The 143,694-nt window shown below is 47.1% G+C and overlaps 2 protein-coding genes across 2 annotated transcripts in view; both read left to right on the top strand.

The window, feature by feature from the left end:
* Window positions 1-36,074, top strand: part of LOC132769774 (probable cation-transporting ATPase 13A4) — a 72,525-nt gene extending 36,451 nt beyond the window's left edge. Inside the window, exons 15-30 of the mRNA XM_067466291.1 lie at window positions 1,826-1,912; window positions 4,654-4,813; window positions 7,023-7,134; window positions 7,486-7,610; window positions 10,291-10,451; window positions 10,711-10,809; window positions 17,831-17,910; window positions 18,242-18,284; window positions 18,566-18,675; window positions 21,278-21,374; window positions 23,569-23,641; window positions 24,872-25,033; window positions 28,991-29,242; window positions 30,704-30,792; window positions 33,237-33,317; window positions 35,592-36,074. Of these exons, the coding sequence (XP_067322392.1) occupies window positions 1,826-1,912; window positions 4,654-4,813; window positions 7,023-7,134; window positions 7,486-7,610; window positions 10,291-10,451; window positions 10,711-10,809; window positions 17,831-17,910; window positions 18,242-18,284; window positions 18,566-18,675; window positions 21,278-21,374; window positions 23,569-23,641; window positions 24,872-25,033; window positions 28,991-29,242; window positions 30,704-30,792; window positions 33,237-33,317; window positions 35,592-35,828 (1,968 nt within the window). The 3' untranslated portion in view covers window positions 35,829-36,074. The remainder of the gene's footprint in view (window positions 1-1,825; window positions 1,913-4,653; window positions 4,814-7,022; window positions 7,135-7,485; window positions 7,611-10,290; window positions 10,452-10,710; window positions 10,810-17,830; window positions 17,911-18,241; window positions 18,285-18,565; window positions 18,676-21,277; window positions 21,375-23,568; window positions 23,642-24,871; window positions 25,034-28,990; window positions 29,243-30,703; window positions 30,793-33,236; window positions 33,318-35,591) is intronic.
* Window positions 36,075-51,830: 15,756 nt separating this feature from the next.
* On the top strand, window positions 51,831-129,295 carry LOC132770359 (probable cation-transporting ATPase 13A5). The gene is made up of 30 exons (XM_067466290.1): window positions 51,831-51,896; window positions 53,730-53,903; window positions 54,165-54,305; window positions 55,853-55,923; window positions 56,030-56,110; window positions 64,654-64,723; window positions 66,703-66,837; window positions 67,779-67,851; window positions 68,216-68,347; window positions 70,970-71,140; window positions 74,537-74,694; window positions 78,213-78,401; window positions 80,499-80,560; window positions 86,036-86,186; window positions 87,175-87,261; window positions 88,943-89,099; window positions 99,398-99,515; window positions 100,089-100,213; window positions 102,356-102,519; window positions 107,053-107,172; window positions 107,291-107,370; window positions 108,262-108,304; window positions 109,940-110,049; window positions 113,210-113,306; window positions 115,961-116,030; window positions 119,840-120,014; window positions 122,742-122,935; window positions 126,450-126,538; window positions 127,537-127,617; window positions 129,086-129,295. The coding sequence occupies exons 1-30, from the start codon at window positions 51,831-51,833 to the stop codon at window positions 129,293-129,295; spliced, it is 3,594 nt and encodes a 1,197-aa protein (XP_067322391.1).
* The last annotated feature ends 14,399 nt before the right edge of the window (window positions 129,296-143,694 follow it).

The following is a 143,694-nucleotide window of genomic DNA, read 5'->3' as shown; positions in this document are numbered from 1 at the left end:
GTTATTGATGTCATGGCCTATGGCTAGTGCAATAAACTTTATTCACAAACCTGGGGGAAAAGCAGCAGCATCTACCACCAAGATAACACAAATACTTTTCTCCCAAAGATCAGTCCCAAGGCTCGCTCCTTATATCCAGAGACACCCAACTGCAACCCATCTCTTGCATACTTCCCCCTTAATTGCTTTCACCCTTGAACTCTTACTTACAGATTACTCAACCCTTTAGAACTAAGACTTACATTAACCCTTCCATCACCAACTGCTAGGCCTGTCACCACCAACCACCAACAACTGCAGAATATGATACATGACATAAACATGCCAAGGCTTTCCTACAATATACTTTAGTTTCTTTCCCTAAGCCTTTGGTGTGGTTGCTCCTTATATCAACATCTCTAACCACTTTATGAACTCTAGATCTCTCCCCACTGAATGCACCCTGACAATCTGAAACTGCAGATACAACCAAACGCTATAACATTACCCAACTTCCAGACCTAGGTATGATCTGCATTAAATGGTCGGTGTAGATGGCACCCAAGTTGAAGACCATGCAATTTCCTAGAGGTGTCTTCTCTACAGTTTGCTAGGTCCTTCAAGGTCACTTTGTGGTAATCTCCAGGGGAAACATACCATAGAATCACCAGCAGATTTCTAGAGAATTGTTTTTTCCCCAGCCACAGATTAGTGAAAATGCAGGTATGGGCTCCCTAGTTATGGGGGTCTTATTAAATAGGATGGGACAATAATTGTACTGTCGCCGCTGGGCCTGTATCTGGTTGGCTTTAAAATAGGATGTGTAACCTTTGCCCAGCGGGAAGCCAGGGGGCCCAAGGAAAGGTTCTCAGGGGCTTCCTCTACAAAAGAATCGTCAGATGGCTTGAGAAATACAACAAAGTCTTTTATTAATGAAATCAAACAGGAACTACAAAGCTTTCTTGATAAAGTATTGGTTCTCTCAATCTTGTCCACAGGGGACAGGCACTATCTTCAATAACTTTTCTTTAAAGGAAAATTCCCCTTTTTAACTTCTCCCAGGCTGACTAAAATCCAACCCTCGCTGATGCGTGCTCCGCTACCGGGCCAAACCACTTCTCGGACGCCGAGTGGACCTACCAGCAAGGCAGTGGATGTTCTCCAGCTGGAGTTCTTTAGTCTTTAAGGCTGTTTTCCTGGAGTTCTTAAAGCTGTTCTCCCCTGGATTGCTTAAGGCTGTGGGAATGCTTCCCTGGCATCCTTTCCCTGGAGATTCTTAAAGATTGAAGCCTTTGTACAGGGGAAGTTACACACATCCTATACATTGGCTAACCTGGCTGAGACTAACTAACAAAATGGCTCACTTCCCTCCAAAGCCCAAAAAGGGGGCGGGACTAGGGAACCTAATAATAATTGACAAGCAATTGACCCAATAACTGCAAAGTAAGGAAAGCCATCTGACTGCAAAGGCATAGAACTTAAAAATGCATGCAGCAATCAACAAATAGCAAGATAAGTTGGAGCTCCTGGTGCAGCTGTCCCAGAACAATAATAGATGGACTTTTGAAGGAGGTCCTTCCTTGTAGAGCCGCGGTGATGACAGGCAGTCAAGGTTTTCCAGCTCTAAGCTCCATATTTCTGCCTAGGAGCCTCATTTCCTGCACAAGCCAGCATAGTTATGCCAATGTAGTGAACCCACATAATTCGAACCATCAGGTGTTTGCTATCTCCTGTCCTTTGGTACGCAGGTGGCACCCACCATTTTATTGCTAGCCACCTGCAGGACAGTTTTCCTTTGAAATGTGTGCAGGTGAGAGGAATCCTGTTTTCCCATTTAAACCCACAGGAAATAGAAGATTCCAGCAGCAACGATGGGGACGATGGAGAATCTACACAGGTGTTGGTGGTCAGACCAGGAGCCAAGGCTGAACAGGTAAGCTCAGGTGTCACTCTCAAACTCAGGGTACATCTATTCTACACTGTAGAGCAGTGGTTCCCAACCTGGGGGTCGGGACCCCTGGGGAGGTCACGAGGGGGTTTCAGAGGGGTTGCCAAAGACCATCCAAAAACATAGTATTTTCTGTATTGTTGAAGGCTTTCATGGCTGGAATCACTAGGTTCTTGTGGGTTTTTTTGGGCTATATGGCCATGTTCTAGAGGCATTCTCTCCTGATGTTTCGCCTGCATCTGTGGCAAGCATCCTCAGAGGTAGTGAGGTCTGTTGGAAGTAGGAAAATGGGTTTATATATCTGGGGTGGGGCAAAGAGCTCTTCTCTGCTGGAGCTAGGTGTGAATGTTTCAACTGACCACCTTCATTAGCATTTGAAGGCCTGGCTGAGCCTGGGAAAATCTTTTGTTGAGAGGTGTTAAGATGTGCCTGGTTGTTTCCTCTCTGTTGTTTTGCTGTTGTAATTTTAGAATTTTTTAAATACTGGTAGCCAGATTTTGTTCATTTTCATGGTCTCTTCCTTTCTGTTGAAATTAAAAAACTCTAAAATTACAACAGCAAAACAGCAGAGAGGAAACAACCAGGCACATTTTAACACCTCTCAACAAAAGATTTTCCCAGGCTCAGCCAGGTCTTCAAATGCTAATGTAGGTGGTCAGTTGAAAAAATTCACACCTAGCTCCAGCAGAGAAGAGCTCTTTGCCCCACCCCAGCCATTCCACAGATATATAAACCCATTGTCCTACTTCCAACAGACCTCATTACCTCTGAGGATGCTTGCCATAGATGCAGGAGAAACGTCAGGAGAGAATGCCTCTAGAACATGGCCCTATAGCCTGAAAAGACCCACAAGAACATAGTATTTTCTGATGGTCATGGGGGTTCTGTGTGGGAAGTTTGGCCTAATTCTATCATTGGTGGGGATCAGAATGCTCTTTCATTGTAGGTGAACTATAAATCCCAGGAACTAAAACTTCCAAATGTCAAGGTCTGTTTTCCCCAAACTCCATCAGTGTTCACATTTGGGCATATTGAGAATTCATGCCAAGTTTGGTCCAGATCCATCATTGTTTGACTCCACAGTGCTCTCTCGATTGTAGGTGAACTACAACTCCAAAACTCAAGGTCAATGCCCACCAAGCCCTTCCTGTATTTCCTGTTGGTCATGGGAGTTCTGTGTCCCAAGATTGGTTCAATTCAATCTTTAGTGGAGTTCAGAATACTCTTTGATTGTAGGTGAAGGCATGACTTAGGTGAAGGGCTAGAAGGCAGGATCATCAAGTTTGCAGACGACACCAAATTGGGAGGGAGAGCCAAGACTCCAGAGGACGGGAGCAGGACTCAAAGGGATCTTGACAGATGAGAGAGATGATGGGCCAAAACTCACAAAATGAAGTTCAACAGGGAGAAATGCAAGAAACTCCACTTTGGCAGGAAAAACGAAATGCAAAGATACAAAATGGGGGACAATGCCTGGCTCGAGAGCAGTACGTGTGAAAAAGATCTTGGAGTCCTCGTGGGGAACAAGTTAAACCTGAGCCAGGAATGTGATGTGGCGGCAAAAAAAGCCAATGGGATTTTGGCCTCAGGCATCAAGAGGAGCCTAGTGTCTAGATCTAGGGAAGTCCTGCTCCCCATGCTCTATTCCGCTTTGGTTAGACCACACCTGGAATATTGTGTCCAATTCTGGGCACCACAATTCAAGAGAGATATTGACTCTAAGCTGGAATATGTCTAGAGGAAGGCGACTAAAATGTTCAAAGGTCTGGAGAACAAGCCCTATGAGGAGCGGCTTAAGGAGCTGGGCATGTTTAGCCTGAAGAAGAGAAGGCTGAGAGGAGATATGATAGCCATGTATAAATATGTGAGAGGAAGCCACAGGGAGGAGGAGGGAGGGAGCGTGCTTTCTGCTTCCCTGGAGACTAGGACGCAATGGAGGAATGGCTTCAAACTACAAGAGAGGAGATTCCACCTGAACATGAGGAAGAACTTCCTGACTGTGAGAGCCATTCAGCAGTGGAACTCTCTGCCCTGGAGTGTGGTGGAGGCTCCTTCTTTGGAGACTTTTAAACAGAGGCTGGCTGGCCATCTGTCAGGGGTGATTTGAATGCAATATTCCTGAGAAGAAGAAGAGAAGGCTGAGAGGAGATATGATAGCCATGTATAAATATGTGAGAGGAAGCCACAGGGAGGAGGAGGGAGCAAGCTTGTTTTCTGCTTCCCTGGAGACTAGGACGCAATGGAGCCATGGCTTCAAACTACAAGAAAGGAGATTCCACCTGAACATGTGGAAGAACTCCTGACTGTGAGAGCCGTTCAGCAGTGGAACTCTCTGCCCCAGAGTGTGGTGGAGGCTCCTTCTTGGGAAGCTTTGAAACAGAGGCTGGATGGCCATCTGTCAGGGGTGCTTTGAATGCAATATTCCTGCTTCTTGGCAGAATGGGGTTGGACTGGATGATGGCCCAGGAGGTCTCTTCCAACTCTAGGATTCTATGAGGCTGGATGGCCATCTGTCAGGGGTGCTTTGAATGCAATATTCCTGCTTCTTGGCAGAATGGGGTTGGACTGGGTGGCCCAGGAGGTCTCTTCCAACTCTTGTATTCTAGGATTCTATGACTCTATTGAAGTCCACCCCTCGTCCTGCAGAAATGCCACCCCCCTCTCTGTCCGCACTGACCCTTTGGACCTCCGGCCGGTGCCCAGCTCCTCCGCCTCTCTGCCCCCAGGTTGTTCCCGGCGGAGGAGGCCTGGCCGTCTTACGCCAATTCCCCTTCTCTTCAGCCCTGCAGCGGATGTCCGTCGTGGCGCAGGACCCCAGCGGGCAGAGGCACGTCTTCACGAAGGGGGCTCCTGAGAAGGTGGCCCTCTTCTGCCGGCCAGAGACAGGTAACCGGCCAGGGCTTTTGGAGGGCTTTCCTCTCCTACTCTCATCAATGTTGTTTTGAACTTTAGCATCTTCTTTAATCCATTTCCAGCGGGACAGAGTGCACCAGGCACCTTCGCCACTGGTTTTATGATAGCTGTATTAGTTCCACAGACAACGGAGAAGCATCACATATATGAGGGTTGAATGAAAAGTAATGCCTCCACCTTCGTAACTCCTTATAGATGGCAGTACTGGTATGCGGGAGGGACTAGCTTGTTCAGTAGACTCTCCTCTATAGTTCCATATTGGCGAGAAGCCTTAGCATTGAATGGTTTTGTTGTTAAAGTGTGAAGTATGGAACCCTATGCATACAGTCGGTCAATGCAACTTAAGCAACATATGCGGCAGGTACTGGGTTGTTCAGTAGACTCTCCTCTACAGTTCCATATTGGCGAGAAGCCTTAGCATTAAACGGTTGTGTTGTTAAAGTGTGAAGTATGGAACCGTGTGCATATGGTCGGTCAATGTGACTTAAGCAACGTATGCGGCAGGTACTGGCTTGTTCAGTAGACTCTCCTCTACAGTTCCATTTTGGCGGGAAGCCTTAGCATTGAACAGTTGTGTTGTTAAAGTGTGAAGTATGGATCCCTGTGCGTACGGTCAGTCAATGCGACTGAAGCAACGTATGCAGCAGGTACTGGCTTGTTCAGTGGACTCTCCTCTACAGTTCCATATTGGCGAGAAGCCTTAGCATTGAACGGTTGTGTTGTTAAAGTGTGAAGTATGGAACCCTGTGCATATGGTCGGTCAATGCGACTGAAGCAATGTATGCAGCAGGTACTGGCTTGTTCAGTGGACTCTCCTCTACAGTTTCATTTTGGTGGGAAGCCTTAGCATTGAATGGTTGTGTTGTTAAAGTGCGAAGTATGGAACCGTGTGCATACGGTCGGTCAATGTGACTTAAGCAATGTGCACTCAGTACATTCTTGACAGCAGGAGGTGTCACCCCAAAGAAGATTCATCAGAGAATGCAAGCTGTTTATGGTGATTGTGTTGATGTGAGTACTGTGTGTTGTTGGGCGAGTGTTGTGGCCCAGCTTGACTCTGAGTCTGAAGCTGAGTTCTGTGGGCCTTCTGAGCCAGAATTCCTACAGGATGATGAGGAGGCTGATGGGTTACAGATTTCTGTACATGCTTCAGACAGGGCTGATGGTGGGGTTGCTGAAGGAGAATCAGCAAGTAAATTCCCAGGGGAAAGGAATTTTAGTGAGACTGATAACGAGAGTGAAATCCAACACGGCCAGGTAGAGATGTCTTTGCATTCCCACAGTGATCCGGTCCAGCTGGACAAAGATAAGGGGTTGCAGAGCCTTGAAGGTAATGAATTAATGAGCAGACAAGATGGTCTGCAATTCAGGCTCCGGAGAAGCACTCGCTTGGCTAGCAAGCGAGAAGCCAAGGAGGCCAAAGGTCAACGCAATGCGTTCATGTCTGCAAAGCGTATTTAGCCTTGTAGCTGACAAGCAGGGGTTGTCAGTTCAACGTAGCTTTTTCCACGCAAACTTCTGTAGATTAACTTTGGCTTTTAGCAGCACGCTTCTAGCTTCCTGAGTATGGGATTTGGGCCTTGTTTTCAACTGTTCTCCATGGACTCATGTTTCATAGAATCATAGAATCAAAGAGTTGGAAGATGAGTCCACAGTAAGATGAGTCCACAGCAAACAAGACCAAGAGAATGGTCTTGTTTGCCGTGGATTCATCTTGTGTTTCAAATAATAATAATAATAATAATAATAGTAATAATAATAATAATAACAACTAGCTATCCCCTGCCATGCGTTGCTGTGGCCCAGACTGTGCATATGTGTTTTGTGTGTGTGTATATATGTGTCTATGTGTATATATGTGTTGTAATGTGTTGTAATGCGTTGTAATGTGTTGTAACATATTTTTTATATTTTTTGACTTTTTAAGCCTCTTCCACAGTGTTTTTCAGTGTTTTTATGAGTGATGGTCACTCGTTGGCCTGTTAGGAGTCTTGTGTCCAAGTTTGGTGTCAATTCACCCAGTGGATTTTGAGTTATGTTAATCCCACAAACGAATATGACATTTTTATTTATATAGATAATACAATAAATTAAAACATAGGGAAAGTGCATCCAAGCTTTGCTTGAACATCTGAGCCTTCTCTTCTCTTTGCTTGAACATCTTTGCCTTCTCTCCCTCCAGTGCCTCCCAGTTTCACCAGTGAACTCCAGCTCCACACCTCTCGAGGTTTCAGGGTCATTGGACTTGCACACAAGAGCCTCCCGGAAGGAATGGGAACAGATTCCCTAAACAGGTAAAATGGATTTATTTCCTCTGAGAACCTTGTCTGGATGACATAGTTTTGAAGCTAAAGGTGTCCACGTGGGATGAAGGGTCATGGCTGGAGAGAGCGATGTCCACCCCCTGTCTCTCCATGTGGACCAAGGATGCAGTCTTGGCCAGTAGGGCAGAGGCTTTGTCTGGGTTTTAGTCCAAACTTGGAAAGAGTAGGTGCTGGGGATGGCACGGTGGAGACCTCCATGGCTGTTGCTCTGCTTTCTGGGGGTGAGGCCCTTTTGGGAGGAGAGCAAAGCCGGGCAGTGCCTTCGGGAGAGCCAAGGGCCACCACACCTGTGCGGACGTGTCACCTCTTCCTTCCGTCCAGGGAAGCGGCTGAGTCCGGCTTGACCTTCCTGGGCCTCCTGGTCATGGAGAACCGGCTGAAGGGCGAGACCAGGCCTGTCCTGGAGGAGCTGAGGGACGCCCACATCCGGACCGTCATGGTCACAGGTGGGACTTTGGCACCGTGCCTTTATCCTTTTACGTTGGCTTTTAATTCTATTTCACACTATAACTCTGTGTTTACATGTAAACTGCAAATTAAGCCCTTTGTACTTTGTGCATCCCACTTTTCTTTGCTGCTTTGGATTGTGTACAAGGAGGAAGGTGGGAATGCAGAAGCAAACGAATAAACAAACGAACATAGTCTGGGGTGTTGTGCGGTTCACGGCTGCATAGCAGCATTTTCTCCTGACGTTTCACCTGCATCTCTGGCTGGCATCTTCAGAGGATCCAGCCACAGATGCTGGCGAAATGCCAGGAGAAAATGCTGCTAGAACGCATTGCCCATTCAGCCCGGAAACCACACGACACCCCAGCGATTCCGGCTGTGAAAGCCTCCAACAATAGAATGAGTATTGACCTCGTGCGGTCAGCATAGTTTGGGAGCCAAAGTGTAAACAAACTTTGAAAAGGTTCAAATACGATGCATGAGTCAATATGGGTCCATTTCTCAGGGGTGACTGTTTCTTCCTTGGTGAATGAGGGAAAAAAAGGAAAAAAAGGAAAGAGCGTCTCTATTCCTTCACTTCCTTCCTTATGCGGGGAATCCGTGGATGTAGTGTACCTGGATTTCAGGAAGGCATTCTTTGACAAGGTCCCCCATGACCTTCTGGCAAGGAAACTAGTCCAATGTGGGCGAGGCAAAATTACGGTGAGGTGGATCTGGAATTGGTTAAATGGACAAACCCATAGGGTGATTCTCACCAAGGCTTCTTCCTCTTCATCCTGGAAAGAAGTGATGAGTGGAGTGCCATCAGCAGGGTTCTGTCCTGGGCCCGGTCCTGTTCAACATCTTTATTAACGACTTAGATGAAGAGCTAGAAGGCAGGATCATCAAGTTTACAGATGACACCAAATTGGGAGGGAGAGCCAAGACTCCAGAGGACAGGAGCAGGATTCAAAATGATCTTGACAGATTAGAAAGATGGGCCAAAACTAACAAAATGAAGTTCAACAGGGACAAATGCAAGATACTCCACTTAGGCAGGAAAAACAAAATGCAAAGATACAGAATGGGGGACGATGAGGCCTGGCTCGAGAGCAGTACGTGTGAAAAAGATCTTGGAGTCCTCGTGGACAACAAATTAAACATGAGCCAACAATGTGATGTGGCGGCAAAAAAAGCCAATGGGATTTTGGCCTGCATCAAGAGGAGCCTAGTGTCTAGATCTAGGGAAGTCATGCTACCCTTCTATTCTGCTTTGGTTAGACCACGCCTGGAATATTGTGTCCAATTCTGGGCACCACAATTCAAGAGAGATATTGACTCTAAGTTGGAATGTGTCCAGAGGAGGGTGACTCAAATGATCAAGGGTCTCGAGAACAAGCCCCATGAGGAGCGGCTTAAGGAGTTGGGCATGTTTAGCCTGAAGAAGAGAAGGCTGAGAGGAGACATGATAGCCATGTATAAATATGTGAGAGGAAGCCACAGGGAGGAGGAGGGAGCAAGCTTGTTTTCTGCTTCCCTGGAGAATAGGAAGTAATGGAGCAATGGCTTCAAACTACAAGGAAGGAGATTCCATCTGAACATGAGGAAGAACTTCCTGACTGTGAGAGACGTTCAGCAGTGGAACTCTCTGCTCCGGAGTGTGGTGGAGGCTCCTTCTTTGGAAGCTTTTAAACAGGCTGGATGGCCATCTGTCAGGGGTGATTTGAATGTAACATTCCTGCTTCTTGGCAGAATGGGGTTGGACTGGATGGCCCAGGAGGTCTCTTCCAACTCTTTGATTCTATGATTCTATGATTCTATGGTCCAGCTCTCACATCCATAAGTTACTGGATCTTCGCTGCCAGTGTGATGTCTCTATTCTTCACTATTTTATTGAGATTGGTCCTTGCTCTCCTCCCAAGAAGGAAACATCTCCTGGTTTCCCGGCTGCAGTCTGCATCTGCAGTAATCTTTGCACCTAAAAATACAAAGCCTCTATGTTTTCTCTCTCTATTTGCCAGTTATCAATCAGTCTGGTTGCCATAATCTTAGTTTCTTTGATGTTTTACTGTAGCCCAGCTTTTGCCCTTTCTTCTTTCACCTTGGTTAGAAGGCTCCTCAGCTCCTCCTTGCTTTCGGCCATCAAAGTGGTATCATCTGCATATCTAAGGTGGTTATGGAAGACGGTTCCTCTTACTCCCAGAGTCTAAACTTGATGCTAAAGAAGCCAACACAATGCTTGGCTGCATCAAGGGGAGGCTAGTACAGGCAGGGGGCAAACTTTGGCCCTCCAAATGTTTTGGACTTCAACTCCCACCATTCTGAATGGCCGTCTAGTATCTCAATCCATGAAACATTAGGAGGAATTTCCAGATGGTCAGAGCTGTTTGATCACGGAATCTGGTCTTGCCTGGGAGACCAATGGAGTCTCATAGAATCCTTGAGTTGGGAGAGACCCCAAGAGCCACCCACACATAAACAAAGCCTTTCCAACAGATGGCCATCCAGCCTCTGCATAAAACCCTCCAGAGACTTCACCGGATGCTGAGGCAGAAGCAGATTGCACGGCCTTCTTCTTGGGAGTGCTTTGTTGGTGTATTGTCAGAAGGAGGTGGGTCTGGGTGGTCTTGGCTCCCTTCCAACTCTAGGATTCTGTGAGTGTGTACACCTCATTGTAACCACACCATCTTGGCATTCTAGGGGACAACATCCAGACGGCCATCACGGTCGCCAAGGATGCAGGGATGATCCCACCGGGAAGCCAGGTGGTCCTCGTTGAGGCAGATGCTTCAGATGGTCAACCGTCCATCACCTGGAGCCCTTTGGGGGAGAGCAAAGCGGACGCCTTCGGAGGAGCAGAGGTGAGCACAGCAGAGCATTGTTGCTGAAGGACGTTTGGACGGTGTCTTCCTTCGTGGCAAAAGGGGGTTGGGCTGGATGGCCTCTGGGGGCCTCTTCCAACTTGGCAAGGCTGGGATTCTCCCTTTACCCCAAATCTGCCTTGTTGAACTGTAGCACGGGCTACTTTACAGAAGACCCCCTTCCCTTCAAGCCCTCAGAAGTCCCAGAGGCAGCTCCCCAAATTGGACGATCTCCCCATTTCCTCTTTCTCTGTTGCAGGAGAGTTGTGTGAAGTTTGGAGGAGGACAACACCATTTCTGCCTGAGTGGGAGGAGCTACGAGGCCATTGGGCAGCACTTCGGCCACCTGCTTCCGGGGGTGAGTTGTGGGGAAGCCTTCAAAGGAGATGCTGAGGAACGGGCTGGAGATATCCTTCCAACAGCAAGACTACATCTCCTAATGCAAACCTGTTCAGGCCTGAAGACTTTTCTTGCAGCCTGGCCACCATTTTCATTACCTTGGCCAGGTAGCAGGGACCTCTTGGTGCAGAGCTTTCCAAACTGTGTGTCAAACACATTATTTATTTATTTATTTATTTATTTATTTGGGGTTCTTGTACCCCGCCCTTCTCACCCCGAAGGGGACCCAGGGCGGCTTACAGCTGCAAGGCGCACTCAGACGCCTGCCACACAAAACAATCATCACAAAAGTACAACAGTACAAATTCCCACAATTCAGCATTATCCAATAAAATCAATAAAATGATAAAATCAGTAAAACAATGCAAACCTAGATCTTCCTCCTACCCATCAGTGTACATTAACTCAAAGATCTGATTTTGGTTCCATTTTGACAATCCTGCTGATCTTACATATCTGATTGTCTTATTTGGTTGTCTTAGTGTCTAGGAGCATAGTGTCTAGATCTAGGGAAGTCATGCTCCCCATGCTCTATTCTGCTTTAGTTAGACCACATCTGGAATATTGTGTCCAATTCTGGGCGCCACAGTTCAAGAGAGATATTGACAAGCTGGAATGTGTCCAGAGGAGGGCGACTAAAATGATCAAGGGTCTGGAGAACAAGCCCTATGAGGAGCGGCTTGGGGAACTGGGCATGTTTAGCCTGAAGAAGAGAAGGCTGAGAGGAGATATGATGAGAGCCATGTATAAATATGTGAGAGGAAGCCACAGGGAGGAGGGAGCAAGCTTGTTTTCTGCTTCCTTGGAGACTAGGACGCAATGGGACAATGGCTTCAAACTACAAGAGAGGGAATTCCATCTGAACATGAGGAAGAACTTCCTGACTGTGAGAGCCGTTCAGTAGTGGAACTCTCTGCCCCGGAGTGTGGTGGAGGCTCCCTCTTTGGAAGCTTTTAAGCAGAGGCTGGATGGCCATCTGTCGGGGGTGATTTTGAATGCAATATTCCTGCTTCTTGGCAGGGGGTTGGACTGGATGGCCCATGAGGTCTCTTCCAACTCTTTGATTCTATGATTCTATGATTCTATCTAATTGCCTGGTTGCCCAAAGGCCTGGTTCCACAGCCATGTCTTCACCCTCCTCCTGAAGGAGAGGAGGGTTGGTGCTGTTCTGATTTCCCCCGGGAGTGAGTTCCACAGGTGGGGGGCCACCACTGAGAAGGCCCTGCTTCTCATCCCCACCAGCCTCACTTGTGAGAGTGGTGGGGTTGAGAGCAGGGCCTCCCCAGATGATCTCAAACTCCGAGGTGGGACGTAAAGGGAGATACGTTTGGACAGATACACTGGACCAGAACCGTATAGGGTTTTGTAGGTTAAGACCAGCACCTTGAATTGTGCTCGGAACTGAACCGGCAGCCAGTGGAGCTGGCACAATGGGGGGGGGGGGGTGGTATGCTCCCTGTATGTCGCTCCGGTGAGCAATCTGGCTGCCGCACGCTGGACTAGTTGGAGTTTCCGAACAGTCTTCAAGGGCAACCCCACGTAGAGCGCGTTGCAGTAGTCTATCCGGGATGTAACAAGAGCGTGGACCACCGTGGCCAGATCAGACTTCCCAAGGTACGGGCGCAACTGGTGCACAAGTTTTAATTGCGCAAAAGCTCTCCCGGCCACCGCCGAGACCTGGGGTTCCAGGCTCAGCGGCGAGTCCAGGATCACTCCCAAGCTGTGAACCTGTGTCTTCAGGGGGAGTGTAACCCCATCCAGCACATTGTGTGTTGCCTGTAGTCTCCAGGTGTGTCACCTGAAAAAATCCTCCCCTACTTCCATCCCCACAACGAAAGGGTGTTGTTGTTCAAATGTAGGTCCTGTTACAACTTTTATAATTTGCACAATTATTTGATTGACAAAATGACTACCTGCCAGCTGCAGAAGGCCACCTTACTGGGATCTGCACGCATTATTCACTGATACATTATTCACTGATACGGTCTCAGAAGGTGTTATTGGGAGACACCTGTTCAACCCCACAACCGTTGTCTTGTGGGGTTCCTCAGGGCTCTATACTGTCTCCCATGTTGTTCAACATCTAAATGAAGCCACTGGGTGGGATCATCCGGAGTTTCGGGGTACGGTGTCATCCGTACGCAGATGATGTCCAACTCTGTCACTCCTTCCCACCTGCTACTAAGGAGGCTGTCCAGGTCCTGAACCGGTGCCTGGCTGCTGAAACGGTCGGGATGAGAGCGAACAAATTGAAATTGAATCCAGACAAGACAGAGGTACTCCTGGTCAGTCGCAAGGCCGAACAGGGTATAGGGTTACAGCCTGTGTTGGATGGGGCCGCACTCCCCCTGAAGACGCAGGTTCGCAGTCTGGGTGTGATCCTGGACTCATCGCTGAGCCTGGAACCCCAGGTTTCGGTGGTGACCAGGGGAGCATTTGCACAGTTAAAACTCATGCACCAGCTGCGCCCGTACCTTGGGAAGTCTGACTTGGCCACGGTAGTCCACGCTCTGGTTACATCCCGCTTACACTACTGCAACGCTCTCTACATGGGGTCGCCCTTGAAGACTGCTCGGAAGCTTCAAATGGTCCAACGTTCGGCAGCTCAGGGAGCACACCACTCCTCTGTTGCGCCAGCTCCACTGGCTGCCAATCTGCTACCGGGCACAATTCAAGGTGCTGGCTTTAGCCTATAAAGCCCTAAACGGTTCTGGCCCAACTTACCTGTCCGAACGCATCTCCTCCTATGAACTGGCTAGGACATTAAGATCGTCTGGGGGGGAAGGAAGGAAAATTAGAGAAGGAAGGAAGAAAGGAAGGAAGGAAAGGGGAAAGAAGGAAAGTGGGAGCAAAGGAAGGGGGAAGATGTAGAGAAAGAGGGAGGGAAAGAAAGAGAGAAGGAAGAAAAGAGAGACAGCAGAAGAGAAAGAAAAAGGGGGAAAGAAGGAAAGAGATAGAGAAGGAAGAAGAGAAGGAAAGACAGGAAGGAAGGAAGGAAGGAAGGAAGGAAGGAAGGAAGGAAGGAAAGAGGGAGCGAAGGAAGGGGGAAAAGAAGGAGAGAAAGAGGAAAGGTTGGCCACAGAAATGCGTGGCGGGTACAGCTAGTAATTATAATAAATAATTATTATTTGAAGCCCAACAAGATGAGTCCACAGCAAACAAGACCAAGAGAATGGTCTTGTTTGCCGTGGACTCATCCTGTTGCCTTTCAAATAATAATAATAATTATTATTAGACATTAAGATCGTCTGGGGAGGCCCTGCTCTCGGTCCTGCCCGCATCGCAGGCGCAGTTGGTGGGGGACGAGAGACAGGGCCTTCTCGGTGGTGGCCCTCCGGCTGTGGAACGCCCTACCTGTGGACATCAGACAGGCCCCCTCACTGCTGGCATTTCGTAGGAAGGTCAAGACTTGGCTTTACGATCAAGCGTTTGGCTAAATAGTGCAATGAAACACAGTAAGATGGTACAATCGAACACAGGAATTGGTATAAAGGATCATGATTGCGGATTATGATTCTGATTTGTTTGCTGAGGCGCACGTCTATGTTAATTGATTGCTTGATTTGGGCCAAAACTAACAAAATGAGAGATGGGCCAAAACTAACAAAATGAAGTTCAACAGTGACAAATGCAAGATACTCCACTTTGGCAGAAAAAATGAAATGCAAAGATACAGAATGGGGGACAATGCCTGGCTCGAGAGCAGTACGTGTGAAAAAGATCTTGGAGTCCTCGTGGACAACAAGTTAAACATGAGCCAGGAATGTGATGTGGTGGCAAAAAAAGCCAATGGGATTTTGGCCTGCATCAAGAGGAGCCTAGTGTCTAGATCTAAGGAAGTAATGCTACCCCTCTATTCTGCTTTGGTTAGACCACACCTGGAATATTGTGTCCAATTCTGGGCACCACAATTCAAGAGAGATATTGACAAGCTGGAATGTGTCCAGAGGAGGACAACTCAAATGATCAAGGGTCTGGAGAACAAGCCCTATGAGGAGCGGCTTAGGGATCTGGGCATGTTTAGCCTGAAGAAGAGAAGGCTGAGAGGAGATATGATGAGGGCCATGGATAAATATGTGAGAGGAAGCCACAGGGAGGAGGAGGGAGCAAGCTTGTTTTCTGCTTCCTTGGAGACTAGGACGCAAGGGAGCAATGGCTTCAAACTACAAGAGAGGAGATTCCATCTGAACACGAGGAAGAACTTCCTGACTGTGAGAGCCGTTCAGCAGTGGAACTCTCTGCCCTGGAGTGTGGTGAAGGCTCCTTCTTTGGAAGCTTTTAAGCAGAGGCTGGATGGCCATCTGTCAGGGGTGATTTGAATGCAATATGCCTGCTTCTTGGCAGAATGGGGTTGGACTGGATGATGGCCCAGGAGGTCTCTTCCAACTCTTTGATTCTATGATTCTATGATTTGATATGTCTTGTATAATGTGTTTTAACTGCTTTTTGATATTGTTGTGTTAACCTTTACTATGTAAACCGCCTTGAGTCGCCTTTTTTGGCTGAGAAAGGCGGTATAGAAGTAAAGCAAATAAATAAATAAGTAAATACATACATCACACAGTCCTAGACACTTGGGAAGGGTCCGACGTGTGATCCAATTCAACAGCCAGCAGAGTGATCTTGTCTGCTGTGGACTCATCTTGTTGTGTATATCTAATAATAATAATAATCATCATCATAATCATCATAGAATCATAGAATCAAAGAGTTGGAAGAGACCTCCTGGGCCATCATCCAGTCCAACCCCATTCTGCCAAGAAGCAGGAATATTGCATTCAAATCTCCACTGACAGATGGCCATCCAGCCTCTGTTGAAAAGCTTCCAAAGAAGGAGCCTCCACCACACTCCGGGGCAGAGAGTTCCACTGCTGAACAGCTCTCACAGTAGAATAATAGAATTCTAGAGTTGGAAAAGACCTGAAGGGCCATCCAGTCCAACCCCATTCTGCCAAGAAGCAGGAATATTGCATTCAAATCACACCTGACAGATGGCCATCCAGCCTCTGCTTAAAAGCTTCCAAAGAAGGAGCCTCCACCACACTCCGGGGCAGAGAGTTCCACTGCTGAACAGCTCTCACTGTAGAATAATAGAATCCTACAGTTGGAAGAGACCTCATGGGCCATCCACTCCAACCCCATTCTGCCAAGAAGAAGGAAAATCACATTCAAAGCACCCCTGACAGATGGCCATACAGCCTCTGCTTAAAAGCCTCCCAAGAAGCCTCTCACAGTCAGGAAGTTCTTCCTCATGTTCATGTTCATCATCATCATCATCATCATCATATCTTTTTGTAGATCTCCCTATCTCCCCGAAGGGACTCATAATGGACACACACACACACACACACACACTCACACTTGGCATAACATAGGGAAGGGCGAACACCTCCTGTGGTGCCTGTGCCTCTGTTCAGGAGATTTTGCTGAGCTTTCTGTCTCTGTGAGAACTGGATTTTGAAAATTGTGGCTTATTGTAGAGACAAGGATTGGAGAGAAAGCTTCAGTGGAGAGACCCTTTCCCCCCATGAGTAGATTTCCCTTCCTTCCTTCCGAGGGGGGGGGGGATTCCTCTCACTTCCTGTTGTCTCACCCCCATTCTTAACAAGGAGTCGTTTGTAAGTCGGATGTTTGTAACTTGGGGACTGCCTGTAAAGTCAGTGTTTGCCCTGCATTTCTATTCCTCCTTCAAAATGCTTGGTCCAAAAGCAGAGGAAGGCAATCTCTGCTCAAATGGGTGAAGGCTTCTCTATCCTTTGCACCCCAATTACCCCCTTTTGCACCCAAATGCCTTCTCTTCCAAAACCTCCCCATCATAGAGTCATAGAATCCTAGAGTTGGAAGAGATCTCATGGGCCATCCAGTCCAACCCCATTCTGCCAAGAAGCAGGAATACTGCATTCAAACCACCCCTGACAGATGGCCATCTGTTTAAAAGCTTCCAAAGAAGGAGCCTCCACCACACTCCGGGGCAGAGAGTTCCACTGCTGAACAGCTCTCACAGTCAGGAAGTTCTTCCTCATGTTCAGATGGAATCTCCTCTCTTGTAGTTTGAAGCCATGGTTCCATTGCGTCCTAATCTCCAAGGAAGCAGAAAACAAGCTTGCTCCCTCCTCCTCCCTGTGGCTTCCTCTCACATATTTATACATAGTCTTCATCATATCTCCTTTCAGCCTTCTCTTCTTCAGGCTAAACCTGCCCAGCTCCTTAAGCCGCTCCTCATAGGGCTTGTTCTCCAGACCCTTGATCTGCACCCTCCTCCCTGTGGCTTCCTCTCACGTATTTATACATAGTCTTCATCATATCTCCTCTCAGCCTTCTCTTCTTCAGGCTAAACATGCCCAGCTCCTCAAGCCGCTCCTCATAGGGCTTGTTCTCCAGACCCTTGATCATTTTAGTCGCCCTCCTCTGGACACATTCCAGCTTGTCAATATCTCTCTTGAATTGTGCTGCCCAGAACTGGACACAATATTCCAGGTAATGTGGTCTAACCAAAGCGGAATAGAGCATTGGGAGCATGACTTCCCTGGACCTAGACACTAGGCTCCTATTGATGCAGGCCAAAATCCCATTGGCTTTTTTTGCCGTCACATCACATTGTTGGCTCATGTTTAACTTGTTGTCCACGAGGACTCCAGGAGCTTTTTCACACGTACTGCTCTCGAGCCAGGCCTCATTGTCCCCCATTCTGTCTCTTTGCATTTCGTTTTTTCTGCCTAAGTGGAGTATCTTGCATTTGTCCCTGTTGAACTTCATTTTGTTAGTTTAGAGCCCATCTCTCTAATCTGTCAAGATCGTTTTGAATTCTGCTCCTCTCCTCTGGAGTATTGGCTATCCCCCCTATCATGAAGGTTGCAGGCTTCTCTGTCCTTTGCACCCCAATTCTCCCCCTTTTGCACCCAAATGCCTTCTCTTCCAAAACTTCCCCATCTTCAGACTTTTCCCCACCTGGATTGAGTCTTTCCTTTCTCTCCCTGCAGATCCTCCTGAACGGGACGGTCTTTGCCCGGATGTCTCCTGCCCAGAAAGCAAAGCTGGTGCAAGACTTCCAGAAGCTGGAGTGAGTGAGACAGAAAGCCAGGCTTCCCCTTCATTCATAGAATCCTAGAATCAAAGAGTTGGAAGAGACCTCCTGGGCCATCCAGTCCAACCCCATTCTGCCAAGAAGCAGGAATGTTGCATTCAAATCACCCCTGACAGATGGCCATCCAGCCACTGTTTAGACTAGTTGCCATGGCAGAAAGGGGGAACCCCTCATGTGGGTCTGGGAGACACTGGAAAGATTAATGGAAACTGGGCAGAGAGCAGGAGCCCAAACGCTACCTGCAGATAGATACCCAAGGGCAACATCTGACTAACCTACATTCCTTTCCTTTCCTCCTCTTTCCCAGCTATTTCGTGGGGATGTGTGGAGACGGGGCCAACGACTGTGGGGTGAGTTCAAACATTCTGCTCAGACCCATCCGTACGTCGTGAATACCTTTTGAATCTTAAAAATGTTGGGTCGCTGTGAGTTTACTGGGCTGTCTGGCCATGTCCCAGAAGCATTCTCTTCTGACGTTTCACCCACATCTACGGCAGGCAACCTCAGACGTTGCAAAGTCTGTTGGAAACTATATAGTTTCCTGCAAAGTCTGGACTGAAACCCAGAAGAGGTGTGGGGCTGTGCTGCTCTCCTTTTTGTGGGGTCCTGACCCAGGTCAATGCTTTTGCAGGCGCTGAAGGTGGCCCATGCGGGGATCTCTCTCTCGGAGCAGGAGGCCTCCGTGGCTTCGCCCTTCACCTCCCAAATCCCCAACATCCAGTGCGTCCCGGAGCTGGTCAGGTGAGATGGGGAAAGGAGGGGAGGGGTCTTACCCCCCCCTCCCCAGAAGTGGAGCTGGGGTATTGGGAAGGTGTCCAGGGAGCTACAACAACCCCATGAAGGGATTCCGTCCCTGACCTTGTACTGGAAGTGACTCTACTCATCCTCTTTTCCAAGAGAGCCTTTCTTGATCTGGCCACGGTGGTCCACGCTCTTGTCACATCCCGGTTGGATTACTGCAACGCACTCTACGTGGGGTTGCCTTTGAAGACTGCTCGGAAACTACAGCTAGTTCAGCGAGAAGCAGCCAGACTGCTCACCGGAGCGGCGTACAGGGAGCATACCACCCCCCTGTTGTGTCAGCTCCGCTGGCTGCCGATCCAATTCCGAGCACAATTCAAAGTGCTGGTTTTGACCTACAAAACCCTATACGGTTCCGGCCCACTGTATTTGTCCGAACGGATCTCCCTCTACGTCCCATCTCGAAGCTTAAGATCTTCTGGGGAGGCCCTGCTCTCGACTCCGCCACTGTCACAAGTGAGGCTGGCGGGGACGAGGAGCAGGGCCTTCTCAGTGGTGGCCCCCCACCTGTGGAACTCACTCCACGGGGAGATTAGATCGTCATCTTCCCTCTTGGCGTTTAGGAAAAAACTGAAGACCTGGATCTGGGATCAAGCCTTTGGTCATTCTGACAGCTAACTGAAGGATCTGATGATAGAATGATAGAATGATAGAATCATAGAATCCTAGAGTTGGAAGAGACCTCCTGGGCCATCCAGTCCAACCCCATTCTGCCAAGAAGCAGGAATATTGCATTCAAATCACCCCTGACAGATGGCCATCCAGCCTCTACTTAAAAGCTTTCAAAGAAGGAGCCTCCACAACACTCCGGGGCAGAGAGTTCCACTGCTGAACAGCTCTCACAGTCAGGAAGTTCTTCCTCATGTTCAGATGGAATCTCCTCTCTTCTAGTTTGAAGCCATTGTTCCATTGCGTCCTAGTTTCCAGGGAAGCAGAAAACAAGCTTGCTCCCTCCTCCTCCCTGTGGCTTCCTCTCACATATTTATACATGGCTGTCATATCTCCTCTCCGCCTTCTCTTCTTCAGGCTCAACATGCCCAGCTCCTTAAGCCGCTCCTCATAGGGCTTGTTCTCCAGACCCTTGATCATTTTAGTCACCCTCCTCTGGACACATTCCAGCTTGTCAATATCTCATATAGACAATATAGACAGGGACAAATGGAATGGAATGGATATATGGACTCTGAACCCAGAGCATGAGATTGTTTTATGATTTTATTATGTACTGATGTTTTTAATTAATTGTTGAATTGTTTGTATTTGTATTGCTTGTGAATTGCCTTGGGCATCTAATTGTGCCCCCACTGTAAGCCGCCCTGAGCCCCCCCCCCCCCCCCCGGGATGAGAAGGGCGGGGTATAAGTAAATGAAATAAATAATAAATAAATAAATAGATTTGAGGTCATTCCCATAAAAACGTCCACATAAGCTCTTGGCTTGTAAAGGCAAAGGTTTCCTCCTGACATTAAGTCCAGTTGTGTCCTACTCTAGGACTCTGGTGCCTGAAGAAGAGAAGGCTGAGAGGAGACAGAGCCATGTATAAATATGTGAGAGGAAGCCACAGGGAGGAGGGAGATGACATCCTTGGCCAGACCCAGACCAGGTCTGGAGAACAAGCCCTATGAGGAGCGGCTTAAGGAGCTGGGCATGTTTAGCCTGAAGAAGAGAAGGCTGAGAGGAGATATGATAGCCATGGATAAATATGTGTGAAGAAGCCACAGGGAGGAGGAGGGAGCAAGCTTGTTTTCTGCCTCCTTGGAGACTAGGAGGCAATGGAACAATGGCTTCAAACTACAAGGGAGGAGATTCCACCTGAACATGAGGAAGAACTTCCTGACTGTGAGAGCCGTTCAGCAGTGGAACTCTCTGCCCTGGAGTGTGGTGGAGGCTCCTTCTTTGGAAGCTTTTAAGCAGAGGCTGGATGGCCATCTGTCAGGGGTGATTTGAATGCAATATTTCTGCTTCTTGGCAGAATGGGGTTGGACTGGATGATGGCCCAGAAGGTCTCTTCCAACTCTTGGATTCTAGGATTCTATGAGTGTGGTGGAGGCTCCTTCCTTCTTTGGAGGCTTTGAAACAGAGGCTGGATGGCCATCTGTCAGGGGTGATTTGAATGCAATATTCCTGCTTCTTGGCAGAATGGGGTTGGACTGGATGGTGGCCCAGGAGGTCTCTTCCAACTCTTGGATTCTATGATTCTATGATTCTATGCTCATCTCCATTTCTAAGCCAAAGAGCCAGAGTTGTCCATAGATGCCTCCAAGGTCATTTGGCCGGCATGACTGCATGGAGCACCGTTACCTTCCTGCCAAAGCAGTACCTATTGGTCTACTCACATTTGCATGTTTTCAAACTGCTAGGTTGGCAGAAACTGGGACTAACAGTGGGAGCTCACCCAGTCCCGTGGATTCGAACCACCGACCTTCTGGTCAGCAATTTCTGCAGCTTTAGTGGCTTAACTACAGCTCCTGTGTAATAATAATAATAATAATAATAATTATAATTATAATACCAACGACTGATTCCTTTCCTCCTTCCTGCAGGCAAGGCCGGGCTGCTCTGGTCACTTCCTTCTGCATGTTCAAGTACATGGCTCTCTACAGCATCATCCAGTACATTGGGGTCCTCCTGCTCTATTGGGTAGGGAAATGCATCCCCCTCCAATCTGTTTTTTCCATTTGGGGCTGTGGTCTGCAGAGCCGAATCTACCCAGTGTGATCATATTATAATCATGCCTTGGTTAGACCACACCTGGAATATTGTGTCCAATTCTGGGCACCACAATTGATGGGGGATGTTGACAGCTGGAATGTGTCCAGAGGAGGGCGACTAAAATGATCACAGATCTGGAGAACAAGCCCTATGAGGAGCGGCTTAAGGAGCTGGGCATGTTTAGCCTGAAGAAGAGAAGGCTGAGAGGAGACATGATGAGGGCCAGGGATAAATATGTGAGAGGAAGCCACAGGGAGGAGGGAGCAGATCAAGGGTCTGGAGAACAAGCCCTATGAGGAGCGGCTTAAGGAGCTGGGCATGTTTAGCCTGAAGAAGAGAAGGCTGAGAGGAGACATGATGAGGGCCAGGGATAAATATGTGAGAGGAAGCCACAGGGAGGAGGGAGCAGATCAAGGGTCTGGAGAACAAGCCCTATGAGGAGCGGCTTAAGGAGCTGGGCATGTTTAGCCTGAAGAAGAGAAGGCTGAGAGGAGACATGATGAGGGCCAGGGATAAATATGTGAGAGGAAGCCACAGGGAGGAGGAGGGAGTAAGCTTGTTTTCTGCTTCCCTGGAGACCAGGACGTATTGGAGTAATGGCTTCAAACAACAAGAAAGGAGATTACGTCTGAACATGAGGAAGAGCTTCCTGACTGTGAGAGCCGTTCAGCAGTGGAACTCTCTCTCTGCCCCGGAGAGGGCGTGGTGGAAGCTCCTTCTTTGGAGGCTTTGCAGCAGAGGCTGGATGGCCATCTGTCAGGGGTGCTTTGAATGGGGTGGACTGGATGATGGCCCACCAGGTCTCTTCCAACTCTACGATTCGATAATGTTATGATTCTAAGATTTAGAATCATAAAGATGGACTTAAATGGGTACCAGGCAGTTTCTGTGGGAGACATGATGACAACATCTGGTTCCTCCTCAACCTCAGAGTCTTTGCAAATGCCCCCACTCAGCACCCACGGCTTCTCCACTCGCCTCTAGCTCACTGTTAATATGTCTGCCTCTTTTTTGTGTGCCAGTGGTTGCCCTTGGCATTTATTTCTCGTGTCAGGGCAGCCAGTCAAATATATTACATTTCTAACAGAACAAAGCAAACAAACAGAGAAAATACAAAATGTGTGAGTTTGGTAGTTGATTAAATGTCCTTTGACCAGTCTCTGGCCACTTGGAGTGCCTCTGGTATTGACTCAAGGAGGTCCTCCCTGGTGCATGTGGCAGGGCTCAGGGTGCATTGCAGTAGGTGGTCTGTAGTTTGCTCTTCTCCGCACTCGCATGTCGTGGATTCCACTTTGTGGCCCCATTTCTGAAGGTTGGCTCTGCATCTCGTGGTGCCAGAGCGCAGTCTGTTCAGCGCCTTCCAAGTCGCCCAGTCGTCTGTGTGCCCAGGTGGGAGTCTCTCATCTGGTATCACCCATGGATTGAGGTTCTGGGTTTGAGCCTGCCACTTTTGGACTCTCGCTTGCTGGGGCGTTCCAGCGAGTGTCTCTGTAGATCTTAGAAAACTATGTCTGGATTTAAGTCGTTGACGTGCTGGCTGATACCCAAACAGGGGATGAGCTGGAGATGTCTCTGCCTTGGTCCTTTCACTATTGCCTGGTACTTCCCGGCAGATGTCAGGTGGTGCGATACCGGCTAAGCAGTGTAATTTCTCCAGTGGTGGAGGGCGCAGGCACCCCGTGATAATGCGGCATGTCTCATTAAGAGCCACATCCACTGTTTTAGTGTGGTGAGATGTGTTCCACACTGGGCATGCAGACTCAGCAGCGGAGTAGCACAGCGCAAGGGCAGATGTCTTCACTGTGTCTGGTTGGCATGAAACCATGCGATTGCCATTGCGTTTTTGAGTGTTGGCTCCACCAAGAGACATGGGGGTGCATTTAGAATGCAGGTTGACACCCGTTTGACATGCAAGAGGGTCTTCCAAGTTGGCCTGCTTTTGCTGAGCAGCCAGGCCAAATGTGCCAAGTGGCGGTTACCGCATGAGTGGGATTTGACCCTTGTAGTTGAGACTTAAGTCCAGGCACGGTATAGGCAAAGGGAGGGAAAGGGGCCGTGGGGCAACGGGGAGGGCAGTGAGCCATTCAGACCCTAAAAGGGCCCTTTCCTTCCTTTCCTTCAGCAAACCAACTCCTTTGGGAACTACCAGTTTCTGTTCCAAGACCTGGCCATCAACACCCTCATCGGCTTGACAAGTAAGCTCTCCACCATCGTACTCTTTGTAGCTACTCTTCATCTCTTTCCAATTCCATGGTGCCTTTCTGCCTGGCTGAAAGAAAGGGGTTGGACTGGATGGTCTCTGGGGGTCCCTTCCAGCTCTAGGGTTCTGTGATGCTATGCAGTATGTTTAAATACTGAGACCAGTTTGATAGTAATGTTGAATTTATAATGTTTTTAATCACATTGTTTGCATGGAAAGGTGGGGTGCTGGAGCGGGTGGTCACCTCGCAGCTCCAGGTGTTCTTAGACGACACCAACTTTCTAGATCGATCACAGGCTGGTTTCAGACCCGGGCACAGTACCAAGAGGGCTTTGGTCACCATGGTGGATGATCTCCACAGGGAAATGGACAGGGGGAGTGTGACCCTACTGGTTCTCTTGGACATCTCATGGCTTTCGATACCATCCATCTTGGTATCCTTCTGGGTCAGCTCTCTGGAATGGGACTTAGGGGCACGGTCTTATTGTGGCTTCGGTCCTTTCTGGAGAATCATTCCCAGATGGTAAAGCTGGGGGACACCTGCTCGGACCCCTGGCCATTGACCTGTGGGGTCCCGCAAGGTTCCATTCTGTCCCCCATGCTTTTCAACATCTACATGAAACCGCTGGGAGAGGTCATCCGGAGTTTTGGAGTTGGGTGCCATCTCTACGCGGATGATGCCCAACTCCACTACTCTTTTCCACCAGAATCCAAGGAAGCTCCTCAGATACTGGACCAATGCCTGGCTGCTGTGTTGACCTGGATGAGGGCAAACAAGTGCCAAATGATCTGGGATAAGAAGATAATCTGGGATCAGATCCTGGGATATAGGGCAGTGTAGATCCAGCCTCAGAAGGAACTTCCTTTCAGTGAAAGCAAAGGAACCAGTTACCCAGTGAGGGAGTTGAGTCTCCTCAGAAAGAGGCTGGAGATCTCTTCCTGGCTGGAAGAAGGGTGGTTGAGCTGGATGGTCCTTTTGTGGGTCCTTTCCAACTCTCAGAGCCTTTGATCCTATAGCCATGTCTTTCCATTGACCTGCTAATGCCGTCTCTCAAGGGTCCTGGGATTGTGATTTTCCTGCATGGTAGAATGAGGCTGGAATGGGTAACCTTTGTGGGGGGGGGGGGGGGGGGTTCTTCCAACTCTATGATTCTAAGAACACCTCTGGATGCTTTGGGGTTGAGGGATTCCACCTGGGAATAGTGCATGTTCTTTCCCGTTGCAGTGAGCCTGAACGGAGCGCACCCAAAGCTGGTCCCCTTCCGGCCTCCTGCCCGGCTGACCTCTCCTCCGCTGCTGCTCTCCATGGTGCTGAACCTGCTCTTCAGCCTTTCCACCCAGGTCTGTGGCTTCGTCCTGGTCCAGCGGCAGCCCTGGTACCACAAGGAAGACTTCCTCAGGTACAAAGAACAGAGGTGCCAAGGGGGCACCTCAGCTGGGGAGGAATTTGCAGCCTCTCCCTTCGAGCAAGAGCAGCAGCAGCAGAGCCAGACAGCCGAGGAGCTGATGGCCGGAGCCAGGAGAGGAAGTGTCCAAGGTGCAAGAAGGTTTAGTGCAGCCATTCAAGGGCAAAAGCATCATAGCACTTCAGGGCAAGTGTCATAAAAGGAGAGGGATGCAGGGCAAAAGCACTATAGCAGTGGTTCTCAACCTGGGGGTTGGGACCCCGGGGGGGGGGGGGGGTCACAAGGAGGTTTCAGAGGGGTCGCCAAAGACCATCCAAAAACATAGTATTTTCTGTTGGTCATAGGGGTTCCATGTGGGAAGTTTGGCCCAATTCTATCATTGGTGGGGATCAGAATGATCTTTTATTGTAGGTGAACTATAAATCCCAGCAACTAAAACTCTCAAATGCCAAGGTCTATTTTCCCCAAACTCCACCAGTGTTCATTCACATTGGGCATGTTGAGTATTCATGCCAAGTTTGGTCCAGATCCATCATTGTTTGAGTCCACAGGTACAAAGAACCGAGGTGCCAACCGGGCACCTCAGCTGGGGAGGAATTTGGATTATAGGTGAACTCTGGATTATAGGTGAACTACAACTCCAAACCTCAAGGTCAATGCCCACCGAACCCTTCCAGTATTTTCTGTTGGTCAAGGAAGTTCTGTATGGCAAGTTTAGTTCAATTCCATCATGGGTGGAGTTCGGAATGCTCTCTGATTGTAGATGAACTATAAATCCCAGCAACTACAATGCCCAAATGGCAACATCACCAACCCCACCAGTATTCACATTTGGGTGTATTGGGTATTTGTGCCAAATTTGGTCCAGTGAATGAAAATACATCTTCCATATCAGATATTTACTATTCATAACATAAGCAAAATGACAATTATGAAGTAGCAACGAAACTAATGTTATGGTTGGGGGTCACCATAACATGAGGAAGTATATTAAGGGGTCGTGGCATTAGGAAGGTTGAGAAACACTGCACTATAGCATTACAGTGCACAAGCCTCATAGGAATTCAAGGCAAAAGTGTCACAGCATTGTAGCATTTCAGGGCAAAAACATGACAGCATACTCAGGGCAAAAGTGTCATAGCATTATAGCATATGAGAGCAAAAGTATCATAACATTGGGTTGTTGTAGGTGTTTTTGGGCTATATGGCCATGTTCTAGAGGCATTCTCTCCTGATGTTTAACTGTAACCCAGCTTTCTTCTTTCACCTTCATTAGAAGGCTCCTCAGCTCCTCCTCACTTTTGCCCATCAAAGTGGTATCATCTGCATATCTAAGGCTGTTAATGTTTCTTCCAGCAATTTTAACCCCAGCCTTGCATTCATCAAGCCTATACACACACACACTCCACTTGCCTCACTGTCAACAGACCTCTGAGGATGCTTGCCACAGATGCAGGTGAAACGTGAGGAGAGAATGCAACTGGAACATGGCCATGCAGCTTGAAAAACTCACAACAGCCCAATGAAGATACGACGACTGGACTTAGTGTTTGGTGACCCTATTTTAGTAGGTTGTTGTAGGTTTTTCCGAGCTATATGGCCATGTTCTAGAGGCATTCTCTCCTGACATTTCGCCTGCATCTATGGCAAGCATCCTCAGAGGTAGTGAGGTCTGTTGGAACTAGGAAAATGGGTTTATATATCTGTGGAATGACCAGGATGGGACAAAGGACTCTTGTCTGCTGGAGCTAGGTGTGAATGTTTCAGACTACACAGAGAAGCCATTGAAATCCACAAGAAGCAGGTGGACAATTTCAACAGAAAGGAGGAAACCATGAAAATGAACAAAACCTGGGTACCAGTATTAAAAAACTCTAAAATTACAACAGCACAACAGCAGAGGGAAAACAATCAGGGACATCTAATCACCTCTCAACAAAAGATTGCTCCAGGCACTGCCAGGCAATCAAATGCTAATCAAGGTGGTCAGTTGAAACTTACTGACTGCACTGAGCATGCCCAAGATTCTTCAGACTGAGCCCTATTGTTGATTCAGAGTTTGCAACTGTTTTCTGTCTTTACCTGTGACTCTCCCAAGTCGAAATTAGCCTTGACTTGGGTGAGTCTGAATGTCCCTTTGTTTGCAAGCTGACAGCTCACGCTTGATTCTCCCTCCTCCCTTCTACTTGGAAGAGTCTTGAAACACATTTCAAAATGGCAATTAATACAAACATTATTCTCTGTTAATGTTGTCAGGTACATCTTCAGCATGGCAGCATATAAGGGCAAAAGAGTCATCACGGCATTATAGTAATCCAAGGAAAAAGCATCATAGCATTAGAGCATTTCAAGGCAAAAACATGAGTGTTGTAGCATTTCTACACTGCAGAGTGAATTCACCGTTTGACCCTGCTTCCACTGCCCTGGCTCAATGCTATGCAATCCTGGGATGTCTAGTTTGATGAGGCACCAGCACTCTATAGCAGAGAAGGTGAAAGACTTTGCAAAACTACAACACCCAGGATTTCCATAGCATTGAGCTCGGGCAGCTCAAGTGATGCCAAACTGCATCCATTCCACAGTATAGACCAGGCTTGGGAAAACTTTAGCCTTCCCTCCAGGTGTTTTGGACTTCAACTCTCACCATTCCTAACAGGGCTGTTAGGAATTGTGGGAGTTGAAGTCCAAAACACCTGGAGGGAGGGTCGAAGTTTGCCCACATCTGTAGATGCACTCTTACTCTGGACTGTTGTAGGTTTTTTCGGGCTATATGGCCATGATCTAGAGCAGTGGTTCTCAACCTACCTAATGTCGCGACCCCTTAATACAGTTCCTTATGTTGTGGCGACCCCTAACCATAATATTATTTTTGTTGCTACTTCATAACTATAATTTCGCTCCTGTTATGAATCGTAATGTAAATATCTGATATGCAGGATGGATTTTCATTCACTGGACCAAATTGGGCACAAATACCTGATAACGCCCAAATTTGAATACTGGTGGGGTTGGAGGAGATTGATGTTGTCATTTGGGAGTTGTAGTTGCTGGGATTTATAGTTCGCCTACAATCAAAGAGCTTTCTGAACCCCACCAACGATGGAATTGAATCAGACCTGGCCACACAGAAATCCCATGACCAACAGAAAATGCTAGAATGGCTTGGTGGGCATTGACCTGGAGTTTGGGAGTTGTAGTTCACCTAAATCCAGAGAGCACTGTGGACTCAAGCAATGATCAATCTGAACCAAACTTAGCACGAACAGTCAATATGTCCAAATGTGGACTCTGGTGGAGTTTGGGGAAAATAGACCTTGACATTTGGGAGTTGTAGTTGCTGGGATTTATAGTTCACCTACAATCAAAGAGCATTCTGAACCCCACCAATGATAGAATTAGAGCCAAACTTCCCACACAGAACCCCCATGACCAACAGAAAATATTGTATATTCTGATGATCTTCGGGGACCCCTCTGACACCCCCTCGCGACCCCCCCAGGGGTCCCGACCCCCAGGTTGAGAAACACTGATCTAGAGGCATTCTCTCCTGACGTTTTGTTTGCATCTATGGCAAGCATCCTCAGAGGTAGTGAGGTGATCCTCACTACCTCTGAGGATGCTTGCCATAGATGCAGGCGAAACGTCAGGAGAGAATGCCTCTAGACCATGGCCATATAGCCCGAAGAAACCTACAACAACCCAGTGATTCCGGCCATGAAAGCCTTCGACAATACACTCCTACTCTGCTTGTTTGTGTTAGAAGGGGAATATGGATTGAAGAGGTTTTCTTCTAGTCTTTCCCTGTCCTTGAGCCCTTTCCTGGGGGGCAGTTGCTGTTTGGCCCCTCTGTCCCTCCCGCCCATAAAAGCTGGCCCCAAGACGAATATGATGCTCTGCATTGCCTTGGATGGCCTTGTGTTTCTCTCAGACTCATCTCCATCTGGATTCCTTTTCCAGGGCTTGTGCTCCAAGCAATGGCAGCTCCCTGGAGCCCCCTTCTGTGGCCAACCTCACTTTGGGGGTCAGCATCCTGCCCTCCGCAACAGAAGCCCCCACGGCAACAGTGCAGGAGGAGGACTACCGGAGCTACGAAAACACCTCGGTCTGGCTGCTCAGCACCATCAGCTGCCTCATGGTGGCCGTGGTCTTCTCCAAAGGGAAGCCCTTCCGGAAGCCCATCTACCAAAATTGTAAGAGGCCACGGGGCAGTGGGAAAGGCAAGGGAAGTCTGAGCATCAGGCTGCCTGGGTCATCATCGTTGTTGTTGTTGTGACACACGGCTTGAAAATGGTCCATGGGAAGGAGATCTAGGGGTCTTAGTAGACCATAAGCTGAACATCGATAGGAGTCTATTTTCTGGATGTAGGGAAGTCATGGTCCCGCTCGGTTCTGCTTCGGTCCATGGTGCCCCAGCCTCTCGAGCAGCAGAAAACAAGCTGGCTTCCTCCTCAATGAGATATGGCTCTCACGCCCCTTTCTCTCAACTTTTCTTTTTCTCCAAGCCAACATTCCAAACTCTCTCTGCTGCTCCTCAGAGGGATTCATAGTTTTGGTACTTTGAGCCATTTTGGTTGCCTTTCTTGAACCCCTTCCAACTTGTCCGTATTCCTCTTGAGAACTGGACACAGGGTTATTCCAGGTAGAGCTCTGACCAAATGAGAAGAGAGTGGGACTGTGGCAGCCGTTAGGAGGAAAATAAAATAATAAAGGGAAATCATAATAATTTAGAATAAAATAGAAGATTCTTGTTCCTACCGGGGAGTTGATCCAGGTAGTAAATTTGCAAGCATGCAAAAACCTACAGATATTGATTGACACTGGACTTTGGGTCAGTATGTTCTGGCTGATGTTTGTTCTAGCCGATGTGGACAAAGATATGAAGTAAACAAGAGAATTTGGCAGGACACAGAAATCAATATATCGATCCAAGACTTGGAACATTTAAGATCATATGGTGAGAGAGTGCCATCCTCTGACCACTTAATGTAAACAGCAGGCAATTTCAGAAACGTTTCATCCAAAAGCAAATTCCTTTGGTCGTCATATTAAGAAATAAGTTATAATGGAGTTATTAAGGCTGGATTGATTAGGAGATTGCCTTGATCAAATCTTATGTTATAAGCATATAAAAGTTATAATTCAATTAGATTTAAAGCAATTGAACGTGTCATCTTAGGGTAACGGGTGAAAGTTGAGATAAGTTATATAACCGAGCAGATGTTTGGGGTCACAACGTGCCTGCCAAGACCCGATAAAGATGTCCTTGGCAACTATACATGAAAACACCTGTTAATGATTGTATTGTGTAAATGTCAGATTCGTTCTGCGCATGTGTAAAAACTAGCAATTTTATGCTATAAAAACTGGAACAATTGCAACTTCAAGGTTGTGACAGACATTGGAACTGTTCACCCTATACTCCGCGGAGATAGAATAAACGCCTGGAAATCTGCCAAGCTGCCTCCATCTTTCTTCCTTCTCCAAAAGCACTCTAATGATCCCGGATAACGTATATTCCGCAACAGGACTAGAGCTTTCCTTGATCTTGACACTAGACTCCTGTTGATGTAGTTGAGATCACATTGGCCTTTTTGAGGTGCCACATTTGATCTTTGCCCTCCTCAACTTGCCCTTTGTTGTTGTCCTTCCAGACCTCTTTGTCCTGGTGCTGGTGGTCCAGCTGGCCGTCTGCCTCTTCCTCCTCTTTGCCAACATTGAGGATCTCTATGTACGAATGGAAGTAAGTTTGTTCTCCCTGGGTCCAAGGGGGAGGTGACTCCATGGGCTCAGCTTTGCAAAGCTCTCCTTGTTCTTATTGTTGGGACTAGTGGTGGTGGGTGCGATTAATGTGGTGGGACGTCATGGCATCTCTCCGTAGGGAAGTGACTTCTTATAGTCCAGGAATGGGCAAACTTTGGCCCTTCAGGTGTTTTGGACTTCAACACCCACAATTCCTAACAGCAGTAAGCATTCCCCAAAATGCCAATGCAGGAACCTCTGGCAACAACAGCAACAAGAATGAGAACAACAACAACTAGTGATGTCTCCTTCTGCATGCTCATAATCTTGTTGCTCATCTGTTACTGAAGGCAAGCTCAAAGCCCAAAGTAAAAATATAAAGCAGAGACAAAATACATATAATACTGGGAATTTGTCCTTACTTCTTAAAATCAGGCAGTAGGGACACACTTCCTGATCCTCATCAAACACCATTCTTCCCTTCCCAAAATGAACTGATAACTCCAGGCCTCTTCCTTGTGGTTTTGGCATCCATTGGACACACCTGCAGGCTCCACGGATGGTATGCCTCTTCCCAGTATAATAATAATAATATTTATTATTATTTATTTATTTAATTAGAGCTTTTATAACTTGGTCTTCTCGACCTCCGAAGAGTGACTCAGGCCGGTTCCCAACAGGAGATTCATAGACAATAGTATAAAACATCACAGCCTCATAATACATTAATACATTAAATACATTAAAATACAATTACACAAGGCCAGGTCGACAGAGTGAAATCACAATTCATCACCATCCGTCAGTGTGGTCAGGAGTTATTGACTCAGTCATCATTCTGCAAATGCCATATTCCAAAGCTAACATTTTACCAGCTTTCTAAAACTCAGGAGAGAAGGGGCAGATCTAATCTCCAGAGTTCCAGAGCCAAGGGGCCACCACCAAGAAGGCCCTGTCCCTCTTCCCCACCAGACGCGATTGCGAGGGTGGTGGGACCGAGAGCAGGGTCCCTCCAGAAGATCTTAACAACCTTGATGGTTCATAGGGGAGAATCCGTTCGGGCAGGTGAACTGGGCCGGAGACGTTTAGGGATTTATAGGTCAACACCAGCACTTTGAATTGTGCTCGGAAGCTGATTGGCAGCCAGTGGAGATGACGCAGCAGAGGAGTCGTATGCTCCCTGTACCCCGCTCCTGTTAGTAGTCTGGCTGCCGCTTGCTGGACTAATAACAATAATAATAATCTGGACAGAAAAACAAGAAAACCGATGACAATTCACTGCTCATTACACCTGCATAGTGATGTGGACAGACTTGACCTGCCCAGAAAATCAGGAAGCAGAGAGAAGAGGGATTCTGCAAGTGGAACAAATGGCATAAGGAGAGAAACATGCGCTGGCAGATGATGGGAAAGACAGTCAAGAACCAACATTGAGGGAAGTCGAGGGTAGAAAACTGCTTCAAGTGCAAAAGGGAAAGAGGGAATACCATAAAAACACAAACCAGAGCAGAAGAGAAAACTGGCCAAAGAAGGCTCTCCGTGGACAGTTCCTGGGAAACATTGAGAGCCAAATTGACAAAGAAAAAACATGGCTGTGGCTCACAAATGGCCTGATTCTGGCAGCCCAAGAACAAGCCATTCAAAGCAATGCCATCCAAGCCAGAATTGAAAAGTCAATGACAGATCACAAGTGTAGACTCTGCACGGAAGCAGATGGAACAATAGATCCCATCCTCAGCTGCTGCAAGAAGATTGCGCAGACAGACTACAAGCAGAGGCACAACACCATTGCTCAGATGATTCATTGGAACTTGTGCCACAAAGACCATCTGCCTGCCACAAAGAACTGGTGGGATCAGAAGCCGGAAAAAGTTACAGAGAATGAACACGTCAAGCTACTCTGGTACTTCCAAATTCAGACTGACAGAGTTTTGGAACACAAGACTCCTAACCTCATGATCGTGTTAAAAAACAAAGTATGGATTGTCGATATTGCAATCCCAGGCAACAGCAGGATTGGAGAGAAACAACTGGAAAAGCTGACACGATATGAGGATTTAAAGATCGAACTGCAAAGACTCTGGCACAAGCCAGTCAAGGTGGTCCCAGTGGTGATTGGCACACTGGCTGCAGTGCCTCAAGACCTTGGCCTGCACTTAAAGACAATAGGCACTGACAAAATTACCATCTGCAAGCTGCAGAAGGCCACCTTACTGGGATCTGCACGCATTATTCATCGAAACATCACACTGTGCTAGACACTTGGGAAGTGTCAGACGTGGGATCCAATACAACAGCCAGCAGAGTGTCTGGTGTGCTGCTGTGGACTCATCTTGTGTTTCAAATAATAATAATAATAATAATAATAATAATAATAATAATAATAATAATAATAATATCATCTCTAATGGATTTCCACCTGCCTTCTTCTTCTCCTTTTTGCAGCTCGTGTGCACCCCAATGCTCTGGAGGGTCTCCCTGCTCATCATGCTCTTGGTCAACTTTGCCGTCTCCTTCATGGTCGAGGTGAGTGGGAATATTTATGCCTCTGCTTTCTCCATCTGGATGTAGCGTACCTGGATTTCAGGAAGGCCTTCTTTGACAAGGTCCCCCATGACCTTCTGGCAAGGAAACTAGTCCAATGTGGGCGAGGCAAAACTACGTTGAGGTGGATCTGGAATTGGTTAAATGGACAAACCCAGAGGGTGATTCTCCCCAATGCTTCCTCTTCATCTTGGAAAGAAGTGACGAGCGGAGGGCCATCCGCAGGGTTCCGTCCTAGGCCCAGTCCTGATCAGGATCTTCATTAATGACGTGGATGAAGGGCTAGAAGGCAGGATCATCAAGTTTGCAGACGACACCAAATTGGGAGCGAGAGTCAAGACTCCAGAGGACAGGAGCAGGGTTCAAAACAATCTTGACAGATTAGAGAGATGATGGGCCAAAACTAACAAAACTAACAAAATGAAGTTCAACAGGGACAAATGCAAGATACTCCACTTAGGCAGGAAAAACAAAATGCAAAGATCTTGGAGTCCTTGTGGACAACAAATCAAACATGAGCCAACAATGTGATGTGGCGGCAAAAAAAGCCAATGGGGTTTTGGCCTGCATCAATAGGAGTCTAGTGTCTAGATCTAGGGAAGTCATGCTCCCCATGCTCTATTCTGCTTTGGTTAGACCACATCTGGAATATTGTGTCCAATTCTGGGCACCACAATTCAAGAGAGACATTGACAAGCTGGAATGTGTCCAGAGGAGGGCAACTCAAAGGATCAAGGGTCTGGAGAACAAGCCCTATGAGGAGCGGCTTAAGGAGCTGGGCATGTTTACCCTGAAGAAGAGAAGGCTGAGAGGAGATATGATAGCCATGTATAAATATGTGAGAGGAAGCCACAGGGAGGAGGAGGGAGCAAGCTTGTTTTCTGCTTCCATGGAGATTAGGACGCAGAACAATGGCTTCAAACTACAAGAGAGGAGATTCCATCTGAACATGAGGAAGAACTTCCTGACTGTGAGAGCCGTTCAGCAGTGGAACTCTCTGCCCCGGAGGGAGTGTGGTGGAGGCTCCTTCTTTGGAAGCTTTGAAACAGAGGCTGGATGGCCATCTGTCAGGGGTGATTTGAATGCAATATTCCTGCTTCTTGGCCAAATGGGGTTGGACTGGATGGCCCAGGAGGTCTCTTCCAACTCTTTGATTCTATGATTTGACTGTCAATGAGTTCAAATGGAATCGTCCTTTGAATGGGGTTGGACTGGATGGCCCAGGAGGTCTCTTCCCACTCTAGGATTGTATGATTCCAACGTATAGATTTTGACAGATTTGGAAGTTTCTGCAGTCAGGCAGATGAGCAAAAATGAAGTGGTCAAGGGGCCAGCCCTTGCCCAGCCCTCAGCCTACCTTTGGACTATAAATCCCAAAGGGCCAAGTTCAATCCTTGAGCCTTGGTGCATTGCATTACTGTCAGGTCATTGCTAGTTCCATATAGCATTGAGCAAGGAGCAAACCCCTTGGACTGCAGCACCTAGCATCCCTTGCCACTGCCTGTGTTGGGTTTTGTAGTCCATTAGGCTACAAGAAGGCTTTCATGGCTAGAATCAGAGGGTTGTTGTAGGTTTTTCGGGCTGTATGTTCTAGAAGCATTCTCTCCTGACGTTTCACTTGCATCTGTGGCAAGCATCCTCAGAGGTGGGGAGGTTGCTGTTGATGTGTTTTGAAAATGTGTAATGTAGATTTCAAAGTGTGCTTGTATGTTTAAAATGTAATGCTATGTGCTGAGTGTAATTCCTGTGTGGAAAGAGTTAACTGAATCATGAAGGGAATCGGCATTCCTAGAGAGGTCATAAATCATAGTGCAGAAAGCAGTCGTAGGTCATACGTCACTCTGGAATGCAGGAGGTGTGGACTAATGCTGATAACAGCATGTTCTGTGTTCGTGATGTAGCTGCCGGATGGAGAGGAAGCAGTTTTACGATGCGCTTAGCTTCTAATGTAAATAGATGTATAATAAATTAGTTTATAGCCTAAAGGTGACTGTGATCGATGTGTTTCCTTGCCTTGCTGTGAGGAGATACCACTGACAGTTGTCTCAGAAGTTGTGAGGTTGCCTCACTACCTCTGAGGATGCTTGCCACAGATGCAGGTGAAACGTCAGGAAAGAATGCTTCTAGAACATGGCCATACAGCCCAAAAGCCCTACAACAACACATTAGGCTTTGTGTTTTCACCCCTTTCAGGGGGTGCTGTGCTTCGGTGTCTCCTTTTCTCCAGCCTCTACCTATGCCTTTTCCTCTTTGCAGGAAGCCATAATTGAGAACAGAGCTCTGTGGAGGCTACTGAAGAGGGCCTTTGGCTACCAGTCCTCCAGCCAGTATAAGAAGCTGCAGAGGAGCCTGAACAGTGACCCATCATGGCCGCCTCTGAACAAAATGGACTTCTCTGGAGCCACCACAATCCACATGGACATTCCTGGTGCCACCTACATCAACCCAGGCTTTGAGAGTGACGGGGAGCCAGCTTGTAGCCTCCGTCTATGATGCTTGGTGGCCTTGGCTTGGTCACCAGGCCTGGACAGATCTAATTGTTGGATGACCACAATGAGGCCATTTTGAGGTGGTGGGAGAACTTCCATTTTGCATCTGCTTCATAGATCCAGGAGGCAATGAAGTTGTGAAGTGGAGCTTATCTTGGAATGGCCACCTCTTGAGACGCCAAGCGGTGGTTTGTGGCAACAGTCCAAAGGCAGGACCAGAGGACCCAGGGTGATGGTGGTGGTGGTCCATGTACAAAAAAGAGTTTTTGATCAAGTGGCATTTTTTTGGGGGGGGGGGGAATGGGCAGGACCAGGCAGAACTTCCCAGAAGTGGTCTAATGGATTTCAGAGGATGCCAGAGGTGGACGAGGGTAGGAATCCCCCCGACACCTGGTCCATCGCACCTTGCACTGTTGATCCGAAAATGGAAGTTCTGCTCTCCGGAGTTTCAGGAGGAATCCTTCCCATGCAGACCATCATGGCCAGTTCTGATGGTGAGGACAATGAGTGGCTGGAAGAGTTAGCAGAGGAGATGGAGGCCCAGCAGTCTCCCAGGGCTAGCTGAGCCACTGTTTACAGTCTGAGCAAGAAGAAGCAAGCCCCTCTGAACTGGCTTGCTCACCTTTGGAGCACAGGAGAAAGCGAGCAGAGTGTGCCAGGTCTAAGTGATTAGCAGAGAAATGAGCAAGAGATGAGATCGTGGGATGAAAAGGCTCTCAGTTCTGAGTCTTGTTGTGGTAGACAATGTTTGTGTTTCTTGTCTTGAACCTTCATTTTGGACTCTTGGGTTTTCAGGCCCTGGATGGTGACCGTGGCTAGAACATGGCCAAACAGCCCGGAAACCACACAAGCCTTTGACAATACATGTATCTCAGATACTTCTGACTACCTGCTGGCTTTCAAAGGGAACAAAAGCCAGGCTACTGCTATGCAGATGCCCTCACTTATTGACTATGTTACCCTCATGGTTACTGTTGAGATTAACTTCACAATTCAGCAGCAGATCAGTTGCACAACTTCAGCGCTTTCCAGTAGCTTCTTCCTGCACAGTATTTTCAGTCGACTGCTCCCACAGCTTGCAGTCACTCTGGAAACTTTTACAGACACTTGAGCACATGCCCGGCCACTGTCAGTTTTACCATTGTCTTTCCCCCAGTCTAGATGATATTACAGACTTACCACAGCTCACAGTTATATCTTGTCTTAGCAGACAGGTTCTTTTAATTACATAGAGCAGTGTTTCTCAACCTTCCTAATGTCACGACCACTTAATACAGTTCTTCATGTTGTGGTGACCCCCAACCATTACATTCTTTTGCTACTTCATAACTATAATGCTGCTCCTGTTATGAAACATAATTTGGGAGTTGTAGTTGTTGGGATTTATGGTTCACCTACAATCAAAGAGTATTCTGAACTCCACCAATGATGGAATTGAATCAAACTTGGCACACAGAATGCCCACAGCCCACAGAAAACACTGGAAGAGTTTGGTGGGCATTGACTTCGAGTTTGGGCTTTGTAGTTCACCTACAGAGAGCACTATATCTGGACCAAACTTGGCACGAATACTCAGTATGCTAAATGTGAACACTGGTGGAGTTTGGGGAAAATAGGCCTTGAAATTTGGGAGTTGTAGTTGCTGGGATTTATAATTCACCTACAATCAAAAAGCATTCTGAACCCCACCAATGATAGAATTGGGCCAAACTTCCCACACAGAACCCCCATGACAAACAGAAAATACTGTGTTTTTCTGATGGTCTTTGGTGACCTCTCTGGCACCTCCTGGCAACCCCTCCAGGGGTCCCGACCCCCAGGTTGAGAAACACTGACATAGAGCCTTCGACGAACAACATCACAGCACAAGGAGAGATATACACTGTACATGACTTCCTTATATACAATTCTATACAATTACACATAGCAATCTCTGATTGGTCCCCAACTCATTAACTTAACTCAGACCCAGGACTGCATCATTCACAATCACCTGGACTAGGCCAGAACACATTCCCCAAATGAAGTTCTATATACAGTTAATGCATGACTCAGCATTCCCAATAGAAGCCCATTAGCAGTGCATGACTCAGCTATATTACATTACAATACATTGTAAAACCTGACAGTTACTCACACATTAATGGGTGGATCCCACTCAGGATATAAACATCTAGCTTGCTAATTGCACGCTTTACATTTGTTTAACAGACAATGATTCTTTTCTCCCAACCTGGACATTCCACAGGTGTATACACTCCGCTTGCTTCCCTGCCAACAGAACCTCTGAAGATGCCAGTAGCAACAGATGCAGGCAAAACATCAGGAGAAAATGCTGCTAGAACATGGCCACGCAGCCCAGAAACCGCACAACACCTTATCTTTTTGTGGTTTGCACTTCTGACTGGACTTCCAAGTGTAGCGGCAGATAGGAGAGATAATACCAAGAGTGATCCTTTCTGGGAGACAGAAAAGTACGTTTTTATTTTCAGCTGGGACCCTGGCGTGGAATCTCATCCACAAGCGAATCAGAGTGAGGATAAAGGCATTGACTTTCCCTTTTATACATCTTTAAAGGCAGGCAAACAAAGAAATACTTGCATGTACATATATGAGGAATCATGGAGATGGGATCCAAGTGTCAACATAACATTCATTTATGCTTCATATACACATACACTGAAGGTCATTTTACACACAACATTTTGACTAAGTTTTGTGGGTGAAACATCAAACCATGAAAGAGCGGAGGTGTCAATCTCTCAGACATCCAAATGGACAATCCTGGATTTAGGAGCATTACATATTTCTAGATAAGCGATGCTCAACTTGTAGCAATGCAATCAAGGCCCTCTTCCATTTGTTTTCTCTTTTGCTTTGTGATGGAGGGACCAATTTTTTTCACTTGGGAGAGATAATAATAATAAACACGATGATTCTCAGGAGCCCGGAGTGTTTTTTTGGACAGAACTGGTTGGATCCATACATCTGCATACGTTTCCTTTCTGAATGCAGCTGGACTTCGTTGGCCCTTGCTCAATGGACTCCTTATGTAAGCAATAGGGCGGCTATTTCGGTTTCAGCTCAGGCCTGGAGGTTTCCAGTCAAAACCTGAGACAGAGGAACAATGCATTTTCCTGTTTGGAAATTAAGATAGAAATCTTCAGCAACGCTCCCTACTATTGGCTAGGAGCCAATGTGCATTGTATTGTTAAAGGCTTTCACAGCTAAAATCTCTGGGTTGTTGTGTGGTCTCCACAGATACAGGTGAAAGATCCTCCAAACAATGCCAGCCACAGATGCAGGTGAAACATCAGGAGAAAATGCTGCTAGGACATGGCAAACAGCCCAGAACCACACAAAACCCCAGTGAATCTGGAAGACAAAACCTTTGACAATACATGTATCTCTTCCTCTTCATCCTGGAAAGAAGTGACAAGTGGAGTGCCGCAGGGTTCCGTCCTGGGCCCGGTCCTGTTCAACATCTTTATTAATGACTTAGATGAAGGGCTAGAAGGCAGGATCATCAAGTTTGCAGACGACACCAAATTGGGAGGGATAGCCAAGACTCCAGAGGACAGGAGCAGGATTCAAAACGATGAGATGAGAGAGATGATGGGCCAAAATTAACAAAATGAAGTTCAACAGTGACAACTGCAAGAGACTCCACTTAGGCAGGAAAAACGAAATGCAAAGATACAAAATGGGGGACGCCTCGCTCGAGAGCAGTACGTGTGAAAAAGATCTTGGAGTCCTCGTGGACAGGAAGGTAAACATGAGCCAACAATGTGGTGTGGCGGCAAAAAAAGCCAATGGGATTTTGGCCTGCATCAAGAGGAGCCTAGTGTCTAGATCTAGGGAAGCCCTGCTCCCCATGCTCTCTTCTGCCTTGGTTAGACCACACCTGGAATATTGTGTCCAATTCTGGGCACCACAATTCAAGAGAGATGTTGACAAGCTGAAATGTGTCCAGAGGAGGGCGACACAAATGATCAAGGGTCTGGAGAACAAGCCCTATGAGGAGCGGCTTAAGGAGCTGGGCATGTTTAGCCTGACGAAGAGAAGGCTGAGAGGAGATATGATAGCCATGTATAAGTATGTGAGAGGAAGCCACAGGGAGGAGGGAGCAAGCTGGATGGCCATCTGTCAGGGGTAATTTGAAAGCAGTATTCCTGCTTCTTGGCAGAATGGGGTTGGACTGGATGGCCCAGGAGGTCTCTTCCAACTCTTTGATTCTATGATTCTTTGATTCAGATACATGTGACTACCTGCTGGTCTGCAAAGACTTTGCCCGTTTGCCCATCTGCTGGCTCCTTTGGCTCATCCTCCCTGGCAACTCCATCATCCCCATGCGCCATCTGGCCACCCCTTTGTTTTATCCTGTTGTCCCAGGATGAGGCTGAACCGATCCTGGCCATCTGCAACTCACACCTACTTGCAAGGTCTGAGCATCCATTACTACAGCAGGACTGGGGTAGGCTCAGGGGCGGCTGAAGCAATAGGCAAATTACGCATTTGCATAGAGCGCCAATCCCCGGGGGAGCGCTCTTGAGGTGCCCCCAGCTATAGCAGGGGACAACGTAAGAGCCTCTGTCCCAACTGGAATTCCTCTCTGACCCGTTTTCCTTCACTCCCCAAATGTCTAGCATTGCAACAAATAGAAAGTTTGGTTGGCTGTGTAGAAATGCAGGCATCCAATGAAAAGGGGTTGGCATTGGCAACGTGACCAAGGAAACATGAAGACAACCAGGGTGTGAGTTATATATACAGACCTAGGCAATTATGATCAGTGTTGAATTAGAAAGAATCTTTTAGCCTAGGAAGTGGTGGGGCAGGATCATCATTTTGCTCACAGCCTTGAGCAGAACCTTCGCGCATGTGGAGGGTGCAGTGCAAGGCAGCCAAAATGCAAGGGGCCCAGGAAATATGGTGCATGTGCATCCAGGCTCCCGGTGAGAGCTCTGAGCGGCACGTGGCCGCTGCAGGCTTGGCTTCAGCTCTTGGTGACGGGGCCGCACATAGGTTTCGCCTTTAGCAAAGTCATCCTCTCTGCATGATCTACATTGTTGGACCACCTACTGCTTTATGGTTGCTTTGTTCCAATGACAACAATCGAGAGAAGGCTTTATTTACTGTTAACATTCACTTAAAGTGAGATGTTAATGAGGCCTTGCAATTCGCCAATGAGTTGGTTTCCCTTCACCCTCTCCTCCCTTCGCTTTTAGGGAGATTCCGGGAGAATTTGAAGGCAAAGGGATTGAATTTTGGGAAGGAAAGGAGCTGGTCAAGGTCTTTTGGTGACAATTGAAACTTATTTGATAAAAGTGATGGGGAATCTGAGTTGTTAGGCTCAAAATAACCATCAGTTGGAGTGATTCTACCATAAATATGTTATATTTATTCAGTGATTGGGTTTTTTTTAGCTGTGTTTGGAAGCAGTGATGAGTTGGCTGTGAGCGAGCAGACTCAAAATGAATCCTGCAAAAACTGAGATACTCTAGCCTGGCCAGCTGCCAGAATTAATCCAGTCTCGGCCTGATTTCGATGGGGAAGCTCTGGTTCCGCCTGCCACTGCCTTAAAGGGGTTGTGTTGGACTCATGGCTGACGATGGAGGCCCAGATCACGGCCATAACGAAGCAGGCCTTTTCTCATCTTTGCCAGGCAAGGAAATTGGCATCCGACCTTTCGGTAGAAGCATTGGCAACGGTCATCCACGCAACAGTCACCACGAGGTTGAACTATTGCAGTGCCTTCTATGCCGGCCTTTCGAAGTCAACAACCCAGAAAATCCGGATGGTCCAAAATGTGGCGGCCAGGCTGCTAGCGGGATCATCTATAAGATCCCATATGACACCAATTCTGCAACAACTGCATTGGCTACCAATAGAACATCGGATCTCTTACAAGATCCTGATCCTGACATTGAGAGCTCAAAATGGCCAAGGACCTTGATATCTTAGGGACCGCCTCATTCCTTTTCTCCATCCGTGGTCACCTCGATCCATCCAGGAAAGTCTCCTATACATACCGGGCCCTAGGGAGGTACACCTGGAAGATACAAGGCGTAGAGCTTTTTTTCGACCTATGCTCCAATTCTGTGAAACTCTTTGCCTCCACACATTAGAGCAATGTCAGAGTTGCAACCTTTTGTAAAAGCGCTCAAGACTTGGCTGTTTGGTTGTGCATTTAAGTAATCAGATCTAATTTGCCAAAGAGTCACTGTTGAATGTTTTTGTGTTGAATGTTTTTATATTGTGTAAATGCTATTTTAAATTGTAAGTCGCTCGGAGCACCTGGGTGGAGAGTCACTAATTAAGAAATAAAGTGAGGTGAAGTGAAGTGATCGGTACACTGGGTGCAGTGCCTAAAGACCTTGGCCTGTACTTAAACGCAATTGGTGTTGACAAAATTACCATCTGACAATTGGAAAAGGCCACCCTACTCGGATCTGCACGCTTAATTCGCCAATACGTCACATATCCTAGACACTTGGGAATCATAGAATCATAGAATCATAGAATCCAAGAGTTGGAAGAGACCTCATGGGCCATCCAGTCCAACCCCATTCTGCCAAGAAGCAGGAATATTGCATTCAAATCACCCCTGACAAATGGCCATCTTGCCTCTGCTTAAAAGCTTCCAAAGAAGGAGCCTCCACCACACTCCGGGGCAGAGAGTTCCACTGCTGAACGGCTCTCACAGTCAGGAAGTTCTTCCTCATGTTCAGATGGAATCTCCTCTCTTGTAGTTTGAAGCCATTGTTCCGCATCCTAGTCTCCAAGGAAGGAGAGAACAAGCTTGCTCCCTCCTCCCTGTGGCTTCCTCTCACATATTTATACATGGCTATCATATCTCCTCTCAGCCTTCTCTTCTTCAGGCTAAACATGCCCAGTTCCCTAAGCCGCTCCTCATAGGGCTTGTTCTCCAGACGTGTCCGACGTGTGATCCAATACAAAAGCCAGCAGAGTGATCTTGTTTGCTGTGTACTAATCTTGTTGTGTATATCTAATAATAATAATAATAATAATAATAATAATAATAATAATAATGTGACATCACCAATTTGAGATCTACCACAGTTCTTTGCATCATTTAATTTGGGCAGAATTTCAGTTGACTTACATCATTTCTTTTTCTATGGAGTAGAATAGAAAAGGGATGCATCCCAACATATCTCAAAATGGCATTCTATGAGGTTCCACAGTCTGCAAAAAGTGCAAGAGAATAGCCTCAGACATTACATTCAGAATGAATTCCAGGAAGGGGAAATGCAAGAGGATATGCACTCCTTTTTCATGCTAAGTGCCATAATTGCAGGAAGAACAGACTGCCTTTGTGGCTTTGGAAATCCAGTCAAGGCAAGAAATAGTCCAAGGTGAGATGGATATCTTGTCGAATGGCATAAAACACTTGGGCTGACACCGTGCTAATGAAAAAATCATTTCCCAGGATTCCTGGGCACTGAGCCATGGCAGACAAAGTGGTGTCAAACTTCATTCATTCTACACTGTCCTAGAGAAATTAGAAGAATAGGTCCGGCAAATCAAGGATCCAATTTTATTTTGGAAAATGTGAATCTCCATAACCATTTGGGAAATGGGGTTCATAACCTTTTTGGAAAATCACTGGTTGAAAAGTGGGTGGTAGAAACAATATCATACGAAAGCTGACTGGCACAATATGGGGATCACAACCAGACACAGTGAAGACATCCACCCTTGTGCTGTGCTACTCTGCTGCTGAGTACGCATGCCCAGTGTGGAACACATCTCACCACGCTAAAACAGTGGATGTGGCTCTTTATGAGACATGCCGCATTATCACGGGGTGTCTGCGCCCTACACCACTGGAGAAACTACACTACTTAGCCGGTATTGCCCCACCTGACATCCGCCGGGAAGGAGCAGCCAATAGAGAAAGGACCAAGGCAGAGACATCTCCAGTTCATCCCCTGTTTGGGTATCAGCCAGCACGCCAACGACTTAAATCTAGAAATAGTTTTCTAAGATCTACAGAGACACTCGCTGGAACACCTGAGCAAGCGAGAGTCCAAAAGTGGCAGGCTCAAACCCAGAACCTCAATCCATGGCTGATACCCAATGAGAGACTCCCCCCTGGGCACACAGAGGACTGGGCGACTTGGAGCGCTGAACAGACTTGGCTCTGGCACCACGAGATGCAGAGCCAACCTTCAGAAATGGGGCCACAAAGTGGAGTCCATGACATGCGAGTGTGGAGAAGAGCAAACCACTGACCACCTGCTGCAATGCAACCTGAGCCCTGCCACATGCACAAGGGAGGACCTTCTTGCAGCAACACCAGAGGCACTTCAAGGGGCCAGATACTGGTCAAAGGACATCTAATCAACTACCAAACTACAACTATCAACTGCAAACTCTGTGTGTTTTGTATGTTTGTTTGTTTGTTCTGTCAAAAATGTAATAGAACTGTTCGGTTGCCTGACACTGGTCACAAGAAAGGCATGACCTGAGTCCCTCTACGGAGGTGAGAAGACCGGTATATAAAACTTCTAAATAAATAAATAAATAAATAAATAAATAGAAGTCACAACCTTTTGAAAAATGATGTTCACCAGCATTCATGCAAGGCAACGAGGCCTCTCAGCTGTTAAAGTGATGGTATGTCTTTGAACTGTTAGGGACAAAGACATGCCAATGCACAAAATCAAAAACATATCCTCAGCAGAATTTCAGAAGTGTTCCTTTAGTTGCCCAAAAACATCGACTTTCCCTTAAAACATGTTTCCATTTAATTAATGCTTTCAAGAGGTGAAATAAACTATTTTATTTAAAAGTGACAGAGGTGGTTTACTCACAAACCTTCATGTATACAGCTTAGAGGCACTTTGCTTATGAACCCAGTTACAATAGGATTTTCAGTAGTTTCTCTGTGTAGGTAACACAGGGCATCTTCCTTAGAAACAATAGTCCATTGTCCAATGGAGTCCACCCAGCCAACAAATGGGGAGCAACTGGTTAGGGCTGGTCTGGATGGCCCACAAGGTCTCTTCCAACTCTATGATTCTATGACTAAGCATACATCTTACTGAAGTCTAAAAGCATACAGATAGCTTCTACTCTCTTTAAGAGTCTAATGGCTTCTACCTCTGCTGAAGTCTAAAGCAAACTCTGTTCTAACTGAAGTCTAAAGGCAAACCCTGCTTCATGTATGCTTGTCCGCTATGCCCTGCTTCATGTACAGAGAAAGAATTGTTGGAGGCTACAGACAATGCCGTTGCTGTTGCCCATTTTTGGTCAAAATATATTTAGCCACCTGCGTACCTTCTATTTTTATCAGTTTTATACTAATTTATTCAATGCTTTGGATACAAAATAAATGAATTTAGGGAAAGAAATGCCTTTCTGCTTCTCATCATGACAGACCAGAAATGGAAGGGAATGGTTTCACTGGGCTCTTGCATCCCAATACAGTTTGTAAACGTTGCCAAGTCACAACTACAAAGTACAATTTTGTGATGACAACTGTAGTGAATTCCCTACCTGTTAGGTTAGGAAAAGCCTAGAAAAATAGGCTAAAGAAGTTCGGCAGCCATTTTGGAAAGGGTGCCAGGGGAATCCATTTTAATTATTCATTTCCTGAAGGGGGCGTGTTTAGAAAGAGCAGCTTTGGAGGGAAATGAGGGAAGAGTGTAATTGGCTGAGCTAGAGTGGGCGGTGCCAAAAATGACTTTAAGGGAAGGTTTTAAAACTTTGTCAGGCAGATTGAATCTGGGTGTCAAAGGAGATTGACTGTGGGTGTCAAAGAAGAAGGAACTGGGAGTTAGGAGTGGTGAAGGGTTAGGGGGAGATGCCTGAAATTGGTCTGTTGGCTATCAGAGATAGCTAGTGAAAAGATTTCTATAGCTATTAGGGAAATAGCTGGTGGAGGAGTGTAGAGATAGATCCAGGGTAGGACTATCTGTGCTGGTGTTTAGAATTACTTTCAGATAATAAATCCTGTCAGTAACTTCTGTGGAGAGAGAGAGAAGTGTTTCTGTGTAACTAAGTAACCACACACTTTTAAGTCAATACTTTGAAACAGCTAAGCTTTATACCTGAATTGTTCCAGTTCTCTTAAATAAACATCATTGTTTTGTTGTTCACAACATCTGCCTCACGTGTGCCTCTGTGGGTGAAGTTTTAAAAGCAGTTTCCTACAGCAAACAGGAGTCTATGGTGGCAGCGTACCTTTGAAAGAACAATCTTTTAGTGTTACCTCAGAACACAAGTCTGGGGGCTATTCCAACACACTCTTGCCTAAGATACTTCCAGTAAGCCAACGGCTTATTGGTGCTTTTAAGTTTGGTGGCGGCCAGAGGGTTCTTTCAAAAGGTTTTCGGCCAGAAGAAAGTTCCAGCTTTTCTTACAGCTTTTTGTGTTTTGGCTTTTAATTAAGAGAAGCCACATTCATTTCTAAGTGGCGTTCTGCCTTTTTTGGGGAGGATTTTTATTCCCCCAAATAAAACCTCCGTCTTTTATAACAACACATTCAACAGAAGCCCAAATTTCTAGGCACCGGTTTGCCAAGGCAAACATTACCTCTAACTTACTTTTTATGGCTTTATGGATTGCCCCCCCCCCTTTTCCATGGACGTCACTCTCTCTTCTCCTCCTCCCCAATTGCCCCCCATTTGTTGGCTGGGTAGTTGTCCATCCATATATCTTGCCTGACAACCCACACAGGTTTTAGGGCATTATTCACCTGGAGAGGAGAGCTATTATTTCAAATTGACGTCCAAATGATAGGCTAGGGAGAAATAGCTCTCCTTTAGAAGAAAGATTCCTCATTTATCTGATGGTTACAAGGAAGTGAATGGCATTCAAGAATAGAGATAGTTATTTTCACCCTCATGTTGATTCTAGCAAAGGGCCCCAGGGTTCAGGGATTCAAATTTCAGGTTTGTGGTACGGATGAAGAATCTCAATTAAGTTCTTCATCCATACCACGGTGTGCAAAAGTGTGCAAAACAGGAGCAAAGAAGACCAGCCTTTGTGTATTGTAATGATACCCTGGGCAGGATGACTTGAAAAGTGTGCCATTTTTCGGCTGCAAAAATCCAAGACAAGACAAGAGCCATCAAGACTACTGACCACTGCCCCAATCTTTTGGTCCATGTAGGGGTGAAGCCAATGGTAAATTCGGATTCCAGAAGATAAGGCTCTTCCTCCTACCCAAAAAGAGGCTGCTGTAGGTTGCCCTCCTCAATAATAAGGGGAACCTTCAAAATACTGGCCTGCGTGCTCAGGAAGGCACAAAATCCAGGTAACAGTGGTACCCAAACTTTGGTCATCCCAGTGTTTTGGACTTCAGCTCCCACAATTCCTGGTAAGATGGCCCATGAGGTCTCTTCCAACTCTACGATTCTATGTGATGGCGCGCGTGGCGCCACCTATGTGTAGAACTGTTAGTTGCAAGATTTAAACTGTTGTATCATGCTTAATCCTGCCCCCTTTACCCTGCTTATGTATAGTTGTATGGATTGGTTACTTATAGCTGTCTATCAGGGTTGTTTGCACCAGTTGAATTGCTTTCTCAAACTCAATTGTTTGGCTCCACCTCTTCCTGGAGGAGGGGAGTGCTTCCCTTTTTTCATTCTGCCATCAGAGTTAGGCCTGGGTAACAACGCAAAAATTTGTTTCTAAAATCGATTTGTATTTGGGGGGTTTTTGCGTTTCGATATTTAAAATAATTACAAAACTTTCCTTTAAAAAAGTTCAGTATTTACGAAATTTCGTTAATATTAACGAATCGATTCGTTAAGATGGCGGACCCCCCCGCGCATGCACAAATCACCTCTGAAACTTTGTTATGAAGACAGGGGTCAATTCGTTAAGGTGGCAATGAATCGATTCGTTAAAAAAGAAATATTTATCAGAAATATTTAAAAATGGAAAATTAACAATGCTTGCCCTGTTGTGGAGCGAACACAGCCACAGGACAGGGACAAACTCACACACACAGGCACACAAGGGTCTTTCCTTTTTTTAGAATATTTTTTGAATTTTTTGAAGAATAAAAGAAAGATATTTTTCAGAAATATTTAAAAATGGAAAATTAACAATGCTTGCCCTGTTGTGGAGCGAACACAGCCACAGGACAGGGACAAACTCACACACACAGGCACACAAGGGTCTTTCCTTTTTTAAGAATATTTTTTGAATTTTTTGAAGAATAAAAGAAAGATATTTTTCAGAAATATTTAAAAATGCTTGCCCTGTTGTGGAGCGAACGGCAAAGCCTCCCCGCTGCTCCCAGCCCAGGGAATGAATGAATGCAAGCAATGAATGAATGCAAGCCAAGCCTTCCTCCCGAGCCTCCCGTCTCCTCGCCTTCCCCAGCAATGAGCAATGCGGCCACGTGGAGCCGCTTTTAAAGGGCAGCCCGCCCAATCACAATCAGCCATGGTGCTTGGGAGCGCAGGATTGGCTCCCAGAGCACCTAGCATCCTCCATCCCTAAAACGTCATTTCCGAAACGGGCGGAAGCCCGTAAAAAAGATGGAGGATGCCGTTTCGATATTTAAAAACACTTCCGGGTTTGAAAATATGTTTTGTAATTGTTTTGTAATTGCTAAAAATAACGAATATTTAATGAATTACAAAATTAACGAACGAAACCGCCCAGGCCTAATCAGAGTTTCTATCAGATGGACGTGAGTAAGAGACTTGGCTCTCAAAGCCCCTGCTTAAATTACATCTCAGCACCAATTCTAAGGTTTTTTTTAACTCTTAGGACTCATGCTTTATGTCCAGATCGTCCTGGATAACATTGAGGAGACCCAAGCGCCTTCAAACCAGTTATTTTGGCACCAGAGGAAGGTCTTGTCCCTTCAACATAGGCCATTGAACTGGGGTTGTGTTTATTTCAATATTCACAGCCATTGAGGAAAGAGGAAACAGGAAAAGCTCCTCAGATACAAACTCCTGGGACTTCAGATATTGTAAAGTATATTTATCCCTGTTGAAACATCAAGCTTATGCCTGAGAAAGATAACTCATTGTGAACAATAAAACTTATTTTGAGTCATTTACAGTGTTTTGGGTCTTTGGGAGTTCCAGTTTCCTATAGGAGGGCAAGAAGCAATCCCCTGGGGAAAGATGCCACGTCCATGCCTCTCTCATTAAGAGTTATAGCCCCCAGGCGCGATGGCACATTCTATGATTCTATAATTTGGACACAATACACCTATCAGGCCAGCAAGTGACCATCACTCATAAAACCACTGAAAAACACAGTGGAAGGGGTTTAAAAAGCCAAAAAAAGCAAAAAGACACTACAGCACATATGCAAAAATGACTCCTCTCATACACAATAGCATATCCACACTCTCTTCTGGACTACATCTCCCAGCATCCCCAAGACCATGCCCTTTAGGAGAGGAGGATGCTCCAAATGCCCTGCTTCCAGGCTGCAAGCCTTCTTCTCCCTGGATCTCTTTGAGAGCATTCCAGTCCCTGCATATTCCCAATTTCCTATTCCTGGACTGCAACTCCCAGCAATCCCTCCAGATAGATAGATTAGAGATAGATAGATAGATAGATAGATAGATAGGTAGGTAGGTAGGTAGATAGATAGATAGATAGATAGATAGATAGATAGATAGATAGATAGATAGATAGATGGATCAGGCAGACTGTTGGGATTTGCAGTCCAAGAATAAGTAGAGAAGGAAGAACAGGGAGAAAAAGGAAGAGAAAGAAAAGGGGGGAAGGAAGGAAGGAAGGAAGGAAGGAAGAAAGGAGAGAAAGAAAGAAAGAAAGAAAGAAAGAAAGAAAGAAAGAAAGAAAGAGAGGATGGGAAGGTTGGCCACAGCAATGCATGGTGGGTACAGCTGGTAGAATCACAGAATAATAGAGTTGGAAGAGACCACATGGGCCATCTAGACCAACTCCCTACTTAGTCAACTATTAATAGCCATTGGGCACTCTGCCTTCATCCAAAAGCCAGCTGAATTAGGACACCATGGGGATAGTAACTTCTACAGTTGAGCCTTCCTTCCTTAGAACATATACAGGCAGTCCTCGAGTTACAAACAGCTGACTTACAAATGACTCCTAGTGAAGAACAGGGCTGAGAGAACAGGAAGGGAGAGGAATCTTCTCCTCAGAAGGGAAATCCACTCCTGGAAGAGTTATTCTCGTGGGGAAACGGTGTCTCCAATGAAGCTTTATCATCAATCCTTGTTTCCAAAACAAGCCAATCTTTCCAAAATTCAATTCTCACAGGGACAGAAAGTGAGATGAAACCTTCTGAACAGGGCCCAAAGGAAACGCCACAGGGATGTTGACCCTTTCATAGAATCATAGAATCCTAGAGTTGGAAGAGACCTCCTGGTCCATCCAGTCCAACCCCATTCTGCCAAGAAGCAGGAATATTGCATTCAAATCACCCCTGACAGATGGCCATCCAGCCTCTGCTTAAAAGCTTCCAAAGAAGGAGCCTCCACCACACTCCGGGGCAGAGAGTTCCATTGCTGAATGGCTCTCACAGTCAGGAAGTTCTTCCTCATGTTCAGATGGAATCTCTTTTCTTGTAGTTTGAAGCCATTGCTCCATTGTGTCCTAGTCTCTCTCCAGGGAAGCAGAAAACAAGCTTGCTCCCTCCTCCTCCCTGTGGCTTCCTCTCACATATTTATACATGGCTGTCATATCTCCTCTCAGCCTTCTCTTCTTCAGGCTAAACATGCCCAGCTCCTTAAGCCGCTCCTCATAGGGCTTGTTCTCCAGACTTGTGATCACTTTAGTCGCCCTCCTCTGGACACATTCCAGCTTGTCAATATCTCTCTTGAATTGTGGTGCCCAGAATTGGACACAGTATTCCAGGTGTGATCTAACCAAAGCAGAATAGAGCATGGGGAGCATGACTTCCCTGGACCTAGACACTAGGCTCCTATTGATGCAGGCCAAAATCCCATTGGCTTTTTTTGCCGCCACATCACATTGTTGGCTCATGTTTAACTTGTTGTCCACGAGGACTCCAAGATCTTTTTCACGCATACTGCTCTTGAGCCAGGCATCGTCCCCCATTCTGTATCGTTGCATTTCGTTTTTTCTGCCTAAGTGGAGTCTCTTGCATTTGTCACTGCTGAACTTCATTTTGTTAGTTTTGGCCAATCATCTCTCTAATCTGTCAAGATCGTTTTGAATCCTGCTCCTGTCCTCTGGAGTCTTGGCTCTCCCTCCCCATTTGGTCCCATCTGCAAACCTGATGATCTTGCCTTCTAGCCCTTCATCTAAGTCATTAATGAAGATCCTGAGCAGGACTGGGCCCAGGAAGGAACCCTGCTTGTGGCACTCCGCTCGTCACTTCTTTCCAGGATGAAGAGGAAGCCTAGGGGAGAATCACCCTCTGGGTTCGTCCATTTAACCAATCACAGATCCACCTCACCATAGTTTTGCCTCGCCCACATTGGACTAGTTTCCTTGCCAGAAGGTCATGGGGGACCTTGTCAAAGAAGGCCTTCTTGAAATCCAGACACGCTCCATCCACGACATTCCCCGCATCTACCCAGCTTGTAACTCTATCGAAAAAAGAGATCAGATGAGTCTGGCATGACTTGCTTTTGATAAATCCATGTTGAGAAACAATCTTGTTTGTAACTTGGGGACTGCCTGTAGTTGGAAGCGAGCCCAAGGGCCACACAATTCCTGTCAAGTAGGAATACGCAATCGAAGCTCTTCCTTCCTTCTGAACCTTTTCTGGACTTAGGGAGCTTGATGGGCAGCTTTCTAGAGATGACTGACGCAGGAGGCTCTGATGCAGAGTGGAAAAAAATTAGAGAAACACCAAGAGAGGAGGTTCACTCAGTGGAACTGGTTTTCTCAGCTTTCGGAGCTCTAGATTTCTTTGAAAGTGCGGGGCGGGTCCTGGAAGAGCCTTAAAGGCACCTGCCAGCGTCATGGGGGGAGCTCATTCATGCCCTGAGTTCAGGTCCGTTGCACCTGCAGAAAGAAATCCCTGGACTGAGTGACAGCTGTCAGTCTGGATGGGAGGAAAGCTTTCCTTGGATGGCCACCATGCCCTGCTTGGCAAAGGGACCGAGGATGAGATGGTGAGAGGACACAACAACATGGTTCATTTGGAAAGACCTATTCTTGGTCTCCTTTTATGCGTTGCGTTGGGTGCCCAATCTGTTTGTGATCATGAAGGGGTGCAAGGCACACCTTTAAGACTTGCCTTGTTGTGCTTGCATGCAATCACTCCTCCTTTATGAATGTTTTGCATGTTGACTTAGGTCCATCTGCACTGTCATTAATGCTTAGCAAGGGGACGGAAGATGAGAGGAGGATGGCCGTTGGTGCATTTGGAAAATAACTTCATTTGGAAGCTATCCAACTGAACTCTTCTCTTTGTACTGTTTGCAATGCAAAGCACACCTTCCAAATATCCATTATTATACCTTCATGAAATCACTGATTCTTTTTGAATGCTTTGCATGTTGACTTAGTTCTGTCTACACTGTAGAATGAATGTTTAGCAGAGGGACAGAGGATGATCTGGTAAGTTGTTGTTTATTTGTTCAGTTGCTTCTGACTCTGTGTGACCTCCTGGATCAGCCCAGGCCAGAGCTCCCTGTCGGCTGTCACCACCCCCAGCGCCTTCAGAGTCAAGCCAGTCCCTTCAAGGATACCATCCATCCATTTTGCCCTTGGTTGGCCCCTCTTCCTTTTTCCTTCCATTTTCGCCAGTGTCATTCTCTTCTCCAAGCTTTCCTGTCTTCCCTTTTAAGGGTCTTGAGAATAAGCCCTATGAGGAGTGGCTTAAGGAGCTGGGCATGTTTCACCTGAGGAAGAGAAGGCTGAGAGGAGATATGATAGCCATGTATAATAAATATGTGAGAGGAAGCCACAGGGAGGAGGAGGGAGCAAGCTTGTTTTCTGCTTCCTTGGAGACTAGGACGCAATGGAACAATGGCTTCAAACTACAAGAGAGGAGATTCCATCTGAACATGAGGAAGAACTTCCTGACTGTGAGAGCCGTTCAGCAGTGGAACTCTCTGCCCTGGAATGTGGTGGAGGCTCCTTCTTTGGAAGCTTTTAAACAGGGGCTGGATGGCCATCTGTCAGGGGTGATTTGAATGCAATATTCCTGCTTCTTGGCAGAATGGGGTTGGACTGGATGGCCCAGGCGGTCTCTTCCAACTCTTTGATTCTAAGATTCTATGATTCTAAGAACTTCCTGACTGTGAGAGCCGTTCAGCAGTGGAACTCTCTGCCCCGGAGTGTGGTGGAGGCTCCCTCTTTGGAAGCTTTTAAACAGGGGCTGGATGGCCATCTGTCAGGGGTGATTTGAATGCAATATTCCTGCTTCTTGGCAGAATGGGGGTGGACTGGATGATGGCCCAGGAGGTCTCTTCCAACTCTTTGATTCTATGATTCTATGAAGAAGCAGGAATTTTGCATTTAAATCACCCCTGACAGATGGCCATCCAGCTTCTGTTTCAAAGCCCCCAAAGAAGGAGCCTCCACCACACTCCGGGGCAGAGAGTTCCACTGCTGAATGGCTCTCACAGTCAGGAAGTTCTTCCTAATGTTCAGATGGAATCCCCTCTCTTGCAGTTTGAAGCCATGGCTCCATTGCATCCTAGTCTCCAGGGAAGCAGAAAGGAAGCTTGCTCCCTTCTCCCTGTGGCTTCCTCTCACATGGCTATCATGTCTCCTCTCAGCCTTCTCTTTTTCAGGCTAAACATGCCTAGCTCTTCAAGCCGCTCCTCATAGGGCTCCAGTTCAGTCTTCTCTGGAGGTTTTCAGTAAGGCTAAATGACCATCTGTCAGGATGGTGTGTTCCTACATGACAGAAGGGGAAAGGACTAGGTGGCCCCTGGGGGTCCCTTCCAACACCATGATTCTATGAATATATATTCATTGATTTTTTTCCACCTTAGGAAATATTTGGCTACAGGACCCAAGTTGTACGGAGGGCCCTTTGCGTTGCCGGCTACCTCTTCTCTTGTGGAGCCCTTCTGCTCCTCTTCTACTGGAAGCCGGAGTGGGACGTCTGGGCCAATTGTGTTCCTTGCCACCTGGAGGAGGCTGATATTGTATTGTTACGGGCAACAGTGAGTTCTTTTGGATTTGTCACTGTGATAGGTTCATATCTATGGATGCTATAGCTCTGACGAAGTGGGTTCTCCTCCTGTGTCCACCTCCACTAAGGATGGTTCTCATTCATTGTTAGGTCTTGACAACGTGCCTCTTTCTCCTGGAGGTTGCCCCCATGGTCCCTGCTCTGTCATTCCTTGCTCTAGCAAGAATATGATGGTCTTTGAAAGCTTCTATATGAAATCATTCCCCCGTTCTTTCTGCTTTTCTCCCCTGAGGATGAGTTCCAGAGATACAAGAGGAAGAAGGTCAACTCCCTCAACTTGCAGCATCTCCTGGACAGTGAGAAATCAGATCTGCTCTTCAGTGAAGACCAGGAATCTGTCATCAACAGAGCCATCACCAGGCCTGGATTGAAAGTCAGTGTTTCTTGGAATCAAGGAAGTAATACCAAACAATGGAGGGAAGCGGGTGACGAAAGTTACGTTTCTGTTCTGCCCCATGCTGGGGAGGTGGGAGTGGGGTTGTAGAGAGGGGTACCATACATCCCAAGCACCAATATTTTATAGAACTCTGGAATTATGCAGACATGGTCAACATCTTATGCAAACACAGCGATCCTTCTGTGACCAGCACAGAATATAACCAGACCTTGTGTGTTGTTTACTGGGATGTTCTCTGGGTTAGGCCCTTGATGTAGCCCTAATCTTGGTTGTTGGCACATGATGTGGCACTGACAACATTTCTAACACTGCACCAATGACAGAGCTCAGTAGCTTCCAATGCAAACCACGAGGAGATGCCAGATATGGTCAGGATGTTCAGGCTCACAAAAACAGACCAGCATACATTGGACCAGCATACCATCCCCCTATTGTGTCAGCTCCATTGGCTGCCAATCCAATTCCAATCACAATTCAAAGTGCTGGTTTTGACGTATAAAACCCTATACGACTCCGTTCCAGTGTACCTGTTCGAACGTATCTCCTTCTCCGTCCCACCTCAGAGCTTAAGATCCTCTGCGGAGGCCCTGTTCTCGGTCCTGCCTTTGTCTCAGACACGTTTGGCGGGGACAAGGGACAGGGCCTTCTCGGTGGTAGCCCTCTGCCTATGGAATTATCTTCCCGGGAAAATTAGATCATCGTCACCCCTCCTCACCTTCAGAAAGAAGGTTAAATTGTGGTTGTGTGACCAGGCCTTCGGGCATTCAGGTTGTCCACATGCTTGTGGATTTCAATGGCTTCTTTGTGTAGCCTGACATGGTGGTTGTGAGAATGTCCAGCATTTCTGTGTTCTCCAATAATCTGCTGCGTCCAGGTTGGTTCCTCAGGTGCTCTGTTATGGCTGACTTCTCTGGCTGAAGTAGTCTGCAATGCCTTTCATGTTCCTTGATTCGTGTTTGGGCAATGCTGCGTTTGGTGGTCCCTATGGAGACTTCTTGTCCACAGCTGCATGGTATACGGTATAATTTCAACAGAAATTTCAACAGAAATTATACCATGGTATACATCGTATAATTTCAACAGAAAGGAGGAAACCATGAAGATGAACAAAATCTGGCTACCAGTATTAAAAAACTCTAAAATTAAAACAATCAGGGACAGCTAATCATCTCTCAACAAAAGATTGCTCCAGGCGCTGCCAGGCTATCAAATGCTAATCAAGGTGGTCAGTTGAAACATTCACACCTAGCTCCAGCAGACAAGCGTCCTTTTTCCCACCCTGGTCTCTCCACAGATATATAAACCAATTTTCCTAGTTCCAACAGACCTCACTGTCTCTGAGGAAGCTTGCCATAGATACAGGCGAAACGTCAGGAGAGAATGCCTCTAGACCATGGCCATATAGCCCGAAAAAACCCTGCAACAACCCTTCCACTTTACTTTCATTTAAATGTTGGCCAGGAGGGACTCTGAGTAAGACCTGGTTGCTCCTCACACCTTTGCCATCTGTGTTGCTCTCGCAGGTGAGGTTCATCCAGGTGCAAAAAATCCGCTACGTCTGGGATGTTCCCGGAAAAGTCTTTGTCAGAGTTGGGTGAGTTTGGGGAGAAATAGTAGGAGGCTCTGCACAGAAATAAAGCGAAAGGCCTTCGTCTCAAATATTATTTCACTTCTCTGTATCGTTCCTCCCCTTTCCCCAGGTCGCTTGAGGACAGCAACACTTGCTATGCGATACACCGGAAATTTGGAGATGGATTGACCAAGAGACAGCGAGATCTCAGGTAATGTGCGCAGTAAAGTCTGGCTTGTAGATATAAATAAATAGAAGCTTTACCACAGTTTCTGAACCAAAATATACACTGCAGTATAATAAAGTGTCACTCGGGCTTGTGTAACAAGTAACAGTATCTTTACTTCTGTTCAAAAGTTCAAACAGCGCAACAATATATACAGCTGTCTCTCTGAATTCACACAGAGAACAGAGGGAATAAATCTGTCCTTTTAAACGGTCTTTAAAATATGCTTCATGCCTTAGAAATGATCAGGTGTTGTGGCTGAGCTATTTTCTGATGATGAGGATGATGGGATTCAGATTCCAACGGCTTTTGGTCTTGGGTGACTTCCAACGGCTTTTGGTCTTGGGTGATTTCAACATCCATGCTGAGGCCTCTCTTTCTGGCGCGGCTCAGGACTTCATGGCCGCCATGGCAACCATGGGCCTGTCCCAGCTAATATCTGGTCCCACCCATGGCGCCGGGCACACCTTGGATTTGGTCTTCTCCCAGGGATGGGATGAAGGTGACGGGATGGAGGAGCCGACCATCGCTCCATTGCCATGGACCGATCACCATCTGATCAGTTTTAGACTAACTGTGCCTTCTAACCTCCGCAGGGGTGGTGGACCCATTAGAATGGTCCGCCCCAGGAGACTGATGGATCCAAATGGTTTTCTGACGGCTCTTGGGGATCTTTCCACCTCCTTGGCTGGCGACTCTGTCGATGCTCTGGTCCTTCACTGGAATAGTGAGTTGACCAGGGCAATTGACACAATCGCTCCGGAACGCCCCCTCTCGAGTAACCGAGCTAAACCAGCTTCTTGGTTTACCGAGGAACTGGCAGCGATGAAGCGAAAGAAGAGGAGGCTAGAGTGCGTGTGGCGCCAGAATCCCACCAATCCAGCTCAAACACACCTGAATGCCTTTTTAAGGTCCTACGGTGTGGCAATTGCGGCGGCTCAGAAAACATTCATCACAGCCAATATTGCATCTGCGAAGAATCGTCCAGCTGAGCTTTTCCGAGTTGTCAGGAGCCTGTTAAATCCGCCAAAAAGCGAGGCTTCGGATAACTCGGTGGCTCGCTGTGAAGCATTTGCTCGATCTTTCGCGGATAAAATTGAGCGGATCCGGTCAGGCTTTGACGTCATGTTAACGGCAGTCTCTGGGGATGTAACGAGAGCATCTGCTTGTCCAGTTTTATTGGATTCTTTTCAATTGGTTCAGCTTGAGGATGTGGACAGGATCCTTGGAGAGGTGCGACCCACCACATGCATCCTAGACCCCTGCCCTTCCTGGCTGATCAAGGAAGCCAGAGGGGGTTTGGCGGAGTGGGTGAAGGTGATGGTTAATGCCTCCTTACAGGAAGGAAAATTTCCAGCGAGCTTAAAGCAAGCTATTATAAAACCGCTGTTGAAGAAACCATCACTGGATCCCACTCAATTCGACAACTATCGGCCAGTCTCCAATCTCCCCTACTTGGGCAAAGTCATGGAACGTGTGGTGGCGACACAACTCCAGGGGTTTCTGGTAGACACTGATTATCTGGATCCGGCACAGTCTGGCTTTAGGCCGGGACATGGAACTGAGACAGCCTTGGTCGCCTTGGTAGATGATCTTCGCAGGGAACTGGACAGGGGGAGTGTGTCCCTGTTAGTTCTGCTGGACCTCTCAGCGGCTTTCGATACCGTCGATCACGGTATCCTTCTGGGTCGCCTCATGGACATGGGGCTCGGGGGCACTGCTTTGCAGTGGCTCCGATCCTTCCTTGAGGGACGGACCCAGAAGGTGTTACTGGGTGACACCTGTTCGACCCCACAACCTTTGTTGTGTGGAGTCCCACAGGGTTCAATTCTGTCCCCGATGTTATTTAACATCTACATGAAGCCGTTGGGAGAGATCATTCGGAGTTTCGGAATGAGATGTTATCTCTACGCAGATGATGTCCAAATCTGTCACTCCTTTCCACCTGTCACCAAGGAGGCTGTCCAGACCTTGAACCGGTGTTTAGCTGCTGTATCGGACTGGATGAGAGCTAACAAATTGAAATTGAATCCAGACAAGACAGAGGTCCTACTGGTCAATCGTAAGGCCGAACAGGGTATAGGGTTACAGCCTGTGTTAGACGGGGTTCCACTCCCCCTGAAGGCGCAGGTTCGCAGCTTGGGAGTGATCCTGGACTCATCGCTGAGCCTGGAACCCCAGGTCTCAGCGGTGGCCGGGAGAGCTTTCGCACAATTAAAACTTGTGCGCCAGCTGCGCCCGTACCTTGGGAAGTCAGATCTGGCCACGGTGGTCCACGCTCTTGTCACATCCCGGTTGGATTACTGCAACGCACTCTACGTGGGGTTGCCTTTGAAGACTGCTCGGAAACTACAATTAGTCCAGCGAGAAGCAGCCAGATTGCTCACCGGGGCGTCATACAGGGAGCATACCACCCCCCTGTTATGCCAGCTCCACTGGCTGCCGATCCAATTCCGAGCACAATTCAAAGTGCTGGTTTTAACCTACAAAACCCTATACGGTTCCGGCCCAGTGTATTTGTCCGAACGGATCTCCCTCTACGTCCCACCTTGGAGTTTAAGATCATCTGGGGAGGCCCTGCTCTCGACCCCGCCTCTATCTCAAGCGAGGCTGGCGGGGACGAGGAGCAGGGCCTTCTCGGTGGTGGCCCCTCACCTATGGAACTCACTCCCCGGGGAGATCAGATCAGCGACCTCCCTTCTGTCGTTCAGAAAAAAACTGAAGACCTGGATCTGGGACCAAGCTTTTGGACATTCTGGCAGCTAAAATAAGGACCCATTGATGAGCAGGAATTGTTGGAATGAATGGACATTTCGGAACTCTGAATTTCACTGTGCATGAAATTGTTTTTATTATATTATGTAGTGATATGTTTTAATGCTGCTAAATGTTTATACTGTTTTATATATACTGTTTTATATATGACAGGCATCGAATTTGTGCCTTTGTTTGTAAGCCGCCCTGAGTCCCCCCTCGGGGGTGAGAAGGGCGGGGTATAAGTAACTGCAATAAATAAATAAATAAATAAATTCCTGTTGGGTTTCAGCTTTCTGGCTCTTTGTCTGTGCCTCAAATCTCTGAGCCTGCTTCTGAGGTTCTCACAGACAGTGCAGTGTCAACACAGCTGTTTTCACCAGAAAGTAATTTTAATGAAGGGAATAGCGGCCAGGTGCCTTCCCACGATGATATCGAAAGTGTAGATAAGGATTTAGCCCGAGAAGTTCGCCTTGATCTCTGGGTCAGGCGGAGTTCGCGTCTGACAAGCAGATGGGAGGCTAGCTCGGTGCAAGGTCATCGCAATGCTTTTATGATGCTGAGAGCCTAATGTTTTGAGGTTGGGAAGGTATTTAGGCCTCCTGGAAACTCTGTGAAAGCGTCAGTTCAACGTAGCTTACTAGCCTGAAAGCTTCATGGAATAATCTTAGCCTGGAAAGCAGCACGCTTGGGATTTCTTGCATTGTGATTCTTGGGGCAAATGTTTCCTTGCTTGTACCTGGGACTCTGGTTTGAACTTTGCCAACAGGATTGTGTCTCCTGTTTTTACCTGAAGATCTTTGGAACTGTATTCTGCATTTAACCTTAATCTCTGGGCAGGCATGTAGCCGGGGGGGGGGGGGGGGGGAGGCTCGAGGGGCTTCAGCCCCCCCCCCTGAAATTCTCATGGTGGTTTGCGAAAAGGCCTTACTGGTGCATTATTTAAACTGTTATGTTTATTCATATCATGATCTGATCACCATATTCAATATATCCCATATTCATGAGGGTATTGGGGTAATGATACAAAAGGTTTGCTAGGCTAGACCCTCTTTCACTCAGACTCAGCCCCCCCAAAACTCAGCCCCCCTGAAAAAAATTCAGCCCCCCCCCCCCCAAAAAAAAATGAAATCCTGGCTACAGGCCTGTCTCTGGGACTTTGCAATGCTTATTCTTTTTTTTTTTACTTGGATTTTTTCCTCAATAAACTGTAAAACTACAGCTCTTGTTTGGTGGTGTTTGGAAGCAAGGTGAAGCCTACTCTGAGTTGCAACATCAGGTGTCAGGGAGTTGGTAGCCATTTCCTTCCTGGCTGTATCCAGTCAGTGCTCTCTTCACTCTCTAAGGTGTAAGTGGCAGTTAAAACTGTTTCTCTCAGCAGCAAGCTAGAGACAGTAGCCAATCGGAATTCTGGCTCCTGGCATACTCAGCCAATCAGCTGCCAACACATGCCTTTCCAGTCAACCCATTCCATCATGGTGCCTTTTTTACAAATCCCCACATGGCTGACCATTAGGGCCAATGGACAACGGTGTTTTCCCTGTTGCATTCCCTCTCAAACCTCCTGTTATGGAGATGGCTGTGCTGTTGTGCTTTCTATCACTTGTTGTTGTTGAGTTGCCTTCAAGACATTTCCAACTTATGGGGAAACCTTTCATGGGGTTTTCGTGGGAAAAGTTGTTCAGAGCAGGTCTGCCAAATTAGAAATCGTGTTGATTTGGAAAATAGGTTCCCAAGGATTGGGTACTGAATATTGTAGTCCAGGCAAGGGCAAACTTTGTCCCTCCATGTGTTTTGGACTTCAACAACCCACAATTCGTAACACTCTCAGGCCCCTTCTTTTCCCCCCTCAGCCTCTTAAGCAGCTGAAGGGGGAAAGGGCCTGAATGTTGGAGTTTAGCCTGTGATTGTGTTTCAAGATAAAGGTGCTTTAGATGTAGGAAGTGATGAGGGTCAAGATGGCAATGGTCTGGCTAATGATATTAATGAAGAGAATGACATAGAGACACCAGTTCAAAGTGTAGTTTCTCATGAGAATGTTCCTACAGGGTATAGGGATGATAGTTTACTCCCTGAATTGCTCCCAGAGAGTTCCCAGGATTTGAAAACAACTTGGCACCTGGAGAAGCTAATGAGCATGTGAAGGAGGGTAAAATTACTGCCACCAAATTTGTCAGGAAGCTCTGTAATTCTCAGCATCAACTTGGGAGCTGGTTTATAAAGGGACTATTAGTTACAGAAGTATTTATTAGGCCTGGGTAACAACGGAAAAATTTGTTTCTAAAATCGATTGGTTTTTCGGGGTTTTTGCGTTTCGATTTTTAAAAGAATTCCGAAATTTTTCTTTTAAAAAGTTCGATATTTACGAAATTTCATAAATTACAAAACAATACGAAACAATTATGAAACAATTACGAATCGATTCGTTAATGGCGGATGCGACCGCGCAATACGCTAAAAAACCTCCAAATGGGACAGGGGGAACTTCTGAAGCTTCCCTCTCCCTCTGTTGTTGACTGTTGGTGTGATATTTATAAATTTTTTTCACTGATTAAACAAAAAACAACTATAAAACTTGCCCCAGACATGCAGAAATAATAACTAAACGATTTCAAAACGATAACAAAACGAATACAAAACGAATTCGAAACAATTACGAAACGAATTTAAAAATTCGTTTCGTTTTTTTGTTGCTCCTGAATGGTTCGTTATCGCTTCGTTATAAAAAAAATAACGAATTTTTAACGAATTACGAAATTATGAAACGAAACCGCCCAGCCCTAGTATTTATTTATTTGATAGCGTAGCGTTTACTGTCCCTGGTTTGGTTTTTCTACTTATGCAGGCTGTTTGACTTAGGAGAAACTGTATCAGGCAAGACCTGAGAAGAACAGTAACAATTTTATTGGAACAAGCAAGGTATAACAGATTCGATTGTTTCTTCACAAGAGGCACAAATCTTGATTGGTTACATTAGTAAGGTTTCATGAGTAACTTTACGTACAGACTTTAAGAGGTTTCTATAAGCAGATGTATCTTTCCTGGACAACTGTCCTAATAAAACAAATAAGCTAAAAGGCTTATTTAACAGAATTGGCTTCTAGCCAAACCCTGATTCTTAATATTAAAGAACCAGTCTTCCCTATAGTTCTCTAACTATAGTATTCCTGATGGTTTTCCACACACCACAGGATCAACTACCTTCTCCTGTAACTCTTTGGTCACAGACTAGTTCCCCGTTTCTCCCACTAGAGAAATCAGTCTTCCCTGTAACTCTACCGGTCACAGACTGCCACTTTCAAACAGCTGCTCTGTGAAGTGACAGTTGGCTCCGCCCCCGTTGCTATGGCAACTCTGCTCAAGCCAACCCAGCCACTATCTCTAACAAAATATAATCCTACATACTTACAATTTATTAACTACTGTTTAAACAACACATAACCATAAGAATAAAAGTTACACATCGTCACAAGCATATAGATAGATGGGTGGAAATCAGCCAAAACAGACAGCTCGGCCAAGGCCTTTGGCATTCTGCCAGGCTTCGACAGATAAGGATGAGAGGCATTCAGGGAAAACGAAACCAATTTCTGAGTACTTGGAATGGCTTAACGAGGGGATATCAAGTTCCAACCATGGGAAATAAAGTCAGATGAAGCATCATTTCAGATTCTTGCTAAGTTCTTGCTCTTGTCTCATGAAACCCTTGCTTGGAAGATTCATGTTGTTTCATCCTAGAACAGGAATAGGACCCTCTAATCATTAATTACACTGCACCTTGGATGAAGGAAAAGTCCTTTTTATTTGAAGAATAACTGGAGCCAATAAAAGAGATGAATATAAAATAAGTAGAAGTCCAAAAGCAAAAAGCCAAATAAAGCAACAACATAAGCAGTGTCCACAACATAGGAATAATAACAACATCCCAAAGCTTGCAGAAATAATCCAAATGCAGTGAATAACCAAACGCCTTCAAAATAAAACCGTGAACAGACTAGCCAATGCTAATCCACTTGAAAAGCCATGAATCCTTAGAGACAAGGCCATATGAAACAGGAATACCCAGGAGACTTGAGCTTGATTCCAAATGATGCCTGGTCTAACGAGAATTCTCTAAGAGCTCAATTTAAGTCCCAAAAACTGGTTCCTACTCCCCCCCAGTTTTTGGCCTAAACTGCCGAATTCTTTCTGACCTGTGTAAATATTGGGCCTCTCGACGGTTCTGGATGATTTCCAGACGGCGACTGGTCTTATCTATCTCCTCATTAACTGCAGCAGGTGTGAAACTACCTTGCAAACTCAAGCTGGAGAAGGGAGTAAGCTTTCTTCCCTTTCTGTGACAGGAACTTTCTTATGAGATCTTAGTCTTTCCCCTGACCCTTCTCAATCAGAGTCTGCAGTAACCTTATTGTCCAAAGTGTCTCCACTTTGCACCTCATCCTCATTGATCACATCAGGTTCACTATCCAAGTCAGACCCAGGAACATTAGAAGGGGGAAACACAATCACAGATTCTGGCTCAAGCACAGGCTGAGTCCCAACACATGTTTAAGGTATTGTCGAAGGCTTTCATGGCTGGAATCACTCAGTTCTTGTGGGTTTTTTCGGGCTATATGGCCATGTTCTAGAAGCATTTCTCCTGACGTTTCGCCTGCATCTATGGCAAGCTTCCTCAGAGGTGAGGTCTGCTGGAGCTGGGAAAATGTTTAAGGATTTCTTGCTGTATGGTTTGACTCTCTGTCTCTTGTGATTACCTATTCATGCCTTGGATCACAATTTCCTTGTTTCTTTGGATTTTATTAGAGAAGTCTGGACTTTGTTTTTGAACTTTGCTGAACCCTACCTTGGAATACTTTGTGCCTGCTTATCTTCCTACCTAATTGGATTTTTCCTATTCTCTTAAAGTGTATTTTTACCTTGCTGCTTTTACTTATCTTCAATAAAAAAGGATTGTTTTCCTACTCAACGTGTGGTGTTTTAAAGTCAGAGGGTTTTTCCTGTTCTGCAACACTGAGGCTGTTAGGAATTGTGGGAGTTGAAGTCCAAAACACTCGGAGGGACAAAGTTTGCCCATGCCTTCTGCAGCCCGAAGCCTTTGTCAAATTGGAGCAAGGGAAGGAAGAACTGCACCGGGATTGTGGCGCAGCTGGCTGAGTCTCAGCTGCATTAAGATCACTCTGACCAAAAAGGTTATGAGTTCGAAGCCAGCCCGGGTTGGAGTGGGTTTCCAACCAATTGTGTGTAGCCTGTTGTCGACCTTTGCAACCCAAAAGATAGTTGCATCTGTCAAGTAGGAAAATTAGGTACCACCTTAAAGTGTGGGGAGGCTAAATCAACTGATTTATGAGGCCATAAAGAAGACTCCAGCAAAGCATTCCAGCGGGGAAGCATGCGGGGAATGCGGAAGTGCTTCATCAGTGTCGCAGATGGACGATGAAAGTGACAGCTCCCCTGGCAGCCAGAAAAAGTTAAATAGCCTCTGTGTATGTCTGTCTATGTTTGTATGTCAAAAATTGGCACTGAATGTTTGCCATATATGCGTACACTGTAATCCGCCCTGAGTCCCCTGCGGAGTGAGGAGAAGGGCGGAACAGAAAAGCTGCAAATAAATAAATAATAAATAATTCTGAAATGGCTTTGTGGCACAGCAAAATCAAAATACCACAGCTTCTTTCAAGTTAAACCCTTGCTTGTTGTGAGGGACCCTGAAGTCCATTCTTGTCTTGCTTTTCCGAAGGGTGCGAGGCAACTTCTTCTGTCCTTTTGTTTCTTAGGAAGTTGGTGTGTGGACCCAACGCCATCGAAATAGAAATCCGGCCCATCTGGAAACTGCTATTCAAAGAGGTAACGGAGGAATGCCGTTCTAGTCTCCATGAATTGCCAAAAGGTTCCGAAGAATTTCTGGGCTGTGAAGGGGTCATGTTGGCAAAATGGTGCTGTCACAGCTAGCTTATGATGGAACTTTGTGCTCTGGAAGCATAATTTTGGGGGCTTTTAGGTCGTCATTACTTGACCTAGAGCTCTCCAGGAATAGGAGTGATGGGAAATATAGTCTAGGCTGTTGAGAAGTTGGATTGTGTCCTTCAAGCAAGACAGGAGGAAGGCCAGACATGGTTATAATGTGAATTTTTAGGACTGTGTTCAATTGTCTGATTGCCTTTGTTGCTTGTGTAAATGACAAATTGGGTTTTATCTTTTAGTATCTACACGACACTAGCCATCCCCTGCTATGTGTTGCTGTGGCCCAGTCTGTGTATATGTGTTTTCTGTGTGTATATGTGCATATATATATATATTAGGGCTGGGCAACCACGGAAAAATTTGTTTCTAAACTCGATTCGTTTTTTGGGGTTTTTTGTGTTTCGATATTTAAAAGAATTGCGAAATTTTTCTTTAAAAAAGTTCGATATTTACGAAATTTTGTAAATTACGAAACAATTACGAAACGATTTCGAAACGAATACGAATCGATTCGTTAATGGCGGACGTGACCGCGCAATACGCTAAAAAACCTCCAAATGGGACAGGGGGAACTTCTGAAGCTTCCCTCTCCCTCTGTTGTTGACTGTTGGTGTGATAATTATATATTTTTTTCACTGATTAAACAAACAACAACTATAAAACTTGCCCCAGACATGCGGAAAGAATAACGAAACGATTTCGAAATGAATACGAAACGAATACGAAGTAATTACGAAACGAATTGAAAAATTCATTTCATTTTTTAGATGCTCCTGAGTGGTTCAAAATCGCTTCGTTATCAAAAAAAATAACGAATTTTTAACGGATTACGAAATTACGAAACGAAACCGCCCAGCCCTAATATATATATGTATGTATGTATGTATGTATGTATGTATGTATATGTATATATGTGTGTCATGACCTCCTGTATTTTGGGTCTGGCTCCTAGGGGTGCACTTCAAGGGGTCATGTTTATGCCAACAATGTGATGTGGTGGCAAAAAAGCCAATGGGATTTTGGCCTGCATCAAGAGGAGCCTAGTGTCTAGATCTAGGGAAGTCCTGCTCCCCATGCTCTATTCTGCCTTTGTTAGACCACACCTGGAATATTGTGTCCAATTCTGGGCACCACAATTCAAGAGAGATATTGACTCTAAGCTGGAATGTGTCCAGAGGGGGGCGACTAAAATGATGAAGGGTCTGGAGAACAAGCCCTATGAGGAGCGGCTTAAGGAGCTGGGCATGTTTATCCTGAAGAAGAGAAGGCCGAGAGGAGGAATGATAGCCATGTATAAATATGTGAGAGGAAGCCACAGGGAGGAGGAGGGAGCAAGCTTGTTTTCTGCTTCCCTGGAGACTGGGACGCAATGGAGCAATGGCTTCAAACTACAAGAAAGGAGATTCCATCTGAATATGAGGAAGAACTTCCTGACTGTGAGAGCCGTTCAGCAGTGGAACTCTCTGCCCCGGAGTGTGGTGGAGGCTCCTTCTTTGGAAGCTTTTAAACAGAGGCTGGATGGCCATCTGTCAGGGGTGATTTGAATGCAATATTCCGCTTCTTGGCAGAATAGGGTTGGACTGGATGGCCCAGGAGGTCTCTTCCAACTCTTTGATTCTATTCTATTGAAGACACACCTGCACACACAACTCAGTGTTTGCAGTGCTGCACTCTGCCCATGCTCAGGGGTCCCCACCCTCTTCTGTCATGATCTCCTGTATTTTGGGTCTGGCTCATAGGGACGCACTTCAAGGGATGTGGGGGTCATGTTTGTGTTCTTGGTCCATGGAGGCAGACTGTGGCTCCCCCAAGCATCCAGGTGCCTCCTACTGATGCCATGGGCTCTGCTTTCCCTTTGGCAGATCCTGAACCCCTTCTACTTCTTCCAAGCCTTCACCCTGACGCTCTGGCTCTCCCAGACGTACTACGAGTTTGCCACTGCCCTCATCATCCTGACCTTCGTCTCCATCGGGCTCACTGTCTATGACCTTCGGCAGGTACGTCGACCTCTCCGTTTACACTGCTATCTTACCCTTAGGAACCGACTAGGACTCCATCATCTTTGCACAAAGCTCAATTCTGCTCAGACTCCCCTTTGGAGTTTGAGAACAGTTTAAACTTCAGTCACTGAAAGCATCTGCTTTGATCCAGGGAGGCAAGGGAGATTTGCAGGTTTCCTCATTCTCCATGAGAATGCTTCGAGTCTCCTGGGGCATCTTTGCTGGGAAGCAAACCAGTTGGCCTCCTAAGAGGGTTGAATGGCAGAGGTAAAGCTTTCCTCTAACATTAAGTCTAGTTGTGTCCAACTCTGGGACTCTGGTGCTCATCTCCATGTCTAAGCCAAAGAGCCGGTGTTGTCCGTAGATGCCTCCAAGGTCATGTGGCCACTGGCATGACTGCATGGAGTGCTGTTACCTTCCCGTATTGATCTACTCACAATTGCATGTTTTCGAACTACTAGGTTGGCAGAAGCTGGGCCTAACAGCGGGAGCTCACCCCACTTCCCGGATTCGAACTGCCAACCTTTCAGTTAGCAAGTTCAGCACCTCAGCAGTTTAACCCGCTGCACCACTGGGAGCTTCAAGAGGGTTACAAGTAATGTCTTAATGCTCAGTAGTTCCTTAAGACTCACAGTGGCATCTCCCTGCCTTCTGGAAGTGAATGGAAAAGCCAAGGATCGAGGATTCATTTTCAGACCCTTCCCGATACCCTGATACTCTCTTCTGTATCTGCCATTTGGAGAGTTAAGGGCCTTTGGACAAGGACGCACTAAACCAAGAAGTGAAGGCTGTGGGTGGGCAGAGCTTAGCAGAAGGGTTGCTTTGCAGAGCGGGGCCTGAATTGGTGGCTCCCTTGCCCACCTACTTGGACAAACCACCAAGATGCGCATTCTGGCTCCTGTTCAGGAACTTCACCCATTCCCTTTTCTTCCTCCCAGCAATCCGTCAAACTGCACAACCTGGTAGAGGAGCACAACAAGGTCCGTGTCACCGCCTGGATCAAACATGAAGGTAGGTGTGGCTCCACCATGCCCAGCTCTGCCCTCCTCTCCTTCTCCTTCTCTGCTCCTCTGAAGCCATCCACGTCAACTCAAACTCTGCAGAAGCCCATGGAGGAGGTCTTTTGGGGGTCTTCCTCTGCTCTTGACCTCCTCTGGGAGCAGGTCAAGCACCAGACTTGATGGAAGAAGAGTCTAATGCCTCCAAAGAAGACAGCCAAGGCTAGGACACAACTTCTAGGTGTGTCAGTGTGTCCCTCTCTTGGAGAGACTAAGGCACACCAAGTGGTCTAAGGGCAATAGTGGGTGGAGGATCACTGACATGCCTCCATGAAGCCTTTCCCAACAAGCCTTTCCTGGATTTGGTCTTTCCGCAGGGGAACACCAGTTTGAGTCCTGCCACTTGGTCCCCGGAGACGTCCTCCTCTTGGAAGGGCAGAAGCTCTCCTTGCCCTGCGACGCCATCCTCCTGGAGGGAAGCTGCGTGGTCAACGAAGGCATGCTCACAGGTGTGGACTCCTGGTCTTTGTCTTCTGCCTCTCCTCTTGTGCATCTTTCCAAACAGGTGCTGCTTCTGTCATCAGGGTTCTTTGGGCCACTTTTTTTAGGAGCTCTTCTGAGGATGCCTTCCTGGCTGGGCTTCCTTGCAGCATCATAGAATCAAAGAGTTGGAAGAGACCTCATGGGCCATCCAGTCCAAGGGAAGGTTGAAGGGGAGGAAGGTTGAGGCTTCAGTGTAAGGTGCTATTGCAGGGGCCTTTATTCGTCCTCCTCCAAAAGCAGAATTTTACTGAGGACCATTGTTTTCTTTTGGCGGTTGCACTCCAGGACAGGAAAAGCCCTCTGACTGTAAACACCACACCGTTGATTGGAAAACAATCCTTTTATTGAAGATAATTAAAAAGCAGCAAGTAAAAAGCACTTTAAAGAAATAGGTAAATCCAATTAGGTAAGAAGATAAGCAGGAGCAAAAATAGTCCAGGGTAAAGTTCAGCAAAGTCCATAGAAACAAAGTCCACACTTATTTATTTATTTATTTTATTTTGTTTATTTGGAGTGCTTCTACCCCACCCTTCTCAACCCCCTAGGGGGGGACTCAGGGAGGCTTACAAAAGGCACAATTCGATGCCTAACAAATCACAAAATACAATACAAAATACAATACACAAATTTATCATATAATGTCAACAGTATAACTAATTAAAACGATCAACAGTATACTAGCAGCAATAAAATCATCTTGTGGTCAATGTTCGCCAATTCATGATCCGTAATCCATCTAACATCGTCATTGTCCTTTCCTACTCTGGTCGTCATTGGTTGTCTTTGTCCATCTGCCACTTCTCTAATATAATTCAGGAAAACAGGAAGCATTAATCCAAGGCATGAGTAGGCATTCATACATTCCAAGAGTCCAAACCATGAACAAGAAATACTTAGACAAGAACCTTCAAAGCCAAGTTTCCATGAAACAAAGGACGAGAAGTACACTTGAATCCAATGATGCTTCATCTGACTATATTTCCCATATTTGGAACTTTTATCCCCTCGTTAAGCTATTCCATGCACTCAGGAATTGGTTCCATTTTACTTGAGAACCCCTTATCTTTTTCTGTCGAAGCCTGGCAGAACGCCGAAGGCACTGTTCGGCCTGTCTGTTTTGACTAATTTCCTCTTGCCTATCTATTTGCTCATTAAGTCTCGCAGCTGGGCCAGGTGCCCAGTTGTTTTCAAGCCCCAAATCCTGGGAACCCTCTGGTAGCAATTCAGGGAGTACACTATCATCCCCACATCTTTCAAGGACATTTTCATGGGAAACTACACCTAGGGAAATGCCAAAATGGAGACATGGAGGAGGGAAGGAGGCAGCGGTAAGGGCACGCAGGAGGAAAACATTCCTGTTTGAATAATAGATTAGAACAGGGATCCTAAAACTGAGGCCTGAGGGCTGAATACGGCCATCCAAAGTCATTTACCTGGCCCTCGCTCAGGCTCAACCTAAGTCTGAAATGACTTGAAAGCACAGAACAACAACAATGATACTGAGGTCTCCTGGTCCTTCTCTGCATCAGTATCATTGTTGTTGTTCTGTGCTTTCAAGTCATTTCAGACTTAGGTTGAGCCTGAGCGAGGGCCAGGTAAATGACTTTGGATGGCCGTATTCAGCCCTCAGGCCTCAGTTTTAGGATCCCTGTTCTAATCTATTATTCAAACAGGAATGTTTTCCTCCTGCGTGCCCTTACCGCTGCCTCCTTCCCTCCTCCATGTCTCCATTTTGGCATTTCCCTAGGCAGGAACCTGTCCTGTTTTTTCCTTGGATGACCCTGAGTCTTAAAATGCTCCAATGTTATGACACTATGATGCGATGATAGCATGACATCATGCTTCAATGTGCTGGTTGGATTGACTCTGTCCAGGTGGTGTTGGGGTTCAGCCTGATCTGTGTGAACCTGATTCTCTGATAGTATTTCCAACTGAGCAAGCCACTGAACATGTAGTTTTCCCTGATAATGTGATGCTGAGGGCAGCGGCGGGGAAAGCGAAACTGAACAGCCGGATGAAAATGTTTTGGAATCCTGCTGTGATAGCTCTCCACCTGGGTTTTTTTTAATGAGGACCGAAGGGAACAGATAGCTAGAGACAGGAGTGATTCACAGTTTCTACAAAGGTCAAATAGATTACAGGAGAGATAGGCCCAGGCTTCAAAGTCAAGGGGAGTTTCAAGGAATAGTTTCTTTGGTTTAAGGGGCCGCCTGCCGGGTGTCTCCTTAGATCAAGCAACGTTTGGGACTGTGGCTGTGCCTTGGCAGAATTCCTGTGTTCCATGGCCGGTAATCCCAGAGGCTTCTAGTTTTCAAGTACATGGTTAGCGAGAGGCTAACAGGTTCCTGGTTCTTGTATTGTGGTTTTTGGAATTTTGTTCAAGTTCTGAGATTTTCCTGACTGCTGTGTTTCTATTGTGGCTTTTTGACTTTGCATTTAACTTTCTTTTGTAACCAATTTTTCATCAATAAAAAAGGATTGTTTTTTTCCTACAGTCCAGTGTGGTGGATTTAATCTTATGGTCTCGTTTCTTGATCTGGGATGCAACAGGTGGACTGATCCGAGGGGGATTTGGGCTGCCTTTTCAGGTGAGAGTATCCCGGTGACCAAGACCCCTTTACCCCAAGTGGACAACGTCCAGCCCTGGAAGAAGTACAGCCTGGAGGACCACCGGCGCCACGTGCTCTTCTGTGGCACAGAGGTCATCCAGACCAGGTCCTGCAGCAAAGGGCCGCCCAGAGCTGTCGTGTTGCAGACAGGTGAGAGACTTTGCTCTGCCATTTGAAGAAAATGTGGGCTATTATGTCTAACCATGTAGAGGCATGGAGTAGGTTCTGCTGTAGAGCGGCCTAGATCATTGCACACAAGGAGGCTCTTCTTTCTCCTGAAACTGCAAGGCATCTCTTTGTTGGGGCTCACTGCAACTTCCTCTTATTAATTAACTAGCTGCCCCCCCTGCCACGCGTTGCTGTGGCCCAGTCTGCTGATCTGGAATATAAAGTAATGAGAAAGCATTGGTTTCTAATATATGTAATGTCATGTCTTTATGTTTGTGGGTAAACAGTATTCCTTGCTGTTTCTTTGCCAGTGTTGATGTGGAGATTGTCTGGTTTGCCTACTCTGGAACATGCAACACATAATTGTCCTTCTTTTGGGGTCCCTTTCAAATCTTTGATACTGCATCTGTCATATACATATGTGTGTGTGTGTGAATGGCTGGATGGCCCTTTGTCAGGAGGGCTTTGATTATGTTTTCTTGAGCTGGTGAAGGGAGTTGGACTGGATGGCCTTAAGGCAGCATTTCTGAACCTGGAAAGTCAAGACCCCGGAGGGGGGGGGGGGTCACTAGGCTCACCCAAGACCACCAGAAAACACAGTATTTTCTGTTGGTCATGGGGATTCTGTGTGGGATGTTTGGCCCAATTCCATCATTGGTGGGGTTCAGAATGCTCTTTTATTGTAGGTGAACTATACATCCTAGTAACTACAACTCCTAAATGTCAAGGTCTATCTTCCCCAAACTCCATCTGTGTTCACATTTGGGTGTATTGAGTATCCATGCCAAGTTTGGACCAGATCCATCATTGTTTGAGTCCACAATGTTCTCTGGATGGAGGTGAACTACAATTCCCAAATTCAAGGTTAATGCCAATCAAACCCTTTCAGTATTTTTTGTTGGTCGTGGGAGTTCTGTGTACCAAGTTTGGTTCAGTTCCATCATTGGTGGAGTTCAGAATGCTCTTTGATTGTAGGTGAACTATAAATCCCAGCAACTACAACTCCCAAATGACAAAATCACAATTTTGCGAGTGATGGTCACTCCTTGTGTTGTGAGACGTTTTGTTGCCAAATTTGGTGTGATTTTGTTCATTGGTTCTTTTGTTTTTAAGGTACTCATTATGCACAGAGCATTTTTATATCTAGATTAGCCCCCAAACCTTCAGAGCTTTTTTATCCAATCAATCTCTGAAAACCAAGGAGATCGTTCAACAAGTTTAATTGATCAAGTCACCCTGCTGGGTAGAAAGTGCCACATTGAATTGACGTGAGTTCAGTTTTATAGCCTATACTTTTGAGCATGTGGACGTTCAGTGTTCTTTGTTCTCTCTTGTCTGCTTCCTCAGCAGCTTGCATCCCTCCCTTGCCTCCTGCTGAGGTTGGTGGGTATCTTCCCTTCCAGGCCTTCTCTTTCACTCTACTGCTGTCCCTCATCCTTGCAGGACATCAAGTCCTTTGAACTTTCTCTTCTTTTTTGGTTCTCTTGTCCCCTGTTGCTCCACAGCACATCCAAAACTTTGTCTGAACTTTATTTTGGCTGATAGTTCTATATTCCCTAGCTCTAGCCCCTTCAGCTTATCCTTGGCCAAGTTGGGGGCAAAGTCCCATCTGCTGGAATTGCATCAACAGAACAGATCTAAGCAATTTCATCCAGGAAAATTCTGTTTACTTCACAAACCTTTATGGTCCTAAGAACAGCTATCAGGAAAACGACAAAGTGAGGAGCCCACAGTGGCACAGTGGGTTAAAGCGCTGAGCTGCTGAACTTGTTGACCAAAAGGTCACAAGTTCGAATCCAGGGAGCGGTGTGAGCTTCCGCTGTCAGCTCCAGCTTCTGCCAACCTAGCAGTTTGAAAACATGCAAATGTGAGTAGATCAATCAGTAGATCCAGCGGGAAGGTAATGGCTCTCCATGCAGTCATGCCAGCCACATGACCTTGGAGGTGTCTACGGACAACGTCAGCTCTTCAGCTTAGAAATGGAGATGAGCACCACACCCCAGATTCGGACATGACTAGACTTCATGTCAGGGGAAAACCTTTACCTTTACCTTTAAACTTCAAAGTGGGATGAGAGAAAAAGTCCAGATTTAGCAAACATCAGAATTTCTAACAATTTTGGGTAGGAGGAGTCCAGGTACTGGCCAGGTACATTCACATCTCTGAGGTTTGGGACCTGCTTCCCACTTCCGAAGGCATTTTCCTTGGTAGATCATGGCAAGCAACTTCTCCTCAAGGGAAGCCTGCCTTCTCTCTCCTAAACTGGGGAGACCAGGTTTGTGTTCTGTGCTGGATTCTCCCTGAGCCATTGGCTGCCAACTGACAAAGACTTTCCAGGAAAGGAACAAATCCTTGTAGACAATGGGCACTACTGTCTCACTGCTGAGGTGGTTTCCAGGAGAAAAGGGCCTAGAATGAGTAGCCCTATTGTTTTCAGTCCTCAGCCTGATGTTGCTTGAGACACCTTAAAAATAGATGTTAGCATTTTGAATTTGGAATATTTCACCAGTCTTGGTTCTGGAAATCCCAGTCGAGTAGAAGAGATCTCCTCCTGCCTACTCTGACTTTCCCCTTAAAGCAGTGTTTCTCAACCTGGGGGTCAGGACCCCTGAGGGGGTCGCGAGGGGGTGTCAGAGGGGTTGCCAAAGACCATAAGAAAACACAGTATTTTCCAATGGTCATGGGGATTCCATGTGGGAAGTCTGAGCCAATTCTATCGTTGATGGAGTTCAGAATGTTCTTTGATTGTAATGAACTATAAATTCCAGCAACTACTACTCCCAAATGTCAAGATCTATTTTCCCCAGACTCCACCAGTGTTCACATTTGGGCATATTGAGTATTCATGCCAAGTTTGGTCCAGATTCACCATTGCATGAGTCCACAGTGCTCTCTGGATATAGGTGAACTACAACTTCCAAACTCAAGGTCACTGCCCATCAAACCCTTCCAGTGTTTTCCATTGGTCATGGGAGCCAAGTTTGGTTCAAATCCATCGCTGGTAGAGTTCAGAATGCTCTTTGATTATAAGCAAACTATAAATCCCAGCAACTACAACTCCCAAATTACAAAATCAATCCTCCCCCAACCCCACTAGCATTCACATTTGGGTGTATTGGGTATTTGTGCCAAATTTGGTCCAGTGAATGAAAATGCATCCTGCATATCAGATATTTACATTATGATTTATAACAGTAGTAAAATGACTTTTATGAAGTAGCAACGAAAACAATATTATGCATGGGGGTCACCACAACATGAGGGGCTCCATTAAGGGGTCACAGCATTAGGAAGGTTGAGAACCACTGCCTTAAAGAGAGACACTTCTGTCCTTGATCCCCCAAAAGGTGACACGATCCATTGATGGTTCTCCCACAGGTTTCAACACGGCCAAAGGGGACTTGGTGCGGTCCATCCTCTACCCAAAGCCCCTGAACTTCAGGATCTACCGAGAGGCCTTCTTCTTCATTGTTGGCCAGTTCTGTGTTGGCGTGCTGGGGCTGATCTATGGTGCTTGTGTGTATGCAGAGAACAAGGTGGGTTTCAACAAATTTATTTATTTATTTATTTATTTCCGTCACTTTTACCCCGCCCTTCTCACCCCCGGGGGGGGGGGGGGGGACTCAGGGCGGCTTACAGAGGAAGGCACAATTTGATGCCTTTGTCACATATACATACATATATAAGCAAATTAAACAATTACATATTAAAATTTAAAAACATCACTACACAACAATACAGTAACACAGTAGTAGACTAATCCTGAGCTCAGCGTTCGGAGTTTCGTAAATCCATTCCGTCTCGTCAAATTCCAGCTCGTCATCAGGTCTTTCTTTAGCTGCCATGATGTCCAAATGCCTAGTCCCATATCCAGGTTTTCAACTTTTTCCTAAATGAAAGAAGGGACGTTGCCGATCTAATCTCCCCGGGGAGTGAGTTCCACAGGTGGGGGGCCACCACTGAGAAGGCCCTGCTCCTCGTCCCCGCCAATCTCACTTGTGATAAAGGCGGGGTCAAGAGCAGGGCCTCCCCAGAAGATCTTAGGTTCCGAGGTGGGACGTAGAGGGAGATCCATTCGGACAGATACACTGGGCCGGAACCGTATAGGGTTTTGTAGGTCAAAACCAGCACTTTGAATTGTGCTCGGAATTGGATCGGCAGCCAGTGGAGCTGACACAACAGGGGGGTGGTGTGCTCCCTGTATGTCGCTCTGGTGAGCAATCTGGCTGCCTCCCGCTGGACCAGTTGGAGTTTCCGAGCAGTCTTCAAAGGCAACCCCACGTAGAGTGCATTGCAGTAATCCAATCGGGATGTAACAAGAGCATGGACCACCGTGGCCAAGTCCGACTTCCCAAGGTACGGGCGCAGCTGGCGCACAAGTTTTAGTTGTGCAAAAGCTCTCCCGGCCACCGCTGAGACCTGGGGTTCCAGGCTCAGCGATGAGTCCAGGATCACTCCCAAGCTGCAAGAGGTGGTGATGATGCCACAAGTCTCTCTGTGGAAGGGATCCAGATTTACTCTTCTGGAATTCAGTTTCAGGCTCTGAAGAAGTCAGGGGCTTGGGGTTCTTTCTGTTGTTTGTTACCTGAAGCAATGTCTTGCTGTGTGGGTTGCCACTGTCCTCACCCTCGGTGGAGAAACAGCTTGAAATAGTGGTTAACCCTTTAAGGGAGCCCTTGCTTTAACTATGCCATCACACCCAGACCCTATAACATTAAAACTAAGATGAGCTTCTCTCTTTATCTGGGTGAACCACTGGGGGTCTTTCTTTGAAGCAATAACTCAATACTTTCAGCAACTGATGCCAGTCAAAATATGAATTATCAACAAAATGTTTATTTCCAAAGTCCTTGGCAGACTCAGCACAGCCTGATAAGTTTACAACACAAACAGTCAATTTGAGAAACCACAGAGATGTTCTTTCTTTCCCCTTTTCTTCAATTACTGAGGTAACCTTTCTCCAAATGGTAGAAAAAATCCGGAGATATTTCACCCTGACCTTGAGCTGCTGTGGTTAGAAAAAACAGCTTTTTCCCTATCTAAGCACAAGGTCAGTATTGGAGATGAAGTAATCATAGAATCATAGAATCAAAGAGTTGGAAGAGACCTCATTGGCCATCCAGTCCAACCCCATTCTGCCAAGAAGCAGGAATATTGCATTCAAATCACCCCTGACAGATGGCCATCCAGCCCCTGTTTAAAAGCTTCCAAAGAAGGAGCCTCCACCACACGCTGGGGCAGAGAGTTCCACTGCTGAACGGCTCTCACAGTCAGGAAGTTCTTCCTCATGTTCAGATGGAATCTCCTCTCTTGTCGTTTGAAGCCATTGTTCCATTGCGTCCTAGTCTCCAGGGAAGCAGAAAACAAGCTTGCTCCCTCCTCCTCCCTGTGGCTTCCTCTCACATATTTATACATGGCTATCCTATCTCCTCTCAGCCTTCTCTTCTTCAGGATAAACATGCCCAGCTCCTTAAGCCGCTCCTCATAGGGCTTGTTCTCCAGACCCTTGATCCTTTGAGTCGCCCTCCTCTGGACACATTCCAGCTTGTCAATATCTCTCTTGAATTGTGGTGCCCAGAATTGGACACAATATTGTGTCAAGACCTTGCATCTAACAGCAACCAGACGCAGAGCCTTCACAGCAGTGGCACCAGACATACCTGTATCGACAGGCTTTTAATGTTCGATATTGCTGTTTTTAAATTGTTTTAAATTGCTTTTAAATTTGTTAGATTTTAGCCATTCTTGTAAGCCACTCCGAGCCCCAGGGGAGTGGCGGCATATAAGTTCAAATAATAATAAAAATAAATAAATAAATAAATAAATAAATAAATAAATTGCTATTCTATCTATCTCAGTTGTACTCACAATGGGTTTTTCAGAGCTCCCTGCCTGACCAACAGCACATCTGAGGTTCTTTTCTCTACTAAAAGCGGCAGGGGAGATTCCAAAATGGAGATCTCAAGCCCAGGAAAAAGGGCGGACTCCTCACCCAAAGAGATACTTTCTCAACCAATAACTGCAGAGAGATTGCAGCCTGACTTTCCAGACTCTGATACTGTTTAACTTCCAGGGTGCTGCTGGGTGTGTAGCAACCCTGGAGAAATGCAAAGGAACGCTATCCCATGCAGCTAAAAGACAATGCAAACCAAGCTCCTGGAAGACAGAACATTAACTGTATCAGCCTCTCAACAGACTATTGCAAAACACTGAGAATTCTCATCCTAGAAAGCCTTGTTTGTTACTGGCTGAGACTTCCAAAACACACAGCAAAGGAAGGGAAGGAGAACAAAGGAGGGTGGAGGTGCAGTTGGGCCAATCAAGGTTCCAATTTCTTAATGTTATGGACAGTCAATACAGACAAAATGATCAAGGGTCTGGAGAACAAGCCCTATGAGGAGCGGCTTAGGGAACTGGGCATGTTTAGCCTGAAGAAGAGAAGGCTGAGAGGAGATATGATAGCCATGTATCAATATGTGAGAGGAAGCCTCAGGGAGGAGGAGGGAGCAAGCTTGTTTTCTGCTTCCTTGGAGACTAGGACGCAAGGGAACAATGGCTTCAAACTACAAGAGATGAGATTCCACCTGAACATGAGGAAGAACTTCCTGGCTGTGAGAGCCGTTCAGCAGTGGAACTCTCTGCCCTGGAGTGTGGTGGAGGCTCCTTCTTTGGAAGCTTTTAAGCAGAGGCTGGATGGCTATCTATCAGGGGTGATTTGAATGCAATATTCCTGCTTCTTGGCAGGAGGCTGGACTGGATGGCCCATGAGGTCTCTTCCAACTCTAGGATTCTAGGATTCTATGATTCTACTTGGAAGACCATGACTTCCTTTTGAAAGGTATGGTGTCCCAAATGGCTTCCCATTCCAGCATAAAGTCCCAATGTCCCCCCTCTCACCCTACAAAGAAGAAGAAGGTGGTGGTGGTGGTGGTGGTGGAGGAGGAGGAGGAGGAGGAGGAGGAGGAAGGTCCTTCATTGGACTGAGCCATGGCAGGTAAAGTGCCATCAGACTGCATTGGTTTTACAACATTGGCACATTGAATGTCTTTCCCAGAGACCTGTGAACGAGACAGCGTTGATGGCCTTGCTTCTGCTGAGCGGGGTGATTAATCCAGCCCTCCCGGCCGCCTTGACCACCGGCATTGTCTATGCGCAGCGGAGGCTCAGGAAGAGGAAGATCTTCTGCATCAGCCCCCAAAGGATCAACATCTGCGGGCAGATCAACCTGGTCTGCTTCGACAAGGTGCAACAGAGGGAAGGGAATGTGATTGGCCAGGAGAGGAAGGCTTGGCTTCACAAGTCCAGAGGGGAAGAGGGTTCTCAGTTGACCTCTTCCTTGGGAAGAACATTCTTTCTCCATCTCGGCCCCCTCACCCAGTCTGCCATAAAAGGATGGTAATAAGGGCCTTCCCTATAGGGCAGTGGTTCCCAACCTTCTTTTGACCAGGGACCACTTGACCAGGGACCACTTGACCAGGGACCACTTTGACCAGGGAACACTTTGACCAGGGACCACTTTGACCAGGGACCACTTGACCAGGGACCACTTTGACCAGGGACCACTTTGACCAGGGAACACTTTGACCAGGGACCACTTTGACCAGGGACCACTTGACCAGGGACCACTTTGACCAGGGACCACTTTGACCAGGGACCACTTGACCAGGGACCACTTTGACCAGGGAACACTTTGACCAGGGACCACTTTGACCAGGGACCACTTGACCAGGGACCACTTTGACCAGGGACCACTTGACCAGGGACCACTTTGACCAGGGACCACTTGACCAGGGACCACTTGACCAGGGACCACTTTGACCAGGGACCACTTGACCAGGGACCACTTTGACCAGGGACCACTTTGTCCAGGGACCACTTTGACCAGGGACCACTTTGTCCAGGGACCACTTGACCAGGGACCACTTGACCAGGGACCACTTTGTCCAGGGACCACTTTGTCCAGGGACCACTTTGACCAGGGACCACTTTGTCCAGGGACCACTTGACCAGGGACCACTTTGTCCAGGGACCACTTTGACCAGGGACCACTCCAAACTTAGTATCAAAAGGGTTATGAATCAATTTTTGGTCAACTTTAGATTCGGTTTGGTTATTTGGGGTGCTGATTCAGAAAATTCCATTGGATAGACCACATCAGCTCTAGTTTCTGATACAGAACAGATGCCATGGTCAGTGACAGGGAAGGAGTGGCAGGCGATGTGAAAGGAGCAGAAATAAAATTAATCAAATAAATAAAGAGGAAGGAAGTTCTCAGATGAATTTTTCATCCTTGTGGTCCACTGGTGGTTCATGGTCCGCAGGTTAAGAACCACTGCTATAGGGGATCGGGTGCTTAGTTAGCATATAGGAAAAATCCTGCATGCTCAAAGGGATTGCATAACCGGCAAGAATCCGGACCCCTTTGAGCACTCTGAGGTATTGATAGTCTTCTAGTTTCAAGCCATTGAAATCCACAAGAAGCATGTGGACAATTTCAACAGAAAGGAGGAGACCATAAAAATGAACAAAATCTGGCTCCCAGTATTAAAAAACTCTAAAATTACAACAGCAAAACAGCAGAGAGGAAACAAACAGGCACATCTTAACAACTCTCAACAGAACATTTTCCCAGGCTCAGCCAGGCCTTCAAATGCTAATGAAGGTGGTCAGCTGAAACATTCACACCTAGCTTCAGCAGAGAAGAGCTCTTTGCCCCACCCCAGCCATTCCACAGATATATAAACCCATTTTCCTATTTCCAACAGACCTCACTACCTCAGAGGATGCTTGCCATAGATGTAGGCGAAACGTCAGGAGAAATGCCTCTAGAACATGGCCCTATAGCCCGAAAAAACCTACAAGAACCTAGTCTTCTAGTTGTTGTTAGCTGCCTACAAGGTGACTCTAACTGATGGATGAGAGACCTCCAAGCCACTGTCTCCTCAAGGAGCTCTTCTTGGGTCTTGGAGACTCCGAGCAACTATTAGAGTTCCTTCTTTGGGTCCACTCACCTGGAACATGATGCTCCTCTTTTCCTCCCTCTCCTTCAGCAAGCATTATCACCATTTCTAGAGGGTCATAGTTTCCCATGATAGGGCCAAACGCTCAGCCATCTGGCTTCTGCTTGCTCTGAGGGAAGTTAACTCCAGGCCCCACCAATATTTCCTCCCTTCCCTACATATGCTTGCCTAGTTTTGAGCCACCTGCCCTCCTTTCCCTCCCCATCCTTCCCAGTGGCACCCTGCCTGCCCATTAAGAAGTCTTTGCCATTAAGAAGTCCATCCCTGAGTTCAGGATCAGGTCCTTCTGACTCCATTATATGTCTCTCCTCCGAATCCAGACTGGCACCTTGACAGAGGATGGGTTGAATCTCTTTGGCGTCATCCCTTGCCAGGACTCAAGGTAAGACGTTGTGAGAGGGTCCAAACAGAGCTACGGTTGTGCTGCATCTCCTTGTGGTTTCTGCCTTTAAGTGTGGAGCAGGCTTGACCTCCTTTGGACCTACCAGAGATGGGGTCCAAGGGGGATCAGGACACTTGAGGGTGTGGAATGGGTGAGGATTAAGAGCACGAATGGAGAGGCATCCTGCAACAGACTCAGAAACCCGGATGCCTCAAATTTGCTGGTGTTGTTGGCAGCCAAAGAGGCAGGAGAAGACCAGCCAGTAAGACCAAATCTCCAGCCATGCAGACAAAAGCTCCATCCAATTCTTGAAACATTCTTCAATAATGTCATAGAATCATAGGATCCTATAGTTGGAAGAGACCTCGTGGGCCATCCAGTCCAACCCCGTTCTGCCAAGAAGCAGGAATATTGCATTCAAAGCACCCCTGACAGATGGCCATCCAGCCTCTGTTTAAAAGCTTCCAAAGAAGGAGCCCCCACCACACTCCAGGGCAGAGAGTTCCATTGCTGAACAGCTCTCTCTCACAGTCAGGAGGTTCTTCCTAAAGTTCAGGTGGAATCTCCTTTCTTGTAGTTTGAAGCCATTCCTCCATTGCGTCCTAGTCTCCAGGGCAGTAGAAAACAAGCTTGCTCCTTCCTTCCTAGGACTTCCTCTCACATATTTACACATGGCTATCATGTCTCCTCTCAGCCTTCTCTTCTTCAGGCTAAACATGTCCAGCTCTTTAAGCCACTCCTCACAAGGCTTGTTCTTCAGACCCTTGGACATTGTGATTTGCCTCTCTAATCTTGTTGTTATGTTGGCTCTTTTGGAGGGCCCTCATCCCTTTGTGTGCAAACCAATATCTGTGACTGATCTTGACTCTCTTTTCTGGCTGTTGCTTCACTGTTTAAAGGTTCAGCTTCTCCAGTGAATGATTTAAGGAACAAAATGAGAGATTGGGGCAGAAGGAGATATGATAGCTATGTATAAATATGTGAGAGGAAGCTACAGGGAGGAGGAGGGAGCAAGCTTCCTTTCTGCTTCCCTGGAGACTAGGACGCAATGGGACAATGGCTTCAAACTACAGGAAAGGAGATTCCACCTGAACATGAGAAAGAACTTTCTGACTGTGAGAGCCATTCAGCAGTGGAACTCTCTACCCCAGAGTGTGGTGGAGGCAGAGGCGGCCCTAGGTAATTTTCAACGGTAAGCAAACAGTATTTTGCCCCCCCCCACCAATCATTGATATATATTTTCTGTTTGTCATGGGAGTTCTGTGTGCCATATTTGGTTCAATTCCATCATTGGTGGAGTTCAGAATGCTCTTTGATTGTAGGTGAACTATACATCCCAGTAATAGTTCACCTTGCCGCATTTGCTCCCTTGCCTGGCTCGCTTTGGGCCCGGAGGCGTGCCTGAAGACCCTGGCGTGTGCACCAAAAGTCACCTCTTCTCCTGACTTTCTCCTCAACCATTGGGACTGAGAGAGAGAGAGAGAGAGGTGGAGATGCCCACCTTTCCTGAAGGTAGGGGCAAAAACAAAGGAGGGAGCGGAGGTGGGAGATACCTCCAGCCGGAGAGGCTCTCTCTCTCTCTCTCGGTCCCAATGGCTGAAGAGAAAGTCAGGAGAAGAGGCGACTTTTGGTGCACACGCTGGGGTCTTCAGACACGCCTCCGGACCCAAAGCGGGCTAGGTGCAGCGGCTCCGCCCCTTGGCCCACCTGCGGATTGAGGAGAGGAGAGGAGGCGGGTGGAGCGCCGGGGGATCGGGAAAGGGAGCCGGTCATGGGGAAGGGATCGAACACGGAGAACGATTGAGCGCCGGCTCTGTTCGCGCACCCGGTTGCTGGGTGGAGCAGGAATGAGAGGGGTTAGGCGAGGCTCAAGGGCCCGGCCCCTTTGGGAAGAGGATCACCCGGCAGCGAGGCAAGAAAGCTGAGGCTCCTCCCGGACTGCTAGGGCTGTTGTGAATTGAGGGGGCGCTCCTCAAGTGGCAGTCGAGGGGCATTTACAAAGGCGCTTCTGCGCCCCTGGCAAAAAAAAGTGTTCTGCGACCGCTTACTTCGCGTAATGGACGAGCCGCCCCTGGGTGGAGGCTCCTTCTTTGGAAGCTTTGAAGCAGAGGCTGGATGGCCATCTGTCAGGGGTGCTTTGAATGCAATATTCCTGCTTCTTGGCAGAATGGGGTTGGACTGGATGGCCCATGAGGTCTCTTCCAACTCTTGGATTCTATGATTCTATGATTCTATGAAGGTGGTGGACTCTCCATCTTTGGAGACCTTCAAAAAGGGGCTGGAGGGGATCTGTCTAGATGACGTTCTGGCCAACCCGCAATTAATTCGCAACAAGCCAGGAAAGCTCTGGTTTGTGGCGAATTAATCAGACAGTGGTTTTATTCCGAGCCTTCTTGGAAGGTGCGGAATAAACCCACTACTTCTGGAATTAGTCTGGAAAACTGTGGGAATACTCACCCCTCCCCCAAAGCCCCCAAACACCAGGAGACCTCTGACAACACTCTACTGGAGGCCGGGTAAGTCTTCCTTACTTTCAGAAGGGGTTTTGGGGCTGTGTGTGTGTGTGTGTGTGTGTGTGTGTGTAGGGTCTCCAGATGTTCTCCTGGGCCAGTCCTGGAGCTTTCTGGGGTGAGTGAGACAAGCCTCCAGGAACATCCACATTTTTTAAACACGGACCCTCCTGGGATAACGGCCTGTCTGGAAAGGCCCTCTGATTTCGAGTAAGGGGTTTGTCTGTTACCTGTGAGACTAGCTGATTGATTAGGTTTGAAATCAGACAAGAGCTACAAAGAATTCAATAGGCAAAGGGTGAAGGAGCCAGATTTGAACCAAAAATAGATGAAGTGGAAGCCGGCCAACAATTTTAGACAAGAAGCTCTTGTTTGCCCAGTTTTGTGAGAAGAGATTAAGAAGCCGTGGTTGTTCATGGCTCGAAGGCAGATTTGTTTACGCCTGAGGAGGGGCTGCTGCCTGAGCTGAAAAACACCCCAGTGGGACAGCAAAGGGCATGAGAGGTCAAGGGGGGCCTTTGGGTTGGTCTCCCTCCAGGAAGCCCAAAGAGATGGGAAGGTTCCTTGGAGAATCACAAAGGATTGGGACCACAATTTTCCATGGGGAGCTTATTCCTCCCAAATGATCCTTCTTTGGTGACAAAAGTCCTTTCTGGCCTCATCCAGTTCTGCTCAGAGAGAAATGAGCTGTATGAAACACCATTGGCAAAGGAACCAGCACTTGTGATGTGGCAGCTTAAAAAAAGCCAATGTGATTCTAGACTGCTTCAAGTGGAGGGAAATCATAGTCCCCTGTCTTTTTCCGCTTTGGCCAGACTTTTGGTCACCTGCAATAATAGAACTGTGTGCAGTTCTGGGCAAAGCAATTCAAGACAGAGATGGACAAGATGAAAGGGTCACCAAAACTTTGGAAGCCATGACTCCCTCTGAGGAATGGTTGAAGGAGCTGGGGATGTTTTGCTTGGAGAAGAAAAGGCTGAGAGAAGGGGACTTGAGAGCCATGTTTGAAAGGATGCCACACTGAGAAGGGGACACACTTGGGTTTGTTTTGCAGCTCTTTATTTATTTATTTATTTGGTATGCTTGTATACCGCTAATATCTCAGCCTGTGCGGCGACTCATTGCGGTTTACAACATGTTAAAATATACAATTCACTTTAAACATATAAAATTAAAATTAGGAATACATATAAAAACATACATAGTATTGGGCCACCAATACAAATCGGGACATCTCATAGTTAAAATCATCATCCAATTCGTTATCTTGATTGCTAATCCATGGTCAGACAACATCACGTCGAAGATCAATTGAAGACTTGCCCAAACATCCAGGTTTTTAGTTTTTTCCTAAATGCCATTAGCGAGGTGGCTGATCTTAATTCAGTAGGGAGGGCATTCCAAAGCCGGGGGGCCACCACAGAAAAGGCCCTATCTCTCGTTCCCACAAGCCGCACCTGTGAAGCAGGTGGGATAGAGAGAAGGGCTTCTCCTGAAGATCTAAGGGTCCTGGTGGGCTGATAGGCTGAGATACGTTCGGATAGGTATGTAGGGCCAGAACCGTTTAGGGCTTTAAAGGTCAAAACCAGCACTTTGAATTGGGCTCGGTAGCTAATCGGTAGCCAGTGGAGCTGGAACAGCAGAGGAGTTGTGTGCTCCCTGCGCCCAGCCCCAGTTAATACCATGGCTGCCGCCCGTTGGACTAGTTGGAGCTTCCGGGCCGTCTTCAAAGGCAACCCCACGTAGAGAGCGTTGCAGTAATCAAGACGGGATGTAACCAGAGCGTGGACTACCGTGGCCAAGTCAGACTTCCCAAGGTACGGTCGCAGTTGGCGCACGAGTCTTAACTGTGCGAATGCTCCCCTGGTCACCACCGAAACCTCTTCAGGACACAATGAATACAAACTGCAGGAAAAGGAATTCCACCTAAACTCCAGTGGAGTCTTCTTCTCTGGAAGCTTTGAAGAAGAGGCTGGCTGGCCATCTGTCAGGAGGGTTTGAGGTTAATCTGGATGGCCCTTGAGGGTCTCTTTCAGCTCTATTGAAGTCAATAGAAACTTTAGGAGGGTCTAACCTTGGGAAACTACAACTTCCTTCAAGAGCTGAAGCCCCAGGGCCAGACTGTTCCCTGAAAGCCTCGTGGGGTAGCCGCATCAAATCTCCAGGGCAGGGGCTTGGCAAGGACAAAGAAGTAGTGAAGGCTGCGGCAGCGCAACAGTAGCAAGGCTGGACTTTGACAAACAGCTGTTTTCTTAAAATTATATTCGTAAAATCAAAAAGGGTTATTCCCCGAGCGTAGACGCCCAAAATACAAAAAGCAAGATAGCAGATAGTGTTAGAATTTAGCCAGGAAAAATATGCCATCAAAATGGAGCCGGTATGCCATTTTGCGGCTACGGGGGCCCAAGGGGTTTCCGTATCCGCGGTTTGGGGAGCGCAGATTCGGCCTCCCCAGAACGCCAGGGAGGCATTCCGGGCAGGCCTGCAGTCTCCCGCGGCCTGGAAAAGGTTAGTTTCATGCACTTTGATAGTTTCAGGCAAGAAAGGGACACAAAGTATCACGTTGGAGAGTTTAAAAGTTACAATTTGATTAACCTTTATTTAGGGATTGGTTACATAGTTGGGGGCTAGTAAAGGAGTGAAATGAGAGAGCACACGACTGCAAGGAGTCCCTGATTGAGGCTGCTGCTGGGGCACATTTCATCAGTTTGGCCTAATTTGGCATTCAGGAACTGTGGAACTCCCTGCTGCTGGTCAGACCAGCTTGAAGGCAGAGGTCTGGGATGCCCTTGATGACACTATGAGCCTATGATTCCTTTGGAGAAGCTTTGATTCTGTCCAGAGCACAGCCCCAAAGCAGCATCCCAAGCAAAGCCTTCTGACTCTCCTTGAGCTCAAGACAGCCTCGCCTGATGCCTTCCTTCGTGGAAGGGAACCATTGCTGACCACAGTCTTTGTTTCTCAGCTTCCTCCCGCTGCACAGCTTCTCCTCCTCGGGCCCTTTGCCCTGGGGCCCCCTCTGCCAAGCCATGGCCACCTGCCACTCGCTCCTCTTCCTGGAGGGGAGGCTCCAGGGGGACCCCATGGACCTCAAGATGTTTGAAGGCACCGGATGGGTGAGTCTCCTCCTATTCCACCTGCCTCCTTTCTCTTCTACCTGCCTCTCCATAAAGGGACCTCTCCTGTTATCCGGAGGTGGGCATCTTCCTCAGAGACCTTTCATGGAGGCATTTCATGGGGGACTTTCATGAGGGTCTTCCAAGTCAACCTGAGGAAAGGTTTACATCCAGCTGACTGTTTGAAGAGCATGCAGTGAAGTATATAGGGGTGCACCTACCCTGTAGGATTAATGGGGGTGGAGACCACTTCCAACTGCCATGGCTCACAGGAGTAGTCGCTTTGCAAGCTCTTGGGCCTTCTCTGCCAAAGAGTGCCAGTGCCATACCAAACTACAAATCCCATGAGCCAAGGAAGTTAAAGTGATGTCCAGCTGCTATAGTATAATTGTGCTGTGTGGCTGGCGTATATGCCTCCGTGCAGTTCTTTATGAGTCAGGTTGGATTGCATCTGCACTGTAGAATAAAAGCTGTTGAACCCCACGTCAACAGCCATGGCTCAATTCTATGGAATCTTGGGATTTGTAGTCTGGTGAGGAACCAGCCCCCTTTCCCAAATGAGGCTGAAGATCTTGCAAAACTAGAACTCTCAAGAACGCATAGCATTGAGCCCTGGCAAGTAAAGTGATTTCAGATTGCATAGACTCTACAGTGAAGATGCACCCTTGGTGATGAACATGTCTGGTGCGAGAGTGACCAGAATCACACATGATGGCCACTTCCATCTTCTGTGAATCTGTGACCAGACCTTGGCCTGCTTGCTCAAACACCTCAAGGGCAGGGATGGGACCCTTGCCTTCTGAAGCCAAAGGAACGGCTCTCCCAGGAAACCAATTTCTGGACCCAGGTCTATTGGGGCAGGCTTCTTCTGTTCTATCTCCACACGCAATGCCTTGGACTCGCCAGAATCCCTTGGCATCTCATTGTTCTCTGGAGGTTCCTTGGGATGCCTTCCACTCACATTGTGTCTCCAAACCAACTCCTGCAGGAGATGGAAGAATCCGGTTCAGAAGAGCCAGAGAGTGGTGCGCCAAGGACATGCTCTGTGGTGAAACCAGGACCCAATGCTTCCAAGGTAACGCCTGAGTTTATTTATTTATTTATTTCAGTAACTTCTACCCCGCCCTTCTCACCCCCCGAGGGGGGGACTCAGGGCGGCTTACAAACGAAGGCACAATTCGATGCCTATGTCAATTATACAAACATACATAAAACAGTTTAAACAAATTACAGATTAAAAACATCAATACATAATGTACTAGTAAACACTCTCATGCTCAGTGTTCAGAGTTCCGAATGTCCATTGCGTTCCATCAGTTCCTGCTCATCATCGGGTTTTTCCTTTAGCTGCCAGAATGTCCAAAAGCTTGGTCCCATATCCAGGTCTTCAGTTTTTTTCTGAATGACAAAAGGGGGGTCGCTGATCTAATCTCCCCGGGGAGTGAGTTCCACAGGTGAGGGGCCACCACCGAGAAGGCCCTGCTCCTCGTCCCCGCCAGTCTCACTTGAGATAGAGGTGGGGTCGAGAGCAGGGCTTCCCCAGAAGATCTTAAACTCCGAGATGGGACGGAGAGGGAGATCCGTTCGGACAAATACAATGGGCCGGAGCCGTAACAGGGTTTTGTAGGTCAAAACCAGCACTTTGAATTTTGCTCGGAATTGGATCGGCAGCCAGTGGAGCTGACATCTTTGGTTAGACCACATCTGGAATATTGTGTCCAATTCTGGGCACCACAATTCAAGAGAGATATTGACAAGCTGGAATGTGTCCAGAGGAGGGCGACTAAAATGATCAAGGGTCTGGAGAACAAGCCCTATGAGGAGCGGCTTAGGGAACTGAGCATGTTTAGCCTGAAGAAGAGAAGACTGAGAGGTGATATGATAGCCATGTATACATATGTGAGAGGAAGCCACAGGGAGGAGGGAGCAAGCTTGTTTTCTGCTTCCCTGGAGACTAGGACGCAATGGAAGAATGGCTTCAAACTACAAGAGAGGAGATTCCATCTGAACATTAGGAAGAGCTTCCTGACTGTGAGAGCCGTTCAGCAGTGGAACTCTCTGCCCCGGAGTGTGGTGGAGGCTCCTTCTTTGGAAGCTTTTAAGCAGAGGCTGGATGGCCATCTGTCAGGGGTGATTTGAATGCAATATTCCTGCTTCTTGGCAGAATGGGGTTGGACTGGATGCCCCAGGAGGTCTCTTCCAACTCTAGGATTCCTGACTGTGAGAGCTGTTCAGCAGTGGAACTCTCTGCCCCAGAGGGAGTGTGGTGGAGGCTCCTTCTTTGGAAGCTTTTAAGCAGAGGCTGGATGGCCATCTGTCAGGGGTGCTTTGAATGCAATTTCCCTGCTTCTTGGCAGAATGGGGTTGGACTGGATGGCCCAGGAGGTCTCTTCCAACTCTTTGATTCTAGGATTCTATAACAGAGGGGTGGTATGCTCCCTGTATGCCGCTCCGGTGAGCAATCTGGCTGCCTCTCGCTGGACTAGTTGAAGTTTCCGAGCAGTCTTCAAAGGCAACCCCACATAGAGTGTGTTGCAGTAATCCAATCGGGATGTAACAAGAGCAGAACATTTGAGACAAGCCCATAGACAAGGGTGGATGAATGTGTGAAGAGAGACAAGGGTCAGGGTGCAGAGGTACTTCTCAGGTGCAAAACTGATTCAGTGACCTCCATCTTGCCTCATGGACATACCTAGAATTTGATGGAAGGCCAGTTTAATGGGGCCATGATCTCACTGCCTGCTTCTCCCCTCCAGGCCCCATTGGAAGGGATGGCCATCCTGCACCAGTTCCCCTTCTCCTCTTCTCTGCTGCGGATGTCAGTCATCACCAAAGAGCTGGGGAAGGACACCCACGGACTCTACATGAAGGGAGCCCCTGAGAAAGTGGCCAGCTTCTGCCAGGCGAGCACAGGTAGGAAGAGAAGTCCGGCCTGAGAGTGTTCCTGGCCAAAGCCAAGGAGGGAGGGAGAGGGAGAGAGTGACCTCCTTCCCGGCCTCAGGCATTCCAACTCTGGGGTCAGCAGCAACCTAAGCGCCCAGCCTGACTTCCCAGGCACACAGATGCAGGTGACGAATAATGTGTCTTTTTATGCAGAGTGTGGCACTTGCTTGAGAGTTCATTACTGCTTTTAATGAAATGTTTGGAACTGTTTCATTATCCGGGCAGAGGCGCACAGAGGGCATTAGACAGAGAAGGATAGTCCATTTCATGGGGGAGGGGGGAGTTGAAGGAGGAAAACCATTTCCCCCCTTTTGCTGGTTATTCCCCCTCCTCACTTCCCATTTCATGAACCAGGGTTCCTTCTATGACGGTGACATGGATGGAGGGAGTCACAGGAAAACTGGGGGAAATTGTTTTACTTCTTCAAACCCCCTCTTCCCCTAAATTGGACTGTCCATCTCTCTCTCTCTGGGATGACCCCTAACGCTGGAATGTAGACATCGAGGGCTATAACCTCTTTCACAGAAACCGAACAAAGGGGAGAGGAGGCTGAGTAGCCTTATATGTCAAAAACTGTTATGCTGCAGAAGAGATGCAAGACGGCAATCCGGGAAACCAGCTTGAAAGCATCTGGATAAGAATCAAGGGAACTGGGACTCAAAAAGATGTCATTGTCCCCAGGGCCAGATCAACTCCACCCAAGAGTACTGAAGGAACTAGTGGAAGTCATTTCGGAACCATTGGCAATCATCTTTGAGAGTTCTTGGAGAACGGGAGAAGTTCCAGCAGATTGGAGGAGGGCCAATGTGGTCCCAATCTTCAAGAAGGGAAAAAGGGATGACCCAAACAATTACCAATGTCCGGTCAGCCTCACGTGGATACCGGGCAAGATTCTGGAAAAGATTGTCAAGGAAGTGGTCTGCAAACACTTAGAAACAAATGCGGTCATCGCTAAGAGTCAACATGGATTTATCAAAAACAAGTCATGCCAGACTCATCTGATCTCTTTCTTCGATAGAGTTACAAGCTGGGTAGATGCAGGGAATGCCGTGGATGTAGCGTACCTGGATTTCAGTAAGGCCTTCGACAAGGTCCCCCATGACCTTCTGGCAAGGAAACTAGTCCAATGTGGGCTAGGCAAAGCTACGGTGAGGTGGATCTGGAATTGGTTAAGTGGACGAACACAGAGGGTGCTCACCAATGCTTCCTCTTCATCCTGGAAAGAAGTGACGAGTGGAGCGCCACAAGCAGGGTTCTGTCCTGGGCCCGGTCCTGTTCAGGATCTTTATTAATGGCTTAGATGAAGGGCTAGAAGGCAGGATCATCAAGTTTGCAGACGACACCAAATTGCGAGGGAGAGCCAAGACTCCAGACAACAGGAGCAGGATTCAAAACGATCATGACAAATTAGAGAGATGATGGGCCAAAACTAACAAAATGAAGTTCAACAGTGACAAATGCAAGATACTCCACTTTGATACAGATACAGAATGGCGGACAATGGCTGGCTCGAGAGCAGGACGTGTGAAAAAGATCTTGGAGTCCTCGTGGACAACAAGTTAAACATGAGCCAAGAATGTGATGTGGCGGCAAAAAAAGCCAATGGGATTTTGGCCTGCATCAAGAGGAGCCTAGTGGCTAGATCTAAGGAAGTCATGCTCCCCATGCTCTATTCCGCTTTGGTTAGACCACTTTACCTGGAATATTGTGTCCAATTCTGGGCACCACAACTGAAGAGAGATATTGACAAGCTGGAATGTGTCCAGAGGAGGGTGATCAAGGGTCTGGAGAACAAGCCCTATGAGGAGCGGCTTAAGGAGCTGGGCATGTTTAGCCTGAAGAAGAGAAGGCTGAGAGGAGACATGATAGCCATGTATAAATAGGTGAGAGGAAGCCACAGGGAGGAGGAGGGAGCAAGCTTGTTTTCTGCTTCCCTGGAGACTAGGACGCAGAACAATGGCTTCAAACTGCAAGAGAGGAGATTCCATCTGAACATGAGGAAGAACTTCCTGACTGTGAAAGCCGTTCAGCAGTGGAACTCTCTGCTCCGGAGTGTGGTGGAGGCTCCTTCTTTGGGAGCTTTTAAACAGAGGCTGGATGGCCATCTGTCAGGGGTGATTTGAATGCAACATTCATACTTCTTGGCAGAATGGGGTTGGACTGGATGGCCCAGGAGGTCTCTTCCAACTCCTTGATTCCATGATTCCAAGTCAGAGGGCTGAGCATTCATCTTCAAACATGGGCCAACTTGGGCCCTTCCTCCAGGTGTTTTGGACTTCAACTCCCAGAAATCCCAGCCAACTTACTGGCTTTTAGGAATTGTGGAAGTTGAAATCCAAAACATCTGGAGGGAGGGCCAAAGTTGGCCTGATAAAGGCAGTAGAATTGATGCAGTTTGCCATCACTTCAAGTACTATGGCTCAGTGCCATGGAATCCTGGGAGCTGTAGTTTGTACTCTCTGGCAGAGAAGTCAAAAGACCTTGTGACGATGTGTAAATTTTATTCCTTTGGTTATGTGTAGTTTGGACAATGGTTTAGGGATGGTAAGTATGGGAGGTTATGTTTTGTGGGAGTGGCTTGGTGTTAGCTAAGTTGCCATAGCAACAGGGGCGGAGCCAACCGCCTTTTCAGAGGCAGCTGTGTTTTAAAAATCCAGTCAGTGGCCGGAGAGCTGCTGAAAAAGACATGGAATCTTTTGGTGGAGATTCAGGGAATGTGTCTGTAGCCAGTGTGCTGTAGGGAAAAACTGAATCTCTTAGAGATTCAGGGAATCAATTGGTGACCAAAGTGGTTGCAGAGAAGGACCCGGTACAGGGGGTTGTTGATTCTGAATTAAGAATCAAGGTTTGGCTGGGTTTAAGCCTGTTGTGCCAGCTGTGAAACCTTATGAAGTGTTTGCCTGAGTTTACTCATGAAACTTTTCCAATGTAACCATCAAGATTTATGCCTCTTTTGAAGAACAGTTATACATTGTTATTACTTACTTACTTACTTAGGCGATCCCTCGTTGGACGAGTAAGATGGTCTTCCATCATGGGTTTCCTTGTGGGTCCGCATGTGGCTGTGGAGCCCTATTCTTGCTCTGCATCTTCTTCCGCAGTGAGGGCATTGGTTTCCAGGTGGAAGGCGGTCCCGGTCGGGGTTGGCTTGACGTGCCTTCCTCCTGGCACGTTTCTCTCTTTCACCCTCCACTCGTGCCTCCTCGAATTCTGCAGCACTGCTGGTCACAGCTGACCTCCAGCTGGAGCGCTCAAGGGCCAGGGCCTCCCAGTTCTCAGTGTCTATGCCAGAGTTTTTAAGGTTGGCTTTGAGCCCATCTTTAAATCTCTTTTCCTGTCCACCAACATTCCGTTTTCCATTCTTGAGTTCGGAGTAGAGCAACTGCTTTGGGAGACGGTGGTCAGGCATCCGGACAACGTGGCCTGTCCAGCGGAGTTGATGTTGGAGGACCATTGCTTCAATGCTGGTGGTCTTTGCTTCCTCCAGCACACTGACGTTTGTCCGCTTGTCTTCCCAGGAGATTTGCAGGATTTTCCGGAGGCAGCGCTGATGGAATCGTTCCAGGAGCTGCATGTGACGTCTGTAGACAGTCCACGTCTCACAGGCATATAGCAGGGTTGGGAGGACAATAGCTTTATAGACAAGCACCTTAGTATCCCTACGGATGTCCCGGTCCTCAAACACTCTCTGCTTCATTCGGGAAAATGCTGCACTTGCAGAGCTCAGGCGGTGTTGTATTTCGGTGTCAATGTTGACTTTGGTGGAGAGGTGGCTGCCAAGGTAGCGGAAATGGTCGACATTTTCTAATGTTACACCATTAAGCTGTATCTCTGGCATTGGAGAGGGGGCGGCTGGTGACTGCTGGAACAGCACTTTGGTTTTCTCGATGTTCAGTGACAGGCCAAGCTTTGTGTATGCTTCTGCAAAGGTGTTGAGAGTGGCTTGTAGATCTTCTTCTGTATGCGCACAGACGACATTGTCATCAGCATACTGGAGTTCTATAACAGATGTTGTTGTGACCTTGGTTTTGGCTTTCAGTCTGCTGAGGTTAAATAGCTTGCCGTCTGTCCGATAGATGATTTCCACTCCGGTGGGAAGCTTCCCATCAACAAGGTGAAGTATCATGGCGATGAAGATGGAGAATAAAGTTGGGGCAATAACACATCCCTGTTTGACACCCGATTCCACCTTAAATGGGTCACTTTGGGAGCCATTGCTGTCCAAGACTGTTGCCATCATGTCATCGTGGAGGAGCCGCAGGATGTTCACAAATTTGCTTGGGCACCCGATTTTTTGGAGGATGGTCCAGAGAGCGCTGCGATTCACTGTGTCGAATGCCTTTGCAAGGTCGATGAATGCCATGTACAGAGGTTGGTTTTGTTCCCTGCATTTTTCTTGGAGCTGTCGTGCAGTGAAGATCATGTCCACAGTTCCTCTGGAGGGGCGGAAGCCGTTCTGGGATTCTGGGAGGGTGTCTTCTGAGAGGGGCAGAAGGCGGTTTGCAAGGATTCTTGCGAGGATTTTTCCAGCAGAGGTTAGAAGGGAGATACCTCGATAGTTTCCGCAGTCTGTTCTTTCCCCTTTTTTGAAGAGGGTGATGATGGTGGCATCCTTGAAGTCTGCTGGGATTTTCTCGGTCACCCACACTTTTTCTATGAGCTGGTGGAGTTGGTGTGTCAGCGCAGGTCCTCCCTCTTTAAAGATTTCAGCAGGGATCCCATCCGGTCCGCTGGCTTTGTTGTTCTTTTGTTGGCTGATGGCATTGCTGACTTCTTCCAAACTAGGCAGTGCTGCAAGCTCATCCCTGGTTTGTTGTTGCGGGATTTGTGAGAGGACCTCTTCGGCCACACTGGAGCTGCGGTTTAGGAGGCTTTGGTAGTGTTCTTTCCAACGTAGTGCAATTGACTTTTGGTCCTTCAGGAGTTTGGTTCCGTCTGATGAGCGTAGAGGCTGTATGCCATGGTTTCTTGGCCCATAGATGACCTTTGTGGCTTTGAAAAATCCTTGAGCATTATGGGTATCTGCCAGGTGTTGGATTTCTTCAGCCTTCTTTGTCCACCAGATGTTCTTGAGTTCTCTTATCCTTCTTTGGACCTCAGCTTTTGCACTGGCGTAGATCTTTTTCTTAGCAGCACAGTTGATGTCTCTCTGCCATGTTTGGAAGGCTTTCCTTTTCTTGTCGATTAGCTGTTGGATCTCGATGTCATTTTCGTCAAACCAGTCTTGATGTTTCTTGGCTTGGTATCCAATAGTTTCTTCGCAGGCTTGGATGATGGAGGTCTTCAGTTTGTTCCAATGTTCCTCAACATTTTCGGGGTGTACTGTGGGTAGATGGTCCTTGAGTGCTGTTTGGAGATGGGCTCGCCTGGAGGGCTCCTGAAGGGCTTGGGTGTTCATTTTGCGCCTTGTCTTTCTTCCTTGGAGTCTGCGCTTGGGGGCGATCTTGATAGCCATCGTGGATCGGATTAGCCTGTGGTCGGTCCAGCAGTCGTCAGCACCTGTCATGGCTCTTGTGAGGAGTACGTCACGGCGGTCTCTGGCACGTGTGATTACATAGTCTAAGAGGTGCCAATGCTTTGACCGGGGGTGCTTCCATGATGTCTTGAACTTGTTTTTCTGGCGGAAGAGCGTGTTGGTGATGACAAGGTTGTGCTCCGCACATTTGGTGAGAAGCAGGATGCCATTCGAGTTGCTGTTTCCAACCCCGTCTTTTCCTATGGTGCCTGGCCACAGGTCGAAGTCTCGCCCGACTCTTGCATTGAAGTCCCCCAGGAGAATGATTTTGTCCTCCTTAGGTATCCCCGATAGGACAGTGTCCAGCTGATAGTAGAATTTCTCCTTGATGTCTTCATCAGCGTCTAGTGTTGGTGCATAGGCACTTATGATGGTTGCCCGTTGGTTTTTGGCAAGATCAATTCGGAGGGTGGAGAGTCGTTCGTTGATGCCAGTGGGTGCTTCGGACAGATGTTTCATCAGTTCATTTCTTATAGCGAAGCCAACTCCGTGCATTCTTTGGTCTTCTTCGGGCAGTCCCTTCCAGAAGAAGGTGTAGCCTCCTTTTTCTTCCTTCAGCTGTCCCTCTCCTGCTCTCCGGGTCTCCTGAAGGGCTGCTATGTCGATGTTGAAGCGTCCCAGCTCCCTTGCGATGATGGCAGTTCTGCGTTCGGGGCGTTCACTGTCACTGTTGTCCATCAGAGTCCGTACGTTCCACGTACCGAAGTTCATTTTTCTTTTTTGGCCGCAGGATGGTGACCCCACTGGACGCGGCAGTCCAGTCAGGGATAAGTGAGGCAGACTATGTTTAGGGCACCTTTTCTAGCCCCCTCCCCGTGTGGGGTGAGCAGAGTGGGTCCTCAATAGGGCTGCTCAGTCGTGGATACAGCTGCCGAACTACTCAACTGCCTCGGACCTTGAGGTAGAGCGACTGAGTCCGTACCCACCGCCCATGTGCCAGTCTGTGACTAGGGGCTTCCAGATTTCACAGTCCTGCCCCCGTCGCCACTCGCTGATCGCCATGGGACTTTGGTTGCTTGGTTTTTATTTTCTTTGGAAGACGCCTGTGCGTGGGTTTTTTTAATGTGTGGAGGTCAGTGCACAACTGATCAACACACAGACTTCACAGATGAGGTTCCACTGGTGATGTAGTTTAACACAATGACCGTGGCTTCTCAGTCTGTTGCAGCCTTCTTCCGCCTTCGCAGCCGTTGTAACATGTGCCATGTTATCCTCCGCCTGCTCCGCCGTTGAGGTCTTTGGGTCTTCGGACTGTGCTTGGTCTGGGACCTCCCCCGCGGCCACTCCTGGGAGTGCACGACTCCAGTTGTTGTGCCCACAGGTTCAGCGGAACACGCAAGCCCCCTCACCACGACAAGGTGACAGTCCATCGAGGGGGTACATTGTTATACTCCTGTTAAAATAAACTTGTTACTTTTTCCTCAAGCCTTGCCTGATACAGTTTCTTCTAAGTCGAACAGCCTCAATAATAAAGTCAGCCAGAAATAGTCCCTTTATAAAGTAGTTCCTAGGCTGATATTGATCGTTGCCCGGCTTCCCTCATAGATAAGGTGGCAGTGGGTGCTTTACCACACGCACCTTCACATTCGGTGGCATTAAAACGGTCATCGTTACAATTGGTGGCAGCAGTTTAATAACGGACCTCCTCACAGACCTTGACAAACCACAACTCCCATGATGCTCTGGAATTACACCATGCCAGTTAAAGTGGTGTCAAACGGCATTAACTCTACAGTGTGGATGCACCCTCATTCGCCTACCACTGTCTGTGGTCAAGGCTGACCCTCAACATCTGCTCTGAAACTTATTTATAGGATGCTGACCCTGGGACCTTTGGAATGGCAAGGCCAAGCCCTTCCCTGGAGGCACTGACCTCTTTATCTCCCTCAGCCATCTTGTGAGGCTCTTGTGATGAGGAAAAAACCAAAATGTCTTAGGTTGAATGTTGCATTTGACCCGAAAAAGTTTTGCAATGCCTGACTGTGGATTTCACTGATTCTGCAGAATTGGAGGCGAAACCAATGATTATACTTCTCTGTAATTAATGACCCAGACACATCCATCTTCCCAAAGACACACCTGTCCCCAGGCTAGTAGCCAAGGGGGGAAGTGTTAGGGGTTCAACGCCCCCCCCCCCCCTAAAAATTTCAGGTGAAAAATTCAGGTTGACTCATTAGTTTTCACTGGTTAACCAAATGCCCGTACTATGAGAAAAAAATTGAGTCCCTCCACATCTGCAAGCACTATCACAACCCAATTTTGATTGGGTTGTTGTAGGTTTTTTCGGGCTATACGGCCATGTTCTAAAGGCATTTTCTCCTGAGGTTTCGCCTGCATCTATGGCAAGCATCCTTAGAGGTAGTGAGGTCTGTTGGAACTAGGAAAAAGGATTTATATATCTGTGGAATGACCAGGGTGGGACAAAGGACTCTTGTCTGCTGGAGCTAGGGGTGAATGTTTCAACTGACCACCTAAATTAGTTGGTTGTTGTAGGTTTTTTCAGGCTATATGGCCATGTTCTAAAGGCATTTTCTCCTGATGTTTCGCCTGCATCTATGGCAAGCATCCTCAGAGGTAGTGAGGTCTGTTGGAACTAGGAAAAAAGGTTTCTATATCTGTGGAATGACCAGGGTGGGGCAAAGGACTCCTGTCTGCTGGAGCCAGGTGTGAACGTTTCAACTGACCACCTCAATTAGCATTTGACGGCTTGGCAGTGCCTGGGGCAATGTTTTTTTGAGAGGTGATTAGATGTGCCTGGTTATTTACTCTCTGTTGTTGTGCTGTTGTAATTTTAGAGTTTTCTTTTAATACTGGTAGCCAGATTTTGTTCATTTTCATGGTTTCCTCCTTTCGGTTGAAATTATCCACATGCTTGTGGATTTCAGTGGCTTCTCTGTGTAGTCTGACATGGTGGTTGTAAGAGTGGTCCAGCATTTCCATGTTCTCAAATAATATGCTGTGTCCAGGCTGGTTCCTCAGGTGCTCTGCTATGGCTGACTTCTCTGGTAAGTTTCTTTTTTCCCCCTCTGTTCCTTTTTCCTCTTGTCTGTGTGTCTTTTGCATGGGACTTGGCTAGAATCCACTTTTGTGCAACAGTTTCAAGGGAAAGCCTTACTGCCTTCGAATAGTTCTTTACTTGTTAACAAAGTGTTCAGCCAATACATAACGTTCTTTTGTCAGAACTGAGGATCTCTACTGATGGTTGCTATAAAAGGCTTGTATGTCTGGTTGCTTATGGGTTTGCAAATCATACCCACAATCCCTTTGTACTTCTGTGGGAAAGGGTCCTCTTATTTTCCCCTCTGTGTCAGGAGTCAATTTCCGAAGGCATGAAGACATCACAAATTCCCTCTGTGACATCCTGACTGAATCATCCTGGCTGCCTTTTCTCTCTGTGACATTTTGATGCCAGGAGAGGGTGCTGGAAACCTTGTATTGGAACTTGTGAAGCAACAAACTCTAATAAGGAAACTGAGAAGATGGGGGAGATAGGCAGGAAAGGTGTATAAAAGGAAGTGGTGGTGGGGAAAAGCCAGTAGTGTCTTTCTTTGCTGCTGTTGCATCCCAGTTCAAGAAACGAGACCATAAGATTAAATCCACCACACTGGACTGTAAGAAAAGCAATCCTTGTTTATTGATGAAAAATTGGTTACAAAAGAAAGGTAAATGCAAAGTCAAAAAGCCACAGAAAAGCACAGAAGTCAGTAGAATCTCTGAACTTGAGCAAACTTTCAAAAGCCACAATACAAGAACCAGGAATCTGTTAGCCTTTTACTAACCATGAACTTGATAACTAAGCCTCTGGGATTACTGGCCATGAAACACAGGAATTCTGCCAAGGCACAGCCACAGTCCCAAATGTTGCTTGATCTAAAGAGGCACCCGGCAGGAGGCCTCTTAAACCAAAGAAGCTATTCTTTGAAACGCCCCTTGACTTTGACGTCTGGGCCTGTCTCTCCTGTAAACGATGTGACCTTCATAGAAACGGGGAAACATTTCTGTCTCTAACTATCTGTTCTCTTCGGTCCTCATTAAAAACCCCAGGTGGAGAGATATCATGGCTAATTCCAAAACATTTTCCTCCAGCTGTTGAGTTTCATTTTCATCCCCACTGACCTCTGCATCAACAACAGATTCCACACTGTCAGGGTCAGGGAGCGCTTGCTCAGTTGGAAAAACTATCAGAGAATCTGGTTCACACAGATCAGGATCAGGCTGAACCCCAACAGCTGCAGAGATACAAGTAATATATTCATTTCAAAGCAAAACTGGCTTGTGAGTGATCATTTAATATTGCTATATAAAACCTACAGTCTTACACTCTGAGGGACCCAGTCAAAAGGACCTTGCATATATCCAACAATTATATGATCCATGTTGACCTGTATGCCATGACTTCAAAGGAGTCGTGATATTGATGCCATCCCTGTGGCCTTCCAACCTCTTCCATTCCTGAAGGAGACTTGAATTGCTTTAGATTAGCGAGATATTCCTTTGCTGCAGCTTTACCTATTCTGTGCTGCATTTCCCCTGCTGCACCCTCTTCTCCATCCTCCCCGGTTGAGCCCTGTTTAACCTTTTAGGAGAAAGAAGACTGAGGCAAAGAAGATGTTGAGCAGTTCTGCCTTTTCAGAGTCCACACTATTGGGCACCCCTACCCCACTCCAGTCCTGCTTTGAGGACAATTCTTCCTCCCACTGCAGAGCCCTTGTGCTTGACACTCAATGCCTCCTTCCTCCATGTTTCCCTCCAGTGCCTCCCTCCTTCCAAGCGGAGCTGAAGTCCTTCACAGCGCAGGGCTTCCGGGTCATTGCCTTGGCCCATAAAGAGCTCTCCCTGGACGCAGGCGACAGCTTCAGGGACCTGGACAGGTAAGGCCTGGCATTTGCCACCAATAGTCCTTTGTAGCCAGGTATCCATTAAAAACTAGCAAGTAAAACCAAAACCAAGGAAACCTGGTCAGATGTATGGCTCAACTGTGATGATGTGCAGGCTTTGAATCCCCTCTCCTGGTTCTAGTCTGAACTTTAAGGGGTTGTCCAAGGTGCTGAGCCTACTTTAGGAATGTCTCCTTGGCATAACAAAGATATTTATGTATTTATGTATTTATTTATTTATTTGATTCAATGTATACTGCAGTCAGCTTCAATAATTTACAATAATTTAGAATGCCAGAGGCTGGATGGACATCTTTGGGGAGTGATACAGTTGTGGCAGGTAGGGGTTGGATTATATGACCTCTAGGGCACTTCCAACTCTAGTGGGATATTGACTGTCAGGGGATTCAATGGAGGTATTGAAACAGAGGCTGAATGGCCATCTGCTTGGAGTGCTTTGATTTGTCTATGGCTGGCAGAAGGGGGTTGGACTGGATGACCTTGAGAGCCTCTTCCAACCGTAGGAGTTTAGGATGTAGCATCCTTTTTTGTTCTGATTCTTCCAAGGGATGAGTTGGAGTCCGGCCTGACCTTCCTGGGCCTCCTGGTCATGGAGAACCGGCTGAAGGACGAGACCAGGCCTGTCCTGGAGGAGCTCAGGGAGGCCCGCATCCGGACCGTCATGGTCACAGGTACCACCACTCCTCTTTTTCTCTGCCTCTTTCTTTTATGGGATATCCATGCACTGAGAGTGGGCAGAGTCACTGCTGTTGATGCAGCCAATGCTCCATCAGTGCCTTGAGGCCAAGCGAAGCTCCCTTGAGACTCAATCCCTCAATCTTTTAACTCCCGCCACCTTAGGCGGGAGCCCTGACAATTCGGTCACGCGCTGTGAAGCATTTGCTCGGTTCTTCGCAGACAAAGTCGCCTTGATCCGTTCTGGGCTGGACGCCGCGTTAAATGCAGTCTCTGAGGATGTGACAAGAGCACCTGCTTGTCCTATTTTGATGGATTCTTTTCAGTTTGTGAAACCCGAGGATGTGGACAAGATACTTGGAGGAATGAGGCCCACCACGTCCATCCTAGACCCCTGCCCATCCTGGCTTCTGAGGGAGGCCAGAGGGGGATTGGCTGAGTGGGTAACGGTGGTGGTTAATGCCTCCCTTCGGGAAGGCAAAATTCCAGCGAGCCTAAAACAGGCTATTATAAAACCGCTGTTGAAGAAACCATCATTGGACCCCACTAAATTGGACAACTTTCGGCCTGTTTCCAATCTCCCCTTTTTGGGCAAAGTCATGGAAAGCGTGGTGGCCTCACAACTCCAGGTATTCTTGAGAGACACGGATTATCTGGATTCGGCACAGTCTGGTTTCAGACCGGGACATGGTACCGAGACGGTCTTGGTCGCCTTAGTGGATGATCTGCGCCGGGAGCTAGACAGGGGGAGTGTGTCCCTGTTGGTGCTCCTGGACCTCTCAGCGGCCTTCAATACTGTCGACCACGGTATCCTTCTGGGGCGTCTTGCGGAAATGGGTCTTGGGGGCACTGCTTTGCAGTGGCTCCAGTCATTCCTGGAGGGCCGCACCCAGAAGGTGTTATTGGGGGACTCCTGTTCTACACCACAACCTTTGACTTGTGGGGTGCCACAGGGTTCCATACTGTCCCCCATGCTGTTTAATATCTACATGAAGCCGCTGGGTGAGATCATCCGGAGTTTCGGGGTGCGGTGTCATCTGTACGCAGATGACGTCCAACTCTGTCACTCCTTCCCACCTGCTACTAAGGAGGCTGTCGAGGTCCTGAACCGGTGCCTGGCCGCTGTAACGGTCTGGATGAGGGCGAACAAACTGAAATTAAATCCAGACAAGACAGAGGTACTCCTGGTCAGTCGCAAGGCCGAACAGGGCATAGGGTTACAGCCTGTGCTGGATGGGGTCGCACTCCCCTTGAAGGCACAGGTTCGCAGCTTGGGTGTGATCCTGGATTCATCGTTGAGCCTGGATCCCCAGGTTTCAGCGGTGACCAGGGGAGCATTTGCACAGCTCAGGCTCGTGCGCCAGCTGCGCCCGTATCTCGGGAAGTCTGACTTGGCCACGGTGGTACACGCTCTGGTCACATCCCGCCTTGACTACTGCAACGCTCTCTACGTGGGGCTGCCCTTGAAGACGGCCCGGAAGCTTCAGCTGGTCCAGCGCGCGGCAGCCATGTTACTAACAGGAGCGGGACGCAGGGAGCACACAACGCCCTTGTTGTCCCAGCTCCACTGGCTGCCGATCTGCTACCGGGCCCAATTCAAGGTGCTGGTGTTGGCCTACAAAGCCCTAAACGGTTCCGGCCCAAAATACCTTTCGGACCGCATCTCGGCCTATGAGCCCACGAGGACCTTGAGATCGTCTGGGGAGGCCCTTCTCTCGATCCCGCCTGCCTCACAGGCACGTCTGGCGGGGACGAGAGAGAGGGCCTTCTCGGTGGTGGCCCCCCGGCTGTGGAATGCCCTCCCTGTAGACATCAGACAGGCGCCCTCCCTTATGTCTTTCCGTAAAAGCCTAAAGACATGGCTGTTCGAGAAGGCATTTAATTAAGTGCTATAATAATGTGGTAAAGATGACTGGAACGGAATAAGAAATATGAGATTGGTTACGATTCTACTATGAGACGGAGCGGATTATTTAGTGTAACTATATAATTGTTGTATTGCGAATATGTTGTTTTGTAATTGCCTTTTGTAAATTGCCTTTTATATGTTGTACACCGCCATGAGTCACCCTAGGGCTGAGAATGGCGGTTAACAAATGCACCAAATAAATAAACAAATTTCTCCTTCTCCTTTGCAGGTGACAACCTGGAGACAGCCATCACGGTGGGCAGGAACTCCGGCATGATCCCTTCAGGAGACAGAGTCATTCTGGTGGAAGCCAGTGATCCTGAGGATCCCCACCCAGTATCGGTCACTTGGCAGGTGATGGAGGACACAGAGTCCTGCAAGGAGAAGGACCAAGTAAGGCCATCAATTCTAAATTCTTCACAGAAATTTAGTCTGAGTAGGATTGATAGATCCATGGGGTGGAGAAGAAGCTTAATGGTATTGAAGTAGCAAATGCTGCCTTCCAACCACCAAGAGTGTGTCTACACTGTTGAATTAATGCACTTTGGCCCCACTTTAACTTCATAGAATCATAGAATCAGAATCAAAGAGTTGGAAGAGACCTCCTGGGCCATCCAGTCCAACCCCATTCCGCCAAGAAGCAGGAATATTGCATTCAAATCACCCCTGACAGATGGCCACCCAGCCTCTGTTGAAAAGCTTCCAAAGAAGGAGCCTCCACCACACTCCGGGGCAGAGAGTTCCACTGCTGAACAGCTCTCACAGTCAGGAAGTGGAATGATTTAGTGCAATGGAATCCTGGGGGCTGCAGATTTGTATGGATTTGAGGATTCTCCATCCAAGAGTGCTGGTAACTCACCAAAGTACATCTCCCAGGATTCTAAAGCACTGAGCCATCACAGTTAAAGTGGTATAAAACTGCATTTATTCTACATTGTAGATGTGCTCCTGGTCTTACATTTGTATTTTTACATGCAACCAGGGAGTGATAAAGGTGTTAAAACAGGTCTAGATTATCTGGCAAAGGGAAAAGAGGAAGGAGTGGGGCACCATGCCAGTTTCAGCACATGTGTCCCTTTCCCACTTTCTCCTTACGGTATTCCTCTGAGGTAGGACAAGGTCAGAGGAGTTAGTCCAAGGCCACCCAGGGAGGTCCATGTCTTAGACCCAGGGCTAGCTCTCCTAAGCCCCAGACCAACACTTTGGATTTCATAATTGGTGGAGACCTTTGCATTTATGGGCAACGAAGGCAAGAATCCTTTGAACCAGACCGCATTGCTGGTGGCTTGTTTCTCCGTGGAAAGGAATGGCTTTCAGTTTGCCTTTTTGTGAGCAAGGAGAGGGGATGAAAGCACACATGGACATCGCTTCATCTCGTGTGTATGCCATTGTTCAGTGGACAATGGAAGAGATACTTGTGGCATGGATAACTAAGACCACGGATAAAAGAATCCATGCCCGGTGAGCACAAGCTAAACTTAATGGGACAAGACAGAGAAACAGTCAGAAGGTTGAAGACAAGTCACAGAAGCTTATTCAGTTCAGCCGAAAGGTATGCAAGTATAGTACAGAGAAAGCAAGATGTCTTGTATAGTTTGACAGCTATTCAAAAGTTCTATTCCCCTACCTGACGGGCCAAGAGAGGGTCCAATCTGGATCTCTACCTTGATTGGCTGAGGGTGCCGCTGTCGTTGCCACCTCCAGGCAGGGATTCCCTTTTGTGAGGAAATGTCACAGGGATTCACCGGTTGGGGATGCAATGAGCTGCTGGGACGTTGCCTGGGAGATGTCCTTTGTGAAAGCAATAGTTAAGGAATGATAATGAGCCTTTGATGACCTCGACAGTCCCATTTGGTGTGAACGAAGTTGCGAGACTTCTGAGACAAAAGGCACTTAAAGGTTCGCTTATCAATACAAGATTTATGAATATACATACTTTGAGCCTCTGTTTCCACAGTCAGCAATACCTTAGTCTCGAGTGGGGGTGCTTTGAATGCGATTTTCCTGCTTCATGGCAGGGGGTTGGACTGGAAGTCCCACAAAGTCTCTTCCTACTCAATAATTCTATGATTTAACTAGACAAATCTTTTTCTGGCTTATCTAGCCTGACATGGGAAACTATATCTCTGCAAACACAAACAATGGATTATGGTTATTGCTTTGCCTGGGAAACAGCCAGAGGGATTTGCCCAACCTTCCTGCTCAGGAAATTTTTCAGCAGAGTTACAAAGAGGAAGTTTGTACGTTGGATATAAAGGAAATGGACACAGTATACAGAAAGATGCAAGCTAGGTAGAAAGTCAGGAAAAATACAGTGTTCCCTCACTTATTGCGGGTTCAGTTCCAGGACCACTCGCGATAATTGAACATCCACAAAGTAAAGACGCTTCATCCAACTGAGTGGGAGGAGTGGCCCTACTTCGCGGTGGCCTCAAACTCGCAACTCCACTGTTCCCTTCCTCGGAGGTCCCTTCCTCGTCAGGCTGGGCACCCAAGCCTGACACCTTGCCTGGCAAGGAAGGAGCAGGGAGCATTGGAGGGCTGAGGAGGAGGGCACCGCTGCCGAGGCCCTCTTTGCCAGTAGCGGCCTCCTCTTCCTCACTGCCACCGCTGTTCCCCACCTTGGAGGTCCCTTCCTTGCCAGGCTGGGTGTCCAAGCTTGATGTCCAGCCTGGTGAGGAAGGAGCAGGGAGCAGCAGAGGCGGTGAGGAGGAGAACGCCTCCGCTGAGGCCCTCTTCGGCGGCGGCCTCCTCCTTCTTGTTGCCTCTGCTGCTCCCCACCTCGGCCCTTTCCTCACCAGGCTGAGCACCCAAGGGGCCTCTGAGGCGGGGTAGGGACTCTCCGCCCACTTGGCGGTGGCCTCCTCCTCACCGCCGCCACTGCTCCCCACCTCGGTGGCCCCTTGGGCGTCCAGCCTGGCGAGGAAGGAACGGGGAGCAGCTATACAGTGTTCCCTCACTGCTCCCTGCGAAACAGCGAGTCCGCAATAAGCAAACCGCGAAGTAGAGAGGGAACACTGTAGATACTAGGCCTGGGTAACAACGGAAAAATTTGTTTCTAAAATCGATTCGTTTTTTGGGGTTTTTTGCGTTTCGATATTTAAAATATTTCCGAAATTTTAATTTTAAAAAGTTCGATATTTACGAAATTTCGTAAATGTAAAAAAATTACAAAACAATAACGAATCGATTTCCGAAACAATAACGAATCGATTCGTTAATGGCGGACGCGACCGCGCAATACGCTAAAAAACCTCCAAATGGGACAGGGGGAACTTCTGAAGCTTAATTAAACCAAAAACAACTATAAAAACCCTTAGAAAACCAAAAACAACTATAAAACTTGCCCCAGACATGCGGAAATAATAACGAAACGACCTCAAAACAATAACGAAACGAATACAATAACGAAATACAAAACATTTACGAAACGATTTAAAAATTCGTTTTTTTAAAAAAATTGCTCCAGAATGGTTCGTTATCGTTTCGTAATTGGAAAATTAACGAATTTTTTAACGAATTACGAAATTAACGAACGAAACCGCCCAGCCCTAGTAGATACATCTTATTAAAGGTTGGAAGGATAAAGTCTTTGTGGGGAAGAAGGCAATGCCAGTCTGCTCCTGATCTCTGCTGCTTTGAAGTAGCAAAAGTTCAAAAAGTATTTTGAAAATAAAATCAATATATTTATTGTGGAGCTCATGGTGAACTATAGATCTTTCAGGAGGGGCAGGGGAGGGTCATTGTTTTCTTGACAACATTTGGGCACCACATTCACCAAGGTTTTATGCCAGGCTCAGCACCTGCATCAAAAGGAAGAAGAGACTGGAGGGTCATTCTTATCCCAGGAGGACACAAAGCATCTGTGAGCAGTATCTCACCTTGTCTATCATCCCTTTGCTTTGCTGTGTACATTAATGTAGAATGGCTGTGAAAGGATGGAGGATGGAGGGCAGACCGGACTCTATACCCAATTATTTCCCTCAGTGCCTCGAGGCCGTGACTGGATGGCTGCGTGCCAGCAGGTTGAGGTGAATCCAGCAAAGATGGAGATCCTATGGTTGGGTCGACCGGGCAGTGGGGACATCCAGCTGCCTACCCTGGATGGCAAGGCGCTATGCCTGTCATCGTTGGTCAAGAGTCTGGGAGTCCTTTTGGACCCTCTGCTGATGATGGAGGCCCAGGTATCCGCCGTGAGCAGAACCGCCTTCTTTCACCTGCGGCAGGCTAGACGGCTGGCCCCCTCCCTGTCCAGGGACGACCTAGCTACGGTGATCCAGGCCATGGTCATCTCAAGACTGGACTACTGTAATGCCCTCTACATTGGCCTTCCTCTGTCGGTGATCCGGAAGCTCAAGTTGGTACAAAATGCAGCTGCTCGGCTTCTTGCGGGAATTCCAATGAGATGCCACATCACCCCAATCTGACTGCAGCTGCATTGGTTACCCATTGAGCACCGGATCCCTTTCAAAGGGATGGTACTCACCTTGAAGGCCTTGCATGGTCTGGGCCCGATGGACCTGAGGGACCGCCTCACCCCCTCCCAACTCTACCTCCCTCCGTTCTGAGGACCAAGATCTGTTGGAAATTCCCAGTGTCAAGACCTTGCGTCTAACAGCAACCAGGCGCAGAGCCTTTACAGCAGTGGCACCATCACTCTGCAACACTCTGCCACCTGAAGTCTGTCACCTTCGGGATCTATCAGCTTTCTGCAGGGCATGGAAGACATATCTGTTTCGACAGGCCTTTGATCTTTGATATTGTTGTTTTTAAATTGTTTTTAAATTGTGTTAGATTTTAGCCTATTCTTGTAAGCCGCTCTGAGCCCCACGGGAGTGGCGGCATAGAAGTTTGAATAATAAATAAATAAATAAATAAATAGTCTGTCGGGGTAATGCATGGAAATTGTTTTCACCTAAATTCTAGGATTCCTTCATTACTATTTATGGCAAAGGGAGCACCAGCAGCAGCAGCGATTTCCACTTTGCCATGAATGGGAAGACCTTTCAAGTAATCCAGAAATTCTTCAGCTCTTTGCTGCCAAAGGTAAATTGGGGTGCAAACTGGGGGTGGGTTGGAGGTTCACAGCTGGTGTGTCTGATTTGCAAATAGAATAATTGGTCATTTTTTGAAAAGTAAACTTTACTCGTTATGCTTTCTGCAGATTCTTGTGAATGGGACAGTGTTTGCACGGATGTCTCCAGGGCAGAAGTCCAGCCTGGTGGAGGAGTTCCAGAAACTGGAGTAGGTGATTTGCTCCCAAAATAGAGAGGAAGAGGTGGGATGTATGTATCCAAATGCCCCAGAATGGATTTTGGACGGGAGCGAGATACAGGACAGGTGCTAATTGACATAATAGTTTGTGAAATTTCAGATTTGGAAGTGCAGGTAGTGTGTTTATAGAGCATAGAATACACAGTGGTCATCTCTGTGAATTGTGGAATGTGTTGGCCACTAAGAGTGCATATACGCTCTAAGGTTAATGAACTGCTTTAATTGCCACAGCTCTATGTTATCAGATTCTGGGAGCTACAGCTTGGTGAGCCAACGCTGTTAAAGTGGTGTCAAAACACATTAATTCAGCACTGTAGATGCACCCTTAGAGAGTAGTCCAGGTCATAAAGCTCATCCAACTATCATCAGTGATAAGCCAGGGAGAGAACAGCAAATCCAGAAAACAGCATCTCCTTGTACAGACCTGCATGAGCTCTTTGATCAGCCAAGGAGGCCCTACTCTCGGTCCCACTCCCGTCTCAAGCATGGCTGGTGGGAACAAGAGAGAGAGGGCCTTCTCGGTGGTTACCCCCCGTCTTTGGAATGCCCTCCCCAAGAAGATCAAATTGGCCCAGGCGCTCAGGAGGTGGCCAAGCCTTCTCCCAGCTGAGAGTGTGTAAGTGGTGTCGACCCTGCCTGTCTGGATTTTACTGTTAGTCTGTGGTGGATGTCCAGATGGCCAGAGCCTCATAAAGTGGATCTCCATAAAGATATGGATTATCTGACTAATGGAAGGAGTCTGTCATTCTTGGAGGATCACAAAAGCTTTCTGTCTGTATTTTGCACACAAATGATCCTACTGTGTTTTTTCACTGTGTTACTGTGACGGGCTATTAAATAATGTCCTCTCCTGTCTTCCAGTTACTACGTGGGGATGTGCGGAGACGGAGCCAATGACTGTGGGGTAAGTCATGGTGACGCACAATCTGGCTATCTCTGCTTATCAGTACTTTGTGCTTGTCCAGTTTCCTGAGCCATTCAGCCATTGAGGAGTTACAACTCGCTCCCTTCCAGAGTTAACCCATTACTTCCAAACAGAGATGGGAAATGTATTGTCGAAGGCTTTCATGGCTGGAATCATTGGGTTGTTGTAGGTTTTTTTCGGGCTATATGACCATGTTCTAGAGGCATTCTCTCCTGATGTATCCCAGTATTAAAAAAACTCTAAAATTTCAACAGCAAAACAGAGGGGAAACAATCAGGGACAGCTAATCACCTCTCAACAAAAGATTGCCCCAGGCAGGAACAAGCCACATCAAAAAACTGCCAGGGCGTCAAATGCTAATCATGGTGGTCAGTGGAAACATTCACACCTCCACAACTGCTGGTGTCACCAGCCAACCCAGCAGTCACTAGCCAACCCCTCTCCAATGCCAGAGATGCAGCTTAATGGTGTAACATTAGAAAATGTTGACCATTTCCGCTCCCTTGGCATCCACCTCTCCACCAAAGTAAACATTGACACCGAAATACAACACCGCCTGAGCTCTGCGAGTGCAGCATTTTCCCGAATGAAGCAGAGAGTGTTTGAGGACCAGGACATCCGTAGGGACACCAAGGTGCTTGTTTATAAAGCTATTGTCCTCCCAACCCTGCTATATGCCTGCGAGACATGGACTGTCTACAGACGTCAACATCGACACCGAAATACAACACCACCTGAGCTTTGTGAGTGCAGCATTTTCCCAAATGAAGCAGAGAGTGTTTGAGGACCGGGACATCCGTAGGGAGACCAAGGTGCTTGTCTATAAAGCTATTGTCCTCCCAACCCTGCTCTATGCCTGCGAAACGTGGACTGTCTACAGACGTCACATGCAACTCCTGGAACGATTCCATCAGCGCTGCCTCTGGAAAATCCTGCAAATCTCCTGGGAAGACAAGTGGACAAGCGTCAGCGTGCTGGAAGAAGCAAAGACTACCAGCACTGAAGCGATGGTCCTCTGCCATCAACTTCGCTGGACTGGCCACGTTGTCTGGATGCCCGACCACCGTCTCCCAAAGCAGTTGCTCTACTCCAAACTCAAGAACAGAAAACGGAATGTTGGAGGACAGGAAAAGAGATTGAAAGATGGGCTCAAAGCCAACCTTAAAAACTCTGGCATAGACACTGAGAACTGGGAAGCCCTGGCCCTTGACCGCTCCAGCTGGAGGTCAGCTGTGACCAGCAGTACTGTAGAATTTGAAGAGCACAAATGGAGGGCGAAAGAGAGAAACATGCCAAGAGGAAGGCGCGTTAAGCCAACCCCAACCAGGACCGCCTTCCACCTGGAAACCAATGCCCTCACTGCGGGAGAAGATGCAGATCAAGAGCAGGGCTCCACAGTCACCTACAGACCCACACTGGAGGATTATCCTACTCAGACAACGAAGGATCGCCTAAGTGAGTACCTCCACGAGCATAATACCATGACACTTGGCCTAAAGACTCAATTTCCAAAACTTCCAAAAGATGGGAGCTCTCCCAGAACCTGTCCTCCTTTGACTTGCAATGCTTAAGAATTCCTCCTCCTCTTCAAATATTTTTGCTTTCTTCACCCAGGCTTTGAAGATGGCTCACGCGGGAATCTCTCTCTCGGACCAGGAGGCCTCTGTGGCATCGCCCTTCACCTCCCAAATCACCAACATTGAGTGCGTCCCAATACTCATCCGGTATGTCGCCTCCCATCCAGAACCACTTGGGTGGTGTTCGTTCCCCTTCCTCTTCATGTAACACACTCATGTGTTGTATTTTAATGTGTTGTTGGTCTCCTTTGTCCCACCCTGGTCATTCCACAGATATATAAACCCACTTTCCTAGTTCCAACAGACCTCACTACCTCTGAGGATGCTTGCCATAGATGCAGGCAAAATGTCAGGAGAAAATGCCTCTAGAATATGGCCATATAACCCGGAAAAACCTACAACAACCCAGTGATTCTGGCCATGAAAGCCTTTGACAATACATTGACTTTTCAATAACTTTAAAGCATGGGTTCTTTTTATTGCAATTTGCAGTGTGAGAGAGTACATCAGATTACAAAAAAAGAAAAGAAAAAAAAGATAAGGAATGACATACAGACATACAGATTCTATGCAACTACATTGAATTACATTTCCACTCACATTCTCACCCCATGTGCATGCATTCATCCTCAGGCATTCAAATATTACCATGTCCTTTTTTCCCTCCTTGGAGAAGCACCTCTTAGGCCAGAGCCTGCTTTCCTGCAGCCTGCCAACGTATAGTTCCAAAACTTCCATAATGCCAAAACTTCAAAACGCTGAGATATCAAAACGTCTTTCCCTAAGAACAATGCCAAGGACCAGATCACTGTTTTCCCTACAGCAGAACCTGACTCCCTGCACAAAATCCAAGACTCCAAAGTGCACTTCTGTTGTATCTCAGGCTAAGATTCACCTTGCTGTCTCTGACAAACCAGCCAAACTTGAGAGGTAGAAGTTTATTGTGAGGTTTTCCAAACAATCAGAGTATAAGCAGTAAAAAGATCAGTAGTACAAGGTAAAAATCCAATATAATCCCTTTAGGTCAAAGCAGGAGACTTGAAGCAAAGAAGCAGAGTAAAGTCCAGGAAATAGCATGAGGTTACATGAAGCAGGCTTTTCCCAAGCCCCAAGCCCCAGAGCCGGAGCCAAAGCGAGCCATTTTTGCAACGTTGGAACTGACACAGGATCACTTCCAAGGCAGGTTACTTATACGTTAAACATCAAAACATCAACCATCAAACAAGCAGCTAACGAGCAATTTTCCCACCAACAGATGAGCTCAACACTTGGCTGCAAGTCGTGAACTCTTTCTTAACACCTGGGCAGCGTGACCTTGTTTCCCACCCAGTGTCTTATCAGCTAAATTCCATTCTTGTGAAAACAGCGGCCTGTCTCTAGTTGTGTCTCTAGCTACATGAGAAAACTGAAAGTCCACATCTGTCCTCTCATTCCCATCATGCTGGTGCTCTGTACTCTCATGCCCATCATGCTGTTGCTGCTGCTGAACCACAACAACTTCTTCCTCTTCCCTTGAGAAAGAAGCCCCAACGTGTCCAGAGCATATCTGACACTCTCCATAGGTACACTATCTCTCTCCTTCCCATGGAGAAGAGCATAGCGGGTGAACCAGACTCCTCAGTCTGCCACACTTTGAGCACTATTAGACCGAGTCTTTTATAGGAATATTCTGCTGATGTCGTCCCAATGTTGTAAATTAATGATAGACATCTTCCATTCTGGCTCCATCTCAGTTTCCTGGCCAGATGTTGACTCTTCTTGATTGGTGTTGACAAACACAAGGCTTGTGTTGACTTCCTTCTTAACATAAGAAATGTTGCAAACAGTTATTATTATTATTATTATTATTATTATTATTATTATTAATTTATTTAACTTGTATACCGCCACTCCCAGTTTGACTCAGAGTGGTTTACAGAACAGATTAAAACAATACAATTTGCTTTAAAAATAACCATAACAATAACAATAGGCAGCGAGGACAGGCATAGCCCGGGTTGTTCACCCATCAAAAGCTTGCCGGAAAAGAAAGGTTTTACAGGTTTTCTGAAAAGCAAGTAGGTCTCGGATGGTTCGAGTTTCGACCGGCAAGGCATTCCATAAATAAGGGGCTACGATTGAGAAGGCTCTCTGCCTAGTAGATGACAAATGATAGGTCCGGATGTTAGGGACTGCAAGAAGATTTTGGTCTTCAAACCAGAGTAATCTCTGGGGTTGGTAGGGGGATACAGAATGGGTGACGCCTGGCTCGAGAGCAGTACGTGTGAAAAAGATCTTGGAGACCTCGTGGGGAACAAGTTAAACATGAGCCAGGAATGTGATGTGGCAGCAAAAAAAGCCAATGGGATTTTGACCTGCATCAAGAGGAGCATAGTGTCTAGATCTAGGGAAGTAATGCTACCCCTCTATTCTGCTCTGGTTAGACCACACCTGGAATATTGTGTCCAATTCTGGGCACCACAATTCAAGAGAGATATTGACAAGCTGGAATGTGTCCAGAGGAGGGCGACTCAAAGGATCAAGGGTCTGGAGAACAAGCCCTATGAGGAGTGGCTTAGGGAACTGGGCATGTTTAGCCTGAAGAAGAGAAGGCTGAGAGGAGATATGATAGCCATGTATAAATATGTGAGAGGAAGCCACAGGGAGGAGGAGGGAGCAAGCTTGTTTTCTGCTTCCTTGGAGACTAGGACGCAATGGAACAATGGCTTCCAACTACAAGAGAGGAAATTCCATCTGAACATGAGGAAGAACTTCCTGACTGTGAGAGCCGTTCAGCAGTGGAACTCTCTGCCCTGGAGTGTGGCGGAGGCTCCTTCTTTGGAAGCTTTTAAACAGAGGCTGGATGGCCATCTGTCAGGGGTGATTTAAATGCAATATTCCTGCTTTTTGGCAGAATGGGGTTGGACTGGATGGCCCAGGAGGTCTCTTCCAACTCTTTGATTCTATGATTCTATGATTCTATGATTCTATGATTCTATGATTCTATGATTCTATGATTCTATGATTCTATGATAAGCGGCCCCTTAGGCATGCCCTCAGGTACGCTGTTATCACTGTCCCTGTTCTTATCAGAGTTTACTTTACATTTCTCATTAGCAACTTTTAATAATAGTCCAGCAAGCAGGTATTAGTCAGTGCAGGCCTGGGTCTTTTACTGGTGTTTCCAAAATTATTAGCTCCATGAATCCTTCCATTCTTCCATTCATTCCCACACATCATATTAAATTTACATTTCTCAAATCTGCATGTTAAATTTTTGTGACAGTCATTGCCAACATTTAATGGCTTGTCCCCGTTTCCATTACAGGGAAGGCCGTGCCGCCTTCATCTCCTCCTTTGCGGTGTTCAAATACGTGGTCCTTTACGGCATGATTATCTTCCTGGGCTGTTCTTTGTTTTACTGGGTATGTATTTGGAAACGGAATGGATGGTAAGTCTCAAGGGAGGTGCGCATAAGTGGTAGTCATCACAAGCTGGAGAGAAGCCGTCATGTCTACGAAGCCACAGAGCTTTCCCTCCTGTGATGTCAACACACATTTGTCCCTCTGCTCCTTTTGGGAGATGATCCAGGAAGGTTTTTGGGATGCACCAAAACTCCACCAAAAGGGAGAAGGATGTGCCTTCTGGACAACCTTCAGATCTTCTCAGCATGAAGGGGAATTACCTACTTCTTGGAGGAGTTTGATTTCATTTGCAGAAACTGATTATTTATTGATGTATTTACAATAATTATATTCCACCCTTCTCACCCTGAAGGGGACTCAGGGAGTATCACAACGCACACATACACGGCAAACAATGCCGTTTTCTAGACACACAGACAGACAGACCGACAGAGGTATTTTTGGCCTTCCCATTTTGGCATTTCTATAGAAGTATTTTTGGCCTTTCCATTTTGGCATTTCCATTCAGTGCCTGGAGGTTATGCTCAATTCCGGCCACAGGGGGAGCTGTCGCGTGATCCACTATGACGTCAAGTCATTTTGATCATATTTCCTCGTTGCTCTTTGATCACTGGCATTTTTATGGTATCATAAAATACCTCTCCGCTTTTTTCAAGCGGTCCCTAATTTCTCTACTCACAGCTCAGCTGTTTTTGAACTGCTTAGGTGCACAGTAAGCTAGGCTTAGGAGTCGGGTGCGCAATCTGACTCGGGCTTCAAACTTGTCACCTTCCGGTTGGCAGTGATCTATTGCAGCTAGTGATTAACCAACTGTGCTACATGTGGAAAATGAACCAGAATTCAGTATCCGATTGCTTACATTTGCCCTTCTCCCCCATGGAGGTGCCCAGCAGTGCTGAGTGTCAGAGCTATTTTAGGGATGGAAGAGGGGTTCCCGAGACGAAGCCACTGCATTCGAACCATCCCTCCATGTGCTTCTGCATTTTCAGCCTACAATGTCTTCATAGCCGTGATCTTATTTATTTATTATTTATTTACGACATTTATATGCCACCCTTCACACTCCGAAAGGGACTTGAGCGGCTTACAAGATATATATACATACAATACATTATATTATTAGCATAGTACAATATCAGTATTATATATTACTATATTGTACTATACCATTATATTGTAATATTATCAGTAATATTGCATGTAATATAAAATATAGAATTATAATATCTTATTAGTAGTAGTATTATATTGTAATACATTATAATATTATAAATATTATATGTATATACAATATATTATATTATATTATGTTATATTATATTATATTATTATATTCCTAGCACAGGAGACAAAGTGGAACTACCCCCTGGTCCCCTCTCTCTTCATGCTGGCCCAGAGTGGCAGTTGGTGCTGGGAGGAGGGGTCCCTGACTGATGACATGTGCAGGAGACAAGATGGAACTGTCCCCTGGCCCCCTCTCTCTTCACTCTGGCCCAGAGCTGCAGTTGGTGCTTGGGGTGGGGGAGGGGTCTCCAACTGATGACATATGCAGGAGACATGATGGAACTGTCCCCTGGTTCCCTCTCTCTTCACACTGGCCCAGAGTAGCAGTTGGTGTTGGGGGAGGGTTCCCCAACTAATGACATATGCAGGAGACAAGATGGAACTGTCCCCTGGTTCCTTCTCTCCTCACTCTGGCTCAGAGTAGCAGTTGGTGTTGGGGGAGGGTTCCCCAGCTGATGACATATGCAGAAGACAAGATGGAACTGTCCGCTGGCCCCCTCTCTCTTCACTCTGGCTCAGAGTAGCAGTTGGTGTTGGGGGAGGGTTCCCCAGCTGATGACATATGCAGGAAGCAAGATGGAACTGTCCGCTGGCCCCCTCTCTCTTCACTCTGGCTCAGAGTAGCAGTTGGTGCTGGGGGGAGGGGTCCCCAACTCATGACATATGCAGGAGACGTAAGCAGAAGACAATATGGAACTGTCCCCTGGTCCCCTCTCTCCTCACTCTGGCCCAGAGCGGCAGTTGGTGGTAAGAGGAGGGGTCCCCAACTGATGACATATGCAGGAGACAAGATGGAACTGTCCCCTGGCCCTGTCTCTCTTCACTCTGGCCCAGAGCGGCAGTTAGTGTTGGGGGGAGGGGTCCCCAACTGATGATATATGCAGAAGACAAGATGGAACTGTCCCCTGGCCCCCTCTCTCTTCGCTCTATCCCAGAACGGCGGTTGGTGCTAGCGGGAGGAGACAAGATGGAACTCTCCCCTGGCCCCCTCTCTCTTCACACCATAAGGGAAAAGGTTTATTATGGAGACTGCATCTGGAGTTAGAAAGAGACAGTTGGGATGATTGGCAAGATGCAAACCTGGGGTGCAGAGCAATCAATGAGAATGGGTGTGGGAATGGCAGAGGTGAAGCTGTCCTAAGGATATTCAGTCCAGGAGAGGAAGAGACAGTGAGCAGGTTGGTCTGGGGGTTGGACCTGGGCTTGAATCCCTGCTCAGCCATGGAATCATCTTCATATATAACCTTGAGCAAGCCACATACTCTGCCATATTGGGGTCCTTTGACTGGGTCACTTGCCTCATGTATGTCAATGCAAACATCACCTGAGCCTACCTACAAATCTCCCTCTGATGCCTTTTCTTCTTTTAGCAACTGCAGATTTTTGGAAATTATCAGTTCCTCTTCCTAGACGGTGTTGCTATGGCTGCCTGCCTGACAAGTAAGTAACCCTATCCGTCACCCTTCCACTCCCTGTATCCCTGTGGGGCTTGGAGCAAGCATTGCTAAGCAATGGTCCAAACCACACTTGCAAGATGCGACATCCTCACATTCCTGGCAGACCTGGAATGGTCCCAGGAGGGCTTCCCTGCACAAAGCCTTCCTCTGGTGCCAAAGAACTGGTTTGAAGGCGCTTGAGACTTCTCAACGTCGTCCAGGTTGATCTGAACATGAAGCATAAGTCTCAAGGGTAAGAACCTCAGAATTGGTGCTGAGAGGTAACTTAATCAAGGGCTTCAGAGCCAAGTCTCTCTCTCACATCCATCTGATAGAAAGTTTGATAGTGGAATGGAAAAGGAAAGGCTCTGCCCTCCTCCAGGAAGAGGTGGAGCCAAGCAATTGAACTGAGGAAGCAATATAAGTGGTGCAAACAAAATTGATTGACAGCTATAAATAACCAATCAATCCAACTATACATTTACAAACTAAGCAAGTATGGGCATGTTATACAGTTTAACCCTTTGCACTTTAAAGTTCTACACACAGGTGGCACCTGAACACCTCTCACAGTCAGGAAGTTTTTCTTTATGTTCAGATGGAATCTCTGTGTCCAAACCACATTTGCAAGACATTTCCCTCACATTCCTGGCAGACCTGGAATGGCCCCCTGTTTGCCAAGAGAGCTTCCCTGCACAAAACCTGGCTCAGGTGCAAGGTGTGCTTGGCCTTTGGTGCAGGTGGGTCCTTGACACAATGGTGCCGAAAGAGTGTTGGAAAGATGATACAGACCTTTTTGCCTGCATGATGTGGTTTGAGACAGTAGGAGGTGCCATGTGATCAGGAAATGGACATTGCTTCCTTAAGCAGTTTAAATCACGAGAAAAGTTACTTTCCGTATGGAATTTTTCTGTACCAATAAGATATGTTGTTGCCTTGGAATGCTTTGAATGTATGTTTTGTGTGAATGGTCCACATGGTCTTTGGGAATTTGAATTGGAGCAATTCCTCCCGGAGGCCCGACCAGTCGAAATAAAGCTGCATAAAGACCTGGCATAGAATCATAGAATCCTAGAATCAAAGAGTTGGAAGAGACCTCCTGGGCCATCCAGTCCAACCCCATTCTGCCAAGAAGCAGGAATATTGCATTCAAAGCACCCCTGACAGATGGCCATCCAGCCTCTGTTTAAAAGCTTCCAAAGAAGGAGCCTCCACCACACTCCACAAGGGGCAGAGAGTTCCACTGCTGAACGGCTCTCACAGTCAGGAAGTTCTTCCTCATGTTCAGGTGGAATCTCGTCTCTTGTAGTTTGAAGCCATTGTCCCATTGCATCCTAGTCTCCAGGGAAGCAGAAAACAAGCTTGCTCCCTCCTCCTCCCTGTGGCTTCCTCTCACGTATTTATACATGATTATCATATCTCCTCTCAGCCTTCTCTTCTTCAGGCTAAACATGCCCAGCTCCTTTAGCCGCTCCTCATAGGGCTTGTTCTCCAGACCCTTGATCATTTGAGTCGCCCTCCTCTGGACACATTCCAGCTTGTCAATCTCTCTCTTGAATTGTGGTGCCCAGAATTGGACACAGTATTCCAGGTAAAGTGCTCTAACCAAGGCGGAATAGAGCATGGGGAGCATGACTTCCCTAGATCTAGACACTATGCTCCTATTGATGCAGGCCAAAATCCCATTGGCTTTTTTTTGCCGCCACATCACATTCCTGGCTCATGTTTAACTTGTTGTCCACGAGGACTCCAAGATCTTTTTCACATGTCCTGCTCTCGAGCCAGGCATTGTCCCCCATGTTTCCTAAAAAGCCACCCCAGCAGCGTAATCCCAAAGAAGGCCCCTGCCTGACCCTGAACCTGGCAGACCCAAGGGAACCTGAGAGTCCCTTTGGGGATCCTTCCCTCTCTGCCTCTGAGATTCTCCCCATGGCTTTTCTCCATCTGTTTTCAAATGGGAAGGAAAGGAGATGCTCTGCCTTTCCAGGACCCAGAGCTCGATGCATCAATCAAACCCTCTTTCTGCCAGTCCTTCTGGCCAGTTCCAGCCTGCCAGGGTTCCAGGTGGCAGACGCAGATGTAGTTTGAGACAGTAGGGGGACGGTCTCAAGAGGAGCCTAGTGTCTAGATCTAGGGAAGTCATGCTCCCCATGCTCTCTTCTGCCTTGATTAAACCACACCTGGAATATTGTGTCCAATTCTGGGCGCCACAATTCAAGAGGGATGTTGTCAAGCTGGAATGTGTCCAGACAAGGGTGACTCAAATGATCAAGGATCTGGAGAATAAGCCCTATGAGGAGCGGCTTAAGGAGCTGGGCATGTTTAGCCTGAAGAAGAGAAGGCTGAGAGGAGATATGATAGCCATGTATAAATATGTGAGAGGAAGCCACAGGGAGGAGGAGGAGGGAGCAAGCTTGTTTTCTGCTTCCTTGGAGACTAGGACGCAATGGAGCAATGGCTTCAAACTACAAGAGAGGCGATTGCATCTGAACATGAGGAAGAACTTCCTGACTGTGAGAGCCGTTCAGCAGTGGAACTTTCTGGGTTATTGTAGGTTTTTCGGGCTATATGGCCATGTTCTAGAAGCATTATCAACTGACGTTTCACCTGCATCCATGGTAAGCATCCTCCAGACCCTTGTTCTCAAGGGTCTGGAGAACAAGCCCTATGAGGAGTGGCTCGAGAGCAGTACGTGTGAAAAAGATCTTGGAGTCCTCGTGGACAACAAGTTAAACATGAGCCAGGAATGTGATGTGGCGGCAAGAAAAGCCAATGGGATTTTGGCCTGCATCAAGAGGAGCCTAGTGTCTAGATCTAGGGAAGTCATGCTCCCCATGCTCTATTCTGCTCTGGTTAGACCACACCTGGAATATTGTGTCCAATTCTGGGCACCACAATTCAAGAGAGATATTGACAAGCTGGAGTGTGTCCAGAGGAGGGTAACTCAAATAATCAAGGGTCTGGAGAACAAGCCCTATGAGGAGCGGCTTAAGGAGCTAGGCATGTTTAGCCTGAAGAAGAGAAGGCTGAGAGGAGATATGATAGCCATGTATAAATATGTGAGAGGAAGCCACAGGGAGGAGGAGGGAGCAAGCGTGTTTTCTGCTTCCCTGGAGACTAGGACGCAATGGAGCCATGGCTTCAAACTACAAGAGAGGAGATTCCACCTGAACAAGAGGAAGAACTTCCTGACTGTGAGAGCCGTTCAGCAGTGGAACTCTTTGCCCTGGAGTGTGGTGGAGGCTCCTTCTTTGGAAGCTTTGAAGCAGAGGCTGGATGGCCATCTGTCAGGGGTGCTTTGAATGCAATATTCCTGCTTCTTGGCAGAATGGGGTTGGACTGGATGATGGCCCAGGAGGTCTCTTCCCACTCTTGGATTCTATGATTCTATGCAGGTGAAACATCAGGAGATAATGCTTCTAGACCATGGCCATATAGCCCGAAAAACCTACAAGAACCCAGTGATTCCAGCCATGAAAGCCTTCGACAATACAGTGGAAGGAACTCTCTGCCACAGAGTGTGGTGGAAGCTCCCTCTTTGGAGGCTTTTAAACAGAGGCTGGATGGCCATCTGTCAGGGGTGCTTCTTAGCAGAATGGGGTTGGACGGGATGGCCCATGAGGTCTTTTCCAATTCTATGATGCTATTATTCTACTGGTTGGCATAAAACAGAAGGTTATGGAGAAGGTTATTGAGTGGCTTCTTGTATTGATTCTGTGATTCTATGTGATCCATAAGCTGTAGGAAGCGGTGGTTCTCCTTCCACTCAAGGGACTCTCCTTACCTGTTCTTCTCCCTCTGTTCCTTCTGCAGTGAGCCTGACGGAGGCCAACCCCAAGCTGGCCCCTTTCCGCCCCTCTGGGCGCCTCATCTCCCCGCCACTCCTGCTCTCCATCATCTTCAGCATCCTCTCGAACCTTGCCATCCAGACGTGTGGCTTCGTCTTCGTCAAGAGGCAGGCCTGGTATGCACAGGTGCGCAGCTACAGGTGAGCTCTCCAGACAGACAGAGGCCTAGGGGGCATCTACACCGAGTAGCGACTAAAGCCAGGTGGAAATGCCTCTGTCCTTGGGTTCTGCATCTCAGAGTTGCACCTGTGACAGATTAATGCAGTTTGACTGCAGACTAATCTGATCTCTTTCTTCGATAGAGCTACAAGCTGGGTAGATGCGGGGAATGATGCCGTGGATGGAGCGTGTCTGGATTTCAGGAAGGCCTTCTTTGACAAGGTCCCCCATGACCTTCTGGCAAGGAAACTAGTCCAATGTGGGCGAGGCAAAACTACGGTGAGGTGGATCTGGAATTGGTTAAATGGACGAACACACAGAGTGCTCACTAATGCTTCCTCTTCATCTTGGAAAGAAGTGACGAGCGGAGTGCCGCAGGGTTCCCCCCTGGGCCCGGTCCTGTTCAACATCTTTATTAATGACTTAGATGAAGGGCTAGAAGGCAGGATCATCAAGTTTGCAGATGACACCAAATTGGGAGGGATAGCCAATACTCCAGAGGACAGGAGCAGGATTCAAAACGATCTTGACAGATTAGAGAGATGAAGGGCCAAAACTAACAAAATGAAGTTCAACAGTGACAAATGCAAGATACTCCACTTTGGCAGAAAAAATGAAATGCAAAGATACAGAATGGGGGACAATGCCTGGCTCGAGAGCAGTACGTGTGGAAAAGATCTTGGAGTCCTCGTGGACAACAAGTTAAACATGAGCCAACAATGTGATGTGGCGGCAAAAAAAGCCAATGGGATTTTGGCCTGCATCAAGAGGAGCATAGTGTCTAGATCTAAGGAAGTCATGCTCCCCATGCTCTATTCTGCTTTGGTTAGACCACATCTGGAATACTGTGTCCAATTCTGGGCACCACAATTCAAGAGAGATATTGACTCTAAGCTGGAATGTGTCCAGAGGAGGGTGACTCAAATGATCAAGGGTCTGGAGAACAAGCCCTATGAGGAGCGGCTTAGGGAACTGGGCATGTTTAGCCTGAAGAAGAGAAGGCTGAGAGGAGATATGATAGCCATGTATCAATATGTGAGAGGAAGCCACAGGGAGGAGGAGGGAGCAAGCTTGTTTTCTGCTTTCTTGGAGACTAGGACGCAATGGAACAATGGCTTCAAACTACAAGAGAGGAGATTCCATCTGAACATGAGGAAGAACTTCCTGACTGTGAGAGCCGTTCAGCAGTGGAACTCTCTGCCCCGGAGTGTGGTGGAGGCTCCTTCTTTGGAAGCTTTTAAGCAGAGGCTGGATGGCCATCTGTCAGGGGTGATTTGAATGCAATATTCCTGCTTCTTGGCAGAATGGGGTTGGACTGGATGGCCCATGAGGTCTCTTCCTACTCTTGGATTCTATGATTCTATGACACCACTTGAATTGCCATGACTTAATGCTACGTAATCCCGATAGTCGTCGTTTTGCAAGACGATTCATGCTCTGCCAAAGAGTGAATCATACAACTCCCAGGATTCCACAGCGCTGAGCCATGGCAGTTGAAGTGATGCTAAACTGCATTCATTCTGAAGTGTAGACGCACCCAAAGATGCAGAATGCAAGGGCAGCCCTTTTCTCCCTGTGGCTGTTTCTGAAGCACCAGATTTTGTTGCAGCCCAGATAACTTGGCTTCCAATCCTCAGGAGTCTGGTCCTCGATTCTCAAAAGTTGCAACTACAATTGTTGAATGAAAAGTAATGCCTCCATCTTCGTAACTCCTCAACAGATTTTTTTTATTTCTCGTGTCAGGGCAGCCAGTCAAATATATTACATTTCTAACAGAACAAAGCAAACAAACAGAAAAATGCACAACTTGTGAGTTTGGTAGTTGGTTAAATGTCCTTTGACCAGTATCTGGCCCCTTGGAGTGCTTCCGGTGTTGCTGCAAAAAGGTCCTCCATTGTGCTTCATGTGGCAGGGCTCATGTTGCATTGCAGCAGGTGGTCAGTGGTTTGCTCTTCTCCACACTCGCATGTCGAGGATTCTACTTTGTAGCCCCATTTCTTGAGGTTGGCTCTGCATCTCGTGGTGCCAGAGCGCAGTCTGTCCAGCGCCTTCCAAGTCGCCCAGTCTTCTGTGTGCCCAGGGGGGAGTCTCTCATTTGGTATCAGCCATTGGTTGAGGTGCTGGGTTTGAGCCTGCCACTTTTGAACTCTCGCTTGCTGAGGTGTTCCAGCGAGTGTCTCTGTAGATCTAAGAAAACTATTTCTAGATTTGAGTCGTTGATGTGCTGGCTGATACCCAAACCAGGGATGAGCTGGAGATGTCTCTGCCGTGGTCCTTTCACTATTGGCTGCTACTTCCCGGCGGATGCCAGGTGGTGCAATACCGGCTAAGCAGTGTAATTTCTCCAGTGGTGTAGGGCGCAGACACCCCATGATAATGCGGCATGTCTCATTAAGAGCCACATCCACTGTTTTAGCGTGGTGAGATGTGTTCCACACTGGGCATGCATACTCAGCAGCAGAGTAGCACAGCACAAGGGCAGATGTCTTCACTGTATCTGGTTGTGATCCCCAGGTTGTGCCAGTCAACCTCAACAGATGGCAGTACTGGTATGCAGCAGGTACTGGCTTGTTCAGTAGACTCTCTACAGCAGTGGTTCTCAAACTTCCTAATGCCGGGACCCTTGAATACAGTTTCTCCTGTTGTGCTGACCCCCAACTGTAACATTATTTTCATTGCCTTAAATAGGGGTCTGCTCTTTCTTCCAGCCCGTGCTTCTCTGGAAACCAGTCCTCCTTCCCCTTTGAAGGCAATAGGACATCGAACGGTACATCAGCCATAAGGCACATGGTGATAAGCTACGAGAACACCACCCTCTACCACCTGGACACCCTTGACCTCTGCATCCTGGCCTTCGTCTTCTGCAAGGGAAGGCCCTTCCGGAAGCCCCTCTACAGCAACTGTGAGTCCCAGTGGGGGAAACCATCCTTTCCAGCATCTCCAGTCCCGGGCCTTTGCCATTCAAGCCCCATTTGGCCTCTTGGGCAACACATGCAGCTGCTTGGACCTCTGAGTAGAAGACTAGCCTGGTCCCCTTTCTGGTTAAGAACAATGTAAATTTGCATTTTAAATGATCAGTTGCAAGTCATCTCAACCAGGTTTGACTTTCTTATCATTCAAGTATGCCCTCTCAAAAAAATTTCTAGGTCCTCCAAAGTGGCTCTATGGCATTCTTGGGCCAGAAATCCTTCATTTCGCTAGGGTTTGCTCTTGTCTATGTTTTCACATATCCATGTTCAATGAAATATGTCTCTTCTGGCCACCTCTCCCATTTTCCAGGGCCACCTCTGGACCTGCCTGCTTGTTTTATTGTGTGTTGCACTCCAGGAGAGGAATCACCCTCTGACTTTAAAAACACCACACGTTGAGTAGGAAAACAATCATTTTTTAGTGAAGATAAGTTAAAGCAGCAAAGTAAGAAAACACTTTCAACAGAAAGGAGGAGACCATGAAAATGAACAAAATCTGGCTACCAGTATTAAAAAAACTCTAAAATCACAACAGCAAAACAGCAGAGAGGAAGCAACCAGGCACATCTTAACACCTCTCAACAAAAGATTCCCCCAGGCTCAGCCAGGCCTTCAAATGCTAATGAAGATGGTCAGTTGAAACATTCACACCTAGCTCCAGCAGAGAAGAGCTCCTTGCCCCACCCCAGCCATTCCACAGATATATAAACCCATTATCCTATTTCCAGCAGACCTCACTCCCTCTGAGGATGCTTGCCATAGATGCAGGCGAAACGTCAGGAGAAATGCCTCTAGAACATGGCCCTATAGCCCGAAAAAACCCACAAGAACCTAAGAAAACACTTTGTGGGAATTGGTAAATCTAATTAGGGAAGAAGATAAGCAGGAACAAATTAGTCCAGCAAAGTTCAAAAGCAAAGTCCAGACTTCTCCAATAAAATCCAAGGAACCAGGAAAACATTGATCCAAGGCATGACTATAAATCACAAGAGATAAAGCGTCAAGCCATAAAATAAGTGTGAAAGTGGGTAAAATTACTGCCACCTAATCTGTGAGGAAGCCCAGTAATTCTCAGCATCAACTTAGGAGCTGTTTTACAAAGAAGGATTTACTTATTTGATAGCGTAGTGTTTACTGTCCCTGGTTTGGTTTTACTTCTTATGCAGGCTGTTTGACTTAGGAGAAACTGTATCAGGCAAGGCTTGAGGAGAACAGTAACAAGTTTATTGGAACAAGCAAGATATAACAGATTCGATTGTTTCCTCACAAGAGGCACAAATCTTGATTGGTTACATTAGTAAGGTTTCATGAGTAACTTTAGGTACAGACTTTAAGAGATTTCTTTGAGTAGATATATCTTTATTCAACAAGCATTCTTTTACTACAAATAAGCCACCTGACTTATCTAATAGGCCTGGGTAACAATGGAAAAATTTGTTTCTAAAATCGATTCGTTTTTTTGTTTTTTTTTGCATTTCGTTATTTAAAATAATTACAAAATTTTCCTTTTAAAAAGTTCAATATTTACGAAATTTCGTAAATGTGAAAAAAATTACAAAACATTAACGAATCGATTTCCGAAACAATAACGAATCGATTCGTTAATGGCGGACGCGACCGCGAAATACGCTAAAATACCTCCAAAAACTTCTGAAGCTTCCCTCTCCCTCTGTTGTTGACTGTTGGTGTGATATTATAATTTTTTTTCACTAATTAAACAAAAAACTTGCCCCAGACATGCGGAAATAATAACGAACGACCTCAGAACAATAACAAAACGAATACAATAACAAAATACGAAGCATTTACAAAACGTGTTTAAAAATTCATTTTTTAAAAAAATTGCTCCAGAATGGTTCGTTATCATTTTGTAATTAAAAAAATTAACGAATTATTAACGAATTACGAATTAACGAAATGAAACCGCCCAGCCCTATTATCTAACTATATTGGCTCACAGCCAAACCCTGATTTTTAATATTAAAGAACCAGTCCTCCCTATAGTTCTCTAACTTTAGTATTCCTGATGGTTTTCCACACACCACAGGATCAACTACCTCTCCTGTAACTCTTTGGTCACAGACTAGTTCCCTGAATCCCCACCTAGAGATTTCAGTCCTTTCTGCAACTCTAATAGTCACAGACTCTTCCCTGATTCTCCCACTAGAGAAATCAGTCTTCCCTGTAGCTCACCGGCTTACAGACTGCCTATTTCAAACAGCTGCCCCGTGAAGTGACAGTTGGCTCCGCCCTGTTGCTATGGCAACTCAGCTCAAGCCAAACCAGCCACCATCTCTAACAAAATACAATCCTACATACTTACCATTTATTAACTACTGTTTAAACAACACATAACCATAGGAATAAAAATTACACATCGTCACAATAAGAAATCCTTAAATTTTCCAAGCAATGCTTCCATGAGACAAGAACAAGAACTTAGCAGGATTCTAAAACGATACTTCATCTGACTATATTTTCCATGCTTGGAACTTTATATCCAACGCGACTTACTCTCTATACAGGGTCCTAGAGAAGTGCACTTGGAAAGTACTAGACGCAGATGGGCTTTCTCTATTTCTGCCCCTGCCTTATGGAATTCCTTGCCGCCCTATATGAGAGCCATGTGTGACTTAGGGCCTTTTACTCAAGCACTTAAGACCTGGCTTTTTACTAGAGCATTCGATCTCTGTTAATTTTTAAATTCTGTATGTATGTATTTTATCTTTTACAATTTAGCTGTAAATCGCCTAGAGCATTCTCGGGTGGAGGGCGATTAATAAGTAATTAAATATGATGATGATGATGATGATGATGATGATGATGATGATGATGATATCCCCTCATTAAACCATTCCAGCACTCGGAAATTGGTTTTGTTTTCCCTGAATGCCTCTCATCCTTATCTGTCGAAGTCTGGCAGAACGCCGAAGGCGTTGGTCAAGCTGTCTGTTTTGGCTAATTTCCACCTGCCTGTCTATATTCTCATAAGTTCCTGCAGGTGCCAAGTTGTTTTCAAGCCCCAAATCCTGGGAACTCTCTGGGAGCAATTCAGGGAGTAAACCATCATCCCTATACCCTGTAAGAACATTCTCATGTGAAACTACACTTTGAATCGATGTCTCTATGTCATTCTCTGCATCAATATTATTGACCAGACCATTGCTATCTTGACCCTCATTGACATAATTCCCCACATCTAAAGAACCTTGGTCTTGAAACACAATCATAGGCTGAACTCCAACATTGTTTACCTGTGCGGCATTGAATTTTTGCTGGATTTGTAAGGCAACTTGAGTCCCCTCCGGGGTTGAGAAAGGTGGGGCAGAAATGAAGTAAATAAATAAATAAAATCAACCCCCATCTCATTCCATTCTGCTACAGGGAGAGTGCAATTTAATGGGATTGACGGACACTTCTACGTTTTTCCCCTTTGATTTCCTCCAGATATTTTCACCTGCCTGATGTCCATCTGGTTGGCGCTTTGTGTGTTCATTCTCTTTGCTGACATAGAGGTTATTTACAAGGGGCTACAGGTGAGTGCTTCAGGGCTTTGGCTGGGTAGCCCTTGGAGGCAGCTGGGACTGGGCAGCTGCAGTAATGAGATGTATTAAGAAATGAAGGGAAGTAATTGTATGCAGTAGAGATGTTATAGAGTTGTTAAGAGAACAAAGGAATGTTGTACTTAAGAGTTAAGATGTTAGAGTTATGCAGATTACATGTATGTATTAGGGTTATAGAATCACATTTAAAAGGGGGGGGGGCATTGTCAGGATTAATTTAGTTATGTATATGTTTTTCATTGTGCTTCTATGTATTGCAAAGATGGATGCTACTGTGAATTGAAAACGCCATGCAGAAATGTTTATACTTTGAGGCTGTGATTAAGTGAACTTGAGAAAAGTGAGATAAGGTTCGTTCTTGCTGAGAACAGAAGGGAGTTGCCAGTCTCAGCAAGAGAAGATAAGCAGATGTGAAGAGGCTTTCGGTTTTGACTGTTTCTGAATTGTAGCTCGCTGTAGAAAGACGTGTCTGATGTATGTACTTAGTAAACTTAGTTTCTTTTGTAACTGCAGAGTCCTTATTTTGCAACTCAGTGTCTGCTTGATCTAGCATTCCTTCCGCTGGGTATCGTCAAACTCTGACAAAAGTGACCCAAGCCCTGAAGAGGCAAACCTGTCCTCAGAGGAGTGGCCCTGGCTGCCAGTGCACTCCCAGCCCCATCCAAGGAGGCAACCACACTACAGACTCAATTTTAGTTTGACACTGCTTTAGCTGCCGTGCCTCAATCCTATGGAATTCTGGGAGCCGTAGAATCATAGAGTTGGAAGAGACCACATGGGCCATCTAGTCCAACCCCCTTATGCCATGCAGGAAAAACCCCATAAAAGCACCCCCGACAGTTGGCCACTCAGCCTCTGTTTAAATCCTTTAAGAGAGGAGCCAAGAGAGGATACCCATCTCGTGTTCTCCCTCAAAGGGGTGTTTGGGGGTGCCTCAGACCCCTTCCTGACCCCATTTTCTTCCTCTACAGCTCCTCTGCATTCCTAACCTCTGGAGAGGATATATTCTGATCATGATGGTAGTCCGGTTTGCAGTCTCAATTTTTGTGGAGGTAAGCCACTCTTCATTTGTATATTTTTGGTTTAACGTTGTTTCCCTGGAAATGGACTCCATGTTTTTTGTTTGGGCACAATGGTAAAGCCCTTAGATAAGAGATTTTAGGCCTGTATGTCATCAATGTTTAATGGTTGGAGTAGTTGTGTCTTTTTCGAATTAGGACAATGTATTTTTTTGCCTTTGAATTTTTTCCCCTGATGGTTGGTATTCTTATTTATATGCCTCTTTGTAGATTCTGCATTAGTCTTTTCTGAATAAAAATTGTTACAATAAAAGGAAGGAGCAATGGACCCTCCTTGGCCCCAAAAACATAGACTTGGAGGGGGCCTCAAAGGTCATCCAGACCTACCCCATTTCTGCCAGACAGGAAGACTCACTCCTATGTATCTCACAGTCAAGTAATTTCTTTGATTCCCATCAGAGATAAAGGTGTCAATAATGACTTTTCAATAACTTTGAAGCATAGGTTCTTTTAATTGCAATGTCCAGTGGAAGAGGGTATATCAGATTACAGAAAATATTTAGACAAAGAATGACATTGGATATACAGACATACAGATTCTATGCAACTACATTGGATTTACAATTACATTGGTCAATAAACAAACAAAGGGGAATTGCATTTCCACTCAACATCCACACACATGCATCCAAATATTACCATATCCTTTCTCCCTCCTTGGAGAAGCATCTCTTAGGCCAGACCCTGATTTCCTGCAGCCTGGCAACGCATAGTCCCAAAACTTCCATAATGCCAAAACTTCAAAACGCCGAAATGCCAAAACTTCTTTCCCTAAGCACAATGCCAAGGACCAGATCTCTGTTTTCCATACAGTAGAACCTGACTCCCTGCACAAAATCCAAGACTCCAAAAGCGCACTTCTTCCTCTTCCCTTGAGAAAGGAGCCCCAAAGTGACCAGAATCATGCTTTCCCAGAGCATATCTGTCACTCTCCTTAGGTACACTATCTCTCTCTCCTTCCCATGGAGAAGAGCATAGTGGGTGAACCAGACCCCTCAGGTCTGCCACACTTTGAGCATTTTTAGACTGAGTCTTTTGTAGGAATATTCTGCTGATGTCATCCCAAGGTTGTAAATTCCATCCTGGCTTCAGCCCAGTTTCCTGGCCAGATGTTGATCTTCTTGATTGGTGTTGATCTTATGTTGACTTCCTTCTTAACATAAGGAGGGCTGCAAACATTTCTGTTATCACTGTCCCAGTTCTTATCACAGCTTATTTTTAATTCTTGTGAGCAGGTCTTAATCACAGTCCAGAAAGCAGGCAGTTAGTCATTGCAAGCCTTAATATTATACTAGTGTTTCCAAAATTATTAACTCCATCTATCCATCCTTCCATCCATTCCCACACATCATATTAAAATCATATTTGTCAAATCTGCACATTGAATTTCTTGTGACAAAGGGACCACCAAATTATTTCCTTCTTCCTTCCTCCTTTGCAGAATGCCCTCCTGGAGAACCGGCGCCTCTGGCTCTGGATCAAGGCCCGGTTCGGCATCCACTCCTCCACCAAATACCGGAAGTTGCAGAGGCAGATGGAGGGAGATGCGTCCTGGCCTCCGACAAACCACAAAGATTTTGCAGCAGATGGGAAAAGCAATAGAAAAAGCGAGGTCTACATCAACCCTGCCTATGAAAACATAGAATCATAGAATCCTAGAGTTGGAAGAGACCTCCTGGGCCATCCAGTCCAACCCCATTCTGCCAAGAAGCAGGAATATTGCATTCAAATCACCCCTGACAGATGGCCATCCAGCCTCTGTTTAAAAGCTTCCAAAGAAGGAGCCTCCACCACACTCCGGGGCAGAGAGTTCCACTGCTGAATGCCTCTCACAGTCAGGAAGTTCTTCCTCATGTTCAGATGGAATCTCCTTCTGAAGATAACTAGCTGTCCATGAAGAGCTGGCTAGAGAGAGACAAGGCCTTGCAAACTTATTGCTTCATTGTTGCATGCCTTCAAATCCTTTCTAACTTTTGGAGACCTCCAGGTGATCCTACTGCAAGGTTTTCTTGGCAAGATTTGTCCAGAGGAGTTTGCTTTTGCCTTCTGTGAAGTGCAGATCCACTAAAACTGTGATGGTGAACCTATGACACGCGTGTCAGCACCATTTTTGATGACACACGGCCACATGTGGCCGCATACCGAGAAGTATGGGGCCACATGCCAAAGACATTTCATCCTCGACTCCTACACGGCCAGGTGCAGGAGCCAAGGATGAAACATTTGCTGTAGTGTAGTATAGACACTCTGCAGGAGGTCTGTAGGTCAAACAACAGAACTCCGGCACAGAGCATCTAATTCCGGGACTTCCAGTTAGGCCGTTAGGGGATCTTTGACCTCACTTCTGGCCAGCGGAGCAGGGAGCAGCGGGATGCATCTCTGGGGGTCCTGTGATTGCCATTAACGGCAACCACATAACCACAGCAACCATCGGGACCTGCTATCTCCGCGATCGCATCTTCCCCTATGAATCTGTGCGTACCTTGAGATCATCCGGGGAGGCACTGCTCTCTCCCCCTCCACACCCTGTCTCAAACATGGTTGATGGGGACGAGGGAGAGGGTCTTCTCGGTGGTGGTACCCTGGCTCTGGAACTCCTTCCCTAGGGAGATCAGACAGGCTCCCACTTTGTCCTCTTTCCGGAGACAACTAAAAACCTGGATGTTCCAGTGTGCTTTTGATTAAGTAGTCCACCAGTAATTTTCCTGTCCCTACTTTAAGTTCAGCACTTTACATCGGCCCTCTTATTATCCACCTCAATACTTTTGATGACAATATTTCCAGCCCTGCCTACTTGATTGTTGCACTTCTCTTGCATTCCCTTCAGAATGTATTGTAATTTTTGGGCTTGTCTGTCAAGACCCAGGCGGACCAACAAGGCAAAACAGCAGCTTAAGAGTTAACAGAAGGTCTTTAATGTCAAATTAACAGTTCAAAAGGCTCTTAACAGCAGAGCTAGTAGACAAAAGAGGCTGCGGCTGGCAGGAATGTAAACAAAGCCGCAGCCCAGGAAGCCTGAACTGCAAAAAGGAAAACTGGCAAACAGTTCGTAAGAAACACAGAATAAAGTCAGTCCAATAAATTACTAGGCAATAAACAGCATGAGGAGCGTTCCAACGATGTCACAGGAGATAGGCAGAAGCGAAGAATGGTCAAGACGGTCCAAGGGTCAGGGCAGGAGACAAGACTCACGATTCCAAGCCAGGCAAAGACGTCAGCACGATCACGAAGAAACGGTTCTGGATACAAGGACTCAAGGCAAGAGTTAGCAACAAGATGCACAGGAACACGACACTTTGAACTCTGCAACAAGATGGACCCAAGGCTACTCCTTAAATCCCATCAGAATCACTAGATTCACCTCCAGGTGCCTCTAGTTCCACAGGTGAACTGCGTTCTCTCCACTGCTGCCAGTCTGCACTCCGAGCTGCATCCTGCGAAGCAGTATCCGAATCCCATGGGTCTGTGAACCCTTGGAACTCATCGCTGGAAGTTGGAGCATTAACCACATCCAACACCTCCTGAACCCTGGTCCAGTCCAGCTCTTCATCCTCACTGTCAGACTCCTCGCTATCTGCTACGTCTTTAAGACGCTTGGAAATGGATTCCTCATCACTGTCTGAACTGCGTGCTACTCGATTTACACCACGGTAATCCTCCACCTCCATTTCCTCACGAGTAAACCCCTGAAAGTCTTCCTCATCAGTAGACTCTAAGAACAAGTCCCTAATGCGTTTCAGCTGTTGCTGAGCCTCTTCCTCTTCCAAGCCTCGTTTCCTCCTACTAGCACTAGTAGATACATGAGGCACACGCTGAGTTACAATATTGTCCCTTGTAAGCCGGAGATGGTTGGCGGGGTATAAAAATTTGTGCTGGATGGGGTTACACTCCCCCTGAAGCCACAGGTCCGCAGTTTGGGAGTCCTCTTGGATTCAGCGCTTACGCTTGAGGCTCAGGCGTCGGCGGTGTCCGGGAGGGCTTTTGCACAATTGAGACTCGTGCACCAACTGTGACCGTACCTCGTGAAGGCTGATCTGGCCAGGGTGGTCCATGCTTTGGTCACCTCTAGATTGGACTACTGTAATGCGCTCTACGTGGGGCTGCCCTTGAAAACGGCTTGGAAATTTCAACTGGTCCAACGGGCAGCGGCCAGGATGTTAACTGGGGCCCCTTACAGAGAGGTCAACCCTCCTGTTCAAGGAGCTCCACTGGCTGCCGTTTATTTTCCGAGCCCAATTTAAGGTGCAGGTGCTTACCTACAAAGCCCTGAATGGTTTGGGGCCATCCTACCTGCGTGACCGCATCTCCGTCTATGAACCCACACGCTCACTTCGTTCATCCGGAGAGGCCCTGCTCATGATCCCTCCCCAAAGATCTAAGACAGGCCCCTACATTGGCAGTCTTCAGAAAGAACTTGAAGACCTGGCTGTTCCGATGTGCCTTCCCAGAATAGGAAATCTCCACTACCAAGTCCCAGAAGCACTTTATTAGAACTAAGATTGCCGCACACTGCACACTGCACTTGCCCCATAATCCTTACATATCACCTGTCACCTCAGCACTTTTAATCCTGTACCCATTACTCTGGCCCGGCCCAGTTTTATAGTGTCTTGATGTATTGTTTATTGCTTGTTGTTTAATATTGCTTTAATTGTTTTTAATTTGCTTTAGGTGTTGTGTTGTTATGTTGTGTATTGAGGCCTCGGCCTTTGTAAGCTGCATCGAGTCCTTCGGGAGATGCTAGCGGGGTACAAATAAAGTTTAATAATAATAATAATAATAATAATAATAATAATAATAATAATGTTGCAATCCAGAGCAGGGAACGAGGCCCTAAGATAACTATCCACCACACTTGGCTGTGAAAAACAATCCTTTTTTATTGAAGAAAAATGGTTACAAAATAAAGGGAAAATGCAAGTCAAAAGCCACAGCAAAATCAGCAAACATGAATTTAAATGGACAAAGCAAAACCAAAAGCCTCACTGGGAAATACTGGAACCTGTTAGCAATCCACTAACCGTACTTGATATCCTAGAAATCTTCCCAAACTATGGCCAGGGAACCGGGAGAACTGCCAAGGTCTTCATCAATTCTGAAACTATGCCTGAACTGAGGCAATCAGCCTGGCGTATTGCAATTAAAACTCAAGAATTGGTTCCGTGAACCGCCCTTATTTTTTGAAGCCAATGTTTTTAATTCTTGAATTCGGGAGGATCGACGCAAACTGGGTGATTTACTTCTGTCTTCCCAAATTTGGCCCCTTCTGTTGTCATTACAGTTAACAGGTGCAGAAGGGAGGGAAAGGTCAAGGTCTCCCTTTGAAACATTCTCAGGAACACTTTCATTTTCCAAATCTACAGAAGTTCCTTCCTCACTAATTTCAGGAACATTGGCATTTCCCAAACCTACAACAGTTTCTTCCTCACTAATTTCAGGAACATTGGCATTTTCCAAACCTACAGCAGTTTCTTCCTCACTAATTTCAGGAGCATTGGCATCAAGAGGTACATTTCCACTAGCATCAGTAAATATACTTTCATTAGCATCAGGAGGAACAAACAGAGAATCAGGTTCAAGTTCAAACTCAGGCTGAACCCCAACAAATAATAATAATAATAATAATAATAATATGCTTATATGTTTTATACTTTAATGCAGTCTCCGTGGATGTGACACAAGCACCTGCTTGTCCTATTTTGATGGATTCTTTTCAGTTTGTGAAGCCCGAGGATGTGGACAAGATACTTGGAGGAATGAGGCCCACCACGTCCATCCTAGACCCCTGCCCATCCTGGCTTCTGAAGGAGGCCAGAGGGGGATTGGCCGAGTGGGTAACGGTGGTGGTTAATGCCTCCCTTTGGGAAGGCAAGATTCCAGCGAGCCTAAAACAGGCTATTATAAAACCGCTGTTGAAGAAACCATCATTGGACCCCACCAAATTTGACAACTTTCGGCCTGTTTCTAATCTTCCCTTCTTGGGCAAAGTCATGGAAAGCGTGGTGGCCTCACAACTCCAGGTATTCTTGAGAGACACGGATTATCTGGATTCGGCACAGTCTGGTTTCAGACCGGGACATGGTACCGAGACGGTCTTGGTCGCCTTAGTGGATGATCTGCGCCGGGAGCTAGACAGGGGGAGTGTGTCCCTGTTGGTGCTCCTGGACCTCTCAGCGGCCTTCGATACCGTCGACCACGGTATTCTTCTGGGGCGCCTTGCAGAGATGGGTCTTGGGGGCACTGCTTTGCAGTGGCTCCGGTCATTTCTGGAGGGTCGTACCCAGAAGGTGTTATTGGGGGACTCCTGTTCAACACCACAACCTTTGACCTGTGGGGTTCCTCAGGGCTCTATCCTGTCCCCCATGCTGTTTAACATCTACATGAAGCCGCTGGGTGAGATCATCCGGAGTTTCGGGGTGCGGTGTCATCTGTACGCAGATGATGTCCAACTCTGTCACTCCTTCCCACCTGCTACTAAGGAGGCTGTCGAGGTCCTGAACCGGTGCCTGGCCGCTGTAATGGTCTGGATGAGGGCGAACAAACTGAAATTAAATCCAGACAAGACAGAGGTACTCCTGGTCAGTCGTAAGGCCGAGCAGGGTATAGGGTTACAGCCTGTGCTGGATGGGGTCGCACTCCCCTTGAAGGCGCAGGTTCGCAGCTTGGGTGTGACCCTGGATTCGTCGCTGAGCCTGGATCCCCAGGTTTCAGCGGTGACCAGGGGAGCATTTACACAGCTTAGGCTCGTGCGCCAGCTGCGCCCGTACCTTGGGAAGTCTGACTTGGCCACGGTGGTACACGCTTTGGTCACATCCCGCCTCGACTACTGCAACGCTCTCTACGTGGGGCTGCCCTTGAAGACGGCCCGGAAGCTTCAGCTAGTCCAGCGCGCGGCAGCCATGCTGTTAACAGGAGCAAGGCGCAGGGAGCATACAACGCCCTTGCTGTCCCAGCTCCACTGGCTGCCGATTTGCTACCGGGCCCAATTTAAGGTGCTGGTGTTATCCTACAAAGCCCTAAACGGTTCCGGCCCAAAATACCTTGCAGACCGCATCTCGGCCTACGAGCCCACGAGGACCTTGTGATCATCTGGGGAGGCCCTTCTCTCGGTCCCGCCTGCCTCACAGGCACGTCTGGCGGGGACGAGGGAGAGGGCCTTCTCGGTGGTGGCCCCCCGGCTGTGGAACTCCCTCCCTGCTGAAGTTAGACAGGCGCCCTCCCTTATGGCCTTTCGTAAGGGCCTGAAAACATGGCTTTTCGAGATGGCCTTCAACTGAGTGCTATGTTATTGGAAATGACGACCGGAATGGACTACGACTATGAGATTGATTGACCCCATGATAAGACGAAGCGGATTTTTAGCATAAGTAGATGTTATGTAGTAGTAGAATGTTGTTTGCTGTCTTGATTTATTGTAAACTGTCTTTTCTATGTTTTTGTACACCGCCACGAGTCGCCCTAGGGCTGAGAGCGGCGGTTAATAAGTGCAAGTAATAAATAATAAATAAATAAATATACTTTAATGTTATGTTGTTTATTTTATTGCAATATGTATCTCATTGTATTGTAATTTGTTGTTTGGGCTTGACCTCATGTAAGCTGCTCCGAGTCCCCGTTGGGGAAATGGTGGCGAGGTATAAATGAAAATGATGATGATGATTATTATTATCATTTTTTGGCCAAATTGAATAAACCTCTGTGGCTTGTCTTCAATCTGGTGAGTGTTCCTCTGTCCTGCCCCATTTGGTTTAGCATAGGCTTGCCAGGTAAGGATCCTTTTATCCATGGTCCTAGCTTATTTATGTATTTATTTACCTGACTTCTATACCGCTGTTCTCATCCCGAAGGCGACTCACAGCGGTTCACAACAAATACGAACAGCAAAAATTCAGTGCTACAGTATAAAAACAGTTTACAACCTAACACATTACACAATTAATAAACAGTTACTACAATACCCATTCACTGTCGTCTCGTCATCAAAAACATGTTCCAGATTCGTCATCCATTGTTCCATTCCAGTGTTCATTAACCAATCATTACACTCATTATTGGAACGCCTGCTCAAATAGCCAGGTCTTCACTTTTTTGCGGAATACCATTAGCGATGGTGCTAGTCTAATGTCTGTAGGAAGGGCGTTCCACAGCCGAGGAGCCACCACCAAGAAGGCCCTATCTCTCATCCCCGCCAGCCGAGCTTGAGAAGCAGGCGGGATCGAGAGCAGGGTCTCCCTGGAAGATCTCAAAGTGCTGGTGGGTTCATAGGCAGAGATGCGGTCGGATAGGTAGCTTATCTGCTTCATTATGGAATCCTGGGAGTTGTAGTTTGGCAAGGCCCATAGCCTTCCCTGCCCAAGGTGGCTGGTGACCTGCCAAACTCCAAATCCCAAGCTTGCGTAGCGGTGAGCTATGGCAGTTAAGGAGGGCCAAACCTCATTAATTCTACAACCAATATCAGAAAATGCACCAGGCTTCCACATTTCACATCTTGATTGGTAGCCAAACTGAAGGGAATGAAGCGGAAGAGGAGTTGGGCGTGTAGCAGGCTTCTAATCTGCTTCAAGAGGGGAAATACTACTCAGCAGTTGAGAAATACCTGTTTGCAGTAAAATAATCTTCACCTCTTACGGGAACCACAGGGAAGGGCAGATTGGGTCCTTCTGGAAAGGCTGAAAATAGAACAAGAATGATTACTGTTCCCTTTGGATTCATTCGGAATCTCTAATTGCAGGCTGAGCATTTGCATTATGGTGATGCCAATTGTTGCTTTACACAGTAGAATTGCAAAATGTCATACACTCCAACTTTTCACAGGCACAAGCTGGAACACATCTTGCCATCAGCTCCGCTGGACCGGCCATGTTGTCTGGATGCCCGACCGCAGTTGTTCTACTCCGAACTCAAGAACGGAAAATGGAATGTTGGTGGACAGGAAAAGAGATCAAAAGATGGGCTCAAAGCCAACCTTAAAAACTCTGGCATAGACACTGAGAAGTGGGAAGCCCTGGCCCTTGAACACTCCAGCTGGAGGTCAGCTGTGACCAGCAGTGCTGCAGAATTTGAAGAGGCACGAATGGAGGGTGAAAGAGAGAAATGTGCCAGGAGGAAGGCACGTCAAGCCAACCCCAACTGGGACTGGCTTCCACCTGGAAACCGATGCCCTCACTGCAGGAGACGATGCAGATCAAGAATAGGGCTCCACAGTCACCTACAGATTTGTTTTCCGTTCTTGAGTTCAGAGTAGAGCAACTGCTTTGGGAGACGGTGGTGGGGCATCCAGACACCATGGCTAGTCCAGCAGAGTTGATGGTGGAGGAGCATCGCTTCAATGCTGGTGGTCTTTGCTTCGTCCAGCACGCTGAAATTTACCTGCCTGTCTTCCCAAGAGATTTGCAGGATTTTCCAGAGGCAGCGCTGATGGAATCCTAGAATCAAAGAGTTGGAAGAGACCTTTTGTGCCATCATCCAGTCCAACCCCATTCTGCCAAGAAGCAGGAATATTGCATTCAAACCACCCCTGACAGATGGCCATCCAGCCTCTGTTTAAAAGCCTCCAAAGAAGGAGCCTCCACCATTCCAGGAGTTGCATGTGACATCTGTAGGCTTACAGCATCATCGAAGGGATGGGCAGAGCAGGGCCCCAATCCTTCCAGGACTTCCTCAAGGGAGGTGCACGGGAGTCTTGTTCTTGGGGAATTTCCCTCCTTGGCTTCCTTTGTTACGCAGGTTGTAAACGCAGTCGTTCCTGTTTGGTTAGCAGTAATTGGACAGCATCGGCACAACCTTGGAGTCATGGCTGTGGCCAGAGGCGGCCCTAGGTAATTTTCAACGGTAAGCAAACAGTATTTTGGTGCCCCCCCCCCAATCTATATATATAATAAGTTCCTTAAAAACAAAAGAACCAATGAACGAAATCACACCAAATTTGGCAGCAAAACGCCTCTCAACACAAGGAGTGACCATCATGCAAAAAATTATGATTTTGTCATTTGGAAATTGTAGTTGCTGGGATTTATAGTTTACCTACAATCAAAGAGCATTCTGAACTCCATCAAAGATGGAATTGAACCAAACTTGGCACACAGAACTCCCATGATCAACAGAAAATACTGGAAGACTTTGGTGGGCATTGACCTTGAGTTTGGGAGTTGTAGTTCACCTACATCCAGAGAGCACTGTGGACTCAAACAAGGATGGATCTGGACCAAACTTGGCACAAATACTCAACATGCCCAAATATGAACACAGATGGAGTTTGGGGAAAATAGACCTTGGCATTTGGGAGTTGTAGTCACTGGGATTCACAGCTCACCTACAATCAAAGAGCATTCTGAACCCCACGAACGACAGAATTAGGGCAAACTTCCCACACAGAACCCCCATGACCAACAGAAAATACTTAAGGCCATCCAATCCAACTCCCTTTACCAGGGCAAGAAAACATAATCAAAGCCCTCCCGACAAAGAGCCATCCAGCCATAGATATAGATAGATAGATAGATAGATATGATTCACACACAGAGAGATATAGTATCATAGATTTGAAAGGGACCCCTAAAGAAGGACAATTATATTGTAGTAGCAGGAGCAGTTTGATGAAAGGAGACACAGAGAGAGGTCTGGAGACTTTAAAGCACGTTTATTTACCAGCTGGTGCGGCCTGGTGTGGAGTCATCTCCCAAAAAGCACCAGAAGCCCCGAAACAGGCGTGGACGATGGCTTTTATAAGTTTCAGACTCAAGTAGACAAAGAACATACTATAACATATATCATCATCATCCCTACGTCATTTTGGCATCAAATTCTACCTCCAAACATGCAAAAGGCATGTCTCTGCCTTGCAGAGCAAGCATGGAGATGTTTCCCCCTCCCTCTTGGCTGTGCTTACAGTCATCAATCAAAGACCACTTTGAGATGTCAAAAGGCTTCTTCTCCGTCCTAGCACGGGTTTCTCCAACAGGCTTTTCTCTCTTCTGGAATGCATACCCCCCTTCCTCGTAGCCTGCTTGTTTTGCCAGCTTAGGTTTCTTACAGAGAGAGATTTTCCTATGCATTTCAGTGCTTGTAAGGTAAATATGATTTTTATGCCTAGATCAATCAATAAATATCTATATTTTCCCAATATCTCCTCATCAATATGTGGCATGTTCCAGAGTAGGCAAACCAGACACTCTTCACATCAACACTGACAAAGAAACATCAAGAAATACTGTTTACCCACAAACATAAAGAAATTACATATATTAGAAACCAACACTTTCTCATTACTTTATTTTCCAGATCAACAGACTGGGCCACAGCAACGCCTGGCAGGGGACAGCTAGTTACTGATATATATTTTCGTCCCGGGAGTTCTGTGTGCCATATTTGGTTCAATTCCATCACTGGTGGAGTTCAGAATGCTCTTTGATTGTAGGTGAACTATACATCCCAGTAACTACAAAACGCATATGTCAAGGTCTACTTTCCCCCCAAGAGTGCCTCAAGAGCGCCTCTGGACATAATCAACTATACTGCAAATGCTTACTTTGCGTAATGTAATGCTACCCCTCTATTCTGCTTTAGTTAGAGCACACCTGGAATATTGTGTCCAATTCTGGGCAACACAATTCAAGAGAGATATTGACAAGCTGGAATGTGTCCAGAGGAGGGCGACTAAAATGATCAAAGGTCTGGAGAACACGACCTATGAGGAGCGGCTTAGGGAACTGGGCATGTTTAGCCTGAAGAAGAGAAGGCTGAGAGGAGATATGATAGCCATGTAGAAATATGTGAGAGGAAGCCACAGGGAGGAGGAGGAGGGAGCAAGCTTGTTTTCTGCTTCCTTGGAGACTAGGACGCAATGGAACAATGGCTTCAAACTACAAGAAAGGAGATTCCATCTGAACATGAGGAAGAACTTCCTGACTGTGAGAGCCGTTCAGCAGTGGAACTCTCTGCCTTCCACGGAGTATGGTGGAGGCTCCTTCTTTGTAAGCTTTGAAGCAGAGGCTGGATGGCCATCTGTCAGGGGTGATTTGAATGCAACATTCCTGCTTCTTGGCAGAATGGGGTTGGACTGGATGATGGCCCAGGAGGTCTCTTCCAACTCTTTGATTCTATGATTCTATGATAATGGCTTGAGCCGCCCCTGGCTGTGGCCCACCAATAAGGAAATACATGGTGCATGCTCAGATCTGTTGGCTGTGGCCCACCAGCAAGCGGTGGATGCTGTTGGGTGGTGGGACTGCTAACTTTTCTTGCAAGCCGAGCTCTGATCCATGACTATTTTCCTCAGACGGCAAGTTTATCTGAGCTCACCTTTCTTCCTGCTTCTTTGGATTGCGCTGCAAAGTCTGACATGTCAATCTTTTTAGTTGCTGAGTAATAAACAACAGCGAGGGCCAGAAAGGAGGGTGAGCCAAAGCACTCATGGGGTTTTAAACTCCTTAAAGTTCAGAGAAGGTTACACCCAAAGCTCCCCAAACAAGGTGCCAAATGAGTCACGCTTTGAGGAGAGAGGTGAGGACAGCCACACACCTTCCTTGTGTTTTGCATAGAGGCGAAACCGGCAGAAGGGAAGTTGCGGTCATAGAGTCTTAGAGTTGGAAAGAACTCCAGAGGGGATCCTCACTTACTTACTTACTTACTTACTTACTTAGGCAATCCCTCGTCTGAGTAGGAATGTCTTCCAGGATCAGTGTCTTGGCGGTGGGTCCGTAGGTGACTGTGGACTCCTATTCTTGATCTGCATCTTCCCCCGCAATGAGGGCATTGGTGTCCATAGAATCATAGAATCAAAGAGTTGGAAGAGACCTCCTGGGCCATCCAGTCCAACCCCATTCTGCCAAGAAGCAGGAAAAATGCATTCAAATCACCCCTGACAGATGGCCATCCTGCCTCTGTATAAAAGCTTCCAAAGAAGGAGCCTCCACCACACTCCGGGGCAGAGAGTTCCACTGCTGAACGGTTCTCACAGTCAGGAAGTTCTTCCTAATGTTCAGATGGAATCTCCTCTCTTGTAGTTTGAAGCCGTTGTTCCATTGCGTCCTAGTCTCCAGGGAAGCAGAAATCAAGCTTGCTCCCTCCTCCCTGTGGCTTCCTCTCACATATTTAGACATGGGCCTTATCATATCTCCTCTCAGCCTTCTCTTCTTCAGGCTAAACATGCACAGTTCCCTAGCCGCTCCTCATAGGGCTTGTTCTCCAGACCCTTGATCATTTTAGTCGCCCTCCTATGGACACATTCCAGCTTGTCAATATCTCTCTTGAATTGTGGTGCCCAGAATTAGACACAATATTCCAGATGTGGTCTAACCAAAGCAGAATAGAGGGGTAGCATTACTTCCCTAGATCTAGACACTAGGCTCCTATTGATGCAGGCCAAAATCCCATTGGCTTTTTTTGCCGCCACATCACATTGTTGGCTCATGTTTAACTCGTTTTCCACGAGGACTCCAAGATCTTTTTCACACGTACTGCTCTCGAGCCAGGCATCGTCACCCATTCTGTATCTTTGCATTTCATTTTTTCTGCCAAAGTGGAGTATCTTGCATTTGTCACTGTTGAACTTCATTTTGTCCAGGTGGAAGGCAGTCCCGGTCGGGGTTGGCTTGATGTGCCTTCCTCTTGGCAGGTTTCTCTCTTTCACCCTCCATTCGTGCCTCTTCAAATTCTGCAGCACTGCTGGTCACAGCCGACCTCCAACTGGAGAGCTCAAGGGCCAGGGCTTCCCAGTTCTCAGTGTCTATGCCAGAGTTTTTAAGGTTGGCTTTGAGCCCATCTTTCAATCTCTTTTCCTCTTCTTCAACATTCTGTTTTCCATTCTTGAGTTCATAATAGAGCAACTCCTTTGGGAGACGGTGGTCTGGCATCCGGACAACGTGGCCTGTCCAGTGGAATTGATGGCGGAGGACCATCACTTCAGTGCTGGTGGTCTTTGCGTCTTCAAGCACGCTGACATTTGTCCACCCAAGAGATTTGCAGGATTTTTCAGAGGCAGCACTGATGGAATCATTCCAGGAGTTGGGTGTGATGTCTGTAAACAGTCCACGTCTCGCAGGTGTATAGCACGGTTGGGAAGACAATAGCTTTATAAACAAGCACCTTGGTCTCCCTATGGATGTCCCGGTCCCCAAACACTCTCTGCTTCATTCGGAAAAATGCTGCACTCGCAGAGCTCAGATGGTGTTGTATCTCTGTGACAATGTTGACTTTTGTGGAGAAGTGGCTGCCACAGCGGGATTGGGAGGACAATGGCTTTATAAACAATCCCCTTTTATCTCTACGGATGTCCTGGTCCTCAAACACTCTCTGCTTCATTCGGAAAAATGCTGCACTTGCAGAGCTCAGGCAGTGTTGTATCTCGGTGTCAATGTTGACTTTGGTGGAGAGGAGGCTGCCAAGGGAGTGGAAAAGGTCAACATTTTCTAATGTTAGAAAATGTTGGGGGGATCCAGTCCAGGAAGACACAATCCAATCCCTCTCGACATATGGCCACTCAGCTTCTACTTGGAATCCTCCAGAGAAAGAGACTTTACCAGATTCCTAGACAGAGTGAGAAGGAAAGGTAGGGACGGTTGTGGCCAAAGGGGCAAAGATGGCTCTGTCATTTTGGAAAGTAAACCTACCAGAGATATTGTTAAAAACCCCAATTCAGTCAATTTGCTTATCCAGTGATCAGCCCTGAAGACGTTTTCCAGTTGCTTCATGACGTGGAATGTGAGGCACTGGCCATGCAGACAGAGACGGCAAAGACAGGTGTGCCTCTCACCTGTTGCCTTTTGTCCTGCGAACGCCCTCCATCCCCATGGCTCTTATGGGGCTTCTGCCTCTCCCTGAGCAGCTCCAATTGTAGTCTCTCCAAAGGAGAGACACAAGGAAGAAGGCCTTTCAGGGTCAGAATCCAAAAGGACCTCTGTAGCAGATGAGGGAACTGATTGGACAGAACTAACCATGTGAATTTCAACAGGGAAAAATATATGGTAGAATTAAATGCACAGATACAAGATGGGTGGGATCTGGTTTGAAAACAGTCCATGAAAAGGATCTAGGAGTCTTAGTGAGACCACAAGCTGGGCATGAACCAAGAGTGTGATGAGGCAGCTAAAAAGGCCAATGTGATACTAGGCTGTATCAAAAGGAGCGGAGATTCAGAGAAGTCCTAATCCCAATATGTTGTGCATCTCCCATCATTCACCTCCAGAGGATGATCATATGTTCTGCATGATGGGAAAAGCCCCCGCCTCTCCTCTTTTCATGAACCATTTTATTACATCTCATAGAATCATAGAATTGGAAGAGACCTCCTGGGCCATCCAGTCCAACCCCATTCTGCCAAGAAGAAGGAAAATTGCATTCAAAGCACCCCCGACAGATGGCCATCCAGCCTCTGCTTAAAAGCTTCCAAAGAAGGAGCCTCCACCACGCTCCGGGGCAGAGAATTCCACTGCTGAACGGCTCTCACAGTCATAGAATCATAGAATCATAGAATCATAGAATCAAAGAGTTGGAAGAGACCTCATGGGCCATCCAGTCCAACCCCATTCTGCCAAGAAGCAGGAATATTGCATTCAAAACACCCCTGACAGATGGACATCCAGCCTCTGTTTCAAAGCTTCCAAAGAAGGAGCCTTCACCACACTCCGGGGCAGAGAGTTCCACTGCTGAACGGCTCTCACAGTCAGGAAGTTCTTCCTCATGTTCAGATGGAATCTCCTCTCTTGTAGTTTGAAGCCGTTGTTCCATTGCGTCCTAGTCTCCAGGGAAGCAGAAAACAAGCTTGCTCCCTCCTCCTCCCTGTGGCTTCCTCTCACGTATTTATACATGGATCTCATACTGTCTCCTCTCAACTTTCTCTTCTGCAGACTAAACATGGCCAGCTCTTTCAGCCACTCCTCATAGGGCTTGTTCTCCAGACCCTTGATCATTTTAGTCACCCTCCTCTGGACACATTCCAGCTTGTTAACATCTCGCTTCAATTGTGGTGCCCAAAATTGGACACAATATTCCAGATGTGGTGTAAGCAAGGCAGAATAGAGCATGGGGAGCATGACTTCCCTTCTCTATCAA

Source organism: Anolis sagrei, chromosome 3 (genome assembly GCF_037176765.1).
Source record: "Anolis sagrei isolate rAnoSag1 chromosome 3, rAnoSag1.mat, whole genome shotgun sequence".
NCBI classification, from domain to species: domain Eukaryota; kingdom Metazoa; phylum Chordata; class Lepidosauria; order Squamata; family Dactyloidae; genus Anolis; species Anolis sagrei.
This window is presented reverse-complemented; position numbering and strand designations above follow the sequence as displayed.

Bases quoted from the DNA above. Each gene is read 5' to 3' on its own strand.
- LOC132770359 (XM_067466290.1), top strand. From the start codon at position 51,831: ATGGGAGGAAAGCTTTCCTTGGATGGCCACCATGCCCTGCTTGGCAAA. The intron at 68,348-70,969 runs GTGTGGACTCCT...CTGCCTTTTCAG, and splicing joins CAACGAAGGCATGCTCACAG to GTGAGAGTATCCCGGTGACC. The intron at 100,214-102,355 runs GTACCACCACTC...TCTCCTTTGCAG, and splicing joins CCGGACCGTCATGGTCACAG to GTGACAACCTGGAGACAGCC.